The sequence below is a fragment of the Eubalaena glacialis genome, chromosome 6 (assembly GCF_028564815.1).
Source record: "Eubalaena glacialis isolate mEubGla1 chromosome 6, mEubGla1.1.hap2.+ XY, whole genome shotgun sequence".
In the NCBI taxonomy this organism is placed as follows: Eukaryota; Metazoa; Chordata; class Mammalia; order Artiodactyla; family Balaenidae; genus Eubalaena; species Eubalaena glacialis.
In genome coordinates, this window is record NC_083721.1 from 126,708,285 (window position 1) to 126,829,805 (window position 121,521).

At 42.1% G+C, this 121,521-nt stretch overlaps 2 protein-coding genes and 1 non-coding gene across 4 annotated transcripts; 1 reads left to right on the forward strand and 2 right to left on the reverse strand.

Moving 5' to 3' along the window:
* Positions 1-478: 478 nt before the first annotated feature.
* Positions 479-36,556, reverse strand: GRK7 (G protein-coupled receptor kinase 7). Its single transcript, XM_061193606.1, has 5 exons — positions 35,951-36,556; positions 34,149-34,586; positions 9,118-9,392; positions 6,555-6,556; positions 479-813 (listed from the first exon to the last, which is right to left on the reverse strand). The coding sequence occupies exons 1-5, from the start codon at positions 36,554-36,556 to the stop codon at positions 479-481; spliced, it is 1,656 nt and encodes a 551-aa protein (XP_061049589.1).
* Positions 36,557-59,829: 23,273 nt separating this feature from the next.
* On the reverse strand, positions 59,830-66,170 carry RNF7 (ring finger protein 7). 2 transcript variants are annotated; one of them, XM_061193608.1, is made up of 3 exons: positions 65,933-66,170; positions 62,321-62,368; positions 59,830-60,732 (listed from the first exon to the last, which is right to left on the reverse strand). In XM_061193608.1, the coding sequence occupies exons 1-3, from the start codon at positions 66,098-66,100 to the stop codon at positions 60,676-60,678; spliced, it is 273 nt and encodes a 90-aa protein (XP_061049591.1). In that variant the 5' UTR covers positions 66,101-66,170; the 3' UTR covers positions 59,830-60,675. The 2 variants fall into 2 exon arrangements, with proteins under 2 accessions (XP_061049591.1, XP_061049590.1); XM_061193607.1 differs by having other exon boundaries at positions 65,926-66,170.
* Positions 66,171-83,053: 16,883 nt separating this feature from the next.
* Positions 83,054-83,160, forward strand: LOC133094220 (U6 spliceosomal RNA). Its single transcript, XR_009701433.1, has one exon. It is a non-coding gene; the product is annotated as a U6 spliceosomal RNA (small nuclear RNA).
* Positions 83,161-121,521: the final 38,361 nt, after the last annotated feature.

Genomic DNA, 121,521 nt, shown 5'->3' on the forward strand with positions numbered 1-121,521 from the left:
AATATTTATTTCCAGGTTCAAAATCCCTTTCATAAGTACAGAAGCAGGAGAAATACTGAAAGATGAAAGGAAGAAAAGATATAAACAAAGAAAAGCTAAAATGATTATTTACTAAGAATTGCAAATGCTCGTTTTCTGAGCACACCACAAAGTTCCATTCTCTGTTCCTAGGACTTCGTGTAATTATCAGGGACATGATGGCAAAGGCTCATGCTTTTAGTTTAGCGAAATAAACCTGAGTGTTCCTTTTCCCAGGTCTCAGTGAAAACTGAGACTGTACTCTTCTTTATGAAGGAAGAAAGAAAGAATAAAGAAAGGAAGTAAGTTAGGGAGGAAGGGAGGAAGGAAGGAAAGAGAGAAAATATGTCTTAGTGGTTCCTGACTGATCAGTGCTCATTCAACAGATTTTCACGTATTAGGAACATTCGAGGATTATGTCAGCTGAGACTCCTGCTGCCCGTGTGGTAGAGAGAACAACTTATAATAGCAAACATATACCAGACTTAGACGAATTACCCTCCCCGCAACCTGCGGGCCTGTTGGGGTCATTCAATTCGGCAAACAGTCCCGTTTCTATAATCTCTTCCTGCCAAGCTATAGGGACAGCACCTGTTGCAAATCTTTGGAAGAACTGCGTATCTTTATCATCAAATTCGACTCCTTGAACCTCAGAGAAATCTCCAATTTCATCGGTATCTTTGGCATAAACCACTGATGGGTCTGGCACAAAGGGAGGCTCAACTAGGCCAGCTTCCAGGCGAGGAAAGTTGATGGTTTTAAAGAAATGGTGTTTCCTGGGATCATCAGACTTTTCTCCGTGAAGAAAGGAGATGGCCAGCCTGAGACACAGTAACAAACCCAAACAGGAACTGTTCTAGCAATTCAAAATATGTGGTCTTCTTTTCCTAGAATACATTTCATTTTAATTGCAGAGACAATATAACATAAAGAACAATTTAGAAAAATTACAACTTTCAAAACCACCCACAGGGAATTCCCTGGCAGTCCAGTGGTTAGGACTCCACGCTTTCGCTGCCGAGGGCCTGGATTCGATCCCTAGTTGGGTCCCATGAGCCACACATGGCCAAAAAAAAAAAAAAGAAAAAAAATTACCCCACACTTCTACTATATGCAGATAGTAGCATTTTCATTGTTTGTAGATCACCTTCACATTTAGATGTAATTTTTAAAAAGCCAAGTAGTTGACATGACTTTTGTTCTTGGTGTTTCATGGAAACACCAGCAAAATTCAGTGGGGTCAGAACCTCCTTGCCTGCAGCTTCCAAGTCACTCACTGCTTCTTGCTCTGTCCTTCAGGGTTACATAGAACAAGTGAAGCATGTCTGTTCTTACCTGACCACCACTTACATTTTAAAAGACAGCAGTCATATCTCCTCACTCTTCATATGACATGATTTCTAGGAGCCCCACCTACCTCCCTCAACTGCCACAGTAATCTTTAAAGACTTTTAAATAATCCATTAGCAATTTTTAGCAGCATAACTGAGCATACATTCAGTGCTCAAGACTACAGTTGTTTGTTATCAAACCCTCCTTCCCCATGCTAGAAATTATTCTAGTATTTGCCTTAGAATAAGGGGGGAAAATGTGTGTTTCCAGTTAGTTGTGTAACCTTTTATATTAGTTAACTATTGCTGTGTAACAGATTGCCCCAACATTTAGTGGCTTAAAACAACAAACATTTGGGACTTTCCTGGCAGTCCAGCGGTTGAGATTCTGTTCTCCCAGTGCAGGGGGCCCAGGTTTGATCCCTGGTCAGGGAACTAGATCCCGCATGCTACAATTAAGAAAGAGTCCACATGCTGCAAATAAGAGTCCGCATGCCGCAACTAAGAGTCTGCATGCCGCAACTAAAAATCCTGCATGCAGCAATGAAGATCCCGTGTGCTGCAACTAAGACCCAGAGCAGCCAAATAAATGAATAAATAAATATTTTTTTTAAAAAACAGGCTTTATTTAAAAAAACAAAAACAAAAACATTTATTATTATCTCACAGTTTCTGTGGGGCAAGAATCTAGACTTGGCTTAACCGGGTGCCTCTGACTCAAGGTCTCTAGAGACATCACGGTAAAGCTGTTGGTCAAGGCTGTGGTCTCATCTGAAGGTTCGACTGGGGTGGGGGGTCAGGGTTGGGGTAATCTGCTTCCAGGCTCACTCATATGGTTATTGGAAAGCCTCCATCCCTCACCATGTGAGCCTTTTCACAGGGCTGCCTGATACCATTGTAACTGTCTTTCCTCAGGACAAATGGTCATAGCAAGAGAGAGACAGAGAGAGAGCTCAAGATATAAGACACAGTATTTTTATTACCTAATCTTGGAAATGACATCTCATTACTTCTGCCATATTCTACTTGTTCGAAGCAAGTCAGTACGTACAAGTAAGTCCAGCCCATCCTTAAGGGAAGGGGTTACTCAAGGGTGTGGATGGCAGGAGGTAGGGATCTTTGGGGACCATATTAGGGGTGGTCTACCATACACTTCTCTTGGTTCTTCTTGAGTCCAAGTTTTAAAGAAATAAAAAGAGGGCTGTTTTGTAGCATCAGGTTCAAACGATTTTTTTCTCTTTTTCCTTTTTTTTTGAAGATTTATTATTTATCATTTATTTATTTATTTTATTTATTTTTGGCTGCATCGGGTCTTAGTTGCGGCATGCAGGATCTTCGTTGAGGCATACGGGATCTTTCATCATGGCGCACAGGCTTCTCTCTAGTTGTGGTGTGCAGGTTTTCTCTTCTCTAGTTGTGGCGTGCAGGCTCCAGGGTGCGTGGGCTCTCTAGTTGAGGCGCGCGAGCTCAGTAGTTGTGGCATGTGGGCTTAGTTGCCCCACAGCATGTAGGATCTTAGTTCCCTGACCAGGGATCGAACCCATGACCCCTGCATTGTAAGGCAGATTCTTTACCACTGGACCACCAGGAAAGTCCCCTCTTTTTCTTTTATATGAGTAGGTACGCTGGTCTGACTAAGAGATGTCTTCCTTTTGGAAGAAGTCAATTTCTGTCATAAATCAACCTTAATAAAGCTAATTACACTCATGGTCTTCCCTTTTTCATTTTTGTTCTAGTAATCAGAAAGCTTTTAGGAAAGGGATTGAGGGATTCCCACATACATCCCCTTCAGAGACTCCCTACCGTGTTTGAGGATTACTGCAGCAGACTCTGTCCAGTAAGATGACTAGAGTTTAAACTCAATAATGATGTTACTAATAACAAGTGGAAATAACCAACATTTATTCAGAGCTACTCTTGGCCAACACGTTATGCTCTTCACTTACCTTGTCATATTTAACCATGACAACAACCCTATCTGTCTTTTAACTGTATTTTAAACTTCTTTTAACCTCTTTATACTTGCTTTTGCATTTATAAATAGCTGTGTATCTGAGAAAGCCAGCAAATATAGGTGAATTTTTCAAAGGAAAAATTGTAGTCAAATATTATCATGGAAAAGAGAAACTCAGTCGAAGGCTTCTGATGTCCAGCAATTCCCCGGTTCTTGTTTTGTGATTCAAGCCTAGCCCCATCCAGAAAGGCCCATCCAGGACTCCTTGGACTTTTCCCATTATGACCCCACTGAAAAGAGAGGTAAGGAAAACTGTATCATAAGATACTATAAGGTAACTCTGTTCTCCCCAAAGCCACTGAGTCTCCATGAATTGAAAGAGAGGGAAATGCAGGCTTGCCATCTATTAGAACCTACTGACCAGACTTCCCTGGTGGCACAGTGGTTAAGAATCGGCCTGTCAAAGCAGGGTACACGGGTTCGATCCTTGGTCCAGGAAGATCCCACATGCCACAGAGCAACAAATCCCGTGGCCACAACTACTGAGCCCCCATGCTGCAGCTACTGAAGCCCGTGCGCCTAGAGCCCATGCTCCCCAACAAGAGAGCCCACCGCAATGAGAAGCCCATGCACTGCAATGAAAAGTAGCGCCTGCTTGCTGCAACTAGAGAAAGCCCACGCACAGCAACGAAGACCCAATGCAGCCAAAAAAAAAAAAAAGAACCTACTGACCAACGCCTGTGTGGTTTACATCCTGTAGAGTAAGAGCCTTGAGGGAGGGTTAGTAAGATGAATTGAAACTTCAAGGATGGATTTTTTTAAAAAGTCAGATCTATTGAGGTATAATTTACACAGCAACATTTTAAAGTATCAGAAAGATTTGAGGAATGGGGGTTGGTACCAGATTTTAAAGGTGTCAGAACAAGGATAGAGGTAAAATTCCACCCAAGTAGATCAGGAATGAACCTCAGGCCTGTGTGTCTCAGAACAGAGGAGTTAGAATGGGACCAGATGCCATGAGGAAGGAGCTTGTACCATCTTGATGGCTGCTGGCAGGTATGAACACACTGTACCAGAGGTCAAGAGGGCATCTTTAAAGTCACTCTGAGCAGATTTAACTTGGATAAAGGAGAGTGCCCATGGGCTCGGTGACCGTGGGGAACTTGCCATACCAGTCCTCACATCAAGATGCACAGTTCTCTTATCTAGGAAATAGACTCACAGATGTAGAGAACAGACTTGCAGTTGCCAAGGGGCAGGGGTGGACTTGGAGTTTGGGATTAACAGATGCAAACTATTATATATAGAATGGATAAACAACAAGGTCCTGCTGTATAGCACAGGGAACTATATTCAGTACCCTGTAATAAACTATAATGGAAAAGAATATGAAAAAAAGAGTATATATATGTATAACTAAATCACTTTGCTGTACAGCAGAAATTAACACAACGTTGTAAATCAACTCTACCTCAATAGAATAAACTTTTTAAAAAATGCACAGTTCTTAACTAACATCTCAACCAGGCCCAGATGGCCTTGGCTTGTCCATTAGGGATGGCCAACTGCAGCCTTTTTGCAACTAGTCACAGAAGATGGGGGAAAAATGGGCCACACTGAGGTTTTCTTTATGTTCTTCCACATTCCCAGCTAGATGCCCCTGGAGGGCAGGGCCCATGCCTTATGCCCCTTTCCAATAAATATCTGTGGGTGCTGATGCTAACAACAAAAGACTAGGCTCTCCAACTTCTGTTCCTTTCCCTCTGTGTCCAGGCTACCGGAAAGCTGATCACTTGGCTCTTTTGCACTAGCCATGCTTACCTCAGTTGTGTAATTAGAGTGAAGGTTATTTGACTCTTGAACCTTTCCCTGGCAGATTCGTTCAGGGCTCTTTTGGGCCATCATCATGCAGTGCCCTTGGGCAAATAGGGGAGACTGTTGAGGGTGGCAGCACCTTTTGTAAGGGTCAAATCAGCAGTTGCAGGGAGACTTCTCCTGCTTATTGAATATATTTCAGAGCATTGACAGGGGCTATTGTGTTACCAAACCCCACACAGAGATTACAATGGATTTTCTAATAACAGTCAATGAAGGAAAGATACCAGCTGCCCATACACGAGGACCACACTGTGGGGTTTGGTCTGCCAAGAACAGTGCCTATTGGCCTGAGAAGCACTTAAGTCAGAGACCTGCATGGTTATTTGCCCTTATTTGGCTGCACTGTCTGATCAGAATAAATCCTGCAAAATATTTAAGTCTTCACCTTTTATTTTATTGGAAAACACCATAGTTGACCCTATCTGGAGTCCCTGTGAGATGATCAGAAAAGCTTTTGGCTTCTCTGCAAAATTAATTCACAGACCCATAAAGGCAAAAGGGGAGATTCCCTTCAGTGATGTCTAAGGAAGGAGAAGGGTTTTTTTTGTTTCTTTCAAATGCTCGTGAATGCAACAGGGAGGGGGCACTTGACCTCTCCGCTGTGTAACACATTGTCTAGGTATTTGCTCGGTTTTGGAGGATGCCCACGAAAGTAATCAAACATTATCTCATTTAAATGAGTGTTTAAAAAATACAAAGAGTTGAAATGAAAACATTGGAAGGTTTTCTCTTTCACTGAACAGCTGGTTTTTATATGCTTTCTCTCTAATGTTGTAAACAGTTTCTATACAAAACAGTCACAACAACAAATGCTTTTTAAGAAGGTTTTGCTTGACAGAGCAGCTTCAGGCCGTGATCCAGTGCTTTAAGGTGGCGTTTTCCTGAAGAAGTTAGTCAATGTTTCATTTTACAGATTCAAAGTGTGCTTATAAAGCACTGAGATAGATTTTTATTCAAAGACACCAAGTGGGTTGTGTTCCCTTCAGGGAAGTCATCTAAAGAGACTGTTCGCTTCTTTCACTGCCTTGGCCACTGTTGGGACATCCTCTGATTCCCCCGCATGGGCTTCAGAGCCAAGATGGTAGAGATGGTCTGTGTTCACCACATCCAGCTCTCCTCTCCTTCCTGGACAGACAGAAAGCGGCACTAGCCAGCTCCCTTGCCCTTAGGCAGGGCCCGAGGACTCATTCCGTCTGACAGAAGTGTATCTGAAATGACCTGTAAAGTGGGTCTGAGGCAGGACAAAGCTCCCCAGGTTCTCTGCATTCTCTCTTGTTGCCATAGCAATCGAAACCACCAGTTCCAGTGGGGCTGAAAGGTGGAAGCAGCCTGAAGCTCTGAGTCACCATTCAGAAGGGAGATACCTGGAGAACCCCTGGACCCATAAGGGACTTCATGTGAATGAGAAATAATCCTTTAGTTTTAAGCCGCTGAGACTTTGGGATTTGCTTGTTATCACAACATGGTCTATTTTGACCACACTAATACAACAATGTTGGAATCTACACAGGAAAATCACTTCCACATTTTACTTTCACATCAGTGAAGAGTTCCATCTCATTTCAAAATACTCATTTGTTATTTTGGTTATCTTTGAGATGCTTTGAAAGTCATTACAAATGAATTTTGTTTCACTATTTAAAAAAATCAGATCAAAAATAAAAAGCTTGCCTCCATATGTAAACATTGTGAGCTAAGGCAGCCCTGTTCTAAAGCCTCCACTGACAACTACTCAGAAGATTTAGAGTAATTTGGCTCTCTAAGTTTTGGTGTAATATTACAAATCAGTCATATTACTTTATGGTTGTAACTTTCTTTTTGTATGTATTTTTAGATTTTGAAAATTCAGTCCAAGTAATTTAAGACACACGAGCTCGTAGTTTAGTCAAATTATTATCTGATATCACCCTTAGAACTAATTAATAATAATTGCTATCACACTGAATGATTCCTAACCTATGTTATATCTAACTTTGCAAGCATTATATCTAAACCGCAAAATATCCCACTGAATTAGTTAGGGTTCTTTAGAGAAACAGAACCAAAAGGGCGCTGAAGGGGTCCAGGATGCACAACGGTGGCATAAAAATTATTTTGAGCTGAAGTTATTTGAGGGTCAACAGATGCAGGTTTTGAACTCCTCTTGTCTGCCTTTAAGATAAGCAGAGCCTTGGAAAAAAACTCAACTTATAAATCTTCTCCCCGGGAATTTCAGGAGTTTTGGAACCAGGAAAGATTGACTCTTACCACCAGTGACAGAACTCAGCACCACACCTAAATAGACATTGCCACAAAGCTATCATATCTCCCATCTATTCTCCTAAGGGCCATTTATCTTTCCTAAAAGTCAACTGTTCTCCCATAAGTGCCCTTACCCCACTATTTCAAAGAAGTCATTTGTTTTCCTGTAAGTGACCTTCTCCCCATCCCCTTTCCCTATTAAATGGAATATAAGCCCTCAATTCTAACTGCCACATAGTCACACTTTTTTGTGAACTCTTGTGTATGTACATAAATAAGAATCTGTCTTTTCTCTTGCTAATCATCTTTTGGCAGTTTAATTTTCAGGCTTCCATTCCTAAACCTAAGAGGGTAGAAGAAAAGTTCTTTCCTCTCCCCCCAGTACGTGTGTATGTATGAGAGAGAGAGAGAGAGAGAGAGAGTTTACTTTAAGGAACTGGCTCAGGCAATTGTGGAGGTTTGGCAAGTTCAAATTCTGCAAGGTAGGCTGTGTGGCTGGAGACTCAGGCAAGAGTCACAGTTCAAGTTCAAAGGTGGTTTGCTGGCAGAATTCCTTCTTCTCCCAGGGAGGTCAGTCCTTTTCTATTAAGGCCTTCAACAAATCGCATGAGGCTCATCCACATAATGAAGAATAACCTGCTTTACTCAAAACCTAATCATTTATATGTTAATCTTACCTAAAAAATACCTGCACAGAAACATCTAGAATAGTGTTTGATCAAATATCTGAGTACTGTGGCCTAGTCAAGTTAAGACATAAAATTAACGAGCACACCCACAAAAAACCCCATTTTATATATGAGGATATTGAGACTCCAAGAAAGTAATTCAGTTGCTTGGGGTAAAATGATCAGTATGTAGCCAAGCTGGGACGTGAGTCTATGTCTGTGACTTGAAAACCCTTGGTTTTCTCCTTACATAACACAGTTACTCACTGCCAAGGGTCTTTTCATAGGTCAGGTTTTCTTATTTTTTTCTTCTAAAATATCTTGATCTTATTATTCCTTTGTACGCAATAAAACTTGACTTTCCTCAAGACTAATTTCAACTGTACTTAACATAGCTGGCAACATCATATGTACTTAATAAATATCTGTTGACTGATTAATGATATTTTACAGAGATGCGTAAAAGGGGCAGAATCTTTCACTTTAAAATACATCTTGGAGGACTTCCCTGGTAGCACAGTGGTTAAGAATCCACCTGCCAATGCAGGCGACACGGATTCAAGCCCTGGTCTGGGAAGATCCCACATGCTGCAGAGCAGCTAAGCCCATGTGCCACAAATACTGAAGCCCGCGTGCCTAGAGCCCATGCTCGGCAACAGGAGAAGCCACCGCAATGCGAAGCCAGCGCACGGCAACGAAGAGTAGCCCCCACTCGTTGCAACTAGAGAAAACCTGCATGCAGCAACGAAGACCCAACACAGCCAAAAATAAATAAATAAATAAATTAATTAAATAAAATTTAAAAACTGCAGTATTTATTTTAAAAAAAATACATCTTGGAGATTGTTCCATATCAAGTGTTCACAGTGTTTGAAAGTGTTGAAAATACTTAACCACATAATATACAATTAATAACAGGAAAATACTACTACTACTTAATCCCAAGCCTTTGTCATTAATCCAAAGTATTCTCCAAATCCCTGTGGAAATGCTGACATCACTAATCATGTCTTTATATGATAGTTACCTGCTTCCTAAGCGTTGCTCTGGTGTCTTAGCCAAGAAGAGTCTGCAAATGTCTTTTGCTTCCTCTGTGAAGTTATCGTGTTGGAATCTGACTTCCTCTTTCAGTGTTCTTTGCTTTAAATCCTCTTTACTGACTTTTTCCTTGTAATCTTTGAATGGTGTTCGTCCAGCAACCATTTCATAAATGCTGCATCCCATTGCAAACCAGTCCACAGGATAGGAATAACTCGCTTTTTCCATTAGGATTTCAGGAGCCATATAACCATTGGTTCCAGCCTGTAATGCCCCAAACAAAAACAAAACAAAACAAAAACACTAATGTGAGTGTAACAGACACTGCTGATAGCCTACACAATACCCATTCTCCTTTTCTTTGTTTTTTTATTATTTTAATTATTTTTTGGCCATACAGTATGGCATGTGGGATCTTAATTCCCCTGACCAGGGATTGAACCCACGCCCCCTGCAGTGGAAGTACGGAGTCTTAACCACTGGACCGCCAGGGAAGTCCCTGATTTTAGGATTGTAAGTCATATAATCATTGGTTCTAGCCTGTAATGCCCCAAACAAAAACAAAACAAAACAAAAACACTAATGTGAGTTGAACAGACACTGCTGACAGCCTACTCGATACCCTTTCTCCTTTCTTTCCTTGTTGAGGGAACCCTAATTTACTTGGAGTGGCCATGTGTCTAACCTATTCTATTCCCTGCTTTCCCAGCAGCCTCTGGTGCAGTCAGGACAGGCCATGCAATCCATTCTGGCCAATGAGACGTAAAGAGGATTTGGCTGGAGTGCATTATAAAAGAGACAGATACGGCTGATCTTGAAGTGGGAAAATCACCTAGACTCTCTTAGTCCCCTCACCTCATCTTTAAGGTAAAAAGTTCACGCGGCTATCTCTAAGATTCCCTAAGTTCTGCTTCTGCTTTTTATTCACAGATAATAGAAAATTAGATGCATGATTTTTTTTAAGTGGAATTCTTTATTGCTAATATTGGACGTTCACATAATACTATCTAGTCTATGATTTTTTTACTCTATTTGCTATGTAATGATACTAATATATCAGCCATCTTTGCCTGTTTGTCTCTGCACTGAAAATTTAATACAGAAATTTTAATCCATAAAATTCCACACATGAAATTTCATTTAACATGCAAGACTATATATTGTAGGCACACTTCTACCGACAATGTATACCAAATGACCATTGGGTTAATGTGTGTATACATATATATATATTTAAATACACATAGCATACAATTTACCATCTTACCATTTTAAGTGTTTAGTTCAAGAGTATTAAGTACATTTATGTTGTGCAATGAATCTCCAGAACTCTTCAGCTTTAAAAGCTGAAACTCTATACCCATTAAACAATTCCCCATTGGGCTTCCCTGGTGGTGCAGTGGTTAAGAATCAGCCTGCCAATGTAGGGGACACGGGTTCGAGCCCTGGTCTGGGAAGATCCCACATGCCATGGAGCAACTAAGCCCGTGCGCCACAACTACTGGGCCCAAGTGCTGCAACAACTGAAGCCCACGCATCTAGAGCCTGTGCTCTGCAACAAGAGAAGCCACCGTAATGAGAAGCCCGCGCACTGCAACGAAGAGTAGCCCCCGCTCGCCACAACTAGAGAAAGCCCGTGTGAAGCAACGAAGACCCAACGCAGCCAAACAAAACAAAGCAAAACAAAAAAACCAGAAAAAAACCCAAAAAACAATTCCCCATTACCCCAACTCCCCAGGCCCTGGCAACCGCCATTCTACTTTCTGTCTCTATGAATCTGACTATTCTAGGTACCTCATATAAGTGGAATCATGCAGCATCTGTCTCTTTGTAACTGAGTATAATTTCAATACATTCATTCATTCAACAAATACATACCTTGTAATTATAAAGTATATACTTACATTATAATATGTTTTCATAAAAACTAAGCTGCTTTTGGTTAAAGTATAATCTATAACCTTTACAGCACTTAAAAATGCAAAGAACACCCTAAAATGACAGTAAGCTTCTATTAATATTTACATAAAAATGAGAACATAAATTATTGGCAGAGTTGTGAGAAACAGATGTGCTCTGTAATTTGACTCAGATTTTTAGGAGAGCAGTAAGACACAGAGCATAGAAAATGAGATGTATCAACTGTTCCTGTTCTTCAACCAGGTCACTTGACTTTGGAGCAAGTAGCTCAAAGAATTGACTCAGAAGAAAGGTAAAGGAATCTACATCGCGATGTTCATAGCGTCATTATTCATAATGGTTGCAAGCTGGAAACACCCAATGCCTTTCAATAAAGACAATAGACCAGGAGACTTCCCTGGCAGTCCAGTGGTTAAGACTCTGTACTCCCACTGCAGGGGGCACGCCCACGTGCCCTCCATGCGACCAAAAAAAAAAGAAAAAGAAAAATAGACGAGAGTCTAGTGTTAATACCAAGAAGTGCATATATGTAATGGGTTTCGCGTGTTGATTATACTGATTATAAATGTGAATTCAGTACATCAAAAAAGGTTGGAAAGTGTTTTTAGTTGTTTACTGGGTGATTTTTTTCTGTCTAGTTGCTTAAATATATGTTTTTAATGTATACAATATATGTAATACCTTAGGAATATTAAATTTCGTGGATGATTTTTACATGGATAACAACAATGAAAAACATAAATGACCTAAGCACTAATGAGGAGTAATTGGCTTGAGCAAGAAAACTGTGGAAGTGACCTGGGTCTGACAGGCTGGGCATGGGTCAGCGTGGCACTGCTGTCTTCGTAGAAGTGGATATGTAATTTGGGTGACCATATGTTCCGGTTGGCCTGGGACAGTTCCAGTTTACATCTGTTGTCCTGGCAGCTTGTCCAGTGTTACATCTGCCCAAACAAAAGGGTGCTGTAGGCTCCTCTGAGGCCCAGGATACAGTCTTACTCATCTTTGTATCAAACTGGGTATTTACCCCCGAGCCTCCCTTGCTGCATGCCCAACAAAATGTTTCTTACGTAAACAATAGTGAAGATGGTAACTAGATGTTTTCCATTCATTATCCAACAAATATTTGTTAAGCCACACCCTGCAGTGATTTCTAGGGATACCAAGACATACTAGGCCTGGCCCCTGACCTTGAGGATTTATAGGCTGGTGGAGACAGGTCAAAAGGTTAATTCAGTAAAGGAGGGTAAATGCCTTAATGGGAGTGGAAAACAAACATAGGGAGGCCAGAGGGTGTGTGTGTGTGTGTGTGTGTGTGTGTGTGTGTGTTGGGGATACTTCACTGAAAAGTGACAGCCGAGCTGAATTATGAGGGAAGAATCTGTCACAAAGAGAAGGCTGTCCAGGTAATGGACATGTGCAAGAGATGGAGTCCGGAAAAATGTGGGGTGCTCTGGGAACTTTAAGTAATTTGGCATTTCTGGAGTATAAGCTCTGTGGGATGCAATGGTGGGAGGGGAGACTGGAGGGGGAGATGTAGATGAAACTGAGAAACACCGTCTGCCAAGGTAGCGAAAGTCCATTCCCAGGCTCCCTTTTCCCTTTGTCCCTTTACTATAGAGCCAGAAGGCTAAGCACTCCACCTCCCAGCCTCACATGTTGCACCGAGGGTGGCCATGGGATAATGTGATATGAGCTTTACTTGAGAGGTGTGCAAGGTGAAGGCACTGACGGTTGGGAAAAAGCTTAAAAAATGGGGGAAATATCCAGTGAGAACACGAGTAAAACTTAAAGTAAGTCCTTCATAATGTTTAGTTTTCATGTAAGAAATACACACTCATTTTTTAAATATCTCATTTTTAAAAGCTCATTCTCTAATTTTAAGTACTTTGAAAAGGAAAAAAGTAATATTTATCAGAGGAAAAAGAAAGTTAACTAGGCCAGAAAATAAGACATATATTTATAAATTTCTTATGTCAGAGAGCATGGTATTAAAAATGTGAAGGTCAAAGCACATGTTTAACAAAAAACACTGCAAATTTTTCATCATTGCTCTTATTATCTTATGTAACCTCACCTTGAATGACTCAGAATAAACCATTTTGTGTGCTCAACAACAACAACAACAAAAAAATGGGGGAAATACATGAAAGATATAAGATGGATTAATGGATCAACAGAGGGATGGATAGATGGACGGACATGTGATAAAGCAAGTCTAATAAAATGTTAATAATGCACAATGGAATATTGTTCAGCTATAAAAAAGAATGAAGTATTGACACATGTTATGACATGGATGAACCCTGAAAACAATATGCTAAGTGAAAGAAGCCAGTCACCAAAGACCACTTACTGTAGGATTCCACTGAAATGCAATATCTAAAATTGCATGCAACCAATTTTAGTGGTTGTTTAGGGTTGGGAGAAGGGGAATGGGAGTGATTGCTAATGGGTAGGGGGTTTCTTTTGGGGGTGCAGAAAATATTCTAAAATTGTGATAATGTTTGCATATCTCTGTGAATATACTAGAAACCACTGAACTGTACACTTTAAATGGGTCAATTTTATGGTATTTAAATTATATCTCAATAAAACTGTTTAAAATGTCAAAGGTAAACTCTAGGTCGTGGGTGTACAGGTGCTCGCTGTGAATTCCTTCAACTTCCCTGTATGTCTGAAAGTTTTCATAATAGAATGAACAGGGAAAAAAGGAGTAAGGGGTGGGGGGATGTGATGCCAGACGTTACCACACTGGCTGCTGGTTCATCAGGCACATGAAACTCTTCTGCAAGAGTCACAAGGAGGAACCACAGGGGAGAGCAGAGGAGGATCATCTATCTGCCCAGCTCCCTCCCATCTCCTACTTCCATTAGTCAATAGTTAACCCCATATGATATCACTTATACGTGGAATCTAAAAAATACAACAAACTAGTGAATATAACAAAAAAGAAGCAGACTCACAGATACAGAGAACAAAGTAGTGGTTACCAGTGGGGCAAGGGAAGGGGGGAGGGGAAATACAGGGGTAGGGCTTTAAGAGGTACAAACTAATAGGTATAAACTAAGCTACAAGGATATATTGTACAACACAGGGAATATAGCCAATATTTTATAATAACTATAAATGGAGTATAACCTTTAAAAATTGTGAATCATTATACTGTACACCTATAACATATAGTATTGTACATCAACTATATTTCAATTAAAAAAAAGAAATGTCATTTTGAATTCTCTGACATGTAAATGTTTAATCATATATTGAGATTATATATCACTAAAAATAATAAAAAATAGAATTGTTAAAGCATGAAATAAAAAAGAATTACCCCAAAGCTAGCTTGTCTCTATTTCCAGATATGTCATCCAGACCCTTAGCAGTTGCCTGGAAAACCAGGTCCCACATCATACTACAGTATAATATTTCACCCAGCTCTAAAAGTGGAGGAGCAACTTGGCCTACAAGTGGTGCCAACAGGGTGTTGCCCAAGACAGAGAGAAAAGGAGGCCGTAGAGAGAATGTAAGAGGGTGTGTGAGGTTTGTGGCCCAGTACACCAACTTCATGAAATTTCTCAGTGATAGGCTTTGCTGTGGGGTATTTTTCATCCCTGGTGCTGGCTACTGGCTGGCCTCTCAATCCAGAAACTAATGGCTGTCAGTATTGGGAAATTTTCTCAAATTATTTCTTTGATCATTTTCTCCCTTTCATTTTCTTTCTTCTCTCTCCCCTCCCCCCTTTTTTTAAATCCTGAACTTATCCTTTGTGTTTCTTATTTTTCCTCCTATTTTCTATCTCTTTGTCTTTTTTTTTTTTCTGGGAGACTTCCTCAATTTTTCTTCTAACTCTTCTGTTTTTTTAAAGTACTTTATTAATGGGAAATTTCACACATACAGAAAAGAAAAGACACTAGAATAATAAACCCAGTGTACTCTATACCCAGCTTCAACAATTATCGACACATGACCAATCTTGTTTTCTGTGTCCCTACTCACTCCCAATGCCCCCCACCCCTGCCACTAACTTAGATATCATTTGTAAGTATTTCACTATGAATCTCTAAAAGGTAAGGTCACTTAAAAAAACAAGCAAATAAACACAAAGCACTACAAACACCATTATCTCACTTTAAACATAACAATAATTCTTGAATATTATCAAATATCTGTACATGTTTACACTTTCCCACTTGTCCTATACACTTGCCCTCTAAATAGTTTGTTTAAATTTAGGTCCAAATAAGGTTTACACAGTGTGATTGATTGATATGTCTCTTAAATCTTTGTGACTATATAAGTTTTTCCTCTCTCTCTCCTCACCCCCTGCAAGATTTTGTTGGAAAAAGAAAACTGGTTAAACTGCAGAGTTTCCCATAGTCAGATTTTGCTGACTGCATTCCTGTGGTGTTATTTAACATGTTCCTCTATTCTTTGTATTTCCTGTAAGTTGATAGCTAAATCAACTTACAGGAAATAGCTAGATCTAGAAACTTCTACTGAACTTTTCATTTCTGCAAATATGTTTTTATTAACATATAATTAACACAGAATAATGTGCTTATACTTTTGGTTCAGTAAATTTTGATAATTGACTACACCCATGTAAATACAACCCAAACAAGATAAAGAACATTTCCATTCATTTCCTTTGTGCCCCTTCTGGTTCATTCTCCTTCCCTCTTCCCAGGCAACCACTTTCTGATTTCTGTCACCATATATTAGTTTTGTTTGCTCTTGGATTTCACGTAGGTGGAACTGTATGGTAGATACTCTTGTGTCTGACTTCATTTTTTAACATAATGTTTTTGAGATTTATCCACGTTGTTCTGAAAGCATATTTATATATTTTTAATTTCCAAATGTCCTTGTTCTTCTCTGAATGTTCTTTGTTTTACAGCATCTGTTCTTGTTTCATGGATGCAGTAACTTCCCTTAAATCTCAAAAGATACTAATTGTAGGTTTTAAAAAAATTGTTCTTTTCTGCTCCCTGCATTGTTCCTGTTTCCTACAATTTCTTTCTTCTGTTTGTTTTGGCATTGTCTTTCATTTTGGAGGGTTTTTTCAAATGACAAGTGATCTTTGACTCTTTGTATTTAAGAGTGCAACACCAAAAAGCTGACAAGAAGCTTGTCAACTGATGGGCTTCACTGTAGGGTGATTATGCCAGGCCATGTCACTGGGGACCCTACCTGTATCTGTATACCTTCTGGGTTAGGCTGCTCAGTTTCCCCAAAGGGAGATCCTCCAATATCCCACCTGAGAGGTGTCAGCTTGCTTGCCCTCATTGTGGGAGCTGAGATGGGAAAGGGGCTGAGGGTCTCCCTGTATGTAGTATTTCATTCCTATAACTCTGAGTTGGGCTATATGTTCCTGGGTCAGGCTTCTCACTGGCTCAGTCTCTTGAGCTGGGGTGGGAGAGGCATGAAGAAAGACTATAAACAACATCCAACTGCATTTCAGACGGTGGTGATTGGTAAGTTCTACTCAGCCACATTTATTGTGAGCTTGCTCCGTGTGTGGCAAGCTTCCAGTGAGCAGATTTCAGAGGCAAGTGACTTTGAGGATTAAAATCGCTAATCAGGACACTGGATAAACATCAGTCGCTCAGTAGAAGGTGTAGGGTAAAAGTGGAGAGCATATGCCAGTCCTGAACAAAGGATTGTGAGACACACACCGGGAGAAAAATTGGAAATAATAATGGGCAATACTTATTGAGTGTTTATTACATGCTAAATATTTTGTCAAGTGCTTAACGTGAACTTCGTGTTTAATCTTCATGATAAACCTATGAGATAGAGACTATTTTATCCTCCATTTTGCAGATTAGAAAACTAAACCACAGAGAGGTTAAATCTTGCCTAAGGTCACCCACCCAAGATTCACGCACAGGCTTGCACTGTGAACCACTACATTACACTGCCTCTGTGGAAATAGGCGAGGTAGCTTTTTCTTATCCTTCCAAGTTCCCTTCAGGATTTCTTTTCTCCCTCTAGAGTATCCCCCTTCCCTCTCCCCATCTGCCAGGTACTAAGTCCTCATCTTGGTCCATTCTTGCTTAAGCTACTTCTCTTCTTTTCCCAACAAGTTCTCTGTTCTTTGCCTGCATCACTGCTCAGTCAAGCTGGCTGGGCTGCTCCACACCACAGAGGTTGCTGGTTGGTGGGGACCAGACCCTGAGCCATGCTGGTACCAACTTGCTCCCTCCCCCAGGAAACAAGTGAAGAATCGCCGGCCGTCTTTACAACACTATAGCCCCTTGGAATCGTGGAAAGAGCGCTAATAGCACGCAGGGTAACCTCAGATTCATTCCAAATAATTATCAGGACTCTACCTCTTGGCCCTAAAGACAGAAAATGTCAGTGATGGAATTCTGAAGGGCACCACCTCCTTGAAGAGTGGAGGTATTTCACAGGGGAGAAGAATGGAATTAGCAGCATACGCCAGAGTCTAAGCACCCAAGTTCCATCGCAGCCTCCAGCTGAAAAAATTAATTGCCTGCCCTTTATGCCATTTGTCTTCTGCATGTGAACTGCCTCCTCAGAGTGGGGTGGGAGGAGAGAACGGGCCAAGCAGCATGGGGCAGGGTCTAACCACGCTGACCTCTCGTGGCTCAGTTTAACTCCTGCAGTTACACAGGGCCCCCGCACATCACTCTCTGTGGCATCAAAACAATCTCTTTCAGTCCGTGAGACCAACGACTGCCATCGCCAGGGCTGTAGGGATCACCCAAGTGTCAGCAGCAACAGAACTCAGTGGAGGTTTTTGTGTATAGTTTAACTTTTTTTTTTTTTTGCTTCATTTTGTTTTGCTTGGGTTCTATAGTGCCCTTTGGTGAGTCCACTCCGTCAGCACCGGGTCAGGCAAAACAAAGTATGCCCAGCATTCAGGGCATCAAGCATCAGGAAGCCAGATGGGGTCCAGACCCTTCCCCCCGGTGGGCAGCAAGAAGTCCATCTACCACTGTCATCACGTGTGGGTTGCTTAGTCCCATCAGGGCCACCTGTCACCTACAGGTGTCCAGACTTTGAGGAAGGTGGACACCCCAGGCTGAGATCGGGATCAGAGCCAGCTTGTGGGGACCTGTGTGGACACCCCCTGCCTTGCTCTTGCTGTTGGATGCTGGCTTCCGCTGACCCTGCAGTTGTTGTCACTCTCACCCCTGGGCCCACGGGAGCTAAGTGGCAGGGCCAGGCTGGGCGGGGTCTGCCCTGTGAGTAGCCCAGTGTGGCTCCGGGCAGGAGCGAACTGTGACCTCATCCGCAGGGATGAGAACAGGGAGTGGCCTTTCAGTGGGGGGTTGAGAGGGCATAGTTTTCATCTGACTAGTTTTACACGTCCATTAAGAAGGGTGCGTGTCCCCGCGTATGCTCGCGTGTGTTTGTGCAGGTCCTTCAAGGTCAAGGTCACTTCCAGGTCCCAGTGAACCTGAAAAGTTGGCAACCTTAAATTCCATCATTAAAAGAAATGCCTGTATTATCCTGGTGCCCTTGGTGTGGCCAGGCCAGGCTGGATCTACTGAGCCGCGCGGGGAGAAAGACGCGGTCAAGGAAGCTGTTTCTGCGTTTCCCGATGGCCCAGCAAACTGGCCGGCGGAGCAAGAAACCGCCCGCGGATGCCTCTTCCCCCCAGTTCATCACAAACCAGATCCACTCGACAGCACAATCCAAACAGAAGAGGGAATCAGAATGTACATCTTTTGTTTGCCGTGGCAGGAGAACTGTTGAGCAGAGGAAAAAAACAAGCTGAGCTTAGCGCTATCGGCTGTTTCCTGGGGCTCGCTCCTTCCTTCCTCCGAGGGGGGCCCGGCCGCTTTGTTCTCGTTCCCAGCTGCTCCTCTGCGCCTTTAAGCGGTGGCCTTTGCAGACCTCAGAGGAATGCGGCCCGGGACCCCAGGGGACTTTGCTCCGAGGCTCCGCCCTGTGTGCTCAGCCCCGGGCTGCAGCCTCCAGAGCGCGGACCTAACTTTTGCTCCTTGCCCTCCCGCCCCGTCGCTTTCTGCCAGCCACTTCCTGGGCAGGAGGGGGAGCCTCACCAGAGGGGCTTTCCTGCTCTCCCTGACACCCCTGGGAAGAGGGGATCCAAAAGAGGGATCCCTGCAAGAACTAATTCTGCAGCTATACAGTCTGGCATCAGTCTGCTCTGGTGCAGATCTCAGCTCTACCAATTACTAGAGCTGGTCACCCCCAGGCCAGTTACTCAACCTCTCTGAGCTTCACAGCTCTTACCTCATAGGACTGTGATGAAGATTAAAGCCATAAGACACACTGCGTGCCTTTCCAAAGCCTGGCACATAGCAGGCCCTCAATAGGTGTTAGCCACGATGGTCACCAAGCCAGGTTCTGGTTGTCTCAGGCAGGGCAGCTACACAAAAAGAAAAACCCAGAAGCCTCTAAGACTCCATCAGATTGAAAGACGGGCCTGGTACATCATCAGAGATCAATAGCTGTGATTCTTCCACTGGAGTGTGTTCTTTTGGTGGTTTCATATTCTGCGAATCTGGCCAGCAGCAGGCTGACGCCTATTTTCCATGGTGCCTCTAAGACACTCAGAATAAAATCACAAACGAAGCTCCACGTGGGTGTGAGGAAGTGAGCTTCCAGGCGAGCTGCGCCTTCATCCACTGCCCACCCGGCTGTAGCCTTGGGGTCCTGCTGGCTCCTAGTGTCCCTCAGGAAACAAAGCACAGCAGCAAAGGTCCTCTGAGCAGCTACAGTGCCTTTCAGGTGAGGCAGAAACAATGCAACAGTGGGGATCGTGGCAGAGGGTCTAGCGCTGGGCTTCTTGTAAAATAATCATAGCAATCATTTTGTGAGTGCCTACCAAGTGGCTGACCTCTGCTAGGCATTCATCTACTTTAATCTCATCAAGCCTAAGAGGGGAGCAGTATTAATCAGACTCAGAGAAGAGGCATGACTTATCTGGGGTCACATGGCAAGCCTAAGTGGCACGTCTGGGCCAGTTAGAAGAAGGTTCTCTGTCTGGGTTTGTGGTCAGCCTGTGCATCTGTACACAGCAGCCATAGTAAGTGGCAGAACCAGATTGGCAGACTCACTCTCCTTCCATCTTTTTGATCCTGTGGACCATATTTCATCAGCTGCACTTGATCTGAAAGGATGCTCTGAGCTTCCAACGTGTCTACCTCAAATTAGGTGATGCGGCAACGGTTTGTTCCCTGGATCATGCATCATCCTGCATGACAGCCCTCTCCTGCCGCACCCTGCAAGCCTCACGACTCTCTTTCTCTCCTCACTGCCACAACTCAGCAGACGATGTGCCAGCCTGGCACTTCCCAGGGAAGACGGAGGGCCAACCCATGCTCCACTCACCAAGCCATGCAGAGTGCCAGATTCTCTTGCCTCTCCCCCTTGTTTCCTATATCTGTGAGTCTGTTTCTGTTTTGCATATACATTCACTTGTACTATCTTTTACATTCTCCATATAAGTGGTATTATACAGTATTTGTCTTTGACTTATTTCACTAAGCATGATATTCTCTAGGCTCATCCATGTTGCTGCATATGGCAGGATTTCATTCTTTTTTATGGAGGAGTAATATTCCATTGTACATATATATTATACCCCATCTTCTTAAGCCAGCTCTCTGTTGATGGGTGTTTCCATGTCTTGGCTATTGTAAATAGTGCTGCTATGAACATTGCACTCCCCACCTCTTTACCCTCATCCCAACTCCCTCTTCCTGTTGGCCCTTCTAAGGCTGATTTTGTCACTTTCCTGCCTGGAAACCTTCAATGGCTCCCCAGCACCCTTGGCATTGGGTTCGAATGCCCTTGTCTGACTCCTCCAGCCCCCTAGGGCCTGACACAGGCTCCGCTCTCGGTGGCACCTGTTGTCTCCCTCACAGCCCGTGACTCCACACTCTAGGCAGCTGCAGAGTCACACTGCCCTTGACTGAGCCCCAGGCCTCCGGCCAGGGTTTTCACTGCAGCACTATGGACATGGTGGATCATTATTTGGGGGGAGGGGCTGTGGTGTGCGTTGTAAGATGTTCGCAGCATCCCTGGCCTTTACCCACAAGATGCCGGTAGCAACTCCCCAGTCATGACAACCAAAAAGGTCTCCAGACATTGTCAAAATGCTCTAGGGGCCAAAATCGCCCTCAGTTGAGGACCACCACCCTATGCCGATCCCTGTGCCAAGCTCACTCTCCTTTCTCTTCACCTGCCTCTCTTCTTTTGTTTTAACATCTTTATTGGAGTATAACTGCTTTACAGTGTTGTGTTAGTTTCTGCTGTATAACAAAGTGAATCAGCTATATGTATACATATATCCCCATATCTCCTCCCTCTTGCGTCTCCCTCCCACCCTCCCTATCCCACCCCTCCAGGTGGTCACAAAGCACTGAGCTGATCTCCCTGTGCTATGCAGCTGCTTCCCACTAGCTATCTAGTTTACATTTGGTAGTGTATATATGCCCATGCCACTCTCTCACTTCATCCCAGCTTACCCTTCCCCCTCCCCGTGTCCTCAAGTCCATTCTCTACGTCTACGTCTTTATTCCTGTCCTGCCCCTAGGTTCTTCAGAACCATTTTTTTTTTTTAGATTCCATATATTTGTGTTAGCATACGGTATTTGTTTTTCTCTTTCTGACTTGCTTCACTCTGTATGACAGACTCTAGATCCATCTACCTCACTACAAATAACTCAATTTTGTTTCTTTTTACGGCTGAGTAATATTCCACTGTATATATGTGCCACATCTTCTTTATCCATTCATCTGTCGATGGACACTTAGGTTGTTTCCATGTCCTGGCTATTGTAAATAGAGCTGCAATGAACACTGTGGTACATGACTCTTTTTGAATTATGGTTTTCTCAGGGTATATGCCCAGTAGTGGGATTGCTGGGTCATATAGTAGTTCTATTTTTAGTTTTTCAAGGAACCTCCATACTGTTCTCCATAGTGGCTGTATCAATTTACATTCCCACCAACAGTGCAAGAGGGTTCCCTTTTCTCCACACCCTCTCCAGCATTTATTGTTTGTAGATTTTTTGATGATGACCTGCCTCACTTCTGTTTGCCTTGTGAGTCTCGACTCAGTTGTCATTTCCTCCTGGAAGCCCTTCCTGACCCCATGACCCGATGTCGGGCTGGTGCCCTCCCTATGCACTCAACTTGGACAGTCTGACTGCTGTATTGTCACTGCCCTTTGACTTATCAGTCTCTTCCCTGTCCTGGGCTTCATGAAGGCAGGCATTTGTTTGCCTGGTATCCTGTTGTACTCAGGGCCAAGTCTGTACCTGTGACACAACTTCACCTAGTAAATCACCCTTGACACCCCTCTGTCCCTTAGCCCATGTTCAAACTATCACTGAGGCCCAGTCATTCTGGAATCTCTTCCCAGTTCAAACACTGTTCTCTGGCTCCACCACCCCTCCTGTTGGCTGAGCTGCCATTATCTCTCACCTGGATTACAAATGACCACAATCCACCCGAATCCCCTCTGATCTGCTCTCACTTCAGATGGAGTGATTCTTTTTCAAAACAGAATTCTAAGCGTCTTGACCCCTTTGGTTAAAGGCTTTCAAAGGCTTTCCAGTGTTCTTAAGCAAAACACCAAAGTCCTTAACATGGCCTGTCATGCCAGGTTTGGTCTGGTCCCCGCCACCACTCCAGCTGCCTGTGAATCATGCCTCCTCTTGCTTTGTGCATTTAATTTCCTGGCTTCCTTTCCCAAGCAGCATGCACTTTGCACTGGCTGTTGCCACTGCCTGGCATGCTCTGCCCCATCTGGAGTGGATACTGAGGTCTTCTGCCCGGTTCCTTCTTCAGGATCTCGGCCTCTACTCCCCAGCTGCTGGGCCCAGGGCTGGTCTCCAGTGCAGTCCAACAGGGCCCTGTGCTCAGAAGCAGCCCCGTGCTGGGGTCTCATGCTGTGTGGAGGCTGTCTTGACAAATTTTTGAATTTGTATCTTGTAAGTTAAGTCCAGTGAGACAGTGGAGCATGAATTTGGGTCTTGGAGTCTCAGCTCACACACAGTGCCATCTCTTGACACTTTCTTGCCTCCCAGTGATGGGTTCAGGGCTGTCTCCCTGTCCCCCACCTTGACTCTGCTCAGCAACTGTTGGCTACTTTTTGTCACCGGTGGGAGCCTGCATTTGGTGCAAGGAGGGCTGGGGTCAGGCATGTGCTTCCTTGGGTCCAGTTGTAGAGTGAGGCCCTGAGTGTCTGTGAGGGTCTCCACTGAATCCTGGTGGATCGCAGAGCCTGAGGGAGTGCAGCATGAAATAGCAAATAACAGGGAGTTCCCTGGTGGCCTAGTGGTTACGATTCGGCACTTTCACTGCGGCAGCCCGCGTTCCATCGCTGGTTGGAAAACCATCCTGCATGTCATGCAGTGTGGCCAAAATACAAAAATAAATAAATAAATAAATAAGATTTTTTAAATGTTTGGGGAAGAAAAAAGAGAAAGAAATAGCAAATAACAAAAACACCACGATCTGTTGAAAGATTGAGCATGGAAGAAAGGAGAAAGCTTTTGCCTGATATTTGGATAACGGGCCCCTCATTTTCATTTTGCTATGAGCCCTGAACATCAAGTAGCCAGCCCTGGCTGGGACCATTGACTGTCGATGGCTCAGAGCTGCCCCCTGCTCCCTCCACCTACCACCCCCCTATCCACCCCCCCTCACCCAGAACTGCCCTCTGCAGCAGGGAACTGCTTCACTCCAGTTTCTTCCTCCTTCTGGCAGCTGCCCAAGATCACCGACTGACCTTGGAGAGATACTAAAGCCTGGACCCTACCTCAGTTTGGGACAACTTGGAAGGGCCATCCCAACTCCAGAGCTCACTGAAGGAGTGACCTCACTGAGGGTCAGCTTCTCCCTCTGCCCAATTCTGCCTTCCTCATGCACGTATCTTATGAGAGTGGAAATCTGTCTCAAAGTAGTTTCCAGGGAACCCAACCAAGACACCACCCCAACTGCTTTGCTGAGTGAATTCCTGTCTGTCCTTCTGATATCAGTAAGTTGTATTGCCCCTGGGGTTGATGCTCGGAGCCTCACATGTTAAGAAAAATCCTCCTTGGAGAGTCCCATGTACCACATCTTCCCAGCAGTTGTCATCATTGAAATGTTACATTCATCTGGGTGATTATGAAGTTCTGTCTCTCCCACTAGACTGTAAGATCCATAGGGCAGGAAATCATGTCTGTTTTTGCTCATCGTTCTATGCCCCATGTTTTTTTTTCTTTTTTTGTTGTTTGTTTATTTGTTTGAAATTTTTATTTTATATTGGAGTATAGTTGTTATCACAGAGTATTGAGTAGGGTTCCCTGTGCTATACAGTAGGTCCTTGTTGGTTATCTATTTTATATATAGTAGTGTGTATATGTTAACCCCAAACTCCTAATTTATCCCTCTCCCCACCAGTATTTTTTTAAATGGAATAAATATGCATACTTTATTACTGCATCTTGAAATATACTGTAGCTTAAATATTTTACCAATTCGGTAAATCTAAACTTTATTTTAAACAATTTTTGAGACCAAAGTCAGGCTATAAATTGCTATAGTCACATATTTTAAAATAGAATTGACAGGGCTGGTTAGGCATTGTGTTCAGCCAGGATTTGTGGGTAATGTCTGGATACTCTTATGATGAAAAATTGCTCATCTGACCAATAGGCTAAGACGTCGGACATGGGCTGAATAAGTAAGACATAGATAGATAATAAGCAGGTTTTTGGCTTTGTTTTGACACAATTCTTCCTGTGCCTTATGTTTAGCACTGTCCTGGCATGTGGGAAATGCTCAGTTAATATAGGTTGAATGAGTGAATGCATGAATGAGTTAATGAATGCCTTTTGAATGAAGAAATGTTAAAAAATAATTCCAAGACTGTAATGAATATTTCTGAATGCCCTTAAGAGTGGTAAATGCTTTGAGAATGGATGTGAAATTTTTGGAGTGGTCAAAAGTTACCAAGAACTAAATTTAGTTAATAATGGTGGTTAGGATTTTGAGAGAGACCAATATGTGACCATGAAGTAACCAGAATGCCTGTCCTGTCTGGTTCTCAGAAGTAAATTCTCAAAGAGAAAAATTTTTGGAGCAGGGTCATAATGGTTGTGATGTATGTAGGTATTAACTTCTGATGAAACACACTCAGAGATCTTTTTTAAATCACTTATTCAGGGCTTCCCTGGTGGCACAGTGGTTAAGAATGAGCCTGCCAATGCAGGGGACACGGGTTCGAGCCCTGGCCTGGGAAGATCCCACATGCCACGGAGCAACTAAGCCCTTGTGCCACAACTACTGAGCCTGCGCTCTAGAGCCCGCGAGCCACAACTACTGAGCCCGCGAGCCACAACTACTGAAGCCTGGGCACCCTAGAGCCCGTGCTCCACAACAAGAGAAGCCACCGCAATGAGAAGCCCGCGCACCGCAATGAAGAGTAGCCCCCGCTCGCCTCAACTAGAGAAAGCCCGTGTGCAGCAACAAAGACCCAACGCAGCCAAAAATAAATAAAGTAAATAAATTTAAAAAATAAATAAATAGACAAACTCACTTATTCAGTGTGTCACTAGCATTGTAGTCGGCACGCCAGAAGCTTCAAAATAAATATTATGCCCAAACTCTATTACATTATCCCTCTGAATGTGAGGAGTTGGTTGGAGGCAGGACATGGTAACCAAACATGTCACAAGCTTTTGGGTCAGTGCACTAACTTCATTCCAGTTCCTGACAATACAGCAAGTTTTAAGGATTGACTCATGTTCCACAATATCTGAAGGTCACTGTTCTCCACATAGATGGTTGAATTTGAAAAGTCCCAGCACGAGTCCCATTGCCCAATTTTCCTGTTATATTTACCTGGCAGCTCTAAAAATGCTAAGAGTTAGTTTTATTGTGTGCATGTGGATGTCAGCTGAGAACAGGCAGGAGTGCTTATCACATTTATTAAAGGTGAATATCGACAGTGGCTGGGACCACGTTTAATGATACTGTGCCTGGGTGTGGGAAGGCTGATATTAGTCACATCGTTCCCTGTAAAGGTTGGGCCAATCCTTTTCCAAAGTCTTAACTCCATTAGAGGTTCGACTAGGCTTGAGGTTGGGATCCATATCAGAGCAGACTGAGGAAGGTATGCTATGTCATCACATGCACTCATTCTGAGTTTTACTCAGTGGAGGGCCTCTTATAGCATTACAAACCAGAGACCACATTCTGCTCTGTGTGTGAACGTGACAAGGCGGAGTCAAAACCGTAAGTGCTCTTGAATCTGGCATACCTGGGTTCATCTCACATATGAGAGATGAGACTTTGGGTGGGTAACTTAACCTCTCTGAGTCTCAATTTCTCCATCTCCCTAATACTCCCTATCTTGTAAGTCTTTCTATAAAGGCTCTAGATCCCATCATCCCTTGATTAAGAGGTCAGAACTCTTCCAAACTTTTCAAACCATTGCGATAACAGCAGTTATTAGGGGTACCCACTGTTTTTGCTTATCTGAATTCCATTTCACCATTCTCTTCCACCCCTATTTTCTTTCTTTTTCTTTTGGCTGCACCACACGGCACGTGGGATCTTAGTTCCCCCACCAGGGATCGAACCCTCGCCCCCTGCATTGGAAGCATGGAGCCTTAACCACTGGACCACCAGGGAAGTCCCTCCATCCCTACTTTCCATTGGAGAACACTTTCCTCTGCCCTCAGTTCCTGATATATATACAGGATAGAACTTCTCCCTGGCTCCTGAGCACAGCAGAGATCTAGCCTGGCTAATGGACTTGGTTATGGTTGGGCATGTGACTTGAGCTGTCCATTGAGAGTCTTCCCTGGGAATTTGAAGGAACTGTTCGTAAAGAACTGTTCTCTTTCCACGGGATTGCTTGGTTGGTAGCATATGCGTGGAGCTGTCGGTGGCCTCCACTCAGGAGCCCCTGAGAGTGAGAGTGAGGCCAACACCTAGGAGAGCAGAGCTGGGGCACAGAGGGAGAGTTTCCCGGTGATACTGCTCAGACCCTGGATCACTCTGGGCTTCTTAGTTATGTAAACCATTAATTTCATTTTCTTAAGTAACTTCACTTTGTCCGGTAAGAACCCTTACTGATATCCCAGTAAATCATAGTAAAACGTATGCCATGTGTTCACCTTTGGTGTTTGCGAGTCTTTTCCTACAAATAATTCAAAGACTGTCTCATAGACTTATGAAATCTTAGAGATTAAGGATGTTCTGGGGCCTGCCTGAGATGCCAGACACAGTGAGTCAGTGATAAGTCTCGACAGGAAGCCAGGGTTTCTGCCTCCCAGGCCAGTGCTCTTAAGCCTCCCTGCCTCTTGTCATGTGTCTGCCTCAGTCTTTCTCAGACTCGGGCAGAACTACCCTCGTCTTTCCTTCCTGCGTCACTGCCCAATTACCAGCAGCCGGGGGCTCCACGGGGCAAAAGGCACCACCTTCTAGAAGTGGCTCCATTCTCTCCACAACCCCGCCCCCTCCACTGGGGACAGCCGTGATTTAAGAGAAGTGAGTACAGACGTGGGTCTTGATGGAGCCTAGGTGAAGCCAGGCAGCTGAGCTCTGGATGTAAGACTGTTCAGAGCCTTGGGCCCTACTTCAACCCTCATTACCTCATGTGGGAATTATTACAGTAGCTCCTTACCGGCCCCCCTTTCTCCAGAACCCCAGGCTCCCTCTACTTGAATTCATCATAGTGTCAGTCATCTCCTTAAAGAATCATTCTGTATACCCAGACAAAACTATAATTCAAAAAGATACATGCACCCCTATGTTCATAGCAGCACTGTTCACAATAGCTAAGACATGGAAACAACCTAAATGTCCATCGACAGATGAATGGATAAAGAAGATGTGGCACATATATACAATGGAATATTACTCAGCCATAAAAAAGAATGAAATAATGCCATTTGCAGCAACATGGATGGACTTAGAGATTATCATATTAAGTGAAGTCAGAAAGATAAAGACAAATACCATATGATATCACCTATATGTGGAATCTAAAATACGACACAAATGAACTCATCTACAAAACAGAAACAGACTCACAGACATAGAGAACAGACTTGTGGTTGCCAAGGGGAAAGGGGGTGGAAGGATTGGGAGTTTGGAATTACCAGATGCAAACTATTGTATATAGGATAGATAAACACAAGGTCCTACTGTATAGCACAGGGACCTATACTCAGTATCCTGTGATAAACCATAATGGAAAAGAATATGAAAAAGAATATATATATAAAACTGAGTCGGGCTTCCCTGGTGGCGCAGTGGTTGAGAATCTGCCTGCCAATGCAGGGGACACGGGTTCGAGCCCTGGTCTGGGAAGATCCCACATGCCGCGGAGCAACTAGGCCCGTGAGCCACAACTACTGAGCCTGCGCGTCTGGAGCCTGTGCTCCGCAACAGGAGAGGCCGCGATAGTGAGAGGCCCGCGCACCGCGATGAAGAGTGGCCCCCGCTTGCCGCAACTAGAGAAAGCCCTCGCACAGAAACGAAGACCCAACACAGCCAAAAATAAATAATAAATAAATTAAAAAAAAAAAAAAAAAAAAAAAAAAAAAAAAACTGAGTCACTTTGCTGTATAGCAGAAATTAACACAACATTGCAAATCAAATATACTTCAATAAAATTAAAAAAAAAAAAAGAATCACTCTGGTCATGCCATTTCCTGTTGATAAACCTTCAATGGCTCCCTGCTGCCTATAAAGCAATGTCCAAAGTATTTCACCTGGTGTCCTGAAATAGCCTGACAGGGCCTGTGTCCCTCCATGGAGGCTCAGCTCATACCTAGGGAAGGGTTACCCACTGGGAAGAATCACTTCCAGAGTTTCAAATTCAATTAAGAGTTTCAAGTTCTATTATACAGGCATACCTCGTTTTATTGTGCTTTGCTTTACTGCACTTCGCAGATATTGAATTTTTTACAAATTGAAGGTTTATGGCAACCCTGCAAGTCTGTTGTGCCATTTTGCCAATAGCATTATTTTTAAATTAAGGTATGTATATAGTTTTTTAGACATAATTCTATTGCATACTTTGTAGACATAACTTTTATATACACTGGGAAACCAAAAAATGTCTGGAATCAAACCCACAATATCTCTGTGGTATGTCTGTAGTAGATGGTAGGTGTACTGATCCCTGCTGGAAAGGAAAACATTGTCCCTCTAACAGTGTCCAGTACCTTGCTATCGTCACCATTAATGTTGATGCTATTTTTCATCTTTCCATTGGCTATCTTCCTTTATTAATGACTTATATGAGTTTTCTATTGCTGTGTAACAAATTACCACAAACTTAGTAGCTTAAAACAACACCCATTTATTACCTCACAGTTCTGTAGGTTTGAGCACAGCATTGGAGGGGTTCTTTGGTCAGGATCTCACAAAGCCAAGGTCAAGATTCTGCTGTGATGCACTCTCATCTGGAGCTCAGGATCCTCTTCCAAGTTCATGTGGTTATGGCCGAATTCAGTTCATTGTGGTTGTAAGACTGAGGTCCCTGCTGTTTCTGGCTGTCATTCAGAGGCAGCTCTCAGCTCTGGAGACCACCTACATTCCTTGCCATGTGGTTCACTCCATCTTCAAAGCCAGCAATGGTGTGTTGAAGCCCTCTCATACTTTCAGGTTTTGAGTTCTGCTGTCTCTGACCTCTATACCCATATTTAAAGGACTCATGTGATTAGGTCAGCCCCACTTGGTTAATTTCTCTTTTGAGTAACTCAAAATCAACTGATTAGTAACCATAAATGCATCTTCAAAATCCATTTTGCCTTATAATGTAATACAATCACAGGAGTGATATCTCACCATATTCACAGGTCTTGCCCACAAGTCAATGGGAAAAAATTATACAAGGGCAAGGGTCATTGGAGGTCATCTTAGAATTCTACCTACCACACCATTGTAACAATTATTTGCTAATTTTAATGTCTGTGTGAGTTAAAAACTGAACCAAATTTCCTCATCTTTATCAATATTTTTTTCCTTGGGGCTGGTGACAGATGCTGTCAACTCATTCAACACTTAATCTCACTCCCCATCTCCCTTATCATCCCCTGCAATAGAGGCTGGACAACGGAAAACTATTTTTCAGGCTCCCTTACAGCTAGAGGTGAACATGTGGCATGGTCCTGGCCAATGGGGTGTAAGCAGAGTCTGTTAACATTCTCCTTTCTCCTCCTTTCTTCCATCCTGGAATGTGGACTTGATGTTTGGAGTTGCAAAAGCCATCTTGTGACAGGAGGAAAAGGCCAGGAGATTTTCACAGAGACCTTGGCACTGAAATTGTTGAGAATCTGGCATTCTTTCATATGTAGCAGAAAGCAATGCTAGCTTACAAAAGACTGAATGAGTAGCTGAATGAGAAGCAGCTAGCCATGTCTCCACAGCCACGATGCCTTAACTTTTCTGGAAGGATTGCACAGAGTTCAGGCAGGTATCAACCTTCATAATCAGGGTGATTTTTCCTTCACACCTTCTTCATAATGTTCACAGTAATTCTTTATACAGTATCTTGACATCACAACAATGTTAGCGGTTACAGAAGCCCTGTAAGTATGTTCCTTTTCATTTCTTCTGTGAAATGTTGTGAGTATAATGACCTTAAAATCCACTTGGGGGCCCAGTTACATTTGTGGGAGCTACAGTAAATAGGAAACCGAGGGGCTCTACTTAGCTATGTGGAGGGGTAAACAGTGAAAGAGGGATGCTTTCCTTTTCTCTGTCTTTGTTTTTATGGCTTCTATACTTTCTCTCTGACTCTTCCCCTCCCCACCCTGCACCCTTCCTGAGGGTCCCCTGGGCTTTGGAGGCAGGTCTGAGGACTGGGGCAAGTGGTCTAAACCCAGAAGTTTGGTCTCATGGGACAAAGAGGGACTCAGGAAAGGCAAAAGGGCGAGAGGTCTCTAGTGAGTAAACTTCTCCACCAACTGCATTCATTATAGAGGACAATACTGAGGAGGCACGGAAAGCTTCCTCCAGTTTCCAAAAGAGTCAGACAGCTGGACACAGGAGCCACTGAAGGAACTGTCCTTAAATATTCTCTCGGCCCATGAATAGAGCTGGAGGAAGACTGAGAAAGGATTTACAAGAGACAGAGCTATGTGTCTCCTCGACCTTCAGCAAGGTGGAGATGTACCACCAATTAGCATGAGACATGCCTATGAGACACTCAGAAGGAACACTTCTCTGCATAAGTGACAATGCGAATTCAAAATCCTGAAGAAATACACTTTGGTTTTTTCATGCATAGACAGACATGGATTCACGACGTTTCCATTTTTTGTTTTTTTCTTAATTTTATTTTTATTTATTTATTTTTGGTTGCGTTGGGTCTTCGTTGCTGCGCGCGGGCTTTCTCTAGTTGCAGCAAGCGGGGGCTACTCTTCGTTGCGGTGCACAGGCTTCTCATTGCGGTGGCTTCTCTTGTTGTGGAGCACAGGCTCTAGGCGCGCGGGCTTCAGTAGTTGTGGCTCGCTGGCTCAGTAGTAGTGGCTCGCGGGTTCTAGAACTCAGGCTCAGTAGTTGTGGCACACGGGCTTAGTTGCTCCGCGGCATGTGGGGTCTTCCCAGACCAGGGCTCGAACCCGTGTCCCCTGCACTGGCAGGCGGATTCTTAACCACTGTGCCACCAGGGAAGTCCCATGACGTTTCTGTTTTCATAGCAAAGTCCCACAGAGGCAAACACTCTGCTTCCCCGCCATCTTCCCGCTTCTTCCACCCCAACTTAGGAGACAGTGATACGGAAGTCCTCCATCCCATCCCTACCTCTTCCTCGGTTTCTCCACCCTCATTCAGCCTCTCCTTCCTACAGAACCAGCACTTTCTCTCCTGATTCTTGTCTCAGCATCTAAATCTCCCCTCCTTAAAACTCCATCCTCCTCCCTGTGTCCCCCTGTAGTGACCAGCCTCCCTCCTTCCTTCGTCTCACTCTCTACTCCCAGGTCAATCCAACCTCCACAGTCTGAGTTCTGACCTTGAACATCACTCTTCCTGAGGACACTGTGGTTTCCTGTCAAATCCCACAGCCTGCCTGACCTCTTGGCAGCACTCGACAGTGCTGACCACTCTCCTCCCTTAAATCCTCTTCTCCTTTGGCTCCTGTGGAGGAGGCTGCCAGTTACCTGCTCCATATCCTGCATTTCTCCTTCCAAAAAAAAAAAAAAGTCATTTATCAGCTTCCCCTACAGGTGGGGTGGCCAGATAATAGTTCTAGTCAATGAGATTTAAATGGAAGCTGTCAGATGGGCCTCCCAAGGAAGTTCATATTCGGAGACATATTTGGTTGCTGCGTGCATGCCTATTTACTCCTGACCTTTCCTCCTTTCTCCTGCCTGGAACATGGACCTGATGGCTGGGGCTAGGGCAGCCATCTTGCACACGTCGAAAAGGCCAAAATGACAGAGATGTCGATCCCATTATCCTGGAGCTGCGGAACTAACACCAACCACGCTTATCTCCACACTACTTGTTACATAAGAAAAATAACCCTCTCTCTTGTTTAATCCACTATTATTTGGGTTTTCTATGATATGCTGCTGAAATCAACCCTTAACTGATACAGCTCCCATGACTCTGTCACTCTCGTCCTACTTCTTTAACCTCTTCAAGGCCCCTTTTCTTCAACACCCCCTACATGTTGATGTTCCTTAGCTACCATCCCTGGTCCTCTTCCTCCACTGTTTCCCAAACGACCCAGTGGTGTCTGCTGCTTCCCAAGTCATGAGGACTCCAAATCCCAATGTCTAGCTCCGACCTTTCAGCAGAGCACCAGATCTTTATCTAAATGTCTACCTGCCTGTCACATAGGAGCCTCATATACACCACACTCACCATTAAACTTACCAGCTTTCCCATAATTCTGCTCCTCTTCCTAGTCACTGGAGCTAGAGACCTTTTGCATCACTTACCCTCATACCCAGCTGGTCCTGAAGTCCCATCAGGTCTCTTTCCAACAGCTCCGCTTTATTCCCACTTCTTCAATCCTACTGTCTTATACAGGCCTCATCATCTCTTCCTGAGCCACCGCATATGCCTCCTAACTAGCTCCTCTGCCTCTCATCTACAATCCAAATTGGTGTTTAAAAACATGCAAATCTAATCACACCATGCCCTTTCTTAAAACCCTTCAATGGCTTCTTGTCCCTCACAAGAAAGAATTTCAATGCCTTTGCATGATCTGAGCCCTACACATCTTGTCAACATTCCTTACATTATAGCCACATAAATTCACCTGCGGTTTCCCAAACTTGCCATGATTTTTCTCACTTCCTTGCCTGATTGTCGTCTCTGACGTGTAAGCTGGAAACTGTGCAAAAACCAAGTTTTAGGTGGATACTTAGGAATCTGACTTGGGCCCTTATCTTCCTGGGAATTCTCCCACCTTTGTGCACAGAAACTCAGTGGTAAAGAACTGTCAGAATTCGAGAGATTTTTGTATTGTTCACTTAACGTAATTGCTTAATTATAATTCCCTTTTTAATCAAAGAATTCTCTGCCATCACCTTGAACCAAATTGATCAAAATAAACATCAATTGCCTGTGTTGGCTTGCATATATATTTTCATTTAAAATTTCACCTTTGTTCAATGTAAAACATTCCCCCAGTGCACACTCAACAGAAAAGGAGATATTTACTTTAATGTGCTAAGTGCTGGGGTTTCTTCTATTTCTTATCCTATTAAATTTTACCTCGTAGAATCCTGAAATTTTAAGGTCCAGCCCCTAAAATTTTCAAGAAAAGGAAACCAAGGCTCTATTGACTCAGGAACATGGCACCAGAGAGGTGGTTATTGGTGGGACATACCTAGATCCTGGCTACGGCTTCAGCTCTTACCATCTCACGGTGAAGGCACAGATCATCTCCAACTCACAAAGAAGGCTCCCCTCTGCTTCCAGTGAGAGGAAAGCAAAGTAGCCCCCAAATAGCCAGTTAAGCTAATCCTCTTATACCACTCCACTTAAGGCAAGATGACAACATAAGGGCTTTAAGAACAAGGAAATTAGAAGCATTAAGTCCAAGGTTCTGCTTGCCCTGGGAATAGAACGGCCCTCTCCCCTCCTCTCTGACTCTGTGCCCCACCTTTGGGCCCATGGAGAGCCACTCACCCTCTGGATGATGGGCTTGCCATCCTGGATCTCCACAGCCAGCCCCAGGTCGGACAGTCTGCAGTTGCCAAGGTCATCCAGAAGCACGTTCTCGGGCTTCAGGTCCTGGTAGACGATGCTGAGGGAGTGGAGGTGCAACACGCCGCAGGTCATCTGGGCCGAGTAGAAGACCACCCTGCTCATGTCCGGGCCCCGCTCGCCCACGCTGTAAATGTGGAACTTGAGGTCTCCCCCATTCATCAGACTCATAACCAGGCAGAGATGGGACTTGCTCTCAAAGGCATAGGCCAGAGAGACAATGAAAGGGCTGCTGACCCTCTCCAAGATTTCCTTTTCCAAGAGAGCCATTTTCTCACCATTTTTCTTCTTCAGCCGCTTCTTGCCCAGTTTCTTACAGGCATACATCTTGCCGGTGTTTTTCACCTGGACAGCACATACCTTAAGGAGAGAAAGAAAGGGAGAGGAAGAAGTAGACAGCACTGGAGACAGGAAGGGGAGGGGGGATACAGGGGGTGGAGGAGCAGAAAACCACCAAGGTGGAAAGACGGCAGGCCTCTGAGAAAAGAGAAGCTGTGAGTGAGAAGGATTCTTTGAGATAGAGCTGGGACCACAGTGAGGTATCACTTCACCCCCACTATGTGAGCCATAATTAAAAAAAAAAAAAAAAAAGGAAAAATAGCAAGTGCTGGCAAGGATGTGGAGAAATTGAAACCCTCACGTGTTGCTGGTGGGAACTTAAAACTTGGAAGAGTTTGGTGATTTCTCAAAACGTTAAACATAGAATTGCCCTAAGACCTAGCAATTCTACTCCTAGACATATACGAAAGAGAAATGAAAGCAGGTATTCAAACAGATTCTTGTACATAAATGTTCACAGCAGCACTATTCACGCTAGCCAAAAGGTGGAAACAACCCAACTGTCCAGCAAAAGATGAATGGATACATGAATTGAATGTAGTATTCCCATACAACGGAATGTTATTCAGCCCTAAAAAGGAATGAAGTACTGATACATGCTACAAGGTGAATGAACCTCCGAACCTTACGCGCAGTGAAAGAAGCCAGCCACAAAAGCTCAAATACTGTATGACTCCATTGATATGACACACCAGAATCGGCAAATCCATAGAGACAGAAAGCAGCCCAGTGGTTGCCAGGGGCTGGGTGGGTCAGGGGCGTGGGGGAAATGGGTAGTAATTGTTAATGGGCACAGGGGTGATGAAAATATCTTGGAACTAGATAGAGATGATAGTTACACAACATTGTAATGTACCAAATGCTATTAAATTGTACACTCTAAAATGGTTAATGGCTAATGTGACTTTTACCTTAAAGAATTCTTTTCAACTTAAAAAAAAAAGAAAGCTGAGCACAGCATTGGTGCAAAACGGATTCCAGGCTTTAATTCAAGATGAGTGTTTTCTTAGCTCTCTGAAGTTTTTCTCAAATTACCTCCATTACCACAATTAAGGGGAAAGCGGGATCTCCCATTGTTTGTTGCTATCATTCACCAAAGGGGCATTTCAGTATGTGCCTGCCTATTGTAGACCCCACGATAAAGATTCTTGGCCAGTTCCACATTTTGTTAGTTTTTCCTATGCCATTCTCATTTTATTTCACGCGGTGAGCGGAAAGAAGACGTGAGAGCAAGCTAGGAATTCTTTCTCCACACGTGGCACTGAGATTAGTTCTAAGTTCCCTTGAGATAAAAAAGAAAAAAAAAAAAAAAAACAACGAGGCAAAATAAAACTCTATTATGCTGTCTATTTCGTCTTCCAGCCTGGCTATTCTCAAACACTTACCTCCCCAAAACCACCTTTCCCCAGCACCCGGAACTCTTCGAAGTACTTGTTTGACACCGGTTGCATCTCAAAGACTTTCCACTGCAGAAACTTGTCATAGAAGGGGCTGGCCAGGAACTCTAGGAAGGGCTGGTACTGCAAGAAGGCCATGGCCTCAGCCTTGGCCAGCTCCACCAGGGATGCTCGCTCTTCCTCCGTGGTGGCTGCTTGGCACTTGGTGACCAGAGCTGGGCTGAGGAAGGGGTGTGGGCGCCCCGGGGAGGCCGCACAAATGGCCACCAGCCCCTGCAGCGTGCTGCCCTTGGCGGGACCCTCTTCGGCCAGCTCCCAGCTCTGCACCTCCTCCAGGAAGCCCACGGCCTCCTGGTACGCGGGCACCATGGCTAGGAACCCCCGGAAGAGGCGGCGGCCGATGGGCTGCTGCTCGCACAGGCCATGGAAGTCGTTGGGCGGGGCCTGGCGGAGCTGCTCGCAGCTCTGCGGCCCGGGCAGCATCAGGGTCCGGCGTCGGCGCTGCAGCTCCTTGCTGTCGGCATCCAAGGACTTCCGCGCCTGCACGTAGGCCGTGTTGGCGATCAGGTTGTCCAGGCCCCCCATGTCGACCATGGCTGAGCACCGATCGTGCTCCCTCGGCACAGAAAAGGAAGGATGGAGGGCTGCGGCGGGGACGCGGTCAGGCCCGGGCCAGCTGGCTGCTCTCCGGTCCAAGGTGCAGTGACTTCTGCGGGATTTACAGCGAAGCTTCGGGTCTGCGGGTGGGACTGATGGAGGGTGAGGAAAGAGGTTTCTCTTGTGAGAAGCTTTGCTGGCTATGCATAGCCGGCCAGGGAAGGGCGCCTCACAGGTCACCCACCGAGGGGAAAGCAGTCTGTGACACCTGCAGGGTCTACCTGTTCATCATGGGGCCTTTCTCATTCACACCTGCTCCCTGAATCCCCAGCTACCAATTTCCAAAGGAAAGGAGTCATCGTAAGGTGGTGTGTTATTTGTTGCTGACAGCAGTGTTTTCAACTGTGTCTGATTTTACGTGTTTCCCAGCAGGTGCAAGCTAAGTAAACTCCTAGGAATGACAGGTCAGGAAGAGGAGCTGTGAGAAGCTGGAGAGTTTTCCTCCTCGTGTCTAGCAGCCTGATCCGGAGCAGGTTACAGAAGGGGATGCTCTGAGCTGCGAGTCAGGAGACATGTTCCCAGAGGCCCTTGGGAACCCAGGTCGTGGCCCTCAGAGTGGGCTGTGGCTCTCCCATAGCCAACGACACCCCCTACAGCCTACAGAGATCCTCCAGCCATGGTTTTCTTGGTTCTGAGTAGTCTGTGGCCTACAGTACCCAGTTAAAAAGGGGAGGGTCACCTTGACCCAAAACATCCCGTGAAATGACATCAGCAGGAAAATCACACCACTTCATATCATGTGGTCCAGACTATTCCAAGGGGACAAGCCTAACAAGGGGAATCTGAAGGCGAAGGAGCTGTGTGTGGAGACCCTGAGCCGTGACGTTCCAGGCGTGGCCCTTCGACACCTCGGCCCAGGCTCCCTCATGAAGCCAGGAAGCTTCCCTCCACAGAGATCACTCAGAGCCGCCCCAGACCACGACCTCACAAAGAACAGAAATTGGTTTAGACAGAGATCAGGCTAAGAATCTCTGCTCCAAAAATAACACTTGTGTCCTACAGGGAAAGAACACTCAGGCTTTTTCTTCACAAAGCAAAGCTAAGGCAGCTTAAAAAAAAGTCATTCAGTATTATGCCAGAGTGTTTAAAAGGGGGAAAAAAAAAGAGAGAGAGAGAGAGAGAGAGAGGAAGGAGAAAGTGGAGGAAAAATACCTGGTGAGTCTTTTTCCAAACAAACAACCTGTAGCACACTCTGTCAAAACATCATGACGGCCGTGGTCTGCCTGACAGAGCCTGCCGACCGTCCCCCAGAGCAGATACACACTTGGCCTCATGCTACCGAGAATTATGTAATGAACTCGTGGGTGCCCTTTGGCTTTGCACTGCTGCACTGTAAACCCTCAGCCCAATGGCAGAGGTGGGGGATCTGCACGAGGGACCACCGCTCGGAACCATGCCATCTGCTTTGCAACCCACGCTAGAAATGTTGGGATTTTTTTTGTTCTTGATATGTCATTCCAGGCCCACATTTCTGAGTAGTGAAAAATCAGTCTGAGACTCTCTCCTAAGGAGGAAATGCCTTTTCCTGGGGTTCTTGTGAATACAGTGGCAACAGGGCAGAACTTTGAGAAAATGGTAGAATTGTCATCACATGACTACTTCACCTTATCGCTGAAAAAAGAACTTTTTTCACTGATGGCCATCTGCTATGAGCTGCTTGATCCCACTCGCACTGATACTTTCTTTTATCCCCGAGTAATCACTTAACCCAGCACTGTCCAATAGATAAATACAAAACCACATACGGAATTTCAGATTTTCTAGCAACCACATTAAAAAAAGTAAAAAGAAGCATGTGAAGTTAGCTTTAAAATATATTTTACTTGGCCCAGTATATGCAAAATATTATCATTTCAATATATAATTGATATACAAATTGCTAATGGAATATTTTACATCTTTTTTGTGTCCTGAGTTTTCAGAATATGCTTTGTATTTTACACTTACCAGTTCAAGCCACACATATTTCAAATGCTCAGTAGCCACATGTGGCCAGTGTCTACCTTTTTGGACAGCACAGACAAACCTTTTGCATGTAGCTTTGTCATTCATAAATAAGAGAAAGTTTTTCTTATGGTTTTTTTTTTTTCTAATCAGAATACCATAGACCATCTGGGTTAAAAAAAAAACTCTCTTAGTAATTAAAAATGATCTGACTGATGAGAACAGAGTTTAAATAATATCTGACACAAAGTTTAGAAGTTATAAAATGATTATACATTGACCACTGGCCATTTTAAACAGAGTACCATTATTTTCAAAGTTTTACCCACCTGAAAAAAAAAAGTCTATTTAAAATGGAACACTCTACGTGATTACTAACAGTTAGGGTCCAGGGCTTTTCCCAACTTGATGAAACAGTAATTTTAGGTCCAATTAAAGAACAGCACTGAATCCTTAGCTTAGAAGCACAGCCAAGTGCTGGGCACATTCAGGATACCCTGCGCCAAAGGGGAAAAAATATCAGAAATCTTGGATTGGAGATGTGGCCCTATGGTTACAAGCACTAACTCCAGCACTACTTGGGAGAGCTGAGTCCTGGCTCTAGCAAGTCCTAGCTGTGTGACCTTCTGCAAGTTACTTAACTTCTCTGAGTCTCAGTCTCATTATGTGAAAACAGAGCTAATGTTGATTCTTCTTTTTTTTTTAAATTATAGTTTGTGTACAATATTACATGTTACATGTATAATATAGTGATTCACAATTTTTAAAAGTTATACTCCATTTATATCAGTGTTGATTTTTGAGTAAGTTCTTGAGAGAATTAAATGCCAAATAGTGCCTGGCACAAAGAAGTTATCAAAAAATATTTGATAAAATAGTTTTTAATCAAAGTACAAAAGTATCACTTTTATTTTATTTATTTTAAAATAAATTTATTTATTTATTTTAAAATAAATAAATAAATTTATTTATTTATTTATTTTTGGCTGCATTAGGTCTTCGTTGCTGCGCGCAGGCTTTCTCTAGTTGCAGTGAGCGGGGGCTACTCTTTGTTGTGGTGCAAGGGCTTCTCATTGCAGTGGCTTCTCCTGTTGTGGAGCACGGGCTCTAGGTGCGCGGGCTTCAGTAGTTGTGGCTCGTGGGCTCTAGAGCGTAGGCTCAGTAGTTGTGGCGCACGGGCTTAGTTGCTCCGTGGCATGTGGGATCTTTCCTGACCAGGGATCGAACCTGTGTCCCCTGAATTGGCAGGTGGATTCTTAACCATTTTGCCACCAGGGAAGTCCCTAACTTTTAAATAATGACTATCAATCATCAAAGCCTGATCCAGAATTATGCTTTTCTGATATGCAGATCAGAGACAGGAGATACCTAAGCAATGTGGAAGAAGGTGGGTTCCATGCCCATCTAGCATAGAGCTGCCAACTCAGGGTCTCACATGACCTTGGAAAGCTGTGGGGACCCGTGGAGCAGGAATACAGGGAGATCGGATTCATTAAGTGACATGCAAGACTTAGAACAACAAACTATTGCAACTAAGCGATTTACTATATTCTGCCATAAAAAGGAAGACTAAACTCTGTCATGTGAAAAGAGGAGATATTTCAGTTTGAAAGAAAAAACAACTTTGATGCTAGGAAGAAAAACAATGAAAATATTTTAGTACCTTTTATGTCTAATTTTGTAACCTAAAGAAAAGGAAAATATGCTCTTTACCCAGGTCTTCCATTACATTTTGTATCATGTGGTTTAAAGCATTATTTATGACATGTATGTTCTTAAATTTTAAAATGCTCTGATGTCATACAACATCTGAAACACAAAGAACATTTTTTAAAAAGTGTAGGTTAATGGTTAGTAATAGGGTATGCTTGGTTTGCTTCTCTTTCTGAGGATTTTTAATTTTGAAAATACACCCTAGGATGAGGAAAATGTAAAGCTAGGTTTCTAGGAAGAACATGACCATCCTTTACAACGCACAATTCTCTGCATGGTCCAATAGCACATATTTGAGGTTCAAGAATTATGAAATAATAGAGCTTGGTATTATGTGGTCTCAGAAACAGAAGGTATTTTGAGCAGTGTAAGTTCTGAAGCAGACGAATATGTTAGCATTAGGACACCCAAAGAACCCAGATTGTTCTTCAACTTCTGATTTAAATCCTTCCATAGTAAAGATTTTTGCTTTTTTCGTTCAGTAGCAGCCCTCTACTGGAAGAAAAAGCAAAAGAGTCTTATCCTTCCAACCACAGCTGACTACACTTCACATTTTAATGATTTGAAGAAATCAAGGATATCCCTTGATTGTTAAAATTCACTGATACTAAACAGAGAAGAGGTGGAGCTAGATAAACTTTATTGTTTCAATGTAGTCACAGAATTTTCACACAGAAATTTAGTTTTCAAGCACCTTGTCTTTTCGATTGAAATATTGAATAGTAAGACCAGTGGTAGGCCTGCTGAATTGTCTTCAATAGAGTTCTACAGACAATTGAAGTTTTCTTAGTGAAGTAAGGAAGGAGTGATACACAAGGTATTTTCATAGAACTAAGTATAAAAATTCTATAAGGGATAAATCACCATTTTATCACACCATTTTTAGAGATCTTTTTGTTTTGGAAAATCTCAAATGTGCATAAAAGTAGTGAGAATAGTAAAATAAACTCCCATACGCTCATCATTCAACTTTATCAACAGCATTATTAGCATCTTCCCAATATTCTTTCACTTTCATCTAACACCCCCTTATTTTGTTTTAAATACTTAAATTTTTTAGAGCAGTTTTAGATTCATAGCAAAATTGAGAAGAAGGTACAGAGAGTTCCCACATGTCCCCACACATGCATAACCTCCCCCCATTATCAACATCCCCCCACCAGAGTGGTACTCTTGTTACGATTCATGAACCTACATTGACGCATCATAATCCTCCAAAGTCCACAGCTTACATTAGGATTCTCCCCAGCCCTTTTTTTTGCTGGAGTATTTTAAAGAAAATCCCATGTCACTGTATCTGTAAATACTTTGGTATATATAATATACATATATATAGGTACATACGCATACATATATATTATGTATTTTGTGTAATATAAACAAGCAAGGTTTGGTGAAGCAGCTCAGAGATTAGCTCTAACAGAAAGCTGCTCCCACCCCTAGGGCTGGAGGAGGTGTGTTCTCAGAGCCTAGGGCCACAAACATCCAATGGGCCATGGAACCATGAGGGGGGCTATAGTGGACTGAACCCAATACTTGTGAATGTGACCTTATTAGGCGATAGGGAGCTTGCAAATGCAATCAAGTCAAGATGAGGTCATACTAGATTAGGGTGGGCCCTAAATCTGATGACTGGTATCTTTATTTAAAAAAAAAGAGAGAGAGAAAGAGATTTGGATGCAGAGACACAGAGGAGACACATAGAGAAGAGGCCATGTGAAGACAGAGGCAGAGGTTGGAGTAATGCATCTACAAGCCAAGGAACATTGCTGACAACCACCAGAAGTTAGGAGAGAAGCACAGAACAGAGGCTTCAGAAAGAACCAACTCTGCTGACACCTTGATTTTGGACTTCTGGTCTCCTGAACGGTGAGAGAATAAATTTCAGCTGTTTAAGCCACTCATTCTGTGGTATTTTGTTAGCAGCCCTAGCAGGTTGATACAACAAGGGAAGCTGGGAGGTGAGCCCCCTGAGATGCAGATCAGAGAAGGGCAAAGTCAGAGGACATATCTGAGAACAAACATGTCGATGATCAGCATAACTATTATGCCATTATCCCCCCAACACAGTTACCAATAGTTCCTTGATACAATCTCATATCCAGAAATAAACTTTTATGTGTTAAGTGTTGAGATTTGGGGGTTTCTTTATTACCCAGCCCAATTTAGCTTATCTAAAATTGTTTATCAGCCTGTATGTATTACTACTTGCTCCTAGTCAAGTGCTATTCTAAAACATTTGTGCCTGCATTCATTTGTTCAGAACATTGAAAAAGCACCTACTGTGTGTCAGAAATCACAGCCAGGTTGTAGGGGTACAATGACGAATAAGGTCCCTGCCACCTGCCTTCTTCCTCCCTCCAGCATGTCTTTACTGGGGTCTCCCATGTGCCTGGCATTGTGCTGGGGCGGTGGCCACAGTGGGGAGCCAAGGCAGATGTGGTCCCTGATCCCATGGAACTTATCGTCTAGTGAGGAAGGCAAAATTTACCACGTGATTTTCCATTGTGTGAAGTGATCCAGTGGGATCCAGTGATCTTCTGGACTGGAAGAAACTAGGATTTTATACAGAAATGATTCTTGTGCTTTGTTTCCTGCCAAAATGGCAGCCTTTCTAGTTCTCAGGCTTACATGGTGTCATGGTATAACACCAAGCATTTAGTTCAGCTCTACTGCAATTGATATTGAAACAATCACCGTGCATCTGAAGGAAAAAATCCTTTCATCAACAGGAATCCTGATCTTCTTTAAAAGCCATACCAAGAAATCTTGCTTTTGAGGCTACTTAGGATAGAAGAAGTTGCAAAGGCCCAAAGAATCTGTAGACCTTGTTTAAGGTCTCTTGTTTTTATCATAAATTAAATTCATAAATATTGAACCTTAGGATCCATAATCTGGTATAACATAAATATCTTCCTCTCGAAACAAGAATCTAATTGTTCTAATAATGACTACACACCCATAACAGAGTATATTATTCTTAAACAAAGAGCCGTAATAGCTGAGAGAGAAAATTAAGTAATTGGTATATTTGAAGGAAACAGAAAATACTTCCCGATAGAGGTTCAATTTGGAAATGGATCATGGCAGGTGTACAAAAGAAAATGAACTGTATGTGTCCACACAATGAGATTTTAAACATCTATAAACAACTCTCCAGAGAGTAAGAGATTTTATTAAAGAAGACCAAGAGATTATTAGAGAAGACCAAACAGTATAATGTTAACAAAGAGAAAGCAAAATAAAGTCCACTAAATATATATTTGGTAAGTGGGGGAAATGTGGGAAACAGCAAGAAAAAGTTCTTGTGGTTATAAAGAGTGAAACAAGGGAGTAAAGGCAAAGTTATTTTTAGTAGTACATAAAGGACTATTGTGGAAGTGCAAACTATCAGGTATAAAATTAGCTTAAAGGATATATTGTACAACACGGGAAATATAGCCAATATTTTATAATGACTATAAATGGAATATAACCTTTAAAAATTGTGAATCACTCTATTGTACACCTGTAACTTATATAATATTGTATAATACATCAACTATATATCTGTGTATTCATTCATCCCACAGGTAGAGAGAGAGAGAGAGAGAGAGAGAGGGAGAAGATAGGTAAATAGATAGATAGATAGGACATATTATGTCAAGTATTGTTCTAGGCACTGGGTATGCAGCAGTAAACAGAATAGACAGAACTCCCTGTCTTTATGGACATTACATTTTAGTGGATGAGAATGTCAATAAACAAAATAAGTAAAATATATAATATATTAAATGGTGGTGTTACAAACTACCCAAAAACTTCATAGCCTAAAATAATGATTTATAACTTCTCAGGATTCTGTGCTTTGACTGGCAGCTCTTTGCTGGTCTCACTCAGTGGCTGCATTCAGCTGGCGGGTTGGCAGACGGCTGAGCTCAGCTGGGAGAGCTGGAAGCCCCTGGAAGTTTTCAACAGAGGAATGCTATAGTGGATGGACATTTTAACAGGATCATAGGCTGAAGTGGGCAAGGATAAAAACAAAATCAATTTGGAGTCTATGGCAGTAGCTCTGATGAGAGGTCAGTTGAGGCGGTAAGAGGGTTTGTTCCTGAGTTGAATGTGGGGTGTGGCAGAAAGACAGAGGACAGGGTGAACTCCGGGGTTTTGGGCCTGAGTAATGAAAGGATGAATTTCCCCTAAACTCAGCTGAAAATCCTCTGGAGGGGCAGGTTTCAGGGAAGATGAGGAACTCAGTCTTGTACCTGTTCAATCTGAACTGCCTACGGGGCATCCGAACGGAGATCTTAATCTACTGGATCTATGGGTCTGGAGCACAGGGGAGAGGCCTGGGCTGGAGATATTCATTGTCACCCTGCATATAAATGGCATGTAAAGCCGTGGGACTGGATGCAACACCCTGGGGTGATAGCAGAGAAGAAGGCTAAGGACTGAGCCCTAGAGGTCGGGGGGAGGGGGAGAGGGCAGTGGGGAAGAAGGAAAGCCGGCACAGGATGCTAACCTAGGAACCACGTGCAGAAAGGGTGTCCCGGAAGAGAGTGATCAGCTGTGACAAATGCTGCTGGTAGGCCAAGCAAGATAAGGATTGAAGAACTGACTGTCGTTCACAGTTCCATTTATTGGTTTCTTTGTGAAGCTGAAAAGGAATATTAAATGGGAAGAAAGATACTGATTTTACTTAAAAAAGTGGGTACTTAAAAATGAGAAGTTATGCTATGTATAAAGGAAAACCAACAAACCAACCAACCAACTAACCTAGTAGTATTGTCAGGTGGGTGGCACACCAGCATTGATTCTTTGGGCAGATAAATGAATTCTGTTCAAGAGCTTTAATTCAGAATTTTTAATTCAGAATTTTTCCAAGGTCTAGTTTTTACTAGCAAATTTGACTTTGAAATATTTCTGTTGGTTATCATGATCAAGGATATTTGAAACCACTACTGTGCTGTGCTACATCTTCTGGCGGGGGCCGGGGGTGGTGGCGAGGGAGACAAAGTTAATACAGTTCTGATTAATAGCAATTAAATATGCTATTTTAATAAAATACTGAAACAAAAAACATTGCAGTTTAAAGGTCACTAGGGAGCTTGGCAAGAGCAGTTTCAATGGAGTGATGTGATGAAACCCTTATTAGAGTCAGTTCAATAGGGAATGGAAGGAGATAAATTGGAAGCAGGCAGTGTAAGCTTCTCTTTTGAGGAGTTTTGCTCTGGTGTGACCACTGGAGTGAGCAGCCAAGGTAGGGGTGGAGAGCACACGATCACTGGAGGAGAGGAGGTCAGGGGATTGAGAAACCAGGGTATTAGAAGCATCTTTCATGTGAACGATGAGATCACCAAGAATTGTCCAAACAGCTGTGATGGAGAGACTGACAGAGAGCCAGGAGCTAGCATCTTCATCCAACAAAGGGGAGTGACGTGTGAGGCCATTAGTGAGCAGTGGAGTCTAATGACATGAGAGTCCAAGCTGGGTGGTTTTAGGGAGGGAAGCAGCAACAGAGAGAAATGAAGACATCTCACGCATTGCCAGGTCCAGCGGCAGGAGGGAGCAGGCGGGTTGCAGAAGGAGTGGTGTTTTCGGGGGAGAAGCAGGTTTAAACGAGAATAAGAAAGTGAAAGGAACTTCTGGAGAAGGATGAGGTTGGAAGATGTTTGTTGGTGTGAATATCAGAGGGCACAGAGGAAGAGTTTCAGCAGTTGGAGAGGAGTGGGAGACAAAGGAATAAAAGGGAATTTAAAGAACTACTTGGGATTAGATTTCAGAGAATGCGAGGTGACTGGGAAAGCCTGGGTTTCTTGCGCTGACTAGGGATGAAGAGCAGGGTGAGACTGACCGTCTCAAGGCAGATGATGGTGGTCAGACTCTGAGTTTTCCAGGCAGGGAGGGGTGCATGCAGGGTGCTAGAGCTGGAGCTCCCACTGGACCACTGTGGCCAGAGTTGAGAGAGGTCTCATGTGGAGAACTTGGGCCCCTCCCACCTGGTCCGTGGAGGAGGAGCTGGCAGAGGGTTGGTCTGGCCTGAACTGGGAGGACCTGGCGTATTCACATGGTTAGACGATGGGTTTGAGGGCTGCGTGTGGAGACCTCATAAGGACTTTAAGAGTAAACTCCTCTGACTTTGCATCTGCCTAAAGGACCTAACAGCAGGGCTGTGGAGGAGTTGGGGGGACTTCAGCATTCCTAAGCTTTATTAGGTTTCTGTATGCACTCATAAAACCTCAATTCTGGGCCATCTGTCCAACAGAAACCCAACACTACAGCCTCAGGGCTGTCAAGGGCTATTTTAACCAGAAGGTCTGGGAAAGACGCACATCCATATCTTTATCCCTAAGAAGATCTAAGCCTGTTAGAAAAGTTCAGAGCTAGTGTTGTTCAGTTTAGAGTTCAGTGAAGAATTTCAGGCTACCCTAAAATTTCCGTCTTATAATAGGGGGCAGCTCTAAGATTTTGTACATTTAAAACCCTGAGAAACATTCTAGAAGAGAGTTGGAAAGAATAAAACGTTTGCTCTTTTAAAAAATCACTTCTTGCTTTACTTATTTCTTCTGCATTTTGCTAAACTTCTTGAAAATGTAGCCCTTCTAATGAACTCCAAGGAGCTTTCTCAGATTACCTCCACAGGGGACCAGAACAAGATGAGAAACACAATTATTTTGATTTGAGTGCTTTCTTGAAGAGTTGAACAATAAGACAAATGGAACAACCATTAATGCATTTTCTTGTATTTTCCACTTAGTAGCAAGTGTAAAAGGGTGTTGGCTGTGATCTTAAATAATAATATCCCTTTCTGTTTTCTAAATTTATTTATTTATTTATTTATTTATTTATTTATTTATTGGCTGTTTTGGTCTTCGTTGCTGCGTGCAGGCTTTCTCTAGTTGTGGCTCGTGGGTTCTAGAGTGCAGGCTCAGTAGTTGTGGCGCACGGGCTTAGTTGCTCCGTGGCATGTGGGATCTTCCTGGACCAGGGCTGGAACCCGTGTCCCCTGCATTGGCAGGTGGATTCCTAACCACCGTGCCACCAGGGAAGTCCCCATTTCTCTTTTTACATGTGGGTTTATTTTACATAGAGTAAACTGTATAGATCTTAAGTGTACAGTTTGAAGAGTTTTGACAAATGTATAAACTCATGTAACCATCACCCAAGTCAACTTATAGAACATTTCTATCACCACTGAAAATTTTCTTATGCCTTTTCCAGTCAATAGCCCTGCTGAGAAGCTACCATTCTTCTGATTTCTATCACTGCAGTTTAGTTTTGCCTCTTCTTGAACTTTGTAGAAACAGAATCATGTAGTTAAGTACCCTTTTATGACTGGATTCTTTTGCTCAGCACCATGTTTTGAGATTCATCCATATTGTAGCATGTATCAGTTTTTCCTTTTTTTTTTTTTCTGCTATTCAATTCATTCCATTCTATGAATAGAACATTATTCTTCTGTTGATGGACATTTGGGTTGTGTCCAGTTTGGGGCTAGTATAAGTATGAAAAAAGCTCCTTTAATTCATCTATGTCTTTTTGTGGACAAATGTTTTCATTTTTCTTGGGCAAATACCTAGGAATAGAATTGCTGAGTCATAGGGTAGATGCATACTTAACTTTTTATGATACTGCTTTCTGTTTTCCAAAATGGCTGTTCCATTTTTCATTCCCACCAGCAATGTAGGAGAATTTCAGAGCCTTCACATCTTCACCAAGACGTGGTATTATCACTCTTTTAAACTTGAGCTGTCCTACAGGGTGTGTAGAGGTATTTCATGGCAATTTTAACTTGCATTTCTGATGAGGAATGTTAGGTGTATTTTCATGTGCTGACTGCCTATTTGTATATCTTCTTTTTCGAAGTATCTTTTCAATTATTTTGCCCAATATCCAGCTCCTTAATTAAGCTTTTGTTGATAATATGGCCTTATCAGGCAGTATTCTGTTGACTGATCATGTTCTCTAGTAGAGAAGCTGAATGTTTTGCAGGAAGGCAGTGAAGGCAGAGATAAGATAGCTAGGTAAGAGCATTAGATTTATATCTTTCCAAACACTTTAAATTTCTCAGGACGACTGTAGAAGTAACCATTTTTATTTGTAAAAGATTCCATGTGCTATTTCAGTTCAAAGTTTCAAAATACAAAGACCAATTACTCTATAATCTCTGCATAAAATTAGAGTTAGGGAAAGTATATAAAAGTGGTGTTACAGCCTGTATAACATGATTTTTTTATAGAGTTATATTTTTGAGACATACAATTTTATTCAAGGACTATTCAAATGTGTGTCATAATGGACATGTACTAAAGTCTCATTAAATTCTTTTGCTTTACAAGTCAGCATATTAAAAAACATAAACACACGGGCTTCCCTGGTGGCGCAGTGGTTAAGAATCCACCTGCCAATTCAGGGGACACGGGTTCGAGCCCTGGTCCGGGAAGATCCCACATGCTGCAGAGCAACTAAGCCTATGCACCACAACTACTGAGCCTGCGCTCTAGAGCCCGCGAGCCACAACTACTGAGCCCGCAAGCCACAACTACTGAAGCCCGTGCGCCTAGAGCCCGTGCTCTGCCACAAGAGAAGCCACCGCAATGAGAAGCCCGTGCACCGCAATGAAAAGCAGGCCCTGCTCGCCACAACTAGAGAAAAGCCTGTGCGCAGCAACGAAGACCCAACACAGCCAAAAATAAATAAATTTATAAACAAGACAACAACAGCAACAAAAAATAAACACAAAGATGTCATTTCAGAGAGAAAATGATCTCTAAGATCCTTTCCAGTTCTAAGAGTCTATGAGAACAAGTCTCAGATCTGCCTCCCTGAAGGCGAGGGACTTGAGATATTTATGGGATAAATGAGCAGAGTGGTCTTAGGCATGGAGAAAGGTGACTGGAGGTAGAGAAACAGTGAGGTAATCAGTGTTCTGTGCAGGTGTATCTGGGTTACATGCTTCTTCGTGGGATGCATGATCAAAAATGGAGGTGCTTAGCATGGTCTGAGGGTGGAGTTTTTGGCCCTCTAACGTCAAAAGGTCATTCATGGGACACCCGTGCAGGCCCAGTTTTGAGGTCGGTGATCCCAACCAGTCTTATCTGGCTCAAACTGGACAAGAGCTGACTCCAATTTCCTAAAAAACAACTTAAGCCCCCGTTACTAGCAACCCATAGGTCAGAGGTGTTATCTATAGGGGTGGTTAATGAGTCTTGTGATAGATTACCTAGGCTGTGTGAAGCTTGGAGGGTAGGCAATTAAGGAAAAAAAAAAACTAAAGGGAGCTTAACCAGTAAAGGCAGGTTACAAGCAGAGGGGTTTTTAACAAGCTGTTCCCTTATTTGCTGTTCTGTAAGACAAGCTCAAGAATTTCTGTTAGTCACCAGCTTCTGTGAACCCTATGGGGCATGGTTTCACATGTAGCAGCAACTCTCCATCTATAAACAATTGTTAAGTTATTTGCTAACATGAATCGTGGCAGATAATATAGGTTGATTCATTCAACACCTATTCCCAATTACTTTTCCTCTTTTATTCCTCTACTGTAACAGCTGGAAAGCCAAACTTCATCTCTCTTTCCCTTTGCATCTAGAAGGGGCTATGTGACATAATTCTGGCCAATGAGTAATAGACTAAAGACATTGGGAAGGACAGCCCTTCCCGTGTAGAAGTCAAAGTCTTGCTAAAGAAAAAAAATCCTTTTCGCCCTCACATTTCTCCAAAAATGTGAATACGAGGCATGCAAAACAGCAGCCATCCTGGGACTGTGAGGGAGAGGGCATGAGAATGAGATTTTAAGATGAAGATGTCAACAGCAGAAAGGAGAGAGTCTGGTTCCTGATGGCACTGCGACCATTGTACTAGCCCTGGACTTCCTACCCTAGGCTTCTTATTGTGTGAGACAATTGTCCTCTATCGTTTTAAGCTGGTGTGGTCAGTTTTTCTGTTATTTGCTGCCAAATGTATTGCCAGCTGATTCACTAGTGTTTAAAAGAAGATACCAGACCAAACATGAAATTAACTCTTTATATTTTGCACCATTATCTGTTTATCGAACCTGGCTTTATTAAGGACATAAGTTTTTCAAGGAACTCCAAGTATTGAGACATAATTATACTTCTACGTGAACAGAAGGACTTGACATTTTTCACCATGTTATTTACTCTGGGAACCAAATTTTAAAACATTGATAAATCTAGTAATAACCTGCTTCAGTATTGTTTGAGCATTCATGAAAAATGTACCAAACACTTTAATACATTATTTGTTTTTAACCAATGATCTTGTCATATGCACCTACTCTATTTATTTATTTATTTATTTATTCATTTATTTATTTTTGGCTGCATTGGGTCTTTGTTACTGTGTGCAGGCTTTCTCTAGTTGCGGCACGCGGGCTTCTCATTGTGGTGGCTTCTCTTGTTGAGGAGCACGGGCTCTAGGCGCGCGGGCTTCAGTAGTTGTGGCACATGGGCTCAGTAGTTGTGGCTCACAAGCTCTAGCGCACAGGCTCAGTAGTTGTGGCACATGGGCTTAGTTGCTCCATGGCATGTGGGGTCTTCCCAGACCAGGGCTCGAATCCGTGTCCCCTTCATTGGTAGGAGGGTTCTTAACCACTGTACTACCAGGGAAGTCCGTGATTCACAATTTTTAAAGGTTATACTCCAATTATAGTTATTATAAAATATTGGCTATATTCCCTGTGTTGTACAATATATCTTTGCAACTTATTTTATACATAATAGTTTGTACCTCTTTTGAATGTTTGAATTTAGATCAGATATTACAGCAGTATACTAGAGCACAGTAAAATGGTACAGAGTACAATAAAATGGTATAGAACATGATGAAATGGTACAGAACACAGTGAAATGGCTTGGCCAGTACTTGAAAACACAGAATATACAGCTCTAAACTACAGCTATGAATAAAGACGTATACGTGTGTCTTCACAGAACTGAAAATGGAAATATGTGAACAAACTTTACAAAAGCAATTTTGGAGAAAAATATATTCGAATAAAGTATTCTTTTGAGACAATATAAGCTAGTGGTGAAACACAGGTTCTAGAACTAGTCTGCCTGGATTCACATCCTGCTTTTCATTTACTAGTGTTGTAAAGTTAGGCAGGTGTTTTAGCTTGGGCTGCCTTAACAAAATACCATAGATTGGGTGGCTTAAACAACAGAAATTTATTTTCTCACAGTTCTGGAGGCTGGAAAGTCTAAGATCAAGGTGACATCAGGGTCAGTGTCTGGTGAGGGCTCTCGCTGGTTCGCAGATGGCTACATTGCTGTGTGTGCACGTGGTCTTTTCTCGGTGCATATGGGGTGCCAGGGTGGAAGGAGACACAGAGAGAGAGAGAGAGAAATAGAGATCTCTTTCTTTTCTTATAAGCCCATAAATCCCATATGACTAGGACATATAAATTAATTTTGGGGGGACACCATTTAGTCCATAGCAGCAGGTTACTTAGCCTCTTGTGTTCCCTTAGCTGTAAAAAGAGTTAATGATAATGGAAAAGGGTTTTTGTGAGGATTAAATGAATTAATACCTGTAAAGCTCTTAGAAGAGAATTTGGTGCATAGTGTTATGCAAGTTTTATCATTGTTATTGACCATATTTCAGCAAGTTTCTAATAGGGAATTCCAACTTCTCAAAAATATTATGAAAATGTATATAAATTAACATTAACCAGGATTTCTCAACTTCAGTGCTATTGACATTTGGGGCCCCATAATCCTTTGCTGTGGGAGACTGTCCTGTGCACCGTAGGATGTTTAGCACCATCCCTGGCTTCCACCCACTAGCAGTAGCACCCCTGTCTCTAGTTGTGACAACCACAAATGTCTCCAGACATTGCCAAATGTCCCTTACAGTGCAAAATCACCCCTGGTTGAGAAGCACTGCTATAAATCTATCAAGGACACAAAAGCAGCTACATGAATTTATAGTTTAAAGTATTGTAATTTTGAAAGTATAAGAAATTCTTACAAAACTTAAAGAACAGGAAACTGTCAACAATCTTTTTTATACTTAATACTGGGGTGTTTCAAATAATTTTGAATTTCTGTATTTGGGTCTTTCCCCCCTAGGTACAATAAATTGACCAGCTAAAGGTTTAAAAATGTTTAATTCTTGGCCATCATCAAAAAAGTCTACAAAAAACAAATGCTGGAGAGGGTGTGGAGAAAAGGGAACCCTCCTGCACTGTTGGTGGGAATGTAAGTTGGTGCAGCCACTATGGAGAACAGTATGGAGGTTCCTCAAAAAAACTAAAAATAGAGTTGCCATATGATCCTGCAATCTCACTCCTGTGCATATATCTGGAGAAAACTATAATTTGAAAAGATACATGCACCCCAATGTCCATTGCAGCACTATTCACAATAGTCAACACATGGAAACAACCTAAATGTCCATCCACAGATGAATGGTTAGGGGCTTCCCTGGTGGTGCGATGGTTAAGAATCCGCCTGCCAATGCAGGGGACACGGGTTTGAGCCCTGGTTCGGGAAGATCCCACATGCCGTGGAGCAGCTAAGCCCATGTGCCACAACTACTGAGCCTGTGCTCTGGAGCCCACAAGCCACAACTACTGAAGCCCGCGCGCCTAGAGCCCGTGCTCCACAGCAAGAGAAGCCACTGCAATAAGAAGCCCGCGCACCTCAATGAAGAGCAGCCCCCGCTCACCGCAACTAGAGAAAGCCCACGTGCAGCAATGAAGACCCAATGCAGCCAAAAATAAAATAAATGAAATAAATAAATTTATAAAAAAACCAAAAAAACCCAGATGAATGGTTAAAGAAGATGTGGTACATATATACAATGGAATACTACTCAGCCGCAAAAAATAATGAAATAATGCCATTTACAGCAACGTGGATGGACCTAGATATTATCATATAAGTGAACCAAGTCAGAAAGAGAAAGATAAATATCATATGATATCACTTATGTGTGGAATCTAAAATATGACACAAACGAACTTTTCTATGAAACAGAAACAGACTCACAGACATAGAGAACAGTCTTGTGGTTGCCAAGGGGAAGGTAGGATGGGTGAGGGATGGAGTGGGAGTTTGGGGTTAGCAGATGCAAGTTATTATATACAGGATGGGTAAACAACAAGGTCCTACTGTATAGCACAGGGAACGATACTGAATATCCTGTGATAAACTATAATGGAAAAGAATATGAAAAAGAATGTGTATATATATAAATATTTCATATTTTCTATATATATGACTGAATCACTTTGCTGTACAGTAGAAATTAACATAACACAGTAAATCAACTATACTTCAATAAAATAAATTAAAAACAATGTTTAATTCTTTCTTTGCCAAGGATAAGATTTAATTAGTAAAATAAGGCTCATATTCAGCATTCTAGTTTCCAGAGATAATCTTTTAAAGGGAAAGTGGAAGGTCACTTAAAACAGAGTTTGATATGCCTGAGGCTCCCATTATTCCTTAATTCTGATAGAAATACCTTACAAATGGATGATCTACACCTGCACTGTCCAACAGAACTTTCTCCCATGAGGGAAATGTTCTGTGTGTGATATCCAATATGGAAGCCACCATCCACATGTGAGTACTGGGCACTTGAAATGTGGCTAGTATAACTAAAGGACTGAATTTTAAATTTTATTTTAATTAATTTAAATTTATTGGCTAGTGGCTACACTCTTCAATAACACAGATCTATACCCTTCAAGAAAGAAATGATTTTACATGTTATTTTCTTCCTTAAGGGAGTCTTTTTGTCAATGGGCAGGCCCCTTTCTCCCATTGCCCTACATAGAAGGGTACCACCAGGCAAACATGAGGGTGTGTGGGGTGTTGATAGAACTGACGGCAAGGTTGGTAGGCAAGGATGTGGTGGCAATATGAACAACTACTTTAAGGGGCCGCCAGTGCTCGCCCCAGAAATGCTAGGGAGCTCATACATATCACATACTGTTAAATAAAAGAGAAATGGGTTTTCATAATCCACACAAGAAATGATCCTCATAGTCATACGCAGTCATCCCTCAGTATCTGTTGGGGATTGGTTCCAGGACCCTCGTCTGATACCAAAATCTGAGGATGCTGGTGTGGTATTTGCATAGAATCTACACACATTCTCCTCATACTTAAAATCAACTCTAGATTACTTATGCTACCTAACACAATGTGAATGCTTTGTAAATAATTGCCAGTGCATGACAAATTTGTTTTGCTTTTTTGGAACTTTCTGTAACCATTTTTTTTTTGAGAATACTTTTGACCTGGATGGTTGAATCCTCGACGTAGAAGCCGCAGATACAGAGGGCTGACTGTACTGTATATGTTGCAAGAGAATGTGTTTTGTCCCTTCCACTTCCCAGAGCACTGCATGTCTCTTCGAAGGCTCACTACATTCCACTCCACAATTCCATTGTAAATCGAACATTCCCTAACAGACCCTGTCGTATCTGAAGATAGCAAACTTCTTTGTATTCAAATTCCTTCTATTGTTATGGCAAGCAATAAATAATCACATTTTATTATCAATATGTAATGTCATACATATCTAATGTTTATAAAAGTAGAAAAAGCAGAGCAGGGGTTAGCACTGCAGGGGTTAATTTACAAGGAGGGTCTAAGAACCGCTACAATTCTTAGATGATTGTATACCAACCATGCAAAGCTTGTTCTATGCTATGTAGTATTTGGATGTATAAAGTCACGGCCCTGGTGGTCTGGCAAGAATTCTGATTATTCTATTACACTAAAATTTTGGTAGAGAGAATTTAGTTATATACTCTATATAAGTTCCAATAAATTTAGATAGTTAGTAGGCTTCTCCTTAGAGGCTAGGATAAAATGCAACTGGCATAGAACATTTCGTCTGTGCTAAAATAGTTCCAAATTTTTTACCTGAGATTTTCATCTGGGCACTTGTTTCTAACTCTCCTCCCTGCCCGTTTGCTACACACACACATTTTTGGGAATCTTTGTGGGCGAGCCCATTGTTACTGATGGAAATGTGCTTTTCAGATGTGTTGAGGTGGATTAAAAAAAAAAGAAAAGAAAAGAAAGAAAGGTTGAAAACCATTCTCCTAAAAACCCATCTTGACAGTCCTTTACAGGTTGTAGGTGCACACAAACATCAGGATTCTTACAAGAAGCATCACTGCAAGCAATATACCTTTCCGAAAGGCCATTCTCTAATTAAGCCGGAGATTGGCAGTGGCAGTAGTGATCTATAATGATGGCTACCATTTATTGAGTGCCTAACTCTGTTTCAGGCATTGTTCTAGGCAGTTAACATGCACGAATTCATTTAATCTTCATGGCAGCTCTATAAGGTAGATAATATTATTATTCCATTTTAGTTGAGGAAATAGGCACAGAGAAGTTAAGGACTTTGTGCAATATCACACAGATGGAGCTGAGATTCCAAGCCAGGCTGAGTGGCTCCAGAATTGCCGTCTCACTACTATGCTATACGGCAGCTATAGTCACTCAGAGGAAAGCTTGCTTGCAGTCAACCTAGGAAAAGCAGGTTGAGTTCTAACCACTGGCTCAGGTTTATCAAGTGCGCGGAGAAGAGAAAGCAGATCGATTGTAAAGCTTATTCCTGCTTTGAAAGTCTTTCAAGATAAAAACCGAGGGCTGTCAGAAAGACTGATTTTCTAAACGTGTGGATATCTCCAAAATCAAGTGGTCAAAAAATGTACTGCTTGATATAAAGAACAGATTTGTGGTTGCCAAGGGGGAGGCGGGTGGGGGAGGGATGAACTGGGAGTTTGGGGTTAGCAGACGCAAACTATTATATATAGGATGGATAAACAACAGGGCCCTACTGTATAGCACAGGGAACTTTATACATATATATATATAAAACTGAATCACTTTGCTGTACAGAAATTAACACAACATTGTAAATCAACTATTCTTCAATAAAAATTTTTAAAATGTACTGCTATATTCATATCTGCAAGGCCTGATGAAATATTTCTAGTAAGATGGGAAACCTAAAATTAAAAATAGAGCTCAACATTTACAGAACCTTTTCTTTCTTTTTTTTTTTTCCTAATATTTATTTATTTATTTATTTATTTATTTATTTTTGGGTGTGTTGGGTCTTCGTTCCTGTGCGAGGGCTTTCTCTAGTTGCGGCAAGCGGGGGCCACTCTTCATCGCGGAGCGCGGGCCTCTCACTGTTGCAGCCTCTTGCTGCAGAGCACAGGCTCCAGACGCGCAGGCTCAGTAGTTGTGGCTCACGGGCCCATTTGCTCCGCGGCATGTGGGATCTTCCCAGACCAGGGCTCGAACCTGTGTCCCCTGCATTGGCAGGCAGATTCTCAACCACTGCGCCACCAGGGAAGCCCAGAACCTTTTCTTAATATAAAATCTGGAAATCATGTTGACTGAATGATTAGAAATAAATGTAACAGGCAAGTCATGAAGGCCTCATTACCATCCTCCACAAAAGCTCATAGCGCTACAAGTAATCTAACATATTTACGACAATTAACTTTTTCTTACAAAACTTTTGTTGAGAACAGTTAGGAGTGCTTTACCCCATAACTAAAAACACATTATTTTTGAAGTGCCACTTCTATTAAAGGAGCTTCCAAAAATGACTAAAATGAAGTAACAACAGTAGCACTTACTATGTGCCAGAAACTGTTGTCAGTTTTACATGTGTATTAATCCATTTCGTCTTCAATCCTCAGAATGATCTACTGAGGTAGGTATTATTATTATTATCTACATTGTACATGAGGAAACTTAGGTAAAGAGAGGTCAAGTAACTTGCTCAAGGTCACACAAATAAATGGTGGCACTGCGATGTAAATCCAGGTATCCTGGCACTAGAGTTTCAGCTCTCAGCCTTTAAACTGAGTAGCAAAATGCAGAGAAAATACTTTTCCTGTAAGACATATTTTGTTGAACAAAATCTAACCGTGGTAGAAACGGAATGACATAAAGATGGCAAAAGAGGGATGGTCCAGCAGTTAAGACTCTGCATTTCTATTGCAGGGGGCACAGGTTCCATCCCTGGTCGGGGAACGAAGATCTCACATGCCGCGTGGCATGGCCAAAAAAAAAGATGGCAAAAGAGGAACGATCATGTAAACATTTCTCATGTATTTTGTTACATCATTCAGACATCCAATATAAAATAGCTTAAATTTTATTTGTACTTTAATTCCAATTTTCCTTACATCCAAATCAGTAACGTTTTAAGTATTTTTTAAAACAACGCTTACTAAAGTAAACATGTAAATTTTCTCATTTTCTTTTCAGAGCATTACCCAAAGTTAGCCCTCGGCAATATTCTAAAAAAGCAACAAAGCATTGTTTTAACAGTTACCTTTCTTATCAGATGTCTACCAAACTTCTAAAGCAACAATTAAAAAAATGTTTTTTCTGATCGTAAAGCCTCCTACATTAGCTTCAATTCCATAAAACAATTTTAGGCTTCTTCTTTAAGCCTAAAGTGAGTATTCACCATCATATGTGTGTCCTAGGTATTAAACACTAATTTAATAGCTGTTCACACCTCTAGAGAAGAGGGCACAGGTCTGTAAGATTTGGCTCTATGAACTCTTCTTTTTAGCATAGCAGTTATTCAAAATTCTGAACACTTTATACTTAAAAAAATTATTGTGTGTGTCATATTAGGATTAGGACAGTGGCAGCAAAGTATGTAATTGCCTGTACAAGCACTTAAACCGTTGCTCCCCAGACAGCCAATGCTAGCTCTAAAGAGGATGTTTCGGAAATGTTCTCTTTGGATGGCACAAAGATTGATGGCACCACTGGTGTTTGGTGGGTGGAGGCCAGGGAATTCTGGTGTCTTGTAACGTGTGAGACAGTCTCACATGAAGAAACATGGTTCAGCACCCTGAGTGACTTTCGAAGTTTCATTCATGTAGTAGAAAGTCTGTTTATTATTATCTGAGCCTAGAACCTAACTTCTTTTTCCATACAAACACAAAGTACATTTCCACATAGCTTTAAATCCACTGCGGTTTCCAAATATGCAACTAAATTGCAAATCAAGATTGTAAATTTGTGTTGTTTAGAACTTTACTAGCACAGTTCACCATTTTGGGGGAAAAAAGTCTTATCAATGGAAATGTTCCTCATGTTTCTGAGTCACAATAGTCTACATTGTTGCTGTCTTCGTGTAGTGATTACACACACTACACACACACACACACACACACACATGCACGCACTCATCAGCCTACTTCATTATGTCTTCTGGTGTAACTGCGCTCAAGCATTTACATACTGAAAAAGAAATGAATTATAAATTACTTTCCTTTTATTTCTACTTTATATTACAATTATTACTGTATACATTTTAATTGTGTGTGGAGATATATTTATGAATTTCACTTCAGGAATAGTAAAGGGGACTTTTTTTTTTATAAAAATGAAGTAATGGGTTTGGTAGGGTGAGATTTACTTAGATGTCAGCTGTTAATACAAGAATGCAACTTGCATAGATGGAAAGTTATATAGCCAAAGATGACAAATGTGTTTCCAATACACTAGTGAAGTAAAATTCAACATTGCTTAATCAAATGGAAAGAAAAACCTGTTCAATGCTTAACCTTTGCATTGGAATTCATAAATGTCACAGCGTGTTCTTTCTGATGAAACAACGTGTACTGAACTTTCAGATGGCTATGCAAATGAGCTGACATCATCCCAGGTTGGGTAGGATCAGTGGTGCTTTGTCCCAGTCCCTCCTCCTCTTCTACCCTCAGATGCTGATGTGTAATAGAAACAGAGCTTTGTTAGGCGGTGGGCCTGCAGTTTTGCCGTGTGGAAAATCAACTTATTACCACCATCCTTTACATTTCATTTACATGCTGTCATAGTGACAGAAATAACTCAACATTCTATTTCTCTTCATTGCAAAGCCAAATATTTAGTTCACATTTTATAGACACAACCTTTTAAAAAGAATAAAGAGCTGCTAAAACAGCTTACTGCACAAGAAACACATTCAAATGGTCCAAACATATTTGTATGCTGTGATTAATTCTTTCAGTAGATAATTGTGAAAAAAAGATAATAAAGCAAAATCTACAAGAAATCTGATTAATAAATAGGCAAGGTGAAGGCATACAGAATTCTAATTTTTATTTTAATTATTATATTTTTAATATTCTTTTATGTATCCACATTCCTTAGATTCAAAGAGATTCAGATTGGCAAACTCTGAAACTGCAGAAGAGAATGGTTAAGATTTTGGTTTTTTAAATGCATAGCAGTAGCCTCTATTATGGAAAAATTCATGGGTTCATAAATTGTGGTTCATAAATTGTTCCAAGATAACTTCCACTGAATGTGAGTTGGTTTGATAAAATTTAAGGATTTTCTTACACTTATGTTTCTAGGAAATAAAGTTAAAATTTTATTATTACCAATGAAAGAGCAAATGAATATTTTTTCAAATTAAACAAAAGCATTCACTTGACAAATTAGCTTATTAAGTTGAAGGTTGTGCATAAAATTGCAATAATGACAATTCAAATGAGGTAAACAGAATAAACCGTTTATTAAAACATTGTGTGATAAAATAAACTTTTTGATCCAATGCTACAATGGTAAACTTTTCCCCCTCATTAACGTTCCACCTAAAACACAGTTAAATTACAATGCAATATGACCAGAACTTGAAAATACTTCTGTCCTTTACCACTCAGTAATTGAACAGTGAGGTGAGTGCAGATCTAGGTTTTCTTGATGAGTCAGAGATAGAGGATGATAACGTAGAAGACAACTGAAATCTCATACAACCAAAGGTTAAATTTTATTTACTCTGTTCACTGGTCTAAACTTAAAATTCTCATTATATCAAATAAAGATTTCATGAATCATCCCCCTCCCTGCCAAAAATAAATATTAGGAACAGATTAAGGATAAGAGTTGGGTTTTAAACTGCACTTTATTTGTTACTATAACATTGGTTTTTTTTTTAACTGATCAACCATAAGCATGCAAAAAGTTCTCTTCTGATTGGAACTGCTTCCATAGCTCCTTGGCTATCAGTAGGTAAATTATAAACGTCATTCAATTTATAGTTCTCTCCTTTATAGCACTTATAAGCAGTGTGTGAGACACATACCACAGAGGTAGGAAAGACCATCTTTAATAAATTATCTTCTTAATTGTAGAGAATTTCTGAAAATAAAACTGAAAAAGGCTAACCCGTGCCTCTGATGAGTCCCAAAAGACCGCAGATCCACCGCCTCCGATTCAAAGAATTAGTCCCCTGGAGAGTTCTAGCCTTTGTAGGGCACCTGATAACAAGATCCACCAGGGCTCGGAACAACTGCACAAAGAACACCTTCCACTGCTCTCATTTGCCGATTCTTTGGACCACCCAGTCCTGCTGGCAGAGAGGGCAGCGATTGTTCTGTTTCACCCACAGGGACATGCAGCAGTTATGGAAGGAATGATTACATTCTCCCCAGACGACTGAAAGAAAAAAAAGAGTATCTGACATTACATATTTCAATTTAAATTACCGAGCTCAAAATTCTAGCTTATTTTAGATTATGTAATAATTAGGGTTCATAATCTTGAATAAAGATGGTTATTAACTGGTCAAAATAATTTTTTCTAGCTATAAAGAAATGGAACCTTACATATGTAAATTACACTTAAGAAATGAGATAAACCACTGTGCTTGGGAACTTTCCATCACTGTTTAGAATCTGTGGGTGCTGTGGTGGCCCCCAGTTCCTACATAGCTCCACATGGTGTCTTTCTCAAGTTAGGAGATTAAAAGACTTGAGTTTTCCTTAGATCCCAGACTACCTCAGTCAGGCACTGACCCTGGAGACCTCTGGGGCTTTATTTTACTGAAAAATGTCCTCCTGATTTTTATTTAGCAAGATATAATGAATTTTAAATGTGACATGCTTCTAAGCATTATTAGTTGTACCTCTAATGAGTTGTTTTCTGGAAGTGGTGAGGATCTGTGTTAAGTCATCCACAGGCAGCGCAATTCCTCACGTGACAAACAGAATGGAATTTTCAAAGTGGCTGGCTTTGAAAGAGAGGTCTCCTTCAAGAAAAGGGTCTCTCTGTGATCAAAGAAAGCTGGCCTACACCTCACAATTCCCAAATGAATATTTTTAAAACAAACAGAATCAAAGAAAAAATTTTAACCAAGGGAAATCACCCATAATCTGAGATACAATCTGAAACATGGGCTTCATTTATCCCTGGCTTGACCAACTGAGCTATAACAGAACAATAAAAGAAATAGGAAAAAAAAAAACAGGAGACAAACCTTTTTGTGAAAATTGGTTGTAGGGGTAGGAAGCTAGGGGACTCAATCTAAGTCTTTTGGGAGGAAGAAACAGGATTTGATCAAAACTACATAAATCATTAAGAAGCTGTATGTAAACCACACAAACACAAAGGTAACCTTTCATTTCAGGAAAATCTTTAAACACTTTTATATAGCAATGTAGAAGTGATGACCTCAAGAACTGGGACATAAAAACCTTTGAGTTGCTTAAATATTTGGCCTAAGACAACTTCCGTAGTCCCAGATGTAAGTAAAATTTAACAAACTTCTATCTATAAACTACATCCAAAAAAAATCTTGAGATTTAGAATTGTTTTTACCTTGGTAGAAAAGTTAAATACCGGATCATAAAAGAATATTGAATACTGAAATGCTTTGTTAGAATAAAATCCTGACTGACCAAAACTAACCTGTAACATACTCAAAACTTGAAGGATGTTTTGGCAAATTCCTTATTTTATACTTTTCTTAATAGAAAAGAATTATTTCTTTTTTGATTATCAAAATGTTTACCATGTCCATGTCTAGAATATATAACCAATTCTCCTCAATTAAAGCAATTGAAGGACTTACAGATTAATTCTATTAAGACCATTTGAGAACCAACACATTTTATATTAATAATGGATCACTGCTTTACAGTTTATCTTTGTGTATTGATAAAGTCAATCTTAATTGCAAATTCAAACATCCCCACTGAGAGAAAATCTTCAGTTGAAAAAGCAAGAGAACAAAATTACAACATACCAACACAATCCTCTTGTTTGTTTTCAGCTTGACATCTAAGACAGGCATCTAAAAGTAAACAAATAGCAATTCTCATTCTGATGCTCAGAATGCAATTTTTAAAACCCATACACTTCAAAGTCAAATAAAGGCCCAAAGGGTTAGAGATGTAGATTAAAAGACTCATACTATTAATTCCTCATCTGAACGTAAGTGCTTAAAGATGAATAAAGTACAAGGCACTCTACTAATTTACTTATGACCACGAGCAATTTCACAAGGGTTACTGACCCTCTATTTTTACAAGCTCTGATGAAAAGAACTCGGATGTAACCACCAGAGAAAAATATGCTATACTCCACTGTATTAGGAGTTATAAGCTCACTGGGCATGTTCACACAGATCAACCTTATGAGTAGTTTATTTTCAAGACAACCTTTTAAATAAGCCATGCATATATATTGGTATTTGCTTACACATAGATAGAAACTCTAGAAGGATATCCAAGAAACTAATAATAAAGTTTACCTGGGAGGGGATGGAATGGGAAGGAGTTTTCACTGTGTACTTTCTCAAGTTTTTAAGTTATCTGACTGTATAATCTCTATAAAAATTAAATGTAAAAAACTCCTAAATACTAGGTTCTCTTTTTTTCTTTTTAAGGAAATGCTCCCTTTATAAATAAGTCTGAGCCCAAAGCATTTACCCAACAACAGTAAAATATTTTAATAAATTACTTGGGAGAAAACATGAGGAATGGGAACCAAAAGGGGATACGAGAAGTTTTCAAAATTGAATCTGTACTACTATTTGTTTGATGAAGGAGGTAATATAGAATATTTTAGGAACCAATGAAATGGACTCATTCACTAGCTGAAAGGAGTCAAAATTGGGTAAAAGGAAGTTCAAACCAACAGAAAAAAATAGTTTTTAACATAAATGGGAGGAAAATAATTCTGTAAAAATAGAAGCACGGTGGAGCTGAAGCCTGCTTCTCTTCTTACACTGCATCATGCTCAGGCATTTGTTTGCTCCTCTCTGCACGCTCTCACCCTTAAGAAAACACACCACCCTGGCCTCTTCAGCGTGGATTAAAAACAACCCCCGCCTCCTGAGGCCTTCTTCAATTCCACAGTTACTGAGTGTCTACTCTGTGCAAAGAGTAATGCACTGCGGACACCAAAATGACCAAGTCTGGGTCCCTGGTCTCACCAGTAAATGGGGAGGTAGATAGGCAAACAACTAAATATCATAAGGATCATGATATAAGGCTGAAGACATGGCTCTGGTTCTGTGTAATCTCAGAATTAGAGTTCACGATTCCAACTGTCTCTTTTACAAATTAGGAAAACAAGGCTCCAAAAAGTTATCTCTAACGTCCACGTTGACATACAGCTGTGGAAGGCTACTCCGGCTCTTCATAACTCGACAGCACTAGCAAACCTGGTCGCCTCTTCCTCACCAGTGCTCGCTTGCTGTGCCATCTGCTGCTTTCAGAATGAAGGGGGGAGAGTGGAAACCCAGGGAGAGAGCGTCAACTACATCAGAATGGGCTGACAGGCAAATCTTAGATCCAGAAGTCATAACCAATCATTCAGGCGTATGAGATGAATTCCAAATATAAAGGACATGGGATTAAGTGGGCTCTTTGTATAATCTAGAAGTCTCTGAATTATGCTTATAGCTTTGATTTAGATTCATTATCAAAAATGACCTAAATGGATAAAAATGACTAAAGTTGCAGATAAAGGAAAACATTTTCTTTTGCTGATGCTCCTAGTATCTAAAACAGCACATTTCTAAAGAGTATAGTAACACCTTTCAGAATGATGCTAAAAAACAAACTTCCTTCTGCTGTCACCTGACCACTAAGTGGATTTTAACACCTCATAAACAAAGTACAGAGGTCTAGGCCAGAACACTTTCCTGAACCCAAAGCACAGCTGTTGTAAATCTGCAACATTAATCCACAGTAGCAGAATACGTGCTATAATTAGAAAGTTAATGTGAACCGTGAGTCATTTACAGCCCATACTTGGACTTACTTTAAATATCCCAGGAAAGTTTATTTCTTGTAAAATTGCAACCATTATTTTAAATTTTGCAGTTCTGTTTACTATTTTAAAATTTTTCTTTGGGGAGAAAAATAAAATGCTCTTTTAGGAAATTCTTTTTTTTAAACTAAGGGAAATTTAGGGGATAAAATTTTTAACAGTTTGCCTTACAAAAGAACAAAAATCGCCTGGATAAGTTAAAAATGTCACTCAAACTGGAAATTATGATTCTAGTTTTTAAGAAAGGGGAAGGACAAGGGAGCTGTATTGCAGGCCAATAAACTAGGTACTTTTAAAACTTGATACGCAATATAAGCGGATCACATCTGAAATCAAGTTCTTTTAAAAGTAAAAAATAAAAAATGTTTGAATCCCATGGTTGTAAATTCTCTTTAAAACAAATCCTTATGAATAAAAAACATAAGAGCATACTACAGAGACAGTAAATTGAGAAATCGCTTGATTCTGGTAGGTTTGAATTTTCATTCCTCAAGAAGGGAGAGCAATTTTTAAGTTATTTTCTCCAATTCTCTCATTTTTCAGTGCAAGACACAAAGTTTTCAAACTATAGAAACCTCAGTGTTCTCCAACTACCTTCAAGAAACATTTAAGATGCTCTTAAATGCAGGAGTTTTAAAATGCCCTATTTAAAAACAACGTGCATTTCAAGAGCACCTCTTTTTCAAGGTGGTCGGAGATCTTAAAACAGAAACCATATGAAACATAACGAGATGAAGCTGTTCTGAAAGGTTTCACTTGGTCCAATATTTTTATTAAAAATATCGTAGAAAGAAGTAACAGTTATTTGTAAAAGAGGGTTTTCCATGAAGGTCTGACTTCAGGGCACTGTCTTCTCCAAGAAATGGCATCCTATGATAGGAAGGGACCAGGAAGGAGACGAAATTTTAAGTTTCTGAATAAACGGCTTACATTCTTCCCGTTCAAGCCAAGCGAGTGCTATCTGACCAGTCTCGAATCATCCAGCTTTAAAAGCCAGCAGAACAGTAGCCCATCCAGAAAGGCAACGGCTAGGAACATTTTTCTTCCCTGCGCCTCTCCAGAGCACGACTAGGGGTCGTTTTTGTGGAAAATGACTCCAGAGCATCACTTTGTTGTGTGTGACCAGAACCACTTTAGTGACCCACTGACTCAGGGCCTTGACCCTGACCTCTCTGCGATCTGCTTTTTGAAAAGGGTGCCGTAGCTGGCCACACAAACCGAAGTGGTTCCTCCCAGCTCCCATCAAATCGCCTACTTTTATTGTCGTGATCACACCCATCATTACCTGAAATTACCTTGTTTAACTGCACTGCTTACCACCCGTTTCTCTCCCCAGAATACCAGTCCCCGGCGCTGGGCGCCTGCTGAACGACCCCACGGCCCCTGGCGGCGGTCGCAGCCCTCTGACCGGCGGCAGCTCGGGCGTGGCCCGCGGTCCCTGGGCACCGGGGCAGGGCGACCCCGCCCCCACTCCTCCCGGAACAGTCTCTCCGAGGCTCGGTCTGTCCCCCACGCCCGGAGCCGGGCCCGCGGAGGCCGCAGCGCGGCCCGGGCCTCGCGTGCAGCGCTTACCCATCACCTGGACCCTACAGATGGCGCACGTATCGCACTCCACGTCCCAGCTCCACATGGCCACCGCGTTCCACTTCTTGAGAGAGAACATTTTGTCGCCTCCCGACTTGGATCCTGCGCTCCCGGAGTGAGAGGACAGGGCGCAGGGTTCCTCGCCGTCTTCCACGTCGGCCATGGCGGCGGCGCGAGGCCGGCGGCGGAGACGTTGGGTCGCGGGAGGCGGGAGGCTATGGCGGCTCCGTGGGGCCGCCCAGCGGGCCACAGCGCCGCCCGCAGGCCGCGGGCCACCGCTGGGCCCAGGACTGGGGCCGCCCGCGATTGGCTGGCGCGGCCGAGTGACGTCACCGTACGTCAGCGCCCGCCGCTTCCCGGTGCCCGGGTGTCTCGGTGTCCCGGTGTCCCGGTGTCCCCGCGACCCCGCGCCTGGCCAGCTCAGGGGCCTGAGGGGCCCGGGGCCGACTCCGCACAATGGAGGGTTCCACTGCGCAGGAAACACGTGTCCTGCTTTATGCCTTCATGACACTTACCGCTCTCAGAAGTTGTCTTGTTGATATATTCGTTTGCCTCGTCCCTCCCAAATGTAAACGGCATCGGAGCGGGGACCATGTCTTGATCACCACCTTCTCCTCGGTATGTAAACAATGCAGCCTCAGGAGGGGCAGTTATTTGTTGAGTGAATGAATGACGATCTAGGAATCTGGTTCAACGGTTCTCAAACTTTTTGGTCTCGCGACCCCTTTACACTTAAAAATTATTAGGACATTAAAGAACTTTTGTTTTTGTAGGATGGATATATACATATACACACTCATACGTATATATTTCCTTTTTAAGAAAACAGGAAAAAATTTAAATGTATTAATTCATTTAAAAATAACAGTAAGAAACCCGTTACAAGTTATCCTTAGAACAAGAATATCGTACACTCACAAGAGAGAGTGAAGAGAAATAGCTGTGAATATTGTTATCCAAATAGTTTTGACCTTGTTGGTCCCCTGAAAGGATCCCAGGAACCCTGGGGACTATACTCTGACAACCTCTGATCTAGTTTAACCTCCTTTTCTACGTAGGAATAATGAGGTCCAGAAAAGTGAGTAACTTAAACAGCACACTGCTCTTCCGTGAAGGTGACAGTTTGGAAACCAGGGTTCTTCTGTTGCTAGCCCAGGGTCATATTATTATGTTTTCCCAAGCAAAGCAGATAACATCTCTATTTAAAAGATAAGAGATAAGAAAGCTGAGGCACAGAGAGCGGAAGAAGATGCTTGATTACCACTACCACCTAGTGGTGGACACCTGCTGTGTCAGGTTTGGGACTCAGCCTCCCACCTCTTCTTACTGGGCTTAATCATCCCTTCATCTCCTGATGTCAGGCCTTGTGCCTGGGCCAGGGCTACCCAAACTCCAGAAATCTGGCAGAGGAACAGGGATGCTTATGCATTTACATATTTATGTATGTAAAAATATAAATGTGGACACATGGTCACATTTGGCTAGATGCTGATGTGTGCTGTTCGTTGAGTGGTGCAGTTAGGTGCTGCGAGGGACAGAGACATTCCTCAGGACGGATGTAGTGAGGGAAAGCCTCATGGAAGAGGTGAAGTTTGAACTGGATGGAGATGGGAGGCATTGGAGGCCAGGAAGTGAATGGAGAAAGCAGACCTCTGCGAGGCTGTCAGCTTGAACATAGCAGTAATAGTGGTGGCAGATGTAAATCTGACCACAGTAACTTTATGAGCCAGACAAAAATGCCTGTAAACAAACCCAGATGAACCATCCAAAACACATTTCATTCACATGAAGCTACCACACGTCTGACTAGAGATGGCTATAGATGCTAGATAGTTAAAAAAAAGAAGGCTGGAACCAGATGAGGCTAAAATGCCCCCCATTGGTGGGAACTGGGCAGTCTGAAAGAGAAAAGGAGGGACCTCAGATGAAAGGCCAGAGGATGATTAAGAAGGAGAAATGGCACATGCCCATGCTGAATCTGAAGCTCACCACCCTGCCCCTGGATTACTGTGGCCTGACTTCCTTCCTGTCTCTCCTCCCCACTCTAGCATTCAATCCAAAGTGCCTGCTTAATTTTCCTCTGTCCACTTTTCCACCTGGCACTCTCCTGCTCAAAATGTTCCGTGGCCCTGCATTATCACTAGAACAAAATCTAAATGTGCCAGTTGGTCCCTTAAATCCTGCCACCATATAGCCCCAGTCTACTTTTCTAGTAGTCATCCCTAAGCACTCCTCACTGAGACTGTCATCAGATCAGTCGGCTCAGTCATCCAAACACACCCTGGACTGTCTTTTTTTTTGCCCCTCACATTGTAACATCTCTGAAATTGGTCAGAACTTCTCCCTTCCTGCTCCGGCTACATTGCTTCTGAAATGAGGAAAAACTCACTTATCTTTGTGTTCGTACTGACCACTCTTTGCCACTATTTATTCATTCCTCCCAGAAAAACCATAGCACTTAATTCACTCTTTTGGCATCAGGTCGCATAACAACCCAAAAGCGCTGTTACTGATGTTCATCAAACAATTTTAAGGTTTTTAAATTGACAGCTCATAAATGATAAAAACCTTAAAATAGCAAAATGAGTATCCAATGGAAAAAAAAGCAAGTACTGTTAATGGACTCTCCAGAAATTGCTACGTATGTACTGCAGACACATAACACATCAACTCATTTAAAAACTTTTTAACTGTGGTCAAATACACATAACATAAAGTTTACCATCATAACCATTTTTAAGTGTACAGTTCAGTAGTATTAAGTACATTCACATTGTTATCAACCAATGTCCAGAACTTTTTCATCTTCCAAAACTGAAACTCTATACCCATTAAACAACTCACCATTTCCCCCTCCTCCCTCTGGCAGCCACCATTCTCCTTTCTGTTTCTAAGTTTGAGTAATCTAGGTACCTCATGTAATTGGAATTATATAGTATTTGTCTTTTTGTAACTGGTTTACTTAGCATAATGTCCTCCAGGTTCATACATGTTGTAGCATGTGTCAAAATTTCCTTCCTTTTTAAGACTGAATAATATTCCATTGTATGTATTTACCACATTTTGCTTATCTATTCATCCATCAGTGGACACATGGGTTGCTTCCATCATTTGATTATTGTGAATAATGCTCTTATGAACATAGGTGTACAATTATCTCTTCCTGATCCTGCTTTCAATTCTTTTGGATATAAACCTGAGACAGGAAGGGGGTAGGGCACAACCTTTAAAAGAATGACATAGCCCAAGGGCACGACATAAACTGATTAGAACCAACTAGGTCCAAGATGGCTGAGTCGAGTTCTACTTGACCTTGAGCGTCAGTATACGCTCATTGTAGCACATCAGCACACTAAATGACACACCCCAGCTTCCATGGCAGTTCCAAGGACGACCACAAAAGGTCAAAAAGTGAGCAGTGGCCCAGTTACTGGAAATCCTCACCCCTTCCCCAAATTGGCTAGAATAATCTCCCACTCATTAGCCTATGAAATTACCCACCCCTATAAAAACTGACAGCCCCATACCCTCTTGCCTCTCTTGCCTTCCGAGATGGCCCACACTCTGTCTGTGGAGTGTGTATCTCCCTGAATAAACCTTCTTTCACTTTACTATGGCTCACTCTTGAATTCTTTCCTGTGTGAAGCCAAGAACCCACACTTGGCGGCCGTCCCAGGGACTCACCTGAGACCTGGGATGGGACCCTCCTCTCGCGCCCTACTCTCTTTTCTGCAACAAACCCAGAAGTGAAGTTGCTGACTCATATTAATTCATTTGTAATATGAAATTTTCACATTTTATTCTCCAGGGTGCTCTTTTTGTTCAATAGTCTGACTAGGGCATGTCTCCATATAAGCACTTTCATATCCACATTATTCTTCCTGATGGCTGCATAGAATTCCACTATATACATTTCCTGTGATTTATTTCTCTGAGAACCAGTTGAGAGACATTTAATTGTTTCCAATGTATAATTAATAGTGCTGCAGTGAACATCTTTATACATATTTCCTTGCACATGTGTGAGAATATATATATATATAATACATTTCTAGAAGTAGTATGCCTGAGTCAAGGCTATGTATTTTTCATTTTGATAGACATTGCCAAAAGACCCCTAAATAAGCACAGATTTTACACTCCCAACCAGTGGATATCGGTGGCAAATCTTTAAAAAGTTATTATTATTTTTTTTTTGAGCAGAAACAATTTCTCAAGAAGCCTCATACATTGGATATATAAGTTCTAGAGATTTGTTAAATTGATGTCACTACCCTATAGGCTTCCTTACCCTGACTAATGATTTATACTATTTCAACTCATGCTCTAATGTTTACTTTTAATGTATGAGGATCTTGTCTTCCTTGCTAGATGCTAAGATCCTCAAGAGTGGACATAATTTACTGTACTCATCCTCACCTCTACAATTAGTTTGGTGCCTGGAACTTGCCAGCAATTGTTACATTGTACATAGAATGAATGACAGTTTTTGTTTTTGTTTTTAACTTCAAAATGAAGAGATCTTAAGTGTTTTTTTTTCTATTTTTCTTGTGTAGCTATTCTAAGTGAAATAACTGGAATCACTCAATTCTAACAACAATAATACCCACCATTAATATTTATTTTTGAAAACATACTATGAAACAGGTATTGTCCTAAAATACTTGAGATGTGTTACCTCATTCAATGCTCACCAAATGAAATAGGTGCTATTCTTATCTGTATCTTACATAAGGAGAAACTGAGGCACAGTGAGGTTAACTGACCTGCCCAAAGTCACCTGTAAAGCAGCAGGTTTCCACAGACAATTCTGGTTCATCTAGTTGCCCAATCTATGCTTTTTATCCCTGCATCATGTACAATTTAACAAATCCAATTTATCATCCATACATTGATCAATGACACCTCTTGCATTTCCCATGGAGCTGTCTGAAATCTTAATGAGGGTAGGGGGTAGCGTGAGCAGAAGTTTCCTCATTTGGGAGAAGATCCCCATTTTTAGGGATGTTGTCTTTTAGAAAATGGTTATTATTTCCCCAAATTCCTATTGTTCCCGACCATAGATATATTTATGAAAGAAGAGTCTTTCTTTCTTAAAGATCATGACTTCCTTCAAATTATAAATTTCACATGCACAAGAGAAGAATCCCACTTATTTTTACTAAGGCATACTTGTGAAACCCACATTTTAGAAAATGACAAGCGTGACAGAACTAACACTACTTTAAACTTTCATAAAAGAGTCTTATCAAACTTTAGAACTTGAAAGGGGTTTGGTTACAGTGAAAAATATTATAGAACAAGCAATATATTTCCAGGCATGTCTAGTTGGCCATGGAAATAGAATCCATATGGTTATATGGTGTCCATATTCAGTTATTAGCCTGTGAAAAAATGAACAGGAAATCATAAATAGAAAAAAAGAAAAAAGGAAGTTCAACTTTATATAGTAGAGAGTAAGCATATGTAAACCATTACCCCCCCTAAGAGGTAGCACAGCTTCATAAAGAGTTTAGGTAAATTCACCATTTCAGATCCACAATAGGCTAGCGGGAACCAGGATGTGTGTGCATGTGTGTGTGTGTGTGTGTGGTGTGTGTGTTTTGGGGTTGGTGGAGGAGGTTTGAAGAGAGGGGGAGGACTTTGCACTAATCTTTGAGAGAACTATGTTGTTCTCTTCCTGCTTGTCCCTTGGTACAATCATCGTCCATCAGAATGGAGCAATGCTTTAGGGGAGTGTTACCTCGAACCCAAATGCTCATGATCTCATCAAGCCCACAATGTGCTGCTCATGGCACCATCTATCCCAGCAAAGTGCCCAGGCTCCAAACAGTGCCCCCTGGTGGCTGCTACTCACAGGCATAGATATCAAGAGCATGGCTTTTTCTTCATTGTACGGGTAATACTAGATTTCTTGCTGTTATTCCGAATAGATCTGAAGGTGTCTGAAGAGATCTAGGGAGTGACTGTAATTTTTAAGACTGGCAGTTTACCTGAGAGGAGGAAGAACATAATAGTATCTGGGTAGGCTACCTCACAATTCCATTTGATGGACTGGGTCTTAGGCTTCTGAGCGTGGCATTCTCCCACATTCTTATTAACTGGGCAACTTTCCTTTCATCTAATACCCTTTCCTTATATCTTCTTGATGTGAGTGATCATAATAATTAATTTATTTCTGTAATAACTTCTTAGACTAGTCCTTTCTTTTTCCATTCCCACTATCATATCTTGGATGATTCCAGTAGCCTTCTAACTGGTCTTCCTAACCTCAGACTTCCACAATCCCAAATCTATCCTGGACCCTGCTTCCAGATTAATCATCTAAAAGCAAAATTCTGATCTTGTCCTTCATCAATCTGATAACATTATTGGCTCTCCATCTTTAGCAGACATCTTTTGTTTGTGCTTGCCCGGCTTCCACTGTAGCTTCTTGCTGGAACAGAGCCCTGAGTTTCCTTTGGGGTTCCACTCCCCTGCCCTCCAGAGGTGGACATATAACTCAGACCTGGCCAATTCATGCATTTCTTCTCCCTGGCACAGTGACTGGTCCATAGGAGTGCAGCATGTGACTCATGATGGTTCCATGAAAGTAAAGAGAAAGGCTCTTTCTTGAGATTAAACAGGCAGATGGTAAACTTCTGGCTAGTGCTGTCCTACTTGCCACTGTGTGGGAAGAACCTGCCTGTGAATAAAGTCAACACAGAAGCAGAACTTTCAGGAGGTGGGGGTAGGTGGCATTATTTGAATCCCTGACTCTAGGGGAACCTGTAGCTGGAACTACCCCTGGACTTTCCATTATTTGAGTCAATAAATTCTTTTTGGTATTGAAATCAGTTGTAGTTGGTTTTGTATAACTTGAAACCAAGATGTCTCGCTGATTTTCCTATATGGACCTGTGATATTTTGATTTATAAGAAATGTGTATTTGGTCATTGGGATGACCAAATACCTATGAGGAATATGCATTTCTTGTGGTATTTGTCCATGGTTCCTGGCTCACGGCTCCCAAAACCCTTGACATTTCCTGGGAGATAAGAGCAATGGCAGCATCTGTGTGTCCTCAATTCCTGAAAATGCTTTAGAGCCATCAAGGCGAAATGCGTGCCTTCTTATTCATCACAAGTCCCTTTCTACCACTGGTTGGGTTTATGTTAATAAGGTGACTTTCAGAAATTCCCTAAAGAGTGGGGCTGGTTGCCAAGGGAACCAACCAGGAATGGAGGGTTGGCACTTTCAGTCCCATGCCCTGATTTCCAGGGAGGGGAGAGGAGAGGGGCTGGAGTTTAAACCAATCACCAGTGGCCAGCGATTTAATCAGCCGTGCCCATGTAATGAAGCCCCCGCAAAGATCAAAAGGATGAGGTTCAGAGAACTTGCAGGCTGGGGAAACAGAGCGATTCTACGTGTCACTGTGCCAGGTCCCAGACGCCACAAGGACAGAAGCTCCTTTGTTTGGGACCTCGCCCCGCGTATCTCTTCATCTGGCTATTGATTCATATACCTTAATATTATTTGTAATAAACCGACAGTCTAGCTAGTAAACTGGTTTCCTAGCAAATTAATCAAACCAAGGAGGGGGTCCTGAGTGACTGATTTACAGCCAGTTGCTCAGAAGTACAAGTAACAACCTGGATTTGAATTGAGGTTGAAACATGAAAATGGTTGTAAGGGTGTGGGATCAGGCTGGGCACAGTGAGGGGTGGTGGAGGGTCAGGGACTTGGAGGCATAAAACAATATAGTTTGTAATTTCAGGATTTTGAAAGTGCCAGAATCCGGGTCACAGAGGGTCTGGGTGGTACAACTGTGCCTGGAAGAGAAGCAAAGTCAGTATCCTAGTTGGATGTTTTTCTCTGGTGAGCAGTGCTTATTGGTACTTGGTGTGCTAGGGGGTCCTTCCATCCCATGGCTCATCATGGAAAATCAGGGTGTGTGTTAATAGGGTGAGGATTTGCTCTGATACTCCACAGTGGGGTTGGTCCAGAGTAAAATCTAAGGTAGTCACCTTCCAGGGGCGTGCCTACATCGGGAGGTCGTGCAGTAGCCCTTCATGTTTCCTGGGTCTACTTTTGGCCCAGGTGTGTGTCTTCCATGTTCCCTCGTAGAGCAGCAGGTTATGCAGATGCAGGTCTGCTAGCCGACTCAGGGGCTATGCCGAATGTCTAATAAAGACCCTGGTGTCTCACTTGGGCCACTCTGGAGGGGTCACTGGCTTCAAGGGCCTTTAACAAAGTCTACAGTACAAAGGACTGGCCGACTCATCTAAAAGAGTTTGAGGCAAAGACAGCCAGTTCCCTGCCTGATATCTTTTCCTTCTCTTCTTTGCTAAAAGAACTCATTTTTTTTTTTTTTTTTAGGGCAACAATGTGCCCAGATAAAAACAAAATCTATTTTTTCCAGTCTTCCTTGGCATTAGGGGTGGGCATGTGACACAATTCTGGCCAACTAGACATAAGCAGAACTATACTGGGGATTTCTGAGATTTTCTCATACAGGTACAAGCACCTTCTCCTTGTCCCTTCCTTCTCCTTCTTCTGGTGTGAGTTGGAAATGGGAGGCCACAGGCAAAACAGCCACTTTGCAACCATGAGGATAAAAGCCACTTGCTAAGTTTGATGGTGGAGAAAGAGAGGGGAAACCTGAGACACAGACGACATGGTGGCGTGTCTGTTACCTGCCTAATATTCCTCTACTTGATTTAACCACTGTAGCTAGTTCTGTTACATGTAGCCAAGCATCATCTCTACCTGATGCAGAATTTAATAGCAAATAGTATAAATCATAGTCAAGGAGAGAAAGAAAGCTCAGAGTTTAAAAAAAAAGGATGGGTCCAAAGCAGAGGAGGACGAGGTCTTCAATAGGAAAACAAGTTCCAAAGTCTTGACTACTGAGGAGGGGTCAGGAGGGAGTGTGGGACTTGTGGCTCAGGCTGTGACAAGTGTCAGGGGCTGGAGGCCACTTGAAATGAGGCCTCAGAGGATTCGTGTGGCACCCAAACCCACAGAAGACTGTCATGTTCCCTGAACACCACACTTCCAGTCATCCTTTTCACTTCTTCTCCTTATAAAGTTCTACTCATTCTTCAATGCTCCAGTTCCTTAGCAGAAGCTGAGATGACTTAAGATAGTAATTAGATATTGAGATGGAGTTACAGAACAATGAATGGCAGGGTGAGAAAGCTATGCACGTTTCGATTCTCCAAAAATATTTCTATCAAAACAATGCATACAGATAGCTAAACAATTAAATAGGGATTAAAAAGTTTATAATGAAAATCAGCAGACCCTCCCCCCTCCCACCTCAGCATCCGCAGCACTCTTCTCTAGAGACAACCACTTTCAACTCATTCAGCTGTTTTTCATGTTTACTGCCTTACTTCAAAGTACTTCTATATTATTTCTCGATATTTCCATTTAAATTTTTACATATTTACTATTGTCACTTTCTCTCAGCAAACCTTTCAATAGAGATACATCACGATTTTTAGTTAAATCACCACATTAGATTCATTGGTATGATCATACATATTTTGTTCACAGTGTTTCTTTTTCTTATATAACTTTCTTTTGCCTGATTTAATAGTTGCCCTTTGTTTTCATTTGCATAGTTCTTTATGTACCTATTAGAAATATTTCCCCCAATTTCTTTTATTTCTCACATACCTATCATCATTTCTTTCAAAATACTTAAGCATTTCCAATGCTTTATTAATTCCGTTTTTAATGCAATATTTCCCATTTCCAAAGTCCTCCATCTTTCTGACCCGTCTGGACTAGGTCTGACCCTCAACCATCTTTTGGGACTCCCTTTTCTACTTTTCTGTATCGATTCTCCTGATTTCTGGATTCTCCATTCTTTGTCTTTGTGATTTATTCCCTCATTTTGCTCAAGCATCTTCTCTGGAAGCTTCCTGAGAATGGATATAGAGGAGGTACAGAGTTTGAGTCCTTGCGAGCTGAAAACATCTTTAGTTTATGCTCACACTTGGTGAGGAGTTGGGAATGTGTAGCGTTCTCACAGAGCTGCCATGGCCGTGCTCCTTGCCCCTAGCTTTCAGTTAGGAAGTCTGAGGTCCTTCTGACTCCCAGTCCTTTGTGTGCAGTCTTCTTTCTTTTCATATGTTGTTAGGATCTCCCCTTTATTCCTAGCATTCTGAAACGCTGTGATTATCATGCACTGTGCTGAAGACTCAGGGGGTCCCTTTTGCCACTTTTCTCTGTTCTCTCTTTCTGAATCTATGAGCTAGATACTGGTGCTCTTAGACTGACCCTGTTGCTCATATTTTCTCACCAGTTTTTCATCTCCCTATCTTTTGTTCTACTTTCTGAAGACTTTCTTGACTTCATTTTTCAACATTTGTTTTGAAGTTTTTATTTTGGCTATCATTTTCACTTTCTAAGAACTTAAAAATTTTTTTCTAATCTTTTTTCATAGCAGCCTGTTCTTATTTTATAGATGCATTATATTCTGTTTTACTGAGGGTGTTATAACTAATTTCTTTTTAAAATTTTCTGCATTGTCTCTATATCGTCAGGGTTCTTTTGTTCTCTTTGTTTCAGGTATGGTTTCCTGTGTTGGAGAATTGCCTCAGGTGTCTGGAGATTCTCAGATTTCTGTTCACAGTGAACCATGAGGATTCCAAAGGCTGACAGGAAGCTCCTGTGTATGTGCAGGGCTTGCTTACCTGCTAGGCTTCTTTGAATGGTGAGGGAGTGGCCAGCTGTCAGCATCTGGAATTCCTTTCTCTGGGGCTGTTCAGTTTCTCAAAGAATACCCCAGTCTTCTACATGGCTATCAGCCTTCTGGAAGCAAGGCAGACAAAGTAGGCTTGGGTGAAGGGAAAGGCTGAATGCCAAATGTGTAGAATTTTCCTTACTCCTCCTCTCTCCAGCTTCTCACCTCACCCTCATTGCTGGGTGTCCTGGGTCTGTTGAAAGGCTGTTTAATCTTTCCAGAGAAAAGTCCCTAATTGGTCTTCCTGCTTCTGCCCTTGCCTCCCCTCTAGTCTGTTTTCAACTTAGAGCTGGAATGATCCTGTTAAAATGTGGGTCAGATCAGGTCACTCCTCTGCTTAAAATTCTCAGATGCTTTTCCATCTCAGTAGAGTTAAAAACTAAAGGTCCCCTGCCCTCCATGCTTACTTCTTGTCTTATTACTTTCCCGTTTTCTCTCACCCCATTCCAGCCATGCTGGCCGCCTTACTGTCACTAGAACACACCAGGTAGGCTCCTGCCTTACGGCCTCTGCACTTGCTGTTCCATTTACATGGAATGTGCATTCACAGATATTTACATGGCTTGCTCCCTCGCTCGTTTGGGTCTTCACTCAAATGTCCCTTCTTACTACAGCTTTCCCTGGCAGCCCTAACTAAAATCGCAGCCCCCAGCCCCCGACATACACACACTATCTCCTTATTTTGCTTTATTTTTCCCTTAAGTATAATCCCCATCTGATACACAATAGTATATATTTTCCTTCTTTTTGAAGTTGTTGGTTTACCGTCTGTCTGTTGTTGGTTTGCTGTTACTGTCTGTCTGTCTTCCACTAGGAAGTAACCCCCACGAAGGCAGGAATTCATTGCTCAATTCACCAACATCTAGAACAGGGCCTGGCACACAAGAGGCATTTAATAAATGTATGTGAAAGAAATAAATAATAAATGAAGTGATCCTGAAGTATTGTTTTGTTTTCTTTAAAAATATTAGTTGAAAAACAACCCTGTAAGATGTGGATAGCAGTTTGTCTTTTTGTTAACTTTTTTTTTAAACACGTGAGGTTCCTGATGTTTCTGAGGAAGGTTTCATTGTGTGTATTCCATCGTTAAAAGTAGGTCATTAAGAACTCCTTAGCAGGCTAATATAATCACCTTTAGAATTAGAAATTAGCTTGATAACTTGCTAATGATAAGAACACAGAAGCAATCAGAAGAACATTAGTTCTATAATCAGTGATATTACTAATTGCTTTTAATGTTTAAAATGATGTCATTAGGGCTAAATGGCAAGATAGTTTCCCTATAAAATCCAACCAGGTAACCCTATTTGAAGAGTCTTTCTTGGTGTGCAAACCAACAATCTGATTGGACTGCTCCATCAGAAATATCTCAATTATTTTGGTTCAAATATGGATGCATTAAAACTACTCATATATACTACCACATTTGGGAAAAAACTGATTTCTTGAACTAGAAATTACATTTTAATGTTTTTTAGATGAGTATTTTCAGGTGGGTATTTCATGATCATCTTCCTATATATGCAAATTGAACCATTTACTAAGCAAGCACAATGTTTTGCAGCTCCAAATACATACTCAGTGATAATTATTTTCCATCAAACCATCTGAGACCACCCATCATTAGCACCCACTACAGAGGTGTTCAGTAGACTGCCTGCAGCTTTATAATGTCTTCTAGTGCAGTGTGTAATGAAAAAGTTGCTGCAGTGCCAAGAAAAACCAAAAGAAATCATTAACCTGCCATCAGTTTATTGAGCCTAAATTAAACTTAAATTTGAATTCATTTTAACAGAATAATTCTGTTGAGTTTGAATTCAACTCAAATGGACTACAAGTAGATGTTCTGTTTCTCTAAAAATAGAGGGATAATCTTAAAATCTTGGAATCGTTTGATTGGCCGTTAAGAAATGGCAATACAGTAGTTTTAGTTTAAAAGTGGCAATGAAGTAGACAGTAATATAATTCTCTCTAAAACTGCCAGTGTTAAAAAACTGCAATCTAGAATTATGTCATGTCTCTAAAACTGTTTTATTATAGAAATGATAAAAGACTGGATGCTCGTATCACTTAATTCTCTCCACATAACCTACCAGATAGTGCACCAAGATTTCTCCCTGCTTTTGTTAATGTTGAATTTGGATTTTCAGCTGTGTTTATGATGTCTTTCATTAGGCTTTATTTAAACTGACGTTTCCTCATCTCTCCGTCAGCAGTGAGATTGGCTATTGTTAATTCTGGTCATGCATATTGTGAAGGAGAGGACAGGTGTGGCCAACGCTAAACAGCTTGTTCCATATGCGATTCTCTCATTTTCAAAGGATTACATGATCATAAAACACCGTTAATGCTGTCTCTGTGCCAATCACACTTTAACCATTCTTTGATGATCCAGGAAGCACATCAGAATCTTACAAGGGCTGGTACTTGAGTTTTCCAGTTGATGCCTGGAGAAATCTTTGCAGGTCAGGTTTGGGGGGAAGAATAGAGAATGGGAGAGAATTCCTCAGAGAATAAGTGAGGATGAGAGAAGAGGGAGAAAAGAAAGAGCAACAGAAATTTTCACTTCAACGATATTCATTACCTAGATCAAAGACTACATATGACATCCTAAGAGTTCTTGAACTTTGTGCAAATCACAGGGCACATCGACACAATGGTGGCCGGCCTGTGACAGTGATCCTGGTCATCGCTTAGCTCAAGCCACTTATTTAATGGAAAAAGTGGAGCAAGTTGTAAGTAGCGCTGCATTTGGGAAGGAGTAGACGTGGACAGGTGGAGGGGAACACAAACTGAAAATGCCCTACCAGTCTTTCTGGCTCTCAGTGCTTCAAGTATGTCAGCAGCAGCCATTTCTCCCAGGACATTGTTTCCAAGGTCAGTCTCCCTTAAGTGGGCAGAGTATTTGATCAGGCTGACCAGAGAAAATGACAAAACAAAATAGTGCTGTGTCAAGTGCGGTAACTCAAAGAAACACAGTCCAGTTGTTTCGGAGTATGCTCTTTTCTTTGGGTCCTCTCCACCCTCCCCCACCTCCCTCCCAAAGGTGCGGCAGTGACCCAATTTGGAGACATCCGGAATCCAGTTTTTTCCCAATTTAATCTCTCTAGTCTGGATGCCTCTCCTAAGTACGTTGGTAGGATAAGGACTTTTAGTTGCCTTAAATCTACCACTCATTTATTTATTCAAAGGATATGGTGTGTTATTGTGCAGAGCTTCTCAGTCTTTTAGATTTTACCTACCAGTAAAATGTCAAATAAGTTGTGGGAACAGGCAAAGGTCAGTTTGGCACCTTTTAGTATGTCTAATAACTCTCACCTGGCAACACTATAAAAGAACAAATATCTTTATATAAAATTAGGAAGAGCACAGTCTCAAAATAAAGGATAGCTTTTTAAATAAAGATTAGCTTTATGAAAAGGAACACTCTACCTGTCTTTATTTTTCTGATCTCTTTGAGGATTATTGAAAATTCTTTCATGTCCTGGTCTTGGCCTGCCAAGTGGACTTTGGAAATCTCTGGCATTGTGAGTGAGCATGGAATCTGGGTGAAGCCCTGGGTTGCTGGTCAGCTTTTACCTCTTGTCAACCCTGTGATCATGGGCAGGCCATGTGCCTGCCCTCTTGGGTCTTACCTTCCTCATCTGTAAATTTGGCCTCAAAAGAGCAGTTCTACCTATTTCATAAGGTTGTGGAAAAACAGAAAGAAGCAGTTTCTATGAAAGCATCTTGCAAAATGAGGTATCAGTGATGCTATTAATTCTGAGTTCATACTTACTAAATGCTTATTAAGTGCCTAACATTGCAGGGATTAAAAGGAATTTAACACATGGCCTCTGCACTGAAAGAAATTATGCTATGACCATGAATAAAACAATTATGAGCCCTTACCATGTGCTGGGGATATGAAAGTTCAGTTAGGGTCAGTAGTGAATACAAGGGCATTCTCTTGCTTCCCGTGCACATTTTCTATTGATTGAGCAGCCAGACTTCAAGGCCGGGGCTGAATGGTCCTGCCAGACTCTGCCTCTCGAAGGTCTTGCTCCCAAGGAAACAGGACTGGACAGGCTTTGGCTTCCTGTGCTGCCTGACTATGTCCAATTCCTTCAGACAAGATGAGGGAGAGCAGGGATGCTTCAAGGAGGAAATGGAGAAAGGGGAAGCACAGAAGGAGAGAGGAGAGTGTTGAAGACAAACTTTACAACTCAACAATTCTATATCTAGTCTGAGTCCAGAGGCCATGGATTTTTTTTCCCTTTTCTGTCCATGACCCCAAAGAGGTCATGGATTTAACCACTGCGCTACACAGGCCTCACAAGAGCTATGGTTTTATGGAGCATTCACTATGCATCAGATGTGATCATGGCCACCCACGTGCTGAAGCACTTGTGCTTGGCACAAAGGGGCCTTCCAAGGGTGTGAGTGGGGCTGGAAGCCAGCCAAGCTCTGTTTGCCAAGTCCTGGGCATGAAGCATAGACCTGGAAGGGGTAACTTCCTCTGACTCATTGGTGAGAGGTAGTGCCTTTTAATTCATCTGCCCAGAGGGGCTCTTTTTCTAATTCGTATAAAGGTGCTAGCTGGAGCCTTAGGCACTATATTTAACACTTTATATATATGATCTCATTTACCCTGTAACAATCTCTTGATTTAGACACTATTATTATCCCATTTTTACAAATGAGGGACTGAAATAGAAGTTATTTAGCTTGCCTGAGATTAAATCATGGAGCAGGGATGTGAACTCAGGCAGTCTGTTTGAAAATAACCATGAAGCATGATTCAAATAAACCAAGAAAATGTTTTAATTTTCAGTAGTTCTCAATATTTAAACTTTAAAAAAGAGAACAAAAAGATTTAAATATTTAGTGTCAGAACTAAAAAAAAAAAAAAAAAACACGGGAAAGGAATTCCTGGCACTGGTGCACCTTGTTAGTGGTATTTACATCCCTGTCACACAGCCAGCGTTGCACAGGGCCCCAATCTCAGAAGGGCTCCTCACTTGGTTTAGTGCTCTATCATCATCATCTTGAAATTCTTAATAATATTTGAACAAGGGCCCACGACTTTCCATTTGCACTGGGTCCCAACAAATTCTGTAGCCAGTTCCTGCTATCATGTTTAGTGTGGTCAGAGCAGAAAGCAAAATCTAACAAATCGTCAGCTTTAAGTAACTGTCAGCCCTATAGACCACTGTTTGGTGAATCCTGGTCAGAGGGAGGCCTCGTTCATGAGGGGAGAACCAGCAGGGTTCTGCACCCAAACCAGCATTTGGTTCCTGCCTTAAAATCAAAGAAGCCATCGATACTGCCTTTAGGGATAGACTTAAGCAGCAGAGCTAGGTAAAGCCTCATCACAAACAAAAGGCATGATATCCTTGACCCTGGACCAACTAATCTGAAGGTGATGTTAGACCCATGTGGTACCAAGGGTGAACAGTGCCAGTAGGCAGGCAGGTGGTTAGTGCCCCATAATCTCCATCACCAAATCTTACCCCAACATAAATGCATATACATAAGCCACCCCAAGTAAATATTCAATTAAGCAGACCCCTGGAGCTGACTTTGCTAGCGGGCCCCCTGACAAGTCCCTTGCCTCCCCATTCATTCACTGAGCTCCTCCTTTGTAGATACTCAGGACCCTCAATGATAAAAGGTGAGGAACCATAAATCTGTTCCTCAAAGTGCTCCTGGAGCCTTTTCGATCATCCTCCAACATGCTCTACAGCTGGCCCAGAACTGGACTTGCTAGGGTAGGGGTGGAGGGTTGTGAAGATGGTGCTTCTACTTCCAGGGCGCCAGCCTATCAGCACTGCAGAGAGGTGCAGAAGGAAAATGTGTGTTAGATCTGCAAAAGTGGAAATGGGGAGGGGAGCTGTCCTTGAGGTGAGCATGTAGCTCACTTCAGAAGTCACATCAGAAGATCACCCACTGCCTATGAGATAGAGTGAGGTTGAAAAGGCCTAGAATAGACGAATGATACAAAGACCATGGATGTTAAATTTGGACTAAGCTGTCTTTACGAGTTTACGTTGTAGGTCACTAGAGTAATAAAGAGAAAGTCTTTTTTTTTTTTTTTTTTTTTTTTTTTAAGAGAAAGTCTTAAAAGCAGCTAGAGAAAAAAGAAATTATGTTCAAAAGAACAAAGATAAAAGTGACAGTGGACTTCTTTTCAGAAACAATGCAAGCATAAGACAGTGGAGCAACATCTTGAAAGTATTAAATGTCAACCAAGAATTCTATATTCAGAAAAAAAAAATTTTTTTAAATGAAGGCAAAAGAAACTTTCTAAACATACTAAAACTCAGAGAATTCATCACCAGCAGGTTAGGACTATAAGAAATGTATAAAGAAAGTCCTTCAGATAAAAGGAAAATGGTACTAGTGCTGTCTTCAGCAGCACATATACTAAAATTGGAACAATACAGAGAAGATTAGCATGGCCCCTGCACAAGAATGAGACACAAATTTGTGAAGTGTTAAAAAAAAAAAGGAAAATGATACTAGATAGAAATTTGGATACATCCAAAGGAATGAAGAACACTAGAAATGGTAAATATGTGAATAAGTATGAAAAACTTTCCCTCTTATTTAAAAAAAATTAAGTGATTAAAACAAACATCATAATAACATATTCTGGGATTTGTAACATTTGTAATAGTAAAATATATGGCAACAATAAAACAATGAATGGGAGGGAATGGAAACGTACTATTGTAAGATTCTTAAACTATAAGTGAAGTAGTATATTATTTGAAGGTAAATTGTGATAAACTAAAATGAATAGTGTAAACACTAGAGCAACCACTAAAAAAAAGACTAGTATAGCTAATGAAACAATAAAAGAGATAAAAGTGGAGTTATAAATATTAGTCAATCCAAAAACAGGCAGAAAAATAGTTAAAATTGAACAAAGAACAAATGAGACAAGACAAATGGCATGATGGTAGATTAAAAATCCAACTATATTGATAATCATATTAAATATAATGGTCTAAACAACAATTAAAAGACAGATTGTCCAAGTGGATTTTTTTTAAAAGGTCTCAACTATATGCTGTCTACAAAAAACCCAATTTGGATATAATAATATAGATAGGTTAAAAGTAAAAGGATAGAGACAGATATAGCACGCTAATATTAATCAAAGGAAGATTGGAGTGGCTATATTAATATTAGTCAAAGTAGATTTCAGAGAAGGGAATAATACCAGAGATAAGAGAGAAATATTACTAAGGATTTCATAATGATAATGAGGGTCAATTCTTCAAGAGACTTAACAATCCTAAATGTTTATGCACCTCATAACAGAGCTTCAAAATACATGCAGCAAAACTGATTAAACTGCAAGGAGATATAAACAAAGTCACAATTATCTCTCTCTTTCAATAACTGATAGAGCAAGTTAACAGAAAAGTTGTAAAGATACAGCAGACTTGAACAACACTTCTGATCAACTTGACCTAACTTATATTTATGGAACATTTCCTCCAATAACAGCAGAATACACATTCTTTTCAAGTGCACATGGAAGACTTACTAAGATTGATCGTAGTCTGGGCCATAAAACAAGTGTGTTCTCCAACCACAGCAGAATTTACATAGAAATCAACCAAAGAAAAATATCTAAAAATTTAACAAATATGTGGAAACTAAACAGCACTCTTCTGAATAACCCGTAGGTCAAAGAAGAAATCAAAAGGGAAATTAGAAAATAGCTTGAGTTGAATGACAATAAAGATACATTTCCAAATTTGTAGGATGCAATGAAAGAGTGCTTAGTGTTAATATAAACATTTATATTTGAAATAAAAAGGTTTAAAATCAATAACTTAAGCTTCGCTTTTACCTTAATAAACTAGAAAGAGAAGAGCATATTATACCCAAGGTAAGCAGAATAAAAGAAATAATAAAAAGAACAAATCAATGAAATTGAAAAAAGAAAAACATTAGAGAAAACCAAAAGCTGGTTCTTTGAGAAGATCAATAAAATTGATAAATTTCCAATCAGATTAATTGGAAAAGAGAAAACAAATGATCAGTTTCAAACTTGGAAGAGGAGACATCGCTATAGATCCTACATGAAAAAGATTAGAAGGGAATATATGAATAACTTTATGCCAATAAATTTGAAAACTTACATGACGTGAACAAATTTCTTAAAAAGATACAAACTAACAAAGCTTTACCCAAGAAACAACCAGAATAACCCTCTATCTATTAAAAAATTGAATTTGTAGTTTTAAAATTTTCCCGTAAAGAAAACTCCAGGTCCAGATGTCTTTGAAGACTAGTGAATTCTATCAAATATTTAGAGTTGAAATAATGACAATTCTACACAAATTATTTCATAAAATAGAAGAGGAGGGAACACTTCCTAACTCATTCTGTGAGGCCAGAATTACCCTGATCCCCAATACCATCTGAAGACATTACAAGAAACGTATGGACTAATATCTTTCATGAACATAGATGCAAAAATTCTTAACAAAATGTTAGCAATATACTAAAAGGATAGTACATCAGCAATATATTAAATCTAGTGCTATATTAAAAGTTTAATAAAATGAAGTTTATTAATACATTTATTATAAAAATCACAGCAAAGCTATCCAAATTGTAAATCTTCCCAACCTTCCTGAATAAGGAAGTATATTAGAGAAGGAATCTTTTTCTTCTAAAACAATAAATAGCCATCAATCAAGCCCTCAATCCTCAAATCTTGGCTATGTTCTGTTGCCCTTGATTGCCCCAAGGTGCTATAAGTACTGATGTCCTAAGATGGTGTAGCCTAGAGACAATCCAGAAAGCTTTCTTATAGTGATGCAGATGCTCACTTGTGCCTTGGCCTACTGGGTATGTGGATTCAGAAAAGTGGAGACGTTCAAGGTTGTGAAGATAAACGCGGCAAGGAAATATTCTGTTTTCCAGAAGCTTTTGAGAATAGCTCTTTCTCCCTAAGGAGGTTGGGATAACTTTGTAATCATACACAAAGGAGTGTTCCCTCTTGAGTAGGCTGCCTTTCTTCCTCAGGTCACATTGCTTACATTTTACATTGTAAAATTTACATATCTTAACCTTAGGGAAGAAAAATCTGGAAGTCATACCTCTTGCCCTTCCTTAGTTGCCAACTTCTTAAAATGGGGCTTCTAGTGAGGTCTTTGAGACCCCTTTGTGGGCTTACATTACAACTGTCTGCCATGCCATTTTTATGATTTCAGGCCTTCCCATAAGATCACATACGAAGACCAAAATGGGTCACTGCTTCCCTCTCAGCTGAAAAATCTCACTTGGCACTGTTAACAAGATGCAATTAAATCATTGTCCCCATGATTAACCCAAGCACCTCGTTTTGGAAGGTGAACAAATAAAGCCTCTTAATTTTCTACTTACCTTGTTACAATTTGAGTGAATTCCAGCAAATCATTTTCTCCTTCTTTTCCTTTTCCATCTATGCCATTATCTGCCAAATACAACTTCACTAACCAAGGACCAGCTTCAGTCAAATCTTTAATTTTTTTCTTGATTCCTATAAGAAGATAAGAGTATTTAATTATTTTTAGACAATAGTTCCCCCATTCGACCAGCTAAGTTGATTTTATTTTTTAAGATTATACTGATTTTACTTGTGTGAGTGGATGCATTTGGCAATATAGTCAAGGAAATACATATAATTTAAGAAGTCCTTTTTAAAAATACCCAGTACATCTTTTATTCTTTACAACAGCAAGCCCAAAATTGCTCTGTATGAAAGAAAATCTCATTTAAGATTTAAATTGTTGCCTTTACTTTGGCTAAAGAGAAAATCGATGTCTCTAGAAGTTCTCGGTAGAAGCTGAATGCATTGTCTGCTGATCCCGGGGAAATGATAGCCCTTTTTCAGGGATTCACCCCTCTAAAAGAGCCTGCAAAGTTGTCATATTTTTTGAGCTCTAGAAGGACAAATGTGGAGGAAGAACTGTCCTGCCTTCGTAGACTTCATGACTGAGTTCAGTGGTCCTGGAGTCTGGTTCATCCGTGTTCTATCCAGCTTTCACAAAGTTCAGGGTCAGTGCTGTAGGGTGGCATCATGTTCACACTTGATTTACAAGTTTAGGAGTTTGGCAAAGAAAAAAACAGGAAGGGGATGGAGAAAAGAGCCATGGACATAACGCTGGCTTATCCACTTAGAAGTGTGAGATGGGAGAGCTGAACCTCCAGTCAGTCTCAAAGCCTATCACTTCCCGGGGGCCTCCAAGTGTTTGAGGGTAGACGCTTTGTGTGCAACATGACCCTCGGAACCCCAGCCAACTACTGCATGCGGGGGCTCGACTGAAAACCAGTGATCTGTTCCAAAATCGGGGAAGAAAATGCACGGAACTTAGAGATAATATATCTATATGTTGTCTCGTGCAGGCAGTTTAAGGGATTTTAAAGGCTCATGTAGAGAACAAATATATGGACACCAAGCGGGGGGAAAGCGGGGGGCGGGGGTGGTGGTGGTGTGATGAATTGGGAGATTGGGATTGACATGTATACACTGATGTGTATAAAATAGATGACTAATAAGAGCCTGCTATAAAAAAAAAAAAAAAAAAGGCTCATTTAGGGAATTCCCTGGCGGTCCAGTTGTTAGGACTTGGCACTTTCACTGCTGTGGCACGGGTTCAATCCCTGGTCAGGGCACTAAGATCCCGCGAGCCGTGTGGCCAAAAAAAAAAAAAAAAGGCTCCTTTAGTTACACAATAATTTTGCCTGACATGCTGACTTGAGAACCTAACCCCAGGGCTAAATGGGACTCTTCTGTACTTGAATTCATTCAGCATTCAACAAGTATTTTTGAGCTCCTCTTATGTGCCAGGCACAGTTCTAGCTGTTGGGAATCCAACAGGGAACAAAAGAGACAAAACTTCCTGCCTTCATAAAGCTGAGAGTGAATGTTAACTAGTGTGTGGGAAGAGCAAGGAAGAGAGGCAAGTGGATGATAACTCAGGGGATGTTTTCAAGTCATGAAAGAGAACTGACTTTTTAGGGAAAGGTGATAAATTTGACATTGGGTCATACTACTCTGCCAGTTAAAGAAAAAAAAAAAGCATGCTTTAAAAAAAGATTCAGTTGGTTTATTTGGATATGAATCTAATCTGCTGAGTTACTGAAGGAAATAGGCAGGATTGATTTTCCTTCGAAACATAGTTGGAGGGGTGAAAACGAGCCCATCCTTTAGTTTTACTGGGGATAAGCCTAACTTGTCCAAATCTCATTTGTCCTTACATTCAGGGTATGGGAATGATAGCAAATGACAGCCATTATGAGTAATATAACAGTGCTAGTATACTAGCACAGTATCTGGCACACTGTAGGTAACTGTTGAATACATGAGTGAATTAATGAATAACAGAGTGTAATCATATTGTGGAAAATTTTATCTCACCATTCATTGTTTTTCCAAGCATAGCGTGGTTAATAATGCCCTGAGACAACTCATGAACACGAATAAAATATGATTTTGCTATTTTTGAAATCTCTTCACAAATATAAACACCTGTGAAGAGTTGACTGCCCAGAATGATTAACGATGTGGATCCTAATTGCATGTGGCCCTCATTTCTTTTTGTCCCCTCTGGCATGCCAGAAAGCAGCAGTGATGAAGCATGAGGCCAAGGCCAAAGGCCAGAGGCCAAATTCCTTTGCAGCCACTCAGCTTTGCAGGGAAAGAAACAAAATGGTCTCAGCCAGTCTACACCCCGACCCGAGCCAGCGTGGCCTAAATGTGTGCCATTGGAGAGGAAGGGAGCTTCCAGGCTTGTGATTGGCCTGGTCCAGCTTGCATCCCTATGGGAAAAAACAATCCAAATCTCCCTCCAATTGGTGGTAAGAGAGGTAACAATGTCATCTGGGCCCATGAAAAATAAGCAATTTGGAAAATGCTAGTCCAAGGCACGCTCCAGAATTTAGACCTCTAGTGAGTCCCAGTGCCCTGTTAGCGGGTAGGAAGGCTGATGCTGCTTTAGCACAGGGATTTCCTGCTGCAGGCCTCTAACTAAAGTTCAAGCAGAACCAAATTCTTTTCTCTGGATGGGAAACAAATTCCTTGGAGTAAGGGTAAGTACATGCTGAGCCCCTGGTAATACTTGATCCACCCCAGCTGTATTCACTCCAACCTATTTTTACCTAATCTTACACTTCCTTTACTTTAAAACAAAAACAAGCTCACCAACAATGACCACTTTAATTTATGCTCCTCTGTCTCAGAGAATTTAGCAATGGTATAGCGATGCCAGTTGTGCCTGAGACAGGGCGGTGTACTGAAATGAGCAGAATCTCCAGGTTTAAAACCTCTCTGAAAAATGCTGTGTGACTCCCCAGAAAGTCACTTAACTTCTCTGAACCTAAATATCCTCATTGCTGACATATAGATCATAATACTCACCTCCTAGAGGTATTGTGAAGATTGACTGGGAAGCATGGTGAAACAATGGTTGTAGAGGCATGTAGTACACAGCAAATATTACTGCCTAGCTTTCCAGCTGCATTTCTGGACTTCATGTCATTGAAACCCTGGAATGGGTGCAACCTGATGGAGAACCTCCGTGTGTAAGATGTCCCCCTTCCGCCACTGCCTGAGGATCAGATACATATTTACAACTGCATACCTCCCTTAGGAGCCACACCACAGATCCAGTGTGGACTTGCCCTACCTTGAGCTTTCTCCCATTTTCTCTTTGGTTAATTGCCAGGATTCCCCAATTGTCCCTGATTTCAGAATCTTTCTTACCACCCTCATTGCCCTGGCTACTAGGTCCTGTCAATTCTCCTTCCTAAATATATCTAGACTCTACCTTTCCATCACTGCAGGCTCAGTTCTGCACTTTATCTTCTACTGTAAAAACCTCCAAACTCATCTCCCGTCATCCAGATGTCCCTATCTCTAAAACAAGTTCTGTAAGGCTGCTGGAGGTTCTTGTAAAAATCCAGTTCTTATTATGTCACTGTCTTGCTGCAAAAGCATCATGGCTCCCCCTTTGCTCACAGGAGAAAGTCCTATTCCTTAACAGCATTCATGGCTTTTGGCTATGTGGGCTCCACTGGCCTTTCCAGCTACATCTCCAGCCCTCTACCAATGACCTGACCACTCTGTGGTGAATGTCACATTTCCCATATGCTGAACACTCCAGGCACTTTCATCCCCTGAGCCTCTTCTTACGTGGTTCCCTTTGCCTAGAATGCCCTCTCTTTCCCAGTTGATGAACCTCTTCTCATTCTTTCCAGAGAGAGCTCTGTTTCCCATATGGGCCAACTCCCAAAGGTTAAGTGTAAATTTTCATGGAACCAGAAGTTCCCCAGAGGGGGTCCTCATCTAGCCGTTTCTGAGACCAACAGGTGGGCATCACACATTCCTGTGGGCATCGGACTGTGAACCACTACTCAAATGTTCATCTGTGGATGCCAGGTCCCGGTAGGACCTTCTTCTTGATGTTGATTTTTTTTTTTAACTTATTAAAACAGCTTCTTTCCATCAACAAGGAGCATACGTGATTTTCTGTGTAATTACCAGAGGTTTATCAGCCAGAATATAAATTCTATTGATTGCAGGACTTAAGGAAGCAAAGTGTAATTAGTGTTGGATGATTCACACCTTGGACTTTGGAACCTGTCCACAACGGTTTCCATTGTTTAGCTATCACTCACGATAAAATCCTGAGTAAAATAATTTCTGGATTATAACCAGTAACTTCCTGACTTGGAACTAATAAAGCTGTTTTGAAGATTTCATCTGGACTTTTGAACTTGACCTTGCACTCCTTAATGCCACTAAGCATTCTTATGGTCTGTGCCGATGATATAAGCAATAATGCTTTATTTTGGGAAGTGAATTTGCCACCTGGGTGGCATTAGTACTGTAGTTAGGGTCTGATCAATCCCAAGCTTGGGGACTGAACGGGGCACAGGGAAGCTGCCTTATCTGCAGATGACTCTTCCTGATGACCTTTTGGTGACTTTCAGCCTTCAGCCTTCTTCTGGCTCTTTATGGACCTGACAAGCCTGTGACTAGGATAAGTCAAGCCAGACATCAGCCAAGTGAGTGCTGATCACCCTCCAGGCCCAGGGTCGACAGCTCTTGTAAACCCTTGGTACAGAGCCATGGGGCTCAGAGGTGGCCAGACTGGGTCTAGAAGAGACAAAGAAGCCGGAACAGAAGCAGGTCTGGACCCTGTTTGTTCTGTGCTTTCCATGGCAAAGAAGAGGCATCTAGGAGCCTCACTCTGCTTTCTGATTTTCTTTACTCAGCAAAATAAATCAAGAGTAGGCAATCTGATTTTCTTCCAGTCTAAACCAGTGGTTCTCGAAATGTGGGCCCTGGACTAACAGCATCTGCGTCACCTGACAACTTAATAGAAACGCAGGTTCTCAGCTTTATCTCAGACCTACTGATTCAGATCCTTGGCGGGGCAGGATCCAGCAACCTGTGTTTTAACAAGGCCTCTAATGATGCTCAAGTTTGAGAAACACTGATCTAATAATTTTTCATATTCAGTGATGCTTTGAGGCAAGACTGGCTTGGACAAACAGACATCTACCTTCTGCAAGCATAGAAATGGAATACTTTGCCTCTTCTATCAACTTGTAGATGGCTGCTCCATGTAAAGTTGTCACGTTCTTGTAATCATGCATTTGGAAGGAAAATAAAGGGTGTCAGGCTTCTGAATGGGGGTTTTGACTCATACAATATTGTGAGTTCAACTTTCCAAGCAGCAGGCCAAAAGCCTCTTGTCCACAAAGGGGCGAGCATAAAAATAGTTTGGCTGTTTCCAATTGGAACCAAATGGAAACCATCTGGACTCCTCACCCAGGAGGTTGATGTAAATCAGCTCAATGTGACCCTTTATTTTGAAACAAGTAAAACTCTTCTACCAAAGACCAAACTCATCCCCAGACAAATAAACACCTTATGACTATGAAAGTAATTATCCAATATGGGAAGCTGTTTTTTAATTTGTTTTGTGAATTCTGGATAGCATGGAAATGCTCTACTTTGACAAGCTATAAAGTAAATATATCTTAGATACAAAGTTGTTTCTATTGATTTGAGGCACAGGATTCCTTGGGAGACAAAAGACTTTAATGGCTCCCATTGTCCATTGGATTAAGTTCAAACTCGTGGCCTGACATGCAAAGTCCTCCTTAATGTGACCCACACCGTCTTGCCAGCTCCATCCTCCCATATCCTCTTGTTCCAGCTAAACTTGTAGGCTTGTGGCTTGCATTGTTTTTTAGTTAAAAAAATTTTTTTAAATTTTTTATTGAGATAACATTGGTTTATAACATTATATGTGTCATGTATACAACATTATATTTCTACTTCTGTATACACTACAGTGTGCTCACCACCAAAAATTTAGTTTCCATCCATCACCATACAATTGATCCCTTTTACCCATTTCACCCTCCACCCCAATGCCCTTCCCTTCTGGTCACCACTACTCTGTTCTCTGTGTCTATGTGTTTGTTTTTGTTTTGATTCAGTTTGTTCATTTATTTTGGTTTTTGTTTGTTTGTTTATATTCCACATATGAGTGAAATCATATGGTATTTGTCTTTCTGTCTGATTTATTTCACTTAGTATAATAACCTCAAGATCTATCCATGTTGTTGCAAATGGCAAGATTTCTTTTTTTTAATGGTTGTGTAATATTCCATTGTATATACACCACAACTTCTTTATCCATTCATCCATTGATGGGCATTTAGGTTGTTTCTATATCTTGGCTATTGTAAATAATGTTGCAATGAACGTAGAGGTGCATATATCTTTTTAAATTAGTGTTTTTGCATTCTTCTGGATAAATACCCAGAAGTGGGACAACTGGATCATATGGTAGTTTTATTTTTAATTTTTGAGGAATCTCCGCTGCACCAATTTACATTCCCACTGACAGTGTTTGAGGCTTCCCTTTTCTCCACACCCTCACCAACACTTGTTTTTCTTGCCTTTTTGATAATAGCCATTCTAACAGGTGTGAGGTGATATCTCATTGTGGTTTTGATATGCATTTCTCTAATAATTAGTGATGTTGAACATCTTTTCATGTGGCTGTTGGCCATCTGTATGTCTTCTTTGGAAAAATGTCTATTCAGCTCCTCTGTGGCTTGCATTCAGGCCTTTCTTCCTCACTTAAGTCTTTCTCCATATAAGTCCTTTCTTTCCACATCAGGTTAGCTCCTAGCTCATTCACAAAGCCTTCTCTCCAATTCCATCTCTGGGGAGAATGCCCTCTGAACCCAGTGTCCATATTTGGCCCTTGGCAGATGCTGCCTTGTGTGGTTTTTCATTTCCTAGGTGTATATCCTGTCTCAAAACTACATTCTGAGTCCTTTTGTTATGAATTGAATTGTGTCTCTTCCCAAAATTCATATGCTGAAGTCCTAACCCCCAGTTCCTCAGAACGTGATCTTATTTGGAAATAGGGTCATGGCAGATATAATTAGTTGAGATGAGGTCATACTAGAGTACAGTGGGCCCCTAATCCAATATGACTGATGTCCTTATAAAAAGGAGAAATTTGGACACAGACACACACAGGGAGAACGCCAGGGGAATGTGAGGCAAAGACTGGGGTGATGCATCTACAAGTCAAGGAACACCAAAGATGGCCATTAATCCAGCAGAAGCCATGAGAGAGGCATGGAACAGGTTCTCTCTCAAAACCTCCAGAAGGAACCAACTCTGCCAACATCTTGATCTTTTTTTTTTTTTTTTTTTTTTTTTATTTTTATTTATTTATTTTTTTTAAACATCTTTATTGAAGTATAGTTGCTTTACAATGGTGTGTTAGCTTCTGCATTATAACAAAGTGAATCAGTTATACATATACATATGTTCCCATATCTCTTCCCTCTTGCATCTCCCTCCCTCCCACCCTCCCCATCCCACCCCTCTAGGTGGTCACAAAGCACCGAGCTGATCTCCCTGTGCTATGCGGCTGCTTCCCACTAGCTATCTATTGTACATTTGGTAGTGTATATATGTCCATGACACTCTCTCACCCTGTCACATCTCACCCCTCCCCCTCCCCATATCCTCAAGTCCATTCTCTAGTAGGTCTGTGTCTTTATTCCCATCTTGCCACTAGGTTCTTCATGACCTTTTTTTTTTTTTTCCTTAGATTCCATATATATGTGTTAGCATACTGTATTTCTTTTTCTCTTTCTGACTTACTTCACTCTGTATGACAGACTCTAACTCCATCCACCTCATTACAAACACCTCCATTTCATTTCTTTTTATGGCTGAGTAATATTCCATTGTATATATGTGCCACATCTTCTTTATCCATTCATCCGATGATGGACACCTAGGTTGCTTCCATGTCCTGGCTATTGTAAACAGAGCTGCAATGAATATTTTGGTACATGACTCTTTCTGAATTATGGTTTTCTCAGGGTATATGCCCAGTAGTGGGATTGCTGGGTCATATGGTAGTTCTATTTTTAGTTTTTTAAGGAACCTCCATACTGTTCTCCATAGTGGTTGTATCAATTTACATTCCCACCAACAGTGCAAGAGGGTTCCCTTTTCTCCACACCCTCTCCAGCATTTATTGTTTCTAGATTTTTTGATGATGGCCATTCTGACTGGTGTGAGATGATACCTCATTGTAGTTTTGATTTGCATTTCTCTAATGATTAATGATGTTGAGCATTCTTTCATGTGTCTGTTGGCAATCTGTATATCTTCTTTGGAGAAATGTCTATTTAGGTCTTCTGCCCATTTTTGGATTGGGTTGTTTGTTTTTTTGTTATTGAGCTGCATGAGCTGCTTGTAAATCTTGGAGATTAATCCTTTGTCCGTTGCTTCATTTGCAAATATTTTCTCCCATTCTGAGGGTTGTCTTTTGGTCTTGTTTATGGTTTCCTTTGCTGTGCAAAAGCTTTTAAGTTTCATTAGGTCCCATTTGTTTATTTGTGTTTTAATTTCCATTTCTCTAGGACCTGGGTCAAAAAGGATCTTGCTGTGATTTATGTCATAGAGTGTTCTGCCTATGTTTTCCTCTAAGAGTTTGATAGTGTCTGGCCTTACACTTAGGTCTTTAATCCATTTTGAGTTTATTTTTGTGTATGGCATCAGGGAGTATTCTAATTTCATACTTTTACATGTACCTGTCCAATTTTCCCAGCACCACTTATTGAAGAGGCTGTCTTTTCTCCACTGTATATGCTTGCCTCCTTTATCAAAGATAAGGTGACCATACGTGCGTGGGCTTATCTCTGGGCTTTCTATCCTGTTCCATTGATCTATATTTCTGTTTTCAACATCTTGATCTTGACTTTCAGGCTCCAGAACTGTGAGATAATACATTTCTGTTGTTTTAGCCACCCAGTCTGTGGTACTTTGCTAGCCCTGGGAAACTAATATGCCCCTAAAAGGCAAGAGGACACCTTGTGCCCCACACAGAGCTGGCACCTGATAACCATCTTCTGTTGAGGCAGCTGCAGTGACCGGAAGATAGTTCCCTGGGGCAGAGACCGGGGATCTCTCTCGCTACATCCCTCACACACCAGCCAAAAATGGCCCTGAGGACATTTAATTCCATTAGTGTTGACTGAAAAAATGACATAGGACCTGGAAAACTGTAAGATACTGGACTCCCCAGGGGGCCTGGCAGGAGACTGTATACAGCTAGTTCATGAAGGTCAAAAGAAGCAAGTTTGGTACTTTCGGGTCAGGTTTTAATAACTGAAAGGTTGCTATTGTGACCTGGGCCTTAACATAGCTATTATTTAAAAGCTAAAGGATAACTAATAGTATTGCTTTTTAAAAAAAACTTTTTCCTCAAACTATTCACCTTCTGTAAGGGTTTAACATCTCAGGGCCTACTTAAGGGTGGCGGTCTGGGGGGCTCGAGTGAGGGCTGGTGCACAGGAGGCGTCATATTCATGAAGGACTCACATTCAGACCCTGGTGTCATCGCCTAATGAGGTCAGGCAGGTATTCTCTGTGTTTTTATGTGTGTTAGAAGAGTTTGCTTGTGAAATATAAAGACTTCAAATATTATGCATTTTTAAACCTTTGCTATCAATTAACTGAAAAAAAAATTTTAGCTCAAGTAGCTCAACAAATAGAAGTGGTCAGAGACTCTCTCCAACCTTGGGAAGCCTTGAAGTTCCCAGATAGATTTTGTCCTTTTGGTCTTTCTGCAGTGCCAACTTGACTGCACAGCGTGATGCATATGCCTCGTCTTTGTCCCTGCGACCGCTTTCTGTAAAGTCTAGATGCAGAGTTAGAATGAGTGGCCCAGCAGTCCTCTCCCCTCAGATGTCATCTGGCCCAGTGTGGGGACTGTCCTCTCTATGGCTACCTGTCTTGGAGACACTCATCCTCCTCGTCCCCAGAGGAACCCCAACCAACTCCTCTGAAAGCATCCTTGGTTGAAAATATTCCCGGATGGTAACTGTCTGAAACAAATGATAACCTAGCCTGGTGCTGCTTCTCCTCCTCCCCCCCACCTTCTCCTCTTCCTCCTTCTCCCTTTAGTAGATGTTCCAAAATCTACTAGCGCTATCCAGCGGAAAGACTATATTTACATCAGACAACAGAGCCAGGGTCTGATCAATGTTCCCACTTTACCTTTTCATCTGGCTTTTTAGATCATAAAATTGTATTTTTTGAATTCAGTGAGATTTCACAGAAAAGATGCAAGGATAATTCAAGGACAGAAAAAAGACCACACAAGAACAGATTAAAATTGAGGAAGAGAAAGCCAAAGGGTGAAGAGCTTCATTATAAGGGCCTACTGCCTTCCACAAACTATTAAAAACAAAACAAAAGAAACAAACAAGAAAACCAGAACAAAACAAACAAACAAACAAAAAACCCGAAGTGGACTAAAACAGATTAACAGAAATTTAGGTTAGCTGCCACAAGGAGTTTCCCGAAGACTGCGCTGCTGACGCACTCAGTGACTGATCATCTTGTGCTGTCTCTTCATAACTTCAAAATGTTAAAGCTGGAGTGGAACTTAGGAAGCTGTGAGCACAAGTGCTCGACTTGCAGAACAGGATGTTGAGACCTAGGCATCAGGGCAAGTGCTGGGAACAGAATCCTGGTTCCCTACAAACCTTTAACACTTGGATAGCTTCTCACTTAGTTTAATCCTGCTCAGAGGTTATGGAGCTGGTGACTTCTTAAAGTTCCCTCTGAATGACTCCATTTCTGCTTCTAAGGAAGAAGCATAGGAGAAAAGTTTCCAAGCTGAATTTATCAGGTCCTGCTGGCTGTTTATTGCAGAGATATTCCCATAATTGTTTTTTGGCCCTGTTGAATGTGCTAAAGACGTATTCCTCTGGTGGATATGCCTGAGCTGTTCTATATTTGGTTTATATGAAGCCATCAGATGAGTCTTCTTTTTCTCCACTTGAGTTTTTCTCTCTGGGGTAATTACTTTAGTAAGGGGAACACACAGCCTATGAAAGGAGGAAGTGATTTACAAGATGAAGGAAGTGGGAGGAATAGTTGAAACAACCACAAAAATACCTTTTTTTCTCTTCTTTTTCCCTGAAGTAGTTTTCACTGTTACAGCTCCAGATGACTTTGTAATCTGGTTCAAAGTTGTACTTCCTCTCTGTCTGGCTGTACGGAAAAATAAGAAAAGATTAAAAAAAGCTAATTCAAAGTTGCATGAATGGATTTTTCTTTGTTTTCAGCCACACCGTGCAGCATGCGATCTTAGTTCCCCAACCAGGGATCGAACCCGTGCCCCCTGTAGTGGAAGTGCGGAGTCTTAACCACTGGACCGCCAGGGGAGTCCGCATGAATGGATTTTTGACACACTTTAATATTGGTTATTGCCTTCATTTTATGTATACTTTGGACAGAGGTATTTCTCATAAAAGAGAATTATCTGACCCATTGACTTCACTTCAGTCCTGTCTTTTTCATGTTTCTCCCCTCAAAGGCTTGAGAAGACTATGCAACCAAGCAGGGCTCCAAGAATCATCTAGCAGGGCCTTGTGTAAATTCTTCTTTCCGCCCCACAGCTGCCCTCCATAAAAGTGGCTCCAATCTCGGGAATTAGTAAGAACGTAGCAGAGGGGAACCCATTTTTGGCATATTTAAAAATACATATTGGTGTGTTATCACACTGGAGTCGTTCTGGACCCTTCTTTTCCTTTCTTTTGCACCCCACATCCCATCCATCAGGAAACAGTGTAGATGTAGAACCTCCTCTGCTGCTGCCCTAGTCTCACCCAGGTGGAAGCCTCTCACCTCTCACCACCACCTTTCAGCTGTATGACAACGGCCTCCCAAAAGATCTCTGTGCCCTCCACCCACACCCAGTCCGTTTGCTATGCAGAGTGAGGGTCCTTCTCAAACCTAAGTCCCAACTAAGTCCTGATTCCTCTGCGCCTTCCTAGCTAACAAGGCCCATGACCCCCTGGCCCCTGTTATTGGCCAGGCACCTGCCGCTCCCTGTGCACAGGCCCTGGTGCATTCCTGGAATGCTCCCCGTTTACCCACAGGCTCACTCCCTCACCTTCTGTGTCTGTTCACAAATGCCACCTCTTCAAGGAGGCCTACGCTCAACCATCTATTTAAAGTCATTCTAAATTTACATGCCTTTTGGCTCTATAATTCCACTTCTAAGAATTTTCAGTATTGGTTACATTTGCACATGAGAGTGTGTGTGTTTGTGTGTGTGTGTGTGTGTGTGTGTGTGTGTTAATAAGAAAGTTAGCAAACAAGAAAGCTATTTGGATTTGGGGGAAAAATAAAATAAAATAAGTTCACACCACAACCATCTTTTCCTACACCAGATTCCCAAATGTGCTTATCTTGCTTGATTTTTTTCATTTTTCCATAGCAGTTATCATCTCCTAATAAACTATAGCGGCTCTATATTTCTTATGCCTTTTAAAAATTGTCTGATTCCCCCACCCGTCACACACACCTAGGCACACACATACACGGCATTCCCAGCCCCCCTTCAGGGGCAGGGATCTTAGTTTTATGCTCTAATGTGTGTAAGGAAAGACACAGGCGCACACACACACACGTATGAAGGAAGGAAGGAAGGAGCATTGTTACCGATTGCATTTTACACATTATAACAAGCGATTAAGGAAACAAACTTGTCGTTGGCATTCGTGCCTCTTTGGCTGTGGGCAACAGAAGGCTTCTGTGCCCACCTCTGGCAAGGAGAAGTTACTAGGAGGCCTGGGGCAGCTCACAGAGCAGAGAGGAAACCAAACATTTGAGCCTTACGGAGCATTGGCCTCAAAACATTTTTGCCCTCATAACATCCTAGAGGAATATGGAAAAGCTATATACAATCTCGTACATTTTTAGTCTGGTATCTAAACTTGTTCATTGTAAGTTTTAAAATTTCAAACGATGAAATTTCTAGCATGTAGAAAATGTTGACGTTTAAAAGTAAAATCTGGGAAGGGGGGAGGAGTTTGGGATTAACATATACACACTACTATGTATAAATAGATAACCAACAATGACCTACTGTATAGCACAGGGAGCTCTACTCAATACTTTGTAATAACCTATAAGGGAAAAGAATCTGAAAAAAATAGGTATATATGTATATATAACTGAATCACTTTGTTGTACACCTGAAACTAACACAACATTGTAAATCAACTATACTTCAATAAAATAAAATAAATAAATTTAAAACAATAAAAATGAAGTCTGTTATACCATTCATTGAAGTATATCAGATGGAATCTAAATTCCAAGCACTTTGATACCCATCATCATGCATTAAAAAATCCCAAACAGCTCAAAACATGAGCAATTCTTTTTGAGTGATTGAAAGTTTTACATGATTCCCTTTTTTTCCTGTGTTTTTCCTGTTATTTCCATTTTACTAACTCTGCAGAATTTTATATTTGAAAGTCATTTAGAGGCCATCCTGTAATACTTCTCTGTAATAAAAATGCTCTATTTACAAATATTTAAATTTTAAAAATTTCTTGGGCTCGTAAACCTCTAAAGTATTAAAAATTCTTCTGCAGTTATTACTCAATCTTTAGAAGTATGCAACTGATTAATACAACATATGTATTTTATATATTTTGATAAATCCTCAATAAATACAAAACTAAAATTTTATTGACTGCCTTGCCCAAAGAGATGGATGGTGCTGTTTTATTTATTTGTTTTTATAATTAATTCATGTATTCATTAAAGAATATTACTGCTAAAATGAGGCAGGCTTCAGCATCAATGTTTTTTCTATTTTTCATTGTTATAGTTGGAACTGCTGAGAAATCTTGTTCAGGTGGATGGCAATGGAATAATGCCAGACCTAATCTCCCTCGTCCCCCAAATACAGGACACCCAGTTCAATTTAATGTCAGATAAACAAGAATAATTATTTTAAGTGTATCCTAAACATTGCATGGAACATACTTATAATACATTATTTGTTTCTCATCTAAAATTCAAATAAATCCTAGAAGGAGTTTTATCACAGCAGTATTATTCAATTCTTTGAACTCCTGAGTTACAGGCTAAAAATTAATATAGTGGTTGATGAAAAAAATCTTTTTTAATGATCTGTCCATTGATAACTTAAGTCCTCCTTCAATTTTGTTAAAAGCAAAAATTGGAAGCCACACGATGTGTAAAAATTGATTTGTCACTGAGTTATTAGAGCCATTCATTTTCTTAACGCTTATATTCATATTTTGAATTGTCTCTTTGTTTTTGCTCCCTAGAGGAGATATTCTGATCAGATACTGGATGGGAGACAAGCGTACCTTTGTCTGCAAAGTAGAATGATGATTGTGACCAACGATATTAACCACAGGTACTGGGTCATTATGGAAGGTGAGAATCTGGACATTTTAAAAAACCATCCACACCTCCTCAAACATAGCCACTGGGAAGTTTGTGTGTACTCTTTTTCTTAGTGTGTTTGGGCTGCTATAACGAGACACAATAGACTGGGTGGCTTATAAACAACAAACATTTATTCCTCACAGTTCTGGAGGCTGGGAAGTCCAAAATCCAGGTACCAGCAGATTCAGTGTCTGGTGAGAGCCCGCTTCCTGGTTCATAGATGGCCGTCTTCTTGCTATAACCCCACATGGTGGAAGGGGCGAAGGAACTCTCTGGGGTCTCTTTTATAAGGGCACTAATCCCATTCATGAGGGCTCCACCTTCATGATCTAATCACCTTCAAAAGGCCCCCACCTCCTAATATCATCACTTTGGGGGTGAAGACTTCAACCTATGAATTTGGCAGGGGGGGTGGGGATGACAAAAACGTTCAGTCCGTAACGGTGACGTACACACCAGCACAGAGTAAAAGTGCCTTCTATTTCAGAACTGGATTGATAGACCTCTGCTCAGGCAAATTAGTTTTCCCATCTTGATTTCCCTTCTTTGCCAGCAGGATTAGCCATAAATGAAACGAAGAGGCATATGAGGCAATAAAAATGATTACGGTATCTTGCCAGCCCTCACCTGGCCCCAGGGGGTGTGGGACCAAAGCCCCGCCAGCTGGACTTTGCCACCCTCAAATGTGCTTCTTGAGCCAAGAAACCCAGCACTGACCCCCAGCAACCCATGCTGTAGTGCATCCTGCCAGACCCCTGGAGCTCCCTGGTCCCTGACCTTTACAACTCTGCCTTAAAACAAACTGGGTTGAACCCCCCATATGGCTGTATTTGGAGATGGGGCCTCTATGGAGGTACTTAAGATTAAATGAGATCATAAGGGTGGGGCCCTGATCAGCTAGGATAGTGTTCTTATTAGACACCAGAGAGCTCACTCTCTCTATCTGGGTGCACACACCTAGGAAAGGCCATGTGAGGACACAGCAGAAGGGTCAGAGAATAACTGTATTTCAATAATTTTCACTGAGATCTAATTGACATATAACATTTGTTTCAGGTGTACAATGTAATGATTCGATACTTGTATATATTGTGAAACGATCACTACAATAAGTCTAGTTAACATCCATCACCATACATAGTCACAAATATTTTTTTCCCCTGTGATGAGAACTTTTAAGATCTACTCTCTTAACAACTTTCAAATATGCAATAGAGCATTGTTAACTATAGTCACCATGCTGTACGCTAGACTTCAGCTGTTTATCTCCACTTTTTTCCAGTAAGTAGAGTGGTCGTGTTCACCAATATGCTTCAAGCTAGGAAAGGGTTGTTTTTGCTGTAATGATAACGGTGATAGTGATGATGATAATTAACATCCCTCAAGGACTTACTGTGTGTAAGGCATGTGCTAACTGCTTTACATTATATCATTTAATCTGCACTAAACACCAGGGGCGTAGTTATCATTATGTTTATTTTGTAGCTGAAGAAACTGAAGTTAGATCAATTTGACGATTTGCCCAGAGTCACGCACAGCTGGAGTAGGATTTGAACCCAGGTCTGACTCTAAGTCTATGCTACTAACTTGCTACAATTTACTGTTACCAATGATTAAAAGTAGTCAGCTTTAAAATGTGTCATGAATATGTGTACTTGGGATCTATTAAAACAAACGATAACCCTTTTATGGGGAAGTAAGCAGCTGTTGTTCTCGTCTGTCCTGCATCTGTCCTCCTCATCTGTCTACTTCTTTGAGGGGGACTGCCACTTCCCCGCTGGAAACCCTGTGATTCTGGTAGCGCTGCCCATCACAGTGTTTCACCCCACCCCCATGGGGTGTGTGATCAGTCCTGGCCAATCATGGTTTACCATGACCTGGACTGTAGGGATTGGTCCAAGAGGTAGATATGTGACCCAAGGAGAGCCAATTAGAGCCTTCCAATGGGATTTGACCCACAGTCACCGGAAGAAAGAGGTTCACACTTTCTGGGTGATTACAAGTAATGATGATATAGCCCTGGGACTGCTGGCAGACATGTCAACTGCTGTTCCTGCTTGGAGGAAGCCTGTCTGCCCTGGGAGAGAAGGCCAACCCTGGGAAGGGAAGTAGAGTCACGAGCAGCAAACTCAGGGTTTCCTGATGACATGGTTTGAGCTTCTGAATTCAGCCATCTCTGAGGCAGCTCCACCTGTGGACGTCTCAGTTATGTGAGCCAATAAATCCCTATTTATCTTTAGTTCTGTTTGAGTTGCTTTCACTTTGAACTGAAAGAGTGCTGATTAACATGTTGTACTAGTTTCCTATTGCTGTGGTAACAAATGACCACAAACTTAGCGGCTTAAAACAATACAAGTGTATTACCTTACAGTTCTGGGGGTCAGAGTCTGAAATGGGTCTTATAGGCAAAAGTGAAGGCATCAGTGGACCTGCGTTCCTTTTGGAGGCTCTGGGGAAGAATTCTTTTCCTTGACCTTTCCAGCTCCTAGAGGCTGCCTACATTCCTTGGCTCATGGCCCCTTCCCCACTTCACTCCAACGTCTCCTTCCACTGTCCCATCTCCTTCTCTCTGACTCTGACCCTCCGGCCTCCCTCTTATGACAATCCTTTTGCCATGTGAGGTAACATAGTCACAGGTTCTGAAGATTAGGATAAAGACATCTATGGGGGTCTTTTATTCTGCTCCCACACATTCTCAGGAAGAGGAATCTCCACTGATCACTGGGGAGGTCACTTTTAATCACAAAGCAAATGTTCCTTCTTTCAGATGGTCCCAACAGAGTTTAGCAGCAAGTTCCCCACTGCTTACCTTGGAGCACCTGAGGGGGATTCCTGGGGTCTGGTGAGGAAGTGGCTGGCTGGTCTTTCCCCTGCATCTCTGCATACTCTGCTAGGGGTCGGAGGAGACCCAGAGCTCCAGAACACTGCAAGTGATTGAAATCAAGGTGCAGCTCACTGGGGAAGGGGCGAAATACACTGTTCATTTGCTGTTCTTTCCACTTTCTCAAACTTGGATTTGGGTCTTCACCTCACAAAATAATAGACCTAGTTACAAAATAATAAATAATTATAATAAATAATAATAGACCACGTCATAAAAAATAGATCTAGTAGCCACATCAACTGGCCAAAATATGCATTTAGCATGACATCCTTGATTCTCAAATGTAACTAAAGGGTCTTTCTATTATAATTAAGAAAAGGAAAACAAAATAACTGGAGGGGAAGAAGATGATTAAAAACATCATAACAAAAAAATCAAAGGAACTCATGGGCTAGTAGGCTCTGTAAGTAACTAGTTATATAAGTCAAGACAGAACAGTGCCAAGTTGTAGGAGGGGGAGCAGGGGACCCTCTCACCAAATGGCACTCTGGCGTATGACGGAGCCCAGCCTCGGCCCGCTCTGTGGCCCTAGACCACAGTAGCGCAGACTAAGGCCTTGAAGCCTTTGGTTGTTCTCCAGGCCTGAGAAAATACTCTCAATTTCTTCATTTCCAAATCTAAAAAAAAAAAAAAATGATAGGAGCAAATAAGTAACCTTTAAAACTATGTCACCATTAGATTATTAATTTTAAGGCACTCCCCAGGGCAGTTAGAGGCACTTTTGCTGGTCCTCAGTTTGGGATTCCAGGGCTGGGGGGGTGGGCTGGGATGATTATGGGGGGCAGCCTGTGTGTGGAGGAGGGGGAACCAGAGGGCTGGGGGTGAGCTGGCATGATTGGGGGGGCAGCCTGTGTATGGAGGAGGGGGAACCAGAGTCTGCCTCCCGGGCAAAGCAAGTGGAGGACTGTTTGAAGTACCCATTCAGGGAGCAGACAGAGAGCAAGCTGTGAATCCTGAAGACAGGAGAGGTGGCCCAGCTGGCAGGGACCCAGGAGTCAGGGAAGACCCAGTGGTACTAGGGCTCTGTAAGGAGAAGTCTTTTTAGCCATGTCCAGGGCAGGTTCAAGAAAGTTCAGCCTCTTGGCTCTCCTTGGCCCTGAGGTGCTCCTTGCCTTGTATTGCACAGTCACTAGAGTTTGCAAAGTGAACGCCCATCAACTCATTCATGCCGGCAACAGCCTCTAGGGGTAGGTAGGTATTAGGTCAATAAATTGAGGACCAATTAGGTAACGGGACATCTTCAGGGCATTTGGAATGTCAAGGCTTGAACTTTAAAATGAAGTGAGTAGTATTAACAGAAATAACTTTGAAAATGTATTAATTCATTCAATGAGTAATTATTGAGGGCCAGCTACCATGGCGGCTGTGGGGATGCAGCTGTGTATAAGAAGGAGGGGTATCCTGCCTGCTGGACTTCACAGCCTATCAGGGAAGACAGTGAGGAAGGAGCTCCAATCCCCAGAGGCTGGTAACCTGCAAGCTGACCAGTGTTGAGGTCTCGGTGCTGACCCCAGCTACTCAACCCTGACAAATCTAGGCGTCTTAGCAACAGCAGGATTTCCACTGACGATTAAAGTAAGCTGTTTCCTGAAGATGGAAATCCCTTCTTTCTTCCCCCCAGTGCAGATCTTTGGGTCCAGCACAGGAACTGGAGTCTAGAGGGGTCTCTTAGTAGTGGGGCTGGGTCTGCCTGGCCCAGTTGGGGAGCTTGGCAGACCCCGTGGCCAATCCTGCATCACTGCATGGTATCCCAAGGACCCTGACCTTCTGCTGCCCTGTGTTAGGAGACCCTGACTACGGCTCCTCCCAGCAATTCAGAAAGCTGGAGAACCTCCACAGAATACTGGCTCTCCCCAGCTCTTGCTGATGGACTTGTCCACTGTCACCACCAGGGCCCTAATAAGGTCTTAGTCCTTTAATGGGGGCTTTGTGTCATTGTGATACCACTTCTCAGGCATGACTCATCTCTTTCACTTCACAGCCCACTGGCCTTTTGAGTACAAGGCATCACCTGATTCCATGGGAAGAATCACGGAATCATAGACTTGGGAAGCGGAAGAGATCATCTCATTAAAGATCAGAGAAGTCACGTGACCTACCCCAGATCACACAAGCAGTTTGAAATTATTTATGGATGGTAAATTATAGACCCCAGCAATCTAGTAGCATGGATCAGAGGTGGGCTCTGATTCAGACACCTGAATTCACATCCAGGCTCCATCCCTAAGAGCTGAATGGCCTTGAACAAACCAATTAATCCCCCTGAGTCTTTCCTCACCTATACTCAAGGGTTAGAAATGGTACATATCTATCATTATGTATCATACATCTCTATGTAATGGTAAACATCTATTTATTGTTGGGAGAAAAAATGAGAAAATCCATGCACTGTGCTTGGCACACAGTAAGCACTCAATAACCATTAGCTGTTATTGTTATTATTGTTATTATCACTACCCTTCCTCCCACCTCCTCTCCTGGTGAATACTGACCCATCACTTAGGGAATCGTGGTTTCTCTTATCCAAACTACCACTAAAATGTATATGGACATATTTTGTGATATTCAGACTTTCTTCCTTGCATTATACATAACCAAGAGCGCGTCTCCTCCCTCTACTATACCGAGGACTCCCTTGGACAGTGGCATTGCCTTAAATATATTTATATGTTCCTTAGCAACAAGCACCATGCTTTGTACAAACTGGCCTTCAACAAATATTTGTTGAAGGAATAAATGAATGACTAGAGACTCTTTTGGAGAACGCTAACATTTACTCAGGGACATGAACTCTAAGGAGGCTTCACAGTGTCCCCTTTCAGCGATGACTTGATGAAGCACAAGGAACCCGGACATTTCCCTCCCCTGCCTTTGACCGCCCACCCCCCCCACCCCCCCCCCCACCCCCCCCCGCCCACTGACAGCAGGAAGGGCCTTGAAGGAACTCCGCATTCCACCTTACTTGCAGTGATCGAGGACAAGAAAATGCAACTGCTGAACTGCAGAGCCCTCCCAAGTCTCCCCAAAGACCACGGATCCATCTTGCAATCAATGAGTTTGAGGGTGGTAAACGCGCAGGGGTTGCGCCCCTTCGATTCCAGAAGCAAAGCCTGAGAACACAAGGTAAAAAGTGCTGACACGATGAAGATAAATATGCTCTGTGTTTTTATAAGTTACTTCAAAGTCACTCATGTTACTTACCTCAACATTTTGGCTTCTAAGAGAGCTTTCTAATTACCCAAGGAGAAAGTGGCATGAACACAAAATAATTTCCCTTTAAAATGAAGACTCACTGAAGAATTGTATGGGAAACATCAAGCTTTATGATGAGAGAAGATATATTGTAGCACAGTATAAGCACAAGCCTAAGGCAAGGTCATTTCTTGCAATAACAAAGGATTCCAATGACAGTTAAATCCCTACTTAACTGATAGGAGAGAGTATCAGATCACCAAGGCCACCTTTTAGCAGTTAGAATCACCACAACCTGAGGATTCCCTCAGTTCAGAACTTAAGCCTGAAAGTGACATTGGTGGGGTTTGGAGGTTTTAGGGTTTTGCGAGGTAATGACATGTTGGTCAGAGATAGGATTCCAAATTATACCTCGGTTGAGAATAAACAAGCCCTTGCAACTTTAACTACGGAGCTGGTGCCTGAGGCCTCTTTAATGAGAGAGAGTCTAGTTTGAGTGCCGCATCGGATTTCTGAAGCTGTGTTTCTGACAGAGGAGGCCATGTGACACATCACTGCTGATGCTAACATTGGTCTGTGCAAAACAAACTCTGGACCAAGTCCTGAAGATCTCAACCAGTGGTTTGCAGTGTCCCCCCACTGGGGCAACAGCACTGCTCCCTGGGGCACCCGCACTGCTGTGGGCAAGACCACGGCCATCTCGGATAGAATTCCTCAGCAGCCTCCAGATTACCGAGAAGGCTACACTTTAAGGAACTGCTAAGGATCACTGTGAACATGCAAGGACAGATTTCTGTTTCCAGCTTGAATGGACTGGGTACCCTGACTAACCATCTGAATAAAAACAACCAAAAATTCTGGTTATATATTTAAAATATCTTTTTAAAATTTTATTTTTAAGTTGTGGTTAAAATACATATAAAATTTACCATCTTAATCATTTCTAAGGGTAAAGTTCAGTGGCATTAAGTATATTCACATTATTGTGCAAGCTTCACCACCATCCACCTCCAGAACTTTTTTCATCTTGCAAGACTGAAACTCTGTACCCATTAAACAAAAGCTCCCATTCTCCCCTCCCTGCAGCCCCTGGTAACTGCCATTCTACTTCCTGTCTCTATGAATTTGGCTACTCCAGGGACCTCATATAAGTGAAATGAAACAATACCCTTTTGTTTCTGACTTATTTCACTTAGCATGAGTTCTTCAAGGTTCATCCACGTTTTAGCATGTGTCAGAATTTCCTTTCTGTTTAAGGCTGAATAATATTCTAGTATATACCATATTTTGTTTACCCATTGGTCTGTCAATAGATATTTGGGTTGCTTCCATCTTTGGCTTTTGTGCATAATGCTGCTATGAACATGAATGTACAAATATCTCTTTGAGACCCTTCTTTGAATTCTTTTGGGTATGTACCCAGATGACACATAGTGATGATATGGTAGTTCTTTTTTAAATTTTCTGAGGAACTGCCATACTATTTTCCATAGTGGCTGCACCATTTTACATTTCCACCAATAGTGCACAAGGGTTCCAATTCCTCTAAGTCTTTATCAACACATTATTTTCTGCTTTTTTTGATAGTAACCCTCTTAGTTGACATGAGATGGTATCTCATTGTGGTTTTGATTTGCATTTCTCTAATGATTAATGATGTTGAACATCTTTTCATGCACTTATTGGTCATTTGTATATCTTCTTTGGAGAATGCCTATTCAAGTCCTTTGACCATTTTAAATCAGGTTGCTTATTTTTGATGTTGTTGAGTTATATGAGTTAAAGAACTCATATATTCTGGATATTAGCCCTTATCAGATATATGATTTGCAGTTATTTTCTCCCTTTTCACTCGGTTGATTGTGTCTTTTGAAGCAGAGAAGTTTTTCATTTTGATGTAGTCCAATGCATCTAGTTTTTCTTTTGTTGCCTATGCTTTTAGTGTCATATCCAAGAAATCATTGCCAAATCCAATATCATGAAGCGTTTCCCCATACGTTCTTCTAAGAGTTTTAAAAATATCTTTTTAAAATGTGTTGATTGACTGGCAGGTTAGTGAGGAATACACAAAGGTCAATGAATGAGAGAAAGTAGGACCCTAGAGGGCACTGAGGCCAGGCTTCCTTTTGAGAGCATCATTAAAGCAGCAGATTTGAGCTTGGATTTTAATGGATCATACAGTCCAGGGCATAGGAGATTAGGCCCAAGGTGAGGAGTCCAACAGGAAATCCTACATAGAGGTGTGGCCCAAAACATAAAGTGGATTATAGTCCTATGTCCTTAGAGTAAGGATGAACTAGAAATAAACCCAACTCTCCCTTCCCCAAAGGATCCCAGGGAAAATGGCCCATCTCAAACTGATACTGAGTATATGGAAAAAAACACATCCCCTGAGAACTCACAAAGTAGCCTTAGCACAGGTTTGCACCCTGAATTAACATCACTTGGATGGCTCAAAGAAACCTCAGATCAAGAATTTAATTTCAGGGCTTCCCTGGTGGCGCAGTGGTTGAGAATCCGCCTATCAATGCGGAGGACATGGGTTTGAGCCCTTGTCCGGGAGGATCCCACATGCCGCAGAGCAACTAAGCCCGTGTGCCACAACTACTGAGCCTGTGCTCTAGAGCTTGCGGGCCACAACTGCTGAACCCGCGTGCAACAGCTGCTGAGGCCCGCGCGCCTAGAGCCCGTGCCCTGCAACAAGAGAGGCCACCGCAAAAAGCCCGTGCACCACGACGAAGAGGAGCCTTCGCTCGCCACAACTAGAGAAAGCCCGCACGCAGCAACAAAGACCCAACACAGCCAAAAATAAATAAATAAATAAAATTAATTAAAAAAAAAAAAGAGCAGTGTACTTTAAAAAAAAAAAAAAAGAATTTAATTTCATGTAGCTCTGAGTATGTGGCAGAAACAACTACAAATCCTCTCTGGAGAAAGCTATCTGCAAATCAGAGCTCAAGGAATTGCTACAACTATTTTTTTTTCATTAAATATGAATTTACAGTCAAAAAGAAATGACAAAAACATACAAAGAAATGTCACCATAAGTAAGAGCCAGAAGAAGCAAGAGTCAGCAATATCAGACTCTAAAATAATTCAGATTATTGAAACTATTAGACACAGATTATAAAAGTTGAACACATTCAGAGAAATAAAATAAGGGATTTTCAAAAAGGCAAAAGACTAGAAAAATTAGTGCTTTTTGTGTCCTGTTTGAGAAGTTTTTCTCAACCCCAGAGTCATGATGGTATTGTCCTATATTACCTTCTAGAAAACTTATTGTTTTGCCTTAAATTTATAATCCATCTGGAATTGATTCTGGGGTATGATGTGAAGTAGGAATCAAGCTGCTTTATATCCCATATTGTGTATTTTAGCTTCTTGTTGCCCTCAGCAAAAGGATTGATCTGAATTATCTGATTTGCTCTTTCCAGAAGTAAAGTCCTGTACATGACTTCTCACTCACAATAATGGAAGTTCAATTTAAAAAATAATAGTATTTAATCTATAAGTGTATATCCAGCAAAACTGTCATTCAGGAATGAAGATTATGTGTGATATGATAGCAGTCAAAAGTAATGACCATGGAGAAATCTTGACAACATAATATAAGTAAGAGTGTAAGCCACAAAATCATACACAAAGTACAATTCCATGTATGTAAGTAAAAACATACATGCATATGTCAAAAAAGTATAAAAACATGCACGGGGTTGACACACATCAACTCTAGGCTAGTGGTACCTCTGGGAAGTAGATGAGGGAAAGGAAGTAAGATGACACTTTAGCTATTGTATTTGTAAATATCTGCAATTTTCATTCCCTAAAAAGTATATTACATGACAGTGAGTACATAGATGTCAGTTCTATTATTTTTTGCACTTTTATATGTTTGAAATATTTCATTAAAAATACTTGTTTTTTTCCCAAAACAACCAAATAAACTATAGCTGGAACACATGATGTAATATGCTTATATTCAATTTTAAGATTAACTGGAGAGCTATTTTCAAAACGCGTGACTCACGAGTCTGGCAATCTCTGGGTTGCTCAGCTGAAAGCCCCAGATGCAGATCTCTCTCCCCAGCATGTAACACTCATCCTGAACTGTCATGAGCAAAGGTTCCAAGGAAATTGGTAGGATGCTTGGCGGGGAGTCATCAGGTCTTACAAGTATAAACTGGAATGTAAGAAAAAAACTACAGGTGGGCACCATAAAGAGATGTCATAAAATACGTGGAGAAAGAATATTGTCATTAGACAACATCATAAGAACATTTAAAATAGTTATTAACTGTGGATCAAGTGTGCATTGGGGTGATAATTCAACACAAACTTAGGGTGTTCCTGCCATATGCAAAGCTCCATGAAAAGTCCCACAGGGCAGAGATTTTTCCAGCATGTTACTGTCCCTCTTTGGGTTGGGAAATCAATTTAGTGGGTTGTAACCACCTTTTTTTTTTTTTTTCTTTCTTTAATGAAATAGAAAAGAAGGGAGATGATCTGAGTGTATACTATGCTGTAAGGAATAATTGTCTCATGAGACGTTTATTTTAGTGATATTCAAAATCAAAATGGAGACCCAACCAAAGCAACCCACCCAACATAAAGAGCTCTTATGGTCATACTGATTCACTCCAGTACTTATATACTGGGTCATGATGTTAATTATATTTCTGATGGTGATTTTAATTAAAAATGTTTGGAAAACATTGCTGACGAGGTTATAAATTTGAACGAGATTTATGACGAACCTTTATGATTAAGTAGTGCAGCCCAATTATAAAAACTACATAGGAAAAAAATGAATTAGTAATTATTTTACCACAAAAGATGACTCTGGGAAGCTCCTCCATTGGGATGAGCTGGGAGATGTGTGTGTGCAGGGGGGAGCCCAGAGAAGCAACTGCAAAAGAAGGAATTAGAAAGACCTAGGAGGGCAGGTGCGGGACAGGAGAGTAGAAGAGGTGGAGAGGGAGAGACTGAAGGGACCAGAGGAGAGAGGGAGGAGGGCAGCTGCCCTGGGAGGTGGGAGTTCAGGCGAAAGAGAGAGATGGTAGAGAGGGACTCCAGGAGGGTCTCCTTGTGTGGGGTGCAATGTAATCACCCTTCCACCCCCAAACACATTCAGGAAAAATATGGGTGTAGTGGATTTGTGTCAAAGTCACCTTAAAGCAATGATTTATTTTATTTTATTTATTTATTTTTGGCTGCGTTGGGTCTTCGTTGCTGAGGGCGGGCTTTCTCTAGTTGTGGCGAGCGGGAGCTACTCTTCATCGTGGTGCATGGGCTTCTCATTGCGGTGGCTTCTCTTGTTGCGGAGCACAGGCTCTAGGCGGGTGGGCTTCAGTAGCTGTGGCATGTGGGCTCCGTAGTTGTGGCTCGCAGGCTCTAGAGCGCAGGCTCAGTAGTTGTGGCGCAGGGGCTTAGTTGCTCTGCAGCATGTGGGATCTTCCCGGACCAGGGCTTGACCCCATGTCCCCTGCATTGGCAGGCGGATTCTTAACCACTGTGCCACCAGGGAAAGTCCAAAGCAATGATTTTTAAAAGCACCTGTCTCTATCTAATTATTTTGTTTAATTTGTTGTCTTGTTTAACACAGCATTTTAGGAAATCAGTAGGTATGTGATTATTAAAACACAGACTGTCTTTCTGGGCTGGTGATAGAAAAGTTGTAAAGCCGGGCAGTCTGTCTTTGGGTGCCAGTCTCCCCCTTCTGGTCTGTCATGTGCTCCGTCCCAAGAGTTGACCACTTAGCTTCACTGCTGTCCTCTCTTCTTTTCCCCTCACACCCAATCCCTAGATTTAATCTCAGCAAAGATAAGACATCAGATTTTTTTCTGAAATCCAAATGATGTGTTTGCTGACCTCACTCGAAGTGAGATGGGAGGCGTGAGTGTGTGCAAGTCTGGCCTGATGGCATGGACACGCCAGCTGTCAAGGCAAGGAGACATTCTTTTGGAGGGGTCAGGAGTGCTGGGGAGGGAGGTCCTGCAATGATGACAGAAGTGGTGTTTTTGAGCTGGGTTCTCCAGATGTAGAATGGGAGGAGGGGTGGGTTGTCCGTTCCAGAGGTGAAATGGTGTGAGAAAAGGCAGACCTGCTGGAAGGACGGGGATGGGCAGATTGGGAGAGAGGAGGGGGATGGTAGGAGAAGTGCTGAGCAGACCTTGGTGCTAGAGTCAGGCTTTGGACAGCACGCAGCAGGAACGCAGAGGGGGTGACACCACCAGTTCTGGGCTTGAGGGGATTAAGGACCCATGTTCCTTGGGAGGAAACCCTCGTCAATTCATTTCAGGGAAGAATAAGGAAAGGAGAGGACACACTCACCTTCCTGAGAATCCGTTCATGGTTGATGCTGGTTTTCAAGTCCCTTTTGATGGCTGGGCACACGGACGTCTGAGTCTGTGCACAATGCTTCTCGTATGTTTTTAGGAACTTTTGAAGAGTTGGAACAATGGGTAGGGGTGCTCCTTTAGTTTTTCATTTTTCCTTCCTTTTCTCTTGGCATTGTTTCATAGTGTTAGATTCCACTTGGATTCTGAAAACAGTAACTTGCCCTGAAACCCAACACACAGATGTCTTTTTAAGGAGCAGATCACACTTTCCCCACTAAAAATTAGCAAATATTGCTGCATACCCTTCTCTGAAAATCATAAAGTGCTTCACTAATCTTTTTTTCTTTTTTAAAGAGTCTTTTGAGGGCAGATTTTTTTTTTTTTTGCAGATATACCTGTGTACGTTAGAAAGTTTCCTACTTTTATTTGTTTATTTATTTATTTATTTATTTTATTTGGTTGTGTTGGGTCTTAGTTGCGGGAGGTGGGCTCCTTAGTTGCGGCTCACCAGCTCCTTAGTTGCGGTACTTGCGCTCCTTAGTTGTGGCATACGAACTCTTAGTTGCGGCATGCATGTGGGATCTAGTTCCCTGACTAGGGATCGAACCCGGGCCCCGTGCACTGGGAGCACGGAGTCTTAACCACTGCGCCACCAGGGAAGTCCCAGTGCTTCACTAATCTTAAAATGGGAGTGGGGAATCAAAAGAGAGCAGAAAATGTCAATTTGCAAGGTCTATACTCATGGGACCAGGTTCTTTCTTCTAGATTGTTTAAAATGTGGGCAGTACTCATGGACCTCAATTATTAAGGAACACAATTAACATTAATAGTGAATACTAAATATTTCCAAGGACACACTGATTTAAAAGTGTCATAATCCTCTTCATAGACATAATTCTTGCCAGGCAGTAATTACAGTGGTTAAGAATGTGGGCTTCGGAGGGGAGGAGACCTGGATTTCAGTTTTGTCTCCACCACTTGATTCACTGGGAGGCCTCAGATAAGTTATAAACACTCTTCTTCAAGCCTCCATTTCCCCATCTGTAAAATGGATTACGGTTGTCATAAGGGTTAAATGAGATAAGTTTATAAAGCACTGCACAATGCCTGGCACATAGTGGAAGCACTTTTTAATTATTATTGATGTTATTATTATTCTGCTGGCCGCAAGAATCAGTACTGATTTTGTCAGTGGGATTGCTGGATCATATGGTAACCCTATTTTTAGTTTTTTAAGGAACCTCCATACTGTTCTCCACGGTGGCTGCACCAATTTATATTCCCACCAACAGTGTAAGAGGGTTCCCTTTTCTCCACACCCTCTCCAGCATTTATTATTTGTAGCATAAATTTTTGTCTTATATATTTTGAAGCTATGTTACTAGGTACCTACAAATTTAGAACTGATAAATTTTCCTAGGGGATATACCCTTTTGACATTATTTAATATCCCTCTTTGTCTCTAGAAATGCTTCATGTTTCAGAGTCACAGATCCCAAACTGTGCACTGAGGTGCACAGAGGCACCGCAAACTTACAGGGCACTTTGGGATATTTTAAATTTTCAAGAGAAAGCTAGCAACATCTGTTAGATGCCATGTGAGCATCTGGGGGTAGTTCACATTTTCAAATTAGGTCTGTTAGATGCCATGTTAGATGCCATGTGAGCTACTGTTAGATGCCATGTTAGATGCCATGTGAGCTACTGGGGGTAGTTCACATTTTCAAATTAGGTCACACTTGCATTAGTATCCTATTGCTGCATAACAAATTAGCCCACCACAAGTGAAAAACATTCTGGAAAGGGAGAGTGAACCCAGCAGAATGTAGAGACACAGGTACTGGGGTAAGGGAAAATCACATTATTAATAGCTCTGGTTGGGAGTTTATAGGTTGTCTAATCCATCTAAGCCATCACTAGGATGACCAACTGTCCCAGGACTTTGAGTGCTAAAACCAGGAAAATGCTGGGCAAACCAAGATGGTTATTCACCCTACCAGTCCCCCGACCCATGGCTACCACCCAGCTGTAGCCCCAGAATTCTGCTCACAGCTATGCTCCAGCAGCTGCTGCAGAACCACCAGACTTGGCAGCTACCCAAACCTATCTGCCATCTTGGGCCTGCTCTAACTTCTTGTTTTACATGGAACAAAAATGAGACCTGGAAAGGGAAAGAAGGGGTTTGCTCTGGCTGGAAACAGAACTGAGCTTACTGACTCCCAAGACCATTTCTGGAAAGCATCTTGGGCGATGCTTATCATCAGGCAATTGGCAAACACTGCACGGCATCATGAGAGACTGTGTGGGTGAGAAGTGGGCGTCCCAGGCTTTGGGTCAAGCAGAACTGATTTGAATCCTGTGTCTGTCAGTTATTAGTGGGGTGATGGTGGGTAATCAACTTCACTTCCCCGAACCTCATTTTCTTCATCTGTAAAAATGGTGGGAATATTACCTCTTTGACATTTGTGAGGATTAAATGAGATAACAAATGTAAAGTTCTTTTCATCAGTAACATGGAAATGATGGTGACAGAGAATTGTTATGAGGAATAATAAGTTAGTACATGACAAATGCTAAGAACAGATCCTGGCACATAGTAAATGCTCAGGAGGGAACCTGAGGCATAGTGAGGTTAAGTGATTTGTCTAAGGGCAGACACTGGTAAGTGCTGGGGTTGGGATTCAAATTCAGACAGTCTGGCTCCACAGCCCAAATCGGTAACCACTCTAAGGTACCACCTATTAGATACCTTTATGGATTGAATATTTGCACCCCCCCAAAATTCATTATGTTGAAGCCCTAATCTCCAGTGTGACGGTATGGGGCCCTTGGGAGGTAATTAGGGTTAAGTGAGGTCATGAGGATGAGGCCCTAATGATAGGATTAGTGCCCTTATACAAAGAGATACCAGAGGGATTACCCCCCCCACCCCCCACCCCTAAGCTGTTGAATTGGCCATCACCTGCAAACCAAGAGAAAAGGCTTTAAAATAAAACCTACCTTACTGGTATCTTGAGCTTGGATTTCCCAGCCTCCAGAACTGTGAAAAACAGACTTCTGTCATCTTTGGTATTTTATTATGACAGCCCAAGCTGACTAAGACAGGTGCTATACAATATTACTGTTCACAATATCAAGTATTTCTCATCAGCTTTTTCTGGGTATTTACAGAAGCACAAAGTATACACACATACATTCTATTAAGACCCTCTTAAAGCTTGAGTTTTTCACTTAATATTTTATCATGAGCATTTATTTCTGTCATTTCCATAAATGTGTAAATGTGTGGCCCAGGTTAGCAGCTGCCTAGGTACTCAAGGCCAGCACTGATTGGCTGATAAGTTAATGAATATTTATTGGGGGCCTAAGGAGTAGATACCCCACCCTATGATAGGTTTTCTCATCTTGTCTGGCTGTGACCTCCTGGAAGTGGGACAGTGGGGATGGGGGCTGAGGGGGTGAGAGTTCGGGCCGAGGGCCCTGCCGCCTGTCCCGAGGAAGAGGGGGAGAAAGATCCCCGTTCTGAGTCCCCTGCCAGCCCAGCTCCAACAGCGGCTGGCTCTCAGGGGACAAGGAGAGGGAGGGCAAGGAGGGGCTGCTTTCCGGTGCCTTCTTCAAGACCCCAGATGCACGCAACAATTTCAACAGATTCCGGAAAGAATCCTCACTACCCACCGAGGCCGGAAATTCCTACCCTGGGATGTCCGGGTGGGGAGGGCCGGTGTCGCTGGGGCGGCACAACCTCCACGGAGCCCAGGTCCCAGCCGGTCTGGAGCATCTAACCAGGGGCCTCCCAGTTCGGGGTGCCGGAGCAACCTCGCGCTCATCCTGCACGCTCCCGGCCACTGGCCTGCGGCCCGCACTCACTCGGGCGCCCAGTCCCTGCATCCCTTGTCGGGTGGCTTTCAGCGTGCGGTGTGCGCCATGGAGACTGCTGCCAGGGGCGGTCGCAGGGAGGGGCAGAGGCTGGAGGGCGTCCGAGACCCGCGAGGGGCCGGAGCTGGAGGGAGAAGAGTCGGAGGCAGGAGGAGGAGGGCGTGGAAGCAGGAAATGTCGTTCCAGGGTCCGTCGGGGCTCGGCCCCGGACCTGGAGAACTCCAGGTGCCCTCGCTGCGGGTCAAGGTCGTCGCAGCCAATGGCGCTGCGAGGGACGGGATCTAGGAGGGGAAAGAAGCTGGGGACCCGTGTGTCCCTGGTCATCAGTGGGGCACTGGGGACGAGGAGCAGAGGTCTCCAAGAGATAGACTCCTCCGCCTGTTACCCGCCCGCGCGATGTCAGCTGTGGACCTCACCGGAGCCCCTAACATGGTTTCCCAAAGAAACCGAGTTATAAGTGGTGGTTACAGCCCACAGCAACAAGCAAAAACCAGTGTGAGGGGACTCTCCTGCCCACTAGAGAGGTTTCCTTTTGTGACTTTTTGTCTCCCCAATCCCAGGACGGAGGGGGTGCCAGGATAAAGGAAGCAGCTCAGGGGCTGGGCCTGGGGGATTTTCTGGGGAATATGGAGGAGAGAGATGCAAAAGCAGTTGGAGCTTTGGGAAGAAGTGGATGGAGAGGAAAAGGGATTTTAAGAAAATTTGCTCTGGGCAGTGGCTTTGGGGCTTGTAGATTTAAGGATATGGGGCCCCCAAACATACCTTTGCCCCAATCCTGGGAACCTGTGAATATGTAACCTTATATGGCAAAAAGGACTTTGCAGATGTGGTTAAAGTTACAGACCTTGAGATGGGGCTGTTATTCTTGAGTATCTGGGTGGGGCCCAATCTACGCCTGAGTCTGAGAACAGGAAGCTGGGAAACTGTCCCTGCTGTGCTCAAGAGAGAGATGAGTGATGAAAAGAAAGGTCAGAGAGATGCAATGAGAAGAACTCAACTGGCTGTTGCTGGCTTCAAAGATGGCAGAAAGGGACAGGAGCCAAGGAATGTGGGCAGCCTCTAGGGGCTGGCGAAGGTGTGGAAATGGATTCTCTCAAAGGAACCCAGCCCTGCTGACACCTTGATTTTAGTCCAGTGACACCCATGTGGGACTTCTGACCTCCAGATCTGTCAGATAATAAATTATCTATATCTATCTAACTCTCTGTCTCTCTCTCTTAGGGTATAGAATAGGCTCTTAGTGAATGTTTAATGAAAGAATGAATAATGAAAGAAATTGGACTAAATTAATTCACAGTAAACTGTAAATGGAAAATAGTCCCATAACTCCTCCACACTGGCTGTAGTTTTTTAAGTTATATTTTAAACCCAAATGGCTCTAATTTGGCACAAAGTAAATTGAAGCTGTGGGGAAGGTCAAGGAGGGCAAGGAAGGATCCTTCGTTTGGACAGACATGACTTTCCAGTGAGCGTGCCCCCATGAATCGGCACCCCTGGGTTATTTCTGCTTTGTGCGGCCACTTTCCTTCCTCTGCGGGGCCCTAGTCCAGCCTTCCTAAGATGTAACCAGAAGGGCAGTGAGGGAGGAGAAGTCTGGAGTGGGGTGAGAGAGTACACTTACAGGTCACAGACTGGGTCTCGAAGCAGATTCTTAGGGAACAGAATCAGGAAGACCAGCCCCCAAGAGGACAGGGACAGAGCAAGGGTCAGAAACTAGACAGGCCATCAGAGAGGAGAGGAGGAATCCCTATGCACAGTGGGCAAGTTCATAAAAGAAATGTAACACTAGGATTAGGGTCAGCTGAGAGTGTCAGAAACCCATTAACACTGGTTAGAAAAATATAGAAGTTCATTTCCCTTTCATGTTAATGAAATTCAGGGGTAAGCAGTCCAGAGCTGCTACAGAAGACCCAAGATCATGAGGAATGCAGGCTCCTTCTACTTTTTTTTTTTTTTAATTAATTATTTATTTATTTTTGGCTGCTCTGGGTCTTCGTTGCTGCCCGCGGGCTTTTCTCTGGTTGCGGTGAGCGGGGACTACTCTTCGTTGCGGTGCGCGGGCTTCTCATTGCGGTGGCTTCTCTTGTTGCGGAGCATGGGCTCTAGAGCGCAAGCTCAGTAGTTGTGGCGCTCGGGCTTAGTTGATCCGTGGCATGTGGGATCTTCCCGGACCAGGGATAGAACCCGTGTCCCCTGCATTGTCAGGTGGATTCTTAACCACTGCGCCACCAGGGAAGTCCCTCCTTCTACTTCATTACTCTGCCATCCTCAGTGTGTGACTTTCACCTCACGGCCCAAAATGGGTGCTGAGCTCCAGCCATTTTGTTCCCATTTCAGATAGAAGGACGGAGAACTGGACAAAGAAGTGCATGTTCTCTCCCTTTAAGGACATTTCCCAGAAATCACGTATAACACTTTTGCTTACATTCCATTAGCCAGACCTATGGACATGATCATACCTAGTGGCAAAGGAGGCTGGGAAAGATGGTCTTTATTCCAGACAGACATAAGCCCAGTGAAAAATGGGAACTTCTGTTATTTACAGAAGAAGGGAAAGACGGATATCGGGAGATAACTCGCAACCTGGGCTGCAGCTGCTACTAGCTGCCAGGACCCCAGGGATGGCCAGTGCAGTGGGTGGGATGGGCACCAGTTTGAAAGTACTATAGAGATTCCTCATACATTCCTCAAGCGTTTGTGAGTCAGAGCAGCCTGGAGCTCATTTCACAGTTGTTATCATTTTAAGTGTGACTCATCCACCAGGGCTGAATTACTGGCGAGGCTAAGCAGGTATTTTGAGCTCCTGCAAAGCTGGGAGACAAAACAACAATGACAAATGCAGGGGAAGAATCTGATATTTCATATTTCAAGAAAAACCCTAGCAAAATAGTTTTGAGAAAAGTCAGAAGTTTTGTTGAACTTCATTATCTGTCTTTTGCAGCATAGTGTTGTCATTTTTTGATTTATGCATAGGAGGAGGGTGGAGGTTCCATGATATTTTTGGTTCTCAGAACCCTGATCAGACCTTCAGAATCAACACTGGTATCAGCCCACCCCATCCTCGTGCCTTGTTCCTTGCTGACTTTCAGCCACCAGAATCTTAGAAGGGCCTTGAGGTCAGTTTGGCTTTTGGGGGAGGGAGGCTGTTCTGCTACCGGATCATATGCCAGAGGGAAGGAAACCCAGGAGAACTCATGACAGAGAAGAAGAAGGAAGAGGGAAAAGAAAGAGGGAGAGTGAGCCAAGGAGGGAAGAGATATAAAGGAGGGCGTGAGGTCAGAGGGGTCAGAAGAGCTCAGGGGCAGTCCACCCAGGAGGAAGTGGTTTTTAAATGTCTTCACAAATACATGCATTCCTCCCTCCAAAAAGCAGACATTAATCGCTCTTTCCCTGAGTGTGGGTTGGACTTAGTGACTCACTTCTAATGAATAAAATATGATGGAAGAGATGGTGTGTGACCAGGTCATAAAAGGCATCATGACATCCTCTTCGTCTCCTTCTTGGATCGCTGGCTCTGGTAGAAGCCAGCCACCGCTTGGTGAGGACACGCAAGCAGCCCTGGGAAAGGCCCAGGGCGTGAGGAACTGAGACCTCCAGCCAAGGGCGATATGAGTGAGACATCCTGGAAGTGGGTCCTTTAAGCCCATTTAAGCCTTCAAGTCCTGTAGCCTCATGAGAAACGCTGAGCCAGGACCACCTGGCTAAGCCGCTCCCAGAATCCCGAGTCTCAGAAATTGTGTACGATCATAAGAGCTTGCTGTATTTAGCCGTTAAGTTTTGGAGTAATTTGTTCCACCTCCAATATATAACTAACACACCTAGGAAACTTCTTTCTCAGTAAAGGAAGATTTGCAGGGACCTAAGGGGTGCATGACTCAGACGTTGGCGGCCCTCCGGATATCCATTCTCCACTTCTACCTCCCTGAGGGAACTCAATTTTGGCACATGGTTCTGTAAGCCAGGCTAGGAAAACATCCCCTGGTGTTCCTTGCGTTGGGATAACCACGTGACATCGCGCAGGCAGATGAGACAGAAGCTGAAGTTGATAGATGGAGGCTTCCCAGAAAGCTCTTTAAAGAGGCAGAGCCAGGTAGCATGAGTTTTTGTCTTCTGTTCTTACATTTCTTCTCTCTCAGAATGCAGTCATCATGCTAAAGGTGAAGCTGCCATCCTGTACGTCATCCCCAGACATCAACCACGACCCGGATGGCTGAGAGGATGGATGCCAAGATTCGGGTCTCTGAGAGCATAATGGAACTGCTGAACTCATCCGGGCTGCCCTCCTCTGGGTTCTCATTACATAAGGAAAGGAACACCCCGGTTTATTTAGGGCAAAGCTGTTCAGATTTCTGTTACCCACAGCAGAATGGGCATTTCTGGAAACAGGAACTCCTTGACGGATGCATCTTCAGATAATGTGCAGACATTCAATTACACAGTGAAAAAAGGATGCGGTGAGCAGGTTCCACAGTTTTGATTGGGATAATTTTATTTAGAATTTTTATTGTTGACCCATCTCTGAAAGCACGTAGTCACTGTTGTGAAGAGAACAGGGACTGCTGAGGCAAGAAATGATGACACAATCTCTTTGGGTTCTCAAGAAGAACACGGGGTTTTGAACCGAAAATGTGAAAGCCGGCCCTGCTGGCAGCCAGGCCGTTGGTTTCCCAATCTGCAGGGAAGCGATGTTCAGGCAAGCCCCTCACCCTCAGAAACGTTTGGAAGGAGA

Excerpts from the sequence above, each read along its gene's own strand:
- GRK7 (XM_061193606.1), bottom strand. The coding sequence starts at position 36,556 with ATGGTCGACATGGGGGGCCTGGACAACCTGATCGCCAACACGGCCTAC. Across the intron at positions 34,587-35,950 it reads GGAAAGGTGGTTTTGGGGAG|GTATGTGCTGTCCAGGTGAA; the intron begins GTAAGTGTTTGA and ends TCTCTCCTTAAG. Across the intron at positions 9,393-34,148 it reads GCAAGCCCATCATCCAGAGG|GCTGGAACCAATGGTTATAT; the intron begins GTGAGTGGCTCT and ends GGGGCATTACAG.
- RNF7 (XM_061193607.1), bottom strand. The coding sequence starts at position 66,100 with ATGGCCGACGTGGAAGACGGCGAGGAACCCTGCGCCCTGTCCTCTCAC. Across the intron at positions 62,369-65,925 it reads CTGTAGGGTCCAGGTGATGG|ATGCCTGTCTTAGATGTCAA; the intron begins GTAAGCGCTGCA and ends GTTTACTTTTAG. Across the intron at positions 60,733-62,320 it reads CAAACAAGAGGATTGTGTTG|TCGTCTGGGGAGAATGTAAT; the intron begins GTATGTTGTAAT and ends TTTTTCTTTCAG.